The 125,820-nt window shown below is 32.5% G+C and overlaps 5 protein-coding genes across 5 annotated transcripts; 2 read left to right on the forward strand and 3 right to left on the reverse strand.

Moving 5' to 3' along the window:
- Positions 1 to 247: 247 nt before the first annotated feature.
- ND-51 (NADH dehydrogenase (ubiquinone) 51 kDa subunit) lies at positions 248 to 13,014 on the reverse strand. Its single transcript, XM_088228273.1, has 8 exons — positions 12,911 to 13,014; positions 12,484 to 12,681; positions 10,988 to 11,280; positions 10,103 to 10,333; positions 8,571 to 8,803; positions 3,037 to 3,240; positions 670 to 737; positions 248 to 492 (listed from the first exon to the last, which is right to left on the reverse strand). Exons 1-8 carry the CDS (start codon positions 12,954 to 12,956, stop codon positions 359 to 361), a joined length of 1,407 nt encoding a protein of 468 aa, XP_088084399.1. The 5' UTR covers positions 12,957 to 13,014; the 3' UTR covers positions 248 to 358.
- Positions 13,015 to 13,087: 73 nt separating this feature from the next.
- Positions 13,088 to 16,928, forward strand: LOC148285240 (beta-lactamase-like protein 2 homolog). The gene is made up of 4 exons (XM_088228294.1): positions 13,088 to 13,423; positions 13,501 to 13,661; positions 14,920 to 15,245; positions 16,614 to 16,928. Exons 1-4 carry the CDS (start codon positions 13,302 to 13,304, stop codon positions 16,881 to 16,883), a joined length of 879 nt encoding a protein of 292 aa, XP_088084420.1. The 5' UTR covers positions 13,088 to 13,301; the 3' UTR covers positions 16,884 to 16,928.
- On the reverse strand, positions 16,915 to 28,754 carry mRNA-cap (RNA guanylyltransferase and 5'-phosphatase mRNA capping enzyme). The gene is made up of 12 exons (XM_088228262.1): positions 28,238 to 28,754; positions 26,838 to 26,974; positions 25,447 to 25,614; positions 24,842 to 24,945; positions 23,904 to 23,958; positions 23,528 to 23,782; positions 22,875 to 23,010; positions 22,458 to 22,603; positions 21,599 to 21,764; positions 20,600 to 20,700; positions 17,782 to 17,972; positions 16,915 to 17,592 (listed from the first exon to the last, which is right to left on the reverse strand). The coding sequence occupies exons 1-12, from the start codon at positions 28,415 to 28,417 to the stop codon at positions 17,474 to 17,476; spliced, it is 1,758 nt and encodes a 585-aa protein (XP_088084388.1). The 5' UTR covers positions 28,418 to 28,754; the 3' UTR covers positions 16,915 to 17,473.
- A 2,983-nt stretch (positions 28,755 to 31,737) lies between these two features.
- On the reverse strand, positions 31,738 to 46,118 carry LOC148285242 (transmembrane protein 18-like). Its single transcript, XM_088228305.1, has 4 exons — positions 45,862 to 46,118; positions 45,282 to 45,399; positions 43,580 to 43,728; positions 31,738 to 40,070 (listed from the first exon to the last, which is right to left on the reverse strand). Exons 1-4 carry the CDS (start codon positions 45,931 to 45,933, stop codon positions 39,951 to 39,953), a joined length of 459 nt encoding a protein of 152 aa, XP_088084431.1. The 5' UTR covers positions 45,934 to 46,118; the 3' UTR covers positions 31,738 to 39,950.
- A 4,777-nt stretch (positions 46,119 to 50,895) lies between these two features.
- On the forward strand, positions 50,896 to 64,122 carry LOC148285243 (endoplasmic reticulum transmembrane helix translocase). Its single transcript, XM_088228319.1, has 10 exons — positions 50,896 to 51,194; positions 51,271 to 51,360; positions 52,837 to 53,037; positions 53,757 to 55,712; positions 55,875 to 56,220; positions 56,303 to 56,499; positions 59,072 to 59,214; positions 59,383 to 59,515; positions 61,001 to 61,144; positions 62,577 to 64,122. The coding sequence occupies exons 1-10, from the start codon at positions 50,925 to 50,927 to the stop codon at positions 62,682 to 62,684; spliced, it is 3,588 nt and encodes a 1,195-aa protein (XP_088084445.1). The 5' UTR covers positions 50,896 to 50,924; the 3' UTR covers positions 62,685 to 64,122.
- Positions 64,123 to 125,820: the final 61,698 nt, after the last annotated feature.

Below are 125,820 nucleotides of genomic sequence, written 5' to 3' on the forward strand. Positions count from 1 at the left end.
CAACTAAAATCTTATTTATTTACAAATTATTTACATAAGTAAAGATACCAGTAATTTTAAATTACTGATATTTCTGAGGAAAAAAGTTAAAATGTCCAGAGCTAATTAAATGTGTTTTTAAAAAAAATAATATGACCTAGGTTGCCAAAAGATAAATAGTATAAATAAATTATTGATAGCGAGTTCTAAAAATCAGAAACGTGTGCAAATCAAAATACAAATTAATGAATTGAAAGTCAAAAAATTATATTATATAATTTTACTAAATCTTTCTTACAATATTTGTAAGGGACACATTGTTTAATTCATCTACAAATGAGAAATTTGTCAGATATAATTGACATTTGACAAGCCGAAGTTAATTACAAGCTTTGTTAGCAATCTGTTGGCTATTGAAGACTTCCATGCGACGTTCAAGTTCAGGTTTGAAGTGACGGATTAGTCCTTGAACGGGCCATGCAGCACCATCTCCCAAAGCGCAAATTGTGTGTCCTGTAAATGGAAGATTTCACAATAATTATAAAACTGGTTTATACTAAAGCCATGGATATTTCAATGAGCTTAAAAGCATTCCTCCCCAATAACAAATCTTTGTACAATGCAAGGATATCAACTACGTAAAACTTCAAATAAACATGCATATACAGTGAGTTATGAAAGTTTTCTCACCTTCAATTTGTTTAGATAATTCCCAAAGCATATCAATTTCACTCGGCTGAGCATTTCCATCGACCATCCTGTAATGACAGTATTTATTTATTTATTTATACTTTTACAATGTTGTTTTTTTTTTTTAAAACAAAATAATGTTCCCTCACTGGGTGTCCCGTGCTGAGGGAAACATTTTACAATAAGTGAAACATGCCTTAAATTAGTTATTTAACAAAGTTAACATAATAATAAAATAAAAACGTAAATAATCTAATCAACCTAATTATCATTAACATAATAAGCAATATAAACTAAAATAGTCATAAAAAACAAAACCATTTCACATAGGCCTGTAGACTAAATTTCATAAACAGTAAACGAATGTTTACCTATTTGGTTTGATCCACTCATCGATACGTGCGCAACCCACCTCCACTATCCATTTCTTAATAGCAATTTTATATTGTGAGTACTTACTAATAATGGAAGTAGGATATAAGCAGTAGCGTGCCTAGGGTTTACGAGTAAGGCAAGCCCATATATATATTTTTTAAATTCACATGTGGTGTAATTCTCTGACAGCCTCATAGTATAGTGGCCAGCGCATTGAACTACCATGTAAAAGGTCTCGGGCTCGATTCCCGACATGGTTGATATGAAATATTTATTTAAAAAGGTGTTTTTACACTAGAATGTGTCATAGTCCCTGGACTGGTACTTGAAGCGTAAGACTGATCATCTTACCTTTATGTAGCAAAAATGATCAAGATACACTGCGATTGCAGTACTCTATGCACCATTTGGTGCGGAAAAAGAAATGATGATGAATTCATTTGTGTGAAAACATGATGTGAGCTTTCTTCACTACAGTTGTACAGTCTACAAAGCATCCAAAAGGCATATTATGAAGAATAACAATATTTTTTTTTAATATGCATAGGATAATCTTTCTGAGGTCGTTTAAATAAACGAAATCAATAAAACACAACATTATTTTATATAAAGGAATTCCTCAGATATCAACCATTACCAATAAGTAACATCAATATAATATGGCGTGCGTAGAGTTGAATAATAGTCATCGGAACCCATAGATACATAAATATAAATTATAATTGATAGAAGATATAGAAAAAAGGAAAGTAGATAGGCAAATAAAAAAGAAACGTCGGCCATCTCCGAATTCATTTTATATATGACGTTTGCACAAAATGAAGTAAATTATCGTAAATTTTAACCAGTACGGGTCTTTATACAATTAAAATAAAAAAAACCGTTTAAAATTATCAAATTCCGTAAAAAAGAGCATAATAAACAATCGTAAAGTTTGTTCGATACGAAATACGAGAGGCGCTCTCTGCCAACTTTACCCTAAAGAAGCTGGCTTCAGATTCCCATATAAAACTCAACATATACAGACAAACATTTGATGAGTTTACTGTTTGCATCACATGCGAGTTGCACCGTGAAATAAGCCCCATAAGAAGCCCACGTGCGTGAGCAAGATAAGAAGACATAGTGTCGTTCGCGCACACAGATTTCATGCGGTTCGGATCTCGGGATGCAAACAATACCAACGTCGAACAGATCTCTAATTCTCATGCGGCGCGAAATTTAAACAACGAAATGAATTATTTTTAAGCGTTTGGTTCAGATTTGATTATTTTGAAATAAAATTAATAGGCAAGCCCGGCTTATGGGCTTCTATGGAAATACCGCCACTGGATATAAGGATAATGGAAGTAGATTGTACACTTTACACCGAGTAGTAGGCCAATCCTCTTTAGACTTTTTTCTCTAAAAAAACTATTAGACTTTTTTAGACATAAAAAATTCATATTGATTTTTTTATTCAACACATTAACAATACAACTTTTAGGTTACAAAAAACCCCTTAAATAATTTAATGAAAGTTACATTTTACTTGTGTATTTTTATTTATTAAAATTGGCACTGACACTGTAAAATAGGGGTAAAACATTCTGACAATAGCAATGTCACCCATTTTAACACTAGCGCCGCAATCAAGCTTCTTCCAAAATGTGTTCTACTCTAGAATTTTATTAAATACTGTTCCAAATTAAAAATAACAAAACCTAATGTTCCCGTAATACTTAGGTAGTCATATTAATGGGTATAACTATAACTTTAGTTAAAAATAAAAACAAATATTTATTCAGATTAATAAACGAAAAATAAAATAATATGTTCAACATAAATGGCAGTATCAGAACAAGATCTAATTAAGTATCAACAATGTTCAAATTCTAAGGAAATTTACAAAACTTAAATAGGTCGATTTAACAAAATGTGTTTTTCTTTATTTAATAATAATTTGTTAGTAGATATTTGTTTTAGAAATATTAGTTTTCTTCTGTAACTGACCTGTAGATGATTTTATTCATCCAGGAAATTCCCTCGCGGCATGGAGTGCACTGTCCGCAAGACTCGTGTTTGTAGAACATGATGAGGCGGGCAATGGCCTTTACAATGTCGGTTTGTGCGTTCATCACTATTATAGCTGCAGTTCCCAGAGATGTCTGTGCTGCCACCAAACCGTCGAAATCCATGAGAACATCTTCACATACGCTGTAAAAATTCATGTTGATTATTTAAACATCCACGTAAAAACAGACCAATTATGTTAATCTCTTTAATAAAGCGAAGATTCTGTGGTAATCAGGTACTGTTAGCATTATAGTTCAATATCCAGCATCACAGCCACGTCTATATGCGGTATATATAATATATATAAGGCATGCTTTTATTTTTCAAATGATCAGACATTTTTTTTTAGTGATTATGAGAAATACTTCTTATTATTTATGTAGGATTAGAACAGTGAATAGGATAAAACGAAAACATTTCTTATTAAACTTCTTTATTAGACTTGATTCATACAATCACTTTTAAGATTTCAACTGGGTCTCCGCACAACGCCGCTCGTACATTGACTGGCGTCTCGCATCCGCTTCCGCCCGGTGTTGCCAGAATTCCCACAACTCGGTCATCCTGCAAGTCATCCGCCTCGGATGAATCATCATCGGTGTCGTCCACTCTCCAAGGCTTCATCAGGTCTGCTGACGCCGTCGTCTCCCGTGAGCCTTCAGTTCCACCAACTCTTAGCAGGTTATATCTGTCTTTCCCACATACTTTGGTGACCTTGTATGGTCCAAAGAACTTAGCACAGAGCTTTAGACCAGGTCCATATTGACTTCGCTTCACTGCAACTAAATCATCAACAGCATACTTGTTACTAGCTTTCCTTTTCTTATTAAATTCGCGCCGGTTCTCTCTTTGTACTTTTTCGATTTCCTGCCTTGCAGATTCACGCACTTCTTCCCGCTCACTCATAAATTGTTCCAGAAGCTCAGTGCTGATTATTTCTTCAATCTTGAAGTCCTCCTGACTCCTTTGCTTTTTACCTACCAATACTTCAAATGGTGTGCGACCAATACTTCTTTGGAATGTGTTGTTTAAAAACTGCTGTGTCCTACTGGTAAATTTGTACCACTTAGTGGGGTCATCTATGCTAAGCTTTGATATGACAGCAATGATAATCTGGTGCATGCGTTCTACTTGCCCATTCGCACGTGGTTGTCCAGTTGTTATGTTGATAAGCTCAATATTTTGTATCTCACAGTATTCTTTAAATTCCGTGGACGTGAATGCAGCACCTCTGTCTGTTATAATTCTTCTGGAATTCCCGAACGTCTGTTGCTGCAGGTTCAGGGCATTTAAAACTTCTGTAGTATTTGTAGTCTTTGTGCTATAGATCCACACAAACTTAGTAAAAGCATCTACTATTGTTAGAATATATTTATAGTTTTTATTTGTTGAAGGCAGCGGTCCTAAGTGGTCTATGTGATAAGTGTCTAATGGGCTATCACCTTTGTCTATAGGATGTAGGAAACCTTCCCGCTTTCCTCTCTTTCGGTCTACTAATATACAGGCCACGCAATTTTCAATGCATCGTTTTATTTTTGCTGCACAATCTTTTATCCAGAACTCTCTCTCTAGAAGTTCTCTTGTCTTGGTAATGCCAAAATGGCCACGATCATGGTACATTCTTATTAATTCAGTCTGCATAGTTTTTGGAACTACTATAAGCTTATAGCCTCCTTGTTCCCTGTAGACTACTCCTCCATCTAAGGTGTAGTCTTCGTGTCTCTTCCCAAGAGTGAGTAACTCTCGTATGGCATTTAAATACTCATCGTTGGATTGGGCCCTTCTCAATCGCGCTATTAGTTCGTTTTCAAGAATAAAGCAATCAACAGGGTGTCGGCTTAGTGAATCAGCGTGTCTTAGTCTCTCGCCAGCTCGATGTTCCACGACGTAATCATACTCTTCAAGCAGTAGTGCCCACCTGGCGACTCGTGGTGCGAGATCCTTCTTCTTCAGGGTAAGGACAAAGGCCTTACAGTCTGTCACAATCTTGAAGCTCAGTCCCAATAGGTAAACTCTGAATTTCTTTAAAGCATTTATAATCGCAAGTACCTCTAGTTCATAGCTGGGATATTTTCGTTCTGCATCTGTTGTCTTCTTACTCATATAATATACGGGATGCATCTTATTATCGTACGGATCCTTTTGAAGTAAAACTGCACCGTATCCCTCGCAGCTTGCATCTGTGTGTAGTTCAGTTGGTAAATGAGGATCATAGATCTTTAAAACGGGGTCATTTGACAAAATCTTCTTCAACATCTCAAAGGCCGTCTTTTCCTCGATTTCGAATATGAATTCATTTTCCTTCTTCAGTAGATTCGTCAGTGGTTTTGCTATTTTAGAATAGTTATGTATAAACTTCCGAAAGTATCCTGTCAGCCCTAAGTAAGACTGGACATCTTTTAAGGTTTTCGGTATTGGATACCTAGTCACAGCGTTGGTCTTTAATCTACTCGGTCTAATTTCATTCTCTTGGATCTCATGTCCGAGATACTCTACGGACCTCATCAGTATTCTGCACTTCTTCCAATTAATTATTAGTCCATACTCATTCATTCTATTCAGGACTAGTTCCAATCTTTGTAGGCCTTCTTCTTCATCGTTGGAAGGAACAATTAGGTCATCTAGGTAAGTAAGGACAATTCCACTCAGCATCATATCTCTAAACACAGCATTGATGAAAGTTTGAAAAACAGCTGGTCCGTTGGATAAACCAAAAGGGGTTTTCAAGAACTCAAATTGTCCATTTGGTATGATAAACGAAGTGTATTTGATGGAATTATCTTCTACTGGTACATGGAAAAATGCATTTTTCAAATCAAGCGTAGTGAAAACTTTGGCATTTCGTAGTTTGTCTATTTGATCATCTATCAGCGGGATTGGAAATCTTTCTTTGATCGTCTTCTTGTTAAGTCTCCTGTAGTCTATGCACAGACGCATCTCCCCACTTTTCTTTTTTGACAACACTACTGGACTCGCGAAGTCGGATCTGCTTGGGCGAATAATCCCATCGTTGAGCCATTCCGCTACTTGGTTATTTACAACTTCTAGTTCCCGAGGGGATAAACGTCGGGGTGGCTGGTAAATGGGTGCCTCATCTTCCAAAGCAATTCTCATCTTAATATTTGTTTCTTTAACTCTAGGCAACTCCCTAGAATAATTGAAGGCCATTGTGTTTATTCTCTCTCGGTAAATCTCGTCTCCTAACTCTACATGATCGTAGTTATCTTTTGTTTCGATTAAGTATAAACTCTTTACTTGTTCATCTACAGTATTCTCTGTGACTTCAACTCCTCCAACACGCACCATCATGTCGACGTTCTGTAAAATAGCCCTGCCAAGGAGGACTGTCATGGGAAGCACTGCGTCATGTACTATATGAAAGGTAGTTGGGAACTCACAATCATCTATCTTCATCATCGTCTCGAAATGTCCAACTGTGGTCACCTTTTTTTCTGCTATTCCTCGGAGCTCTAAGGGATCGTCGATTAGATTAACCTGGTCCATCTTCAATAACTGCGAAATTGTCATCAAATTTAAATCACTACCAGTGTCTATGAATGCTTTTGCTGATTTCCCTCCTAACATTACTGTTTTGTAGAGCGGAGATTCTGATTCTTGGACGGTTACTTTCAGTGTGGTCTTGGAGGTATTTACTCTTAAATTAGAACATTTGGACGCAATGTGCCCAAAGTCGTTACATTTAAAACACCTCGTTCCCTTATCTTTAAATTTACATTCTCCAGACCTGTGGCCAATCCCTCCGCAGTTAAAACACCTGTCTTTCGATACTTTAGGATAACTTTCTTTTAATTGATTTTTAAAGGTCTCACCCTTTGACCTTTGCTTTATCGATATTTTGGAATATATATCGAGTTTACATTTAAATTCTTTCAGACTTGTTACACCATATAGAATGGATTTGTTTATTTCCGAATCAGATATGCCGTCGATAACGTATTCCATTAAAGATTCATCATCTATGTTTCCGCGATTGCTTATCTCCCTCATTTGATAAAAATAATGGATGCAACTTTGGTCGCGTAGTTTCATTGTCGTTGCTAGTAGGCGATGAATGGCGGCTGGATTAACTTTTTTCCCAAACTCTTCTTGTAGGCCCTTTTTCAACTCGTACCATGATTTAAATGACTCCGATTTAACGAAAAGCTGAGCCGTTCCTCGTAATAATTTTTTCGTATAAATAAATTTCTCCACGCTGTTCCAATTCGCCAAATTCGCAGCATCTTCGAAATCTTCAAAAAACTTGTCGACGCAGAAGTTGTCTTCGCCGCTAAATACAGTCAGGGCATCTTCAATGTCCTTAAATGTGAATTTTGCCGTTTCTCCATCCGCCTTGTCGATTTTCGGAGGCATGTTGCGCGCTGTCACCGAGTCGAAAACGATTCAAAATTTACAAAATGTCGCTTCACGGTTATGTCAAAATCGGCACGAAATGTTTTTAGATATAATATAAATCTATGTTTGCAATTTACACAATTGTTCTCGGAATCACTCGATTCGTAATTTCACTTGAATATGAATTGCAAATCGCAACGGCTATTTTAAAAATGGCGTCTTTTTTTCTTCTCGTAACTCGCTATTTCCGATTTTAATTCACTTTATGAATCGCAAATCGCAACGGCTATTTTAAAAATGGCGTCTTTTTTCTTCTCGAAACTTCTTCGTAACTCGCTATTTCCGATTTAATTCACTTTTTTTCGTATCCCGGACGAGCCCCCAAGTTGTAGGATTAGAACAGTGAATAGGATAAAACGAAAACATTTCTTATTAAACTTCTTTATTAGACTTGATTCATACAATCACTTTTAAGATTTCAACTGGGTCTCCGCACAACGCCGCTCGTACATTGACTGGCGTCTCGCATCCGCTTCCGCCCGGTGTTGCCAGAATTCCCACATTTATTAAAATATTTAACTTTTCAGACCATTTTCTTAAAAGTCATATATAACTTGTGCTGGAAAAATGGAAATCAAGTTGTGTAGAGTGGGATTCGAATTTCAGACCTTTGGTCCGTGAGTCTACAATACTACCACGGGACCACAACCCGGTTTATTATATTAAAATTATCGACAAATCTTATAACATATAATCATATCTGTATAATCTATCTATATCTGCATAATCTATCATTTTACGTTGCATTACATTAAAGCAAGATGTTTCATCTTCAAAATGGCATGTGCAACATATTCAAATTTGTCAAAAGAAGTACATTTTTGGTAAAAGCTGAAGAGGAATCCTCTTTTCCATACAGTATTTTTTGCTAGTTAATGGGAATATACAACACATTGAATGTAGAATATTCGCATGTTCTATAGATAAAGTATACGAGAAAGAATGAATTAATATCAAACTGAGAAATTTGAAAAGGGAAAACATTAATTCATTACAGATTTTACAAATTAAAATAAATTAAAGATTTTAAGAAATGTTGACCATGAAATGGTAGTTACCTTTTAGGGATAAGTGGTGTAGACGAACCTCCAGGGATGATGGCCAGAAGGTTGTCCCATCCCCCGATAACTCCGCCAGCGTGACGTTCAATTAGTTCTTTCAGTGGGATGCTCATTTCTTCCTCTACGGTACAGGGCGTGTTGACATGCCCCGATATGTTAAACAGCTTAGTGCCCGAGTTACGTGTGCGCCCGAAAGACACAAACCAACTTCCTCCACGGCGGCAAATTGTCTGAAATTAGTTTCAGTATTATGGTAGAAACAGTGCTAAATATTTTATGGTTTCCAAAATTCTATTTCATAGACAAGACATTATTAGGAGTGTTTGAGGACGAGGTAGGAAATGTTTCTTCAGACATGATTTGAACAGAGATGATATTTCTACATTGTTGATAGTGGATGAGAGATGATTTCGCAATCAAGCTAAATGGACAGTAAATTTATAAAATAGAATTATTATTTATATTGATGATTTATTTATATTTTTGACAGATGGTATGGTGCAGTTGATTAGATGGTCAACAGTGAAACTAGCATTGCGGGTACGACCCCCGCCGGCTGCAAGAAAAAAAATCCAAGAAATATTTTTTTCTCAATTGGTCTGGGTATTGTGGTGTATTTTTCATAGCTTTTTTTCATATCCTCTCTTTCTTACATGTTACCTATGAGTTATTAAAAAAAAAAAACAGAATTTATAAAAAATAAAATCTATCATAATTGGGTTGTGGTGTATTTTTCATAGCTTCTTTTCATATCCTCTCTTTCTTACATGTTACCTATGAGTTATTAAAAAAAACCCAAAATCTACCGATTTTGGGTGAAATCTACCGATCATAAATGCATAAACCAAATTGTCATTACATGGCAATATCTGTTAAGTGATTTTTTTTTAAAAAGTATTTTTAACTTCTCATTAAGATTTCACAATTTTGTTTTAACAAAATATTTGTCAAAATAAAATTACCTATTTTTCCTTTTTGTCATGAATAAATATAATATCCATCATCAAAAGATACTTTGTTTAAATTATCTCCCTAAAAAAATCAGAATGTCACTAAACAGATATTGCCAGTGCAACGACGAAATACTCACTTTTTTCTGTTTTCTCAGCAAGCTATTGTTTCTGCCTGTCTGTTTTTTTTTTTTTTTAATTACACCACAACAGGCTAGAAGTCCCAATTACGGTGGAGAATTGTAGCATAGTCAGGCTTGAGAAAAATCACATTTAGAATTTTTGTATTCACACCGGGAATCGAACCTGAAACCCTCCGTTCGCGAGTCAAGTGTCTTAACAACTAAACCACGGAGGCCGCCTACTATGTTACATTTATTACGCCTATATATGTGTGTACCTTAAAGCTAAAACGCTTGAAGACATTTTTTGCGAAATTGAGTTATGAATGTCATTTTGTTCATATATTCAGATTCTATTAATACTTAAAACATTGGAGTCCGGTATACCACTACTGAAATAGCTAGAAATTGTAGAAATGAAATATTTACATTTACAAGAAGTTTTAAAAATACTCACAGGTGCAACAGCAACGGTCTCTACGTTGGTGACAGTTGTTGGGCAACCAAATACTCCGACATCAGCGGGGAATGGAGGCTTCAAGCGTGGCTTGCCTTGCTTTCCTTCGATAGACTCGATAAGAGCTGTTTCCTCACCACAGATATAGGCTCCTGCTCCACGATGCATAAACACATCGAAATCATAGCCGGATCCACAGGCATTCTTACCTAACAATCCAGCTTGATATGCCTGGAATATGAATAGTTTTCAATATGGAAGAAGGAGCCACATAATGATTTACTGGGTACTTAGAGTTAAGTCATTGTCTTTACTTTTACTTCTCAAAATGTTGCATTTGATGTATATGTTCTAAAAGCAGGCTCCCAGAAACAGCATCGTTTCATAGCTGGTTTAAAGACGACTGTAATCAAGCGGAAGCGATACGGTTGGCTTGGCCATGTACTACGGATGCCTCCTGAGAGCCTTAACCACGCTTGCTTACTTTACAAGGCATCAGGTTCTTGACATTCTGGACGTCTACTGCTGACTGTTCGTCGGCAGTGCATGTCAGAACTACGGGACGCGAACCTAATGCCTTCCAGATGGCATCCACAGTATACGACCCAGCCAACCGTATCACCCAGTATACATACTTTATGGCTAACTTACATGTATTTATGTTTATTGTATTGTAAGCGGCACTAATTTAACTATATTAATAAACGCTGTTTCATTACGGCACTGAAACTCAAAGATAAAAAAATCAACAGATAGAAGAATTGAAGAAATATGGTTGATCAAATGTAGGCGATTAATGCTACACAGTAAGTACCTAATTATTTCAACTAGCCAATAAAAAGACATGAGCCATGTAAGTTTCTTTGACTCTAAATGAGTTTTTACCTCTGCGATCGCCACTTGCATGTTGCTGGCTTCATTGTAGAACTCTCCGCGGATATAGATGTAGGCAGCCTTGGCCCCCATAGCGCGGCCGGCTATGAGGCAGCCTTCCACTAGCTTGTGGGGGTCATGGCGCATGATCTCCCGATCCTTGCAGGTCCCCGGCTCACCCTCATCGGCGTTCACCACCAGGTACTTGGGGCGGCCGTCCCCTGGCTTGTTCATAAAGGACCACTTCATCCCAGACGGAAAGCCCGCTCCCCCGCGGCCGCGGAGACCGGATGTTTTGATCTCATCTACAAAAAAAGAAGGGGTACTTGTTTTTTTATTTTTTGTCTGTATTAATATCATCAAACTCCTATCCATTCTCTGTGGTGCGTAGGGCACTGCATTGTTAATTTCAGTCTAAGGAAAATGAAATAATTAATTATAAAACCACCTAAAAAAAACAAATATTTTATGGCAACCTTGACTGGAATCGAACTTCAAGCATGGTAGGAGAATAGGCAAACCGTTACACTACGAGGCGGACGTTTCTCTACTCAGTTTTGTTTTTCAGAATTTTAACCTGAAAGTAGTCATCGAGTCAAAAAAATTTGTCCAGGATTATGATTCAATTCACACACAGAACTAAATTCTTCATCCGCCTGGACACAGGCAAATATTATAAAAATGGAATTATTATAGCATGAAATAAAATAGAACCAGAACCTTAGACGAGTTATGGAAAAGGACATCGAGTGAAGATTAGTTGGCCTCCTGATAAGTGAGTTTGCCTACCTGGCCTGAGGTCCCGGGTTCGATTCCGACCAGGATTAACATGAAATATTTCTTTCACTGTCATACAGGGAAACTATATTAAGGTTGAAGTGCTGACCATGCGTATTTGATTGATCATGAATAGATTATACTAGAGCAAAGAGCACAATGAAAGCTTTTTAAGCTATATGATTTTTCATGGATTGATTGAAAAGCAAAAAATATTACATTTTCTCTAAATCGTAATATAAAATATTTATAGTAAATGTGCAAACCTAAAAAGGCACTAATATTAGGAAAGGGTGGACGCTTTAATTAATCCAATTTACACAAAGAAGTCTGCAAGTCAAACATATGTACCAACAAAACAAAATGACGAAAGCCAAAACTGCTAAAATACAGGACAACACTTTTATTATCCTTCCTATTTCAGTGAAACCTCTATCGTTTTTTAAAATGTAAAAGATGGGTGATACTTCAATCCACATATTTTGGATCAGAAATAAAACACAATGAACTACCAAGAATTAAACAACTTAATGTGAATGTGATATATAAAATAAATAAGATTATATTTAAGTTATTCCTTGAACTGGTAGTGGTACGAATTTCGAGGATATACTTCTATGTCTTATATAAAAACTGTATTAGGTTGTTAAAAAACAATATTAACAATGAGCAAATATGACAATTCACTAATAAATTGAGATGAAAAGTATAAATCAGTAATTAAGTCTTACTTATGATCCAATCTGCCCCCTTGGTCAGGATTTCCTTGGTTTTGTACCAGTCTCCACGCTTTACTGCTCCCTTTAAACGCCAATCATGACGTCCATACAGATTGGTGAATATTCTATCTTCATCGGCCAGAGGTCCAAACTTTGTTTTTGTCTGATTGCGCCTCACAGATACATTGTTGAGTAATGGACTTACTGCACCTACAATCACTCGACATAAATATTACGTTTTAAAATAGTCTAATTGACAAATACAAAATGACGTTTTCAGTGACGATTATTTGCTTGTGATTTATCACAACAGTAATTATGTAAGAGTAATGAAGAACTTATACTGCATGATGCTGTAAAATATTAGAAAACAACATAACAAATGTATTTTATAAAACACATACGAATTTATTTAGTTAAAATTATCTAAATTATTTACCTAAATTACGAGGAACATGGGTAAATCTGGTTATGGCACCTGCCATTTTTATTTTTCTGACTAAAAGGTAATGTGTTGCTATGCGAAGAGATCAAAAATTAAGTAAATTGGTTTCTATTTTTTTTACTCTGGCAAATAAAACCTATCTGTCAAAAGTTAATGGCCACAATTATCTTTAATCTATGGTGAAAAGTGTCAAAGTCTAAACTCTAAATAAACGTCAGTTTCAAAGTCAAAGTTACTAGTAGTTAGTGGTAGGGTGCACTCCAGCTTCTCACATTGAGTACGAATTCTTGCTACGAAATAAGTTTATCAGCAAATAATTAACATTCTCCACATATGGATTCAACCTTTGGCACTTAATAAGTATAAGAGTAGTAAATTTTCAATAATGGCCGCAATTATACCCGTTATTTCTAAACTTTCTTCCAGAGTCATAAGGATTTTGGGATGCAATCCCGGTCCCATGACTCTCCAAGGAACGAATACTTATCTCATTGGAACCGGAAAACGGTATGCATTAAACTTTCAATATGTAAATTTAGTCATTAATTTATTATTTCTAAACTAGCCCATTATTATTTTTACAGACGAATTCTGTTAGACACTGGGGATGAAAGTGTTCCACAATATGTGTCTTCTTTGCTTAACGTTATGAAAGATGAAAATGTTGATTTAGAGCATGTTGTCATAACACATTGGCATCATGACCACATTGGTGGAGTTAAGGACATATTCAAACATCTTTCATGTAAGTTGCTATCAATTTTTTAACATTCATATAATATCAATAAAACTTTCACAATTTACCAGTTTAAATAAAATTGCCAGATCGTAATGTGTTGGGATGTTTACATTGTCTCTCGGGAAATGTTCACCATTATGGCCTATGTAAATTTAATTTTTTACACACTTGTAATTTTAAAATTATACTATTTAGGTCCAGTTGCATCACAAAAAATGTTATTTCTGTTGTTTTTTGCAATTTCAATTTATTAATTTAAAAAATAACATGTACATTACAAACTTGAATTTAAGGCATACATAAATATTATGGAAATAAAAAAATACATAAAACGTACTCTTGTCAAAGTAGTAGCAGAATCCTGCCTCGGAAAACCCCTTTGGGTACATGGAATAGATAACATCCATAGCGATGTTGTTCAGCATAGCGGTAGCCCTTCCAACAGGCATAACCATCGGTAGGATGGTCCGGCATATTGGAATATGAAACAATCTATGCTGACGCTGTCTTAGGTAATTGTCAGGAACATACAAACCAATGCTCATTGTAATCTCAGGATTATCGACCATACCGCGCGACAATCAATAGAGTAGTCTTACTTAACTTAACTGTTGTAGCCAAGCACACCCAGGAGAAACTCAGTCGAGTAGAGCCAAGGATAATACTCCCACTCTCATATAGAGATATCTTAGAAACTTCTTCTGGATTTTTTCTATCATAAGAGAGTGCTTCAGTTTTGTTAAAATTTTAGTTAAACTATGTTTAATATTTGTTGAGTTTTTGTCAAAATGTGTTGTAAATTTTTTATCTTCCATTTTTATACAACCCTTTCTGTCTATTTTTAAACAATTTTTAACAGTTAACTTTTTTTTAATATAACCTTTTGTAGTGCAACTAGACCTTCATCATCATTCCCTTTCCGCATCTAATGGTGTATAGGGCACTGCATTGGTAAACCAATCGCAGCGTATCTTGATCATTTTTGTTACATGAGGGTAAGAGGATCAGTCTTACGCTTCATGTGTCAGTCCAGGGAGTTTAGTGTAAAAACACATTTTTAAAACAAATATTTCATGTCAACCATGTCGGGAATCAAACTCGAGACCTCTTGCATGGTAGGCAAATTTGTGACCACTACGCCACGAGGCTGACAAAACTAGCCCTTAGTGAAACTTATTTTAAACTTTGTAGAATAATGATTACCAGTGTGGTTTATTTGCTCATTGGACAGAATTCCACCAATTAATCGCAATTTTTTTTAAAGCTGATTGTAAAATATGGAAACATCAGCGAAGTTCAGAAGACGACCGCAATGATCATTTTCCGAGCTCTATCAAATTGAACTGGCTTTGTGATGGACAAGTTGTTCAGGTGGAGGGGGCTACTTTAGAAATCCATCACACACCTGGACACACCACGGACCATATCGTGGTCGGTTTAAAAGAAGATGGTATTGTATTCAGTGGAGATTGCATTCTCGGGGAAGGCACTGCTGTATTTGAAGACCTTTACACTTATATGAATAGTCTAAATAGGATTCTTGAATTAAAGCCCACAACTATATATCCTGGACACGGAAACATTATTGAGGTACAAGAATATTAAGTATTTCACATCACTGTTTTTAATTACAATAGAAAAAATTCTTTTGTACGAGAAAAAGTCATAAATATTATTTATGTTCTCACAATACTATTGCATCTTCCATAGATGGGTAAAAGTCTTATGTCAATATCAACAGGAAAGCAAAATAAAGTTTTACATACCGTAAGGTTTCTTGCACAAGTTGTGTACTTAACTTCATTTTACTAGTTGCACTTTTAAAGTTGCTTGTCCCAAATCAACCATTCAAATAAAACTGCAAGCTGAATATTATAAAATATTCTTTTTGTGTTTATAAAATATTCTTATTTACTTTTAAATAAAGATTATTTGATTCCATTTAAGAAGATATCTCATTTTTAGAAAATTTGTAGTTACCAACTTGTTCCAGAAACCTGACAATATTGTGTCTGCAAAATAACAATAGAAAACCATCCTCAAAATATTAGGATTCAACAGATACAATGAGAAAGTTCAGTGGTTTTTTAAATCTTTTTTAATTTGATGTTTTTTTTTACTTATTTGTTTGTCCTTTAGAATGTTTTTTGACCTAAGACATTTTTCCTGTCCGTGAAAGATGTGACCTGACCTATATATAGGCACATATAACAATATATATGAAAAAAAAAACTTTTTTTTTTTAAATAGACACGCTACAAGCGGAAATAAGATTGCCTTCCGTGCCTTAATTTTCTAACAGACTTTCATCATGATGAGATGCGACGCTGAGTAGAAATATGCTAGTAGAATATTATACGTCAGTGATTTGGGTGGATATTTTGTTAATTTTAAAATGAACTGAGTGGTTTTAACCCCTCGAGTGCCAAACTAGCGGGAAACCAAATGTATTCCAACTGCCAAGCATTTGACTCGTGCACTGATTTTTGAGATCGTAATTTCATCTTTCACAACACATTCATCTTTATAAAAAAAAAACAGTTTTATTTCACAAAATCAAAAAACACTAAGCGTTAAAACCGCAATTTGTTGAATGCTGTTTTTGGCACGGTTATGACGCCATTGACGCTGTTTAATGACTGTTATTAATTTTTTATTCAAAAAGCTGTATGAAAAATTTTAGGCCCTTAAGTCCACAATAACGAGGAAAATAAGGTGAATTCTGCTTGAAGATCAAATTTCAGCTCAGGCACTTAATGGGTACCAGAATTGACAGCTGAGATCTATGCTCTAACATTTGAGCAGTTAATAGATCAGATTTACGAAAATTAAGATAGTGTTTATTATATTTAATAAGGAATTATGTATTTGTCGTACATTAAATGTTTTAATTTGATTTAAAATAGTCATTACCGATATGACTTAGATATTATTATTTTTTGCTAATATATTTTTTAGGATCCAATTGAAAGAATACAATATTACATAGCTCACAGAAATAGAAGGGAACAGCAAATATTAGAAGTACTCAAGGAAAATTCTAAATTTATGACTGAAATGGAGTTGGTCGCTATTATCTATAAAGATACTCCTAAGGAACTGTGGCCAGCAGCTGCTTATAATGTAAACCATCACCTCCGAAAACTTACCAAAGAAGGAAAGGCTTTGGAAAGTAAAGAAAATAGTGAATCCAGGTGGCAGATCAAAAAAGGCCACTCATCATTGTAATTTCATTATTATTTGTTACATAAAATAAAACTTTTATTGCTGTTAGAAGTGTATTTATTTCAAATAATTATAAAGATAAACGATAAATCATTTCTTGTTTTAAAAACCCCTTAATGAAATTCAAAGTAAAATTTAGGCAATTAATATTTATATGTACTATTATCAAGAAATGACATATTTCAAATACATAGATGTACACGTGTCACAAAGGATCTTCACAGGTCGCAGTGTCGTCAGGAGCTTATGTAGCACTGACCCCCACTTCAAAGAATAATACATAGATGTGTAAACACAATATGCAAACATACAAAGTTATATAATTTAACAAATAGAAAGTTATTTTATTAAATACAATTTATATTTAAAATAACAGGCTTTAATCGTATTACAATCAATAGGTTTAATAGAAAAATATCATTTTTAAATCAATACAGGAAATTTAATAGTCTCTAAATAATATTAAGAAGTAAGGTTGTTTGATGAAATGTGGCTCAAAACAAATAATCTAAGGCATATGTACGTCCATATATTATATTCACACATTTCAATTGATGTTGAATACTTGGAAGTATTATTTTTCAACTTTGATCTTATTTCCGTCTTTTCGGTGGAGGCGGCATGACATCAGAGTCGTCTATAAATCGATTGAGATCTATATACTCTAAAAGTTTTTCTTGAGTTACCGGATCAAATATACTATTACACACAGCTGAAAAAATCATCATTGGATTAAAAGGAGAAATACATTGCCCACTTTGCATAAATAATGGTATTATAAAACAACACATTTTATAAAGATCTAAAGGCTCTTTAAGCAGTACAGGTAAATTAACTTTATTAATTTGCTATATAAATGTTTACATACTGGAAAGTGTAGGAATTATATTAATATTTAAACCTTTGGCAGTTGTGTAACTATTGGGGTATGATTTATCAGTCCTTTCCCTCATATATACCCATTGATTATTTTCAATTTTGCATTCAATGATTTTGTTATCTAAATCTTTAAGGTTCTTTGTATATTTCATTTGAGCAAATGGTATCTCTAGTTGCCCAACAAATAGCTGTCCTATTTTGCGATTTAGGATTCTGAAAGGAAAATAATATCAAATAAAATTTACAGTATTATTAATATTTAAAGCATTAACTTTGCGGTCAAACATTGTACTAAATGTTATTAAATATTTGTTAATAACCATTTACCGACTTTTATATGTCTGCCGGTTTCGAGACGTACCCGCCTCTTCGTCAGGACACCAATTAAACCAACATGCAAAACCCCTATACACCTTCACCATAGTTTTTGCACAAAAATATGAGAAAAAATATTTACGTAAATACTATATCCAGAAATGTATCAATTTTTTTACCAAATAATATACAACCTGCTTTTTATACAAATAACAATATTGGCTAATTATTGCTTAATAATAAAGATAAGAACAGTTTATTAAATAATTCAGGTGTTTACCGATTAAAATGCAATTCTTGTCCTTCAATTTACATTGGAAGAACATCAAGAAATTTTCATATTTGTGTTGGAGAACATATGAGGTGTTTTAACAATAACAATTTCTCCGAATTTGCAAATCACCTAATCAATTTTAATAATGACTTTAATAAAGATACAGTTAAAAGTTAAAATCTTTATACATACAAATAATAAAGGATTAAAAGTACATAATATGGAAATATTTCACAGGAGGAAAGCCTTAAAAAATAATGTTCCTTTGATCAATAAATAATCAAACAACCTTGCAATATAGCCCATTATACGAAGTTCCATTGTAATGGTCGCCCTATACTTATTAAGCTCACGCCTCTCCCTCTTTTTTCAACTATTTCTCTCACAACATAAAATATTTTCATAACTTATCAGTGCATGTAAAGGTTGCTTATTAAAACGCATGTCGTGTTGGTTTTATATTTTTGTGCAATAACTATGGTGAAGTTGTACAGTGTGTCGGGAAGTAATCCTGAACAAACAAGCCGATTAAAGTACATACTTTTTGCCCCAAATTTCAATAGTAAACAAGTACTTATTAGATTTTAACCTGAATAATCTATGACTGGCCGAAAACAAGCCAGCCGATTAGAACATAACTCATCGAACAATCACAACTCAATACGCCGCCCATCAGCTGTTCCATCAGAGAACAAAACAATTGCGTAATACCTACTCTACCTCTGGGGCAGGGGAAGAGTAGCGGTTTGCGCGGGGGAGAAACCGATGCTAGCTGGAAAAATCAGGAAAAAAGATGGACAAGCTAACATCTCGCCACAGCTTTGCCCCACATAACCACTTGCCGTCAGTTTTTGGATTCAGGTATGTCACTCCTACGATCAAGTAGAAAGAAATTCCAGATGTACTCATATTCTAATATTTTCTGAATTTAAATTTAGGAGGCTTAGGAAGGGCGCCATACCCCACTTGAAATGGCCTGCGCATGTTAGGAAGACCCCGTACTCGTTTAGATAGGCCGCAACCCGACTAGGACCGCATACACGTTTGGGAGAGTCCAATGTCTTGCAGGGCACCCGCTGGCACGGCACGGGTTTAAGCTGTGCAACCTGGTTATACTAGGGTTTGTAAAGGCTGTTAGCGTGCAGTTGACCTTGCACGCTCCCTGATGACCTCAAGCAGCTCGCTTGACCTGGCTCCACATCTCTTCGACCCCAAGCGCATCCAAACATCGGCCGCCCACACCGGCACCTTCTTCAGCTCCGATGACGTGACTTGCGACCTCCGTCGAGGCTGCGTGAAGCAGGTGACCCCCCTCAACGTTCCACCACGCCGCAGCACCCGTCGTAACAGATAAGAACCATGTCTATTTCCATATCCATTGCACCTCGTGTAGATATTTTACCTGGTAATCACAGCCCCGGCTGGTGCAATTCATTTTCTGTTGATCATAATTTGTACTGTTCGAGTAAATGTACCCACTCGATAATCAGTGATGTATAGAAACGGCTTAGCACACAAAGGAGGTGCGCCGTCAATGTCAACTCCATTAACCAAATGCTCGTTTCTGTATATTTGTTCTACCCTGTATCTTGTCCGTGTCAATTTACCGAATGCCCATTTTGTAATAAATTATCTCTTGTAAAGTAAACACGGGTTTTTTCTAAGTAGATAACCCCCTACGCCAAGAAACACAGTAGAGGTTATGCCGTCTACCAAATCAAAGTAAAAGAACTCACCCTTTGAGAAAGTATCATGCTCTGCCATTTCTCTCTGAGCCAGTCGTTAAGTATGTGCTAATCTAAATATTATAGGTTATGTTATTTACCTGTACCTTTTTAAAACCCTTTCAAGTGGGTTTTGCATATTGATTTAATTGGTGTCCCGATGAAGAGACGGATACGTCTTGAAACCGGTAGACATAGAAAAGTCAGTAAGTAGTTATATACAAATATTTAATAACATTGTAAAACTTACAGCACTTATGTATAAAATGTTTTTGATAATACACATGCAGAATAAGAGGAGGGGAGCCAAGTTGAAATCACATGGGCTATTTTTTTCATCCCTTACTTTTTACTTCTCAATAGCCCGCAACCTGCAGGTTGAAAAAGACTGCTCTAGAGTTTAGATGTATATCACGTCAATATACAGGTTAACTCAACTGATCTTACTGGATTAGTAATTAAAAATATACATTTTTACTCATACTATAAATAAATGAAATACAGACATGCTGAACAGGTTAACTTACCCCACACCACCTTCAACCACTATTTTTAGTTTAAAGTCAACACTGTTCATGTTGAGCGGCTTCCATTTCAGGACATCATCACATCTTCCTGCCATATAAGGCTGAAAACAATGAAACAGTATGTATTAAAACGGCGGGGTCACCACTGTAGGTGTTTGAGGGTAGTGTATTGAGCAGTCCCTACACCAGTTGAAGCGTAGACAGAAGAAACAGGTTGGAATGTTGATCTGATTATTTATGTACATTTAAATACACGTTAAAGATCAATATAATATACGACGGACATAATGGCGTGCGTGAGAGCGTACTGGAGAGATGTGTTGTGGTCCATGAAGCGGATCCTCCTTTTATATGATGGATTTCTTTGTTCCCTGAATCCCCACTTCGGCAAAGGGAAGGTAATGTCCTCAGGAGCGTTGCGCTGCCAAATAATTGATTTTGCATTATCAGCACTCAGGTCAGTGGTAGTCGTCTGGATCGAAGCTTATACTGCGTGTCTTCTTCTTCTTTTTACTAGCCAGTTTCTCTCCACTGCTGGATATAGGCCTCTTCCAAATTTCTGTCCTGGGCACTCTGTTTCCATCCATGGCCCACGAGTTCGACGACGTCATCAGTCCATTTCCTCTGTGGTCTCCCTACTTTCCTTTTACTTTCGTAGGGTCCCCAGTTTAGTATTATTCTGGGGATCCACCTATCGACTTCTTGTCTCGCCATACTGTATCACACGGTACTGCGTGTATCGATGTCAATTCCCCGTGGTGTGATGTGGCGCTGACCTGAGGTTGACGCTCCCCATATATTCAAATTCAAAACACTAACATATTAGCTGGATTCTTTAACTTTTAGAGATAAATTAGTTTAATTTAAAGTTAATATGTGCGTACTCTATTTATTCCAAAGTGCAGATATACATATTTATTTTGCCTACTTCATTACAATGGTAATTTTTCTAAAATATATTAGATAGTAATAAATACTGTTCATATAAAAGCAACTTACATCTTTGGATGGTTGGAATATTAAACCGTCTGGTTCATGGAGCAAACTTTTAGCAAACTTTTCTCCTAATAATGAAGCTGATTGTGTTAAATCCCAAAACTGCTTCAATCTTATACTAAATGGCTCCTTTAACTTATCAATTCGTCCTTCAATAATTCCTAGATTTCTGTAATACATAATGCACTGGTTATATTAAATTATATTAAAAAATCATGGTGTATGTATTGAAAATAAACTAATTTCAAGTACATACAAAATATTTTTATGTTGAATGATGTGAATTTTCTTATACGTAGTCATTTAAAAAAAACATTTATTTATTTACAGAGGTATTAAGTACATTTAACAATGGTAAATACATTTCTTTATAATATATAAGGTACAATTGAAATAAAATACAACTAAGGAAAATTAAAGCTAGGACAGAAATGAAATAATAATTACTACCTCAAGACAAGATCTGGTCAATCTTAGTGATTGTTTAAATCTAGAAGACTTACACCAAAAAAGTCCAGATCTTGTCACGAGTTTACAATGCGACACAATGAGAAACATTGGTGCGTGCAAGCCATAGTTTGTGCTGTGCTGATCAAGGAACAGCACATTATTATTTCACAACCGGCGGATCGGAACATTGAATGCCACTTGTTCCAGTAACGATGGTACATCAATTAAGCCATTTAGTAAATTGATCATAAATATGCAGTCAATACTATTTCTATGTTTTTCTAGACTTAAGATTTTTAACATTGACTCCATTTCTCGTAATTTCTATAAATTAAGCCTAAAAGTTTTATTTGCAAGCCTTTTACTAGATATATAAAATTAGGAAAAAACATGCATGTCAATATGTATTTACCTCGGCGCAATTACTTCATCTTCAATACATCTTATTCTGTCTGGATAAAAGGCAGATTTACCTACGTCCATCCCATCAATTCTGATAATATCATAACATAAATATCTGGGAATAACTTGTCCATTTAATTTATCAATAACCATTTCCTAAAAGGGAAATAAACATTAAATTACACAAAACAATAGTCCAATTTTTATTTTACTCTATTTTCCTAATGCATTTAATATTCTAAAAGCACCATATGTCGAAAATCAAACCAGGGGCCTTATGCGTGATAACTAAATGCACTTAGTATTGCACCACAGGTTAATAAATAAAAAAATAAAAACACTTATAAGGCTCAATTTTTGAAGTAAAAGTAACTACATATTTTAATACATAATATTCATTTCAACACAGAAAGTTTTGGATACATACTCCGTCAATAAGGGTGTTGGTAAGATGTGAAGTTGGATTTTTTTTCCTAGGAAATCGGAAACCTTTTACAAGAAAAGCACAATTGTCTCTGTCGAACAAATAAACTTCATTTTCTTTATCTATCAGCATCATGTATCTAAAAAAGAAGCAGTGTCTAAAAAGAAGGTAAACAATTTATCCACACTATTTTCATAATTTACAAAAAACCTGGCAGACAATGTAGTAGCGTTGTTTTTTTTAAGAATGCGTGTCCTTATAAAATACGTACATAAACATCTCCTTTAATATTATGTAACATAATATGAAATTATGCCAAAACATAAACATTGAAAGTTTTTTATCAAATTATTAGATGCATTACTTAAATAAGTAAATGAGAAGTTTTTTTTATATTTTCTCTGGTTTATTTACCACTACTTTATTTGTATTTAATTATATCTAAAAGAGTAATATGTGAGATTTATTAAATAATAATATGGATATGTGAAGAATATTTTTTATTCCAGTTTGTAGATAAAAAAGGAATTGAATTTAAATAAAAATTTAAGAACTCACAAGGGTTTTGTAGATTTCGACTGTAGGTACAACTCGAGTTGAACTGATAATGCAAGAAAGTATGAAATATTTTTCTGTTTGTGTATTATTAAATTTACCTAGTTCCGTCAGCTTTCCATGAAACTCGGTATGGTTTTTCGTGTATTTTACTAATGTTGTGAGTATCCATGGATACCGGTTGAGAGCCCGGAAATCCTGTTTTATCCCACCCACACATGTGCTGAATTTTCTTCTGAATTTCTTCTAGTCTCGGTTGATCTGTGAAGTGACTTACTCCCTTTACCCCTGGTACAAATACAGGGTTTTTATTTACAAATTCTTTGCGCCTCTTCCCTTTGGAATTGGAACTGCCACTGCAAAAAAAAAACACCAAAATGTACTAAACTAAATATTACAATATTGGAAAACTTGCAATTCACTATTTTCTAATTTATTTTCGATATACAAATTTATCAATGCTTATAAATACATTACCTTTCAGATTTGTTATTGGAGTCTTCATCATTAAGTCCATCTCCATCGTCAGATTCTAAAATACAACGAAAAATGTATTAAAATTATACATAAACAATTTTTAAAAAAGCGCACATCAATATTTTGTTTCAACAGAGACAAATCTGTTGAGAATATGGAAGTATGTTAAGAAAATTCGCCGAGGTTATGATCTGTCATCGGCTGGGTTAAGTGATCACTTTACATGCTGTGTAACATTCACCATTCTGCCTATAGGTCGTTGACTTCGAAGTTCTTAAATATATAATGTCACAATTTTTTTCTGCTTCAGTAGTCTGATTACAAAGAAAAGTTAGTATAATACAAGAAAAAAATCTATTAATTTGACTATTATTGGCTTCCGGTTGGCTTGTTTGTTTTGGAGTGAACTCCTGTCGTCATTCAAAATGATATTTAAGACAAGGTTGAAATATTTTATGCAAAAATTTAAGTCATTTGATTGAATAAACATATATTTATTTACCATATTTTGAGTTTGTCCAAATTTTTGTAAAATTATTAAATACTTCTATTCATTTCTGTTTTAATATATTAATATATTTATTCAATCAATAAAATAAAATACATTTTAATTAAGTTGTGTGGATTTCAGCTCTTTGAGGAAAACCCCGTGTTGAGTGGAAATGTATGACAAAAAAAGGAATAATTGAATTACTATATTTGTTCATTACATAATATAAGCTTCAAAATTGCAATAGTAAAAATAATAATAAAAATTACACATATATTATAGGTCGATTAATTATCAGTTTAGGATCCAGGGTTAAATAATTTCCAAAAAACAAAAGGTAACAAATAAAAAATTAACAAATTAATAATTCCTTCAGGACACACAGAATACAAAATATTTTTTGTATCCACAGGAATAAATTCAGGTCGGAAAGAATGAATTAAAATACCTGTATACCACGATGGTAGTGAAGGAGGTGGAGGAGTACTTTCTTCATCATCATATCTTTTGAACAGTTCAGCTAAGTAGTCCGCTTTATATATACCAGGAGCTCTGAAAAAAGAATGTACATAATAACGTACCTATATTTAATTTGGATACTATCATTATGGCCCATTTCTCACGTATCCTTCAAATCCACAAAGCATAGTAAAATTAGGCTAGGGGGATGCTTATTTTTATTTTCTTTTTATTTATTTAGTTTCTGCTTGTAGGCAAAAATTTTGCAAAAGGAAATCGACTGGAGATTAGTCGGCCTCATGGTGTACTGATTAGTGCATTTTCTGTCATTTAATTAATTTTTAAATTTCAAAATTAATTATGATACGATAAAAATCAATCCACAATATGTAATTTTATCTGTACATTGTAGACAATGTAGATTGTAGAGATCGGTAGAATTTTACTGTGGTGTGAAATGCTTATATTACATGGGTCAGAATACAGAACAAGATCTTGTGCAGTTTCCTGTACGATAATTGATCAATATATTGACATGTCATTTGAATGATTTAAGTATTGAAGAAATATACATTATATATTTTTTTTTTTTACCTTGCTCTTGCAAATTCTCTAATAGCAGCATCAACACCACAATCCATTTGCTCCACCATATATGACACTATCAAGAAACCGGTACGGTTAAACCCATGGGTACAATGAATACCAATAGCTTCCAAAGGATTATTTCTGATAAATGTGGAAACTATATTGATAAACATACTGAAACGAGAAACAAAAATATAAACAAACTTTTTGTCATATTTTTTAATAATTTTTGCAATATTATAAACAGGATACAGATTAGCATATAAAAAGTTCATACCCAAAACCCTATTAAAAAGATGTATTGATGACAGCTACGATAACTATCATATACTGAAAACATCAACTTTACCGAAGTTAGTCAAAGTAGTTTGTAATTGTGTTGATTATAAAAAACTTTCGAATTGCCTCTGTGGTGTAGTGGTAAAGACACTTTACTCACACACGGCAGGTTCCGTGGTGAGAACACAAAAAAGAATAATGTGATTTTTCTTAAGCCGGGCGTTTCGTTGCCATAATTCGCCAACGTAACTGAGCCTCTTGGCCTGTTGTGATGAGAAAAAAACCTATTTACATTTAGTGTACCAGTGGCCTTATTTTGTAACTAATTAGTTTTGTAAAGTCATTTGTATCCTATGAGAGGGAGCGAGAGGGAAATACGACTTTGATTGTGTTAGAGTAAGATGGATATATGACGAACGAACAAACTTACGACACAAAATTGTGACAGAATAAGGTTCCTGGTGTTATCCTTAATTTAAATAATTATAAAGATACATTTTATCACTATCCCCACCCAGCGGCGCATAGGCCACCGCATTTGGTACTCCAATTCCAGCGTATCTGGATCTTTTTTGTTACATGGAAGGTAAGGTGATCAATCCTTTGCTTCAGGCGCCAGTCGAGGAATAATAAAACATTGACATTTGAAATGAAATTGAAATGACATTTAAAATTAATATTTTACATCCTCCTGCCGGGCATTGAACCTAGGACCTCAAGCACGGTAGATGAACGCGCCGAATACTGCACTACAAGGCGGACCTTTTCCCAGTTGATTTCTTATTTCAGGATTTTAAACTGAGCAGCCATCGAGTCGAAGATACTTCATATCCATGGTTCTGGTTTTATATCAAACACAGAACTGTATTCTATATTCTGCCCGGCTACAGAAAAGTAAATTTACACATCTTCAATCAGCTCTTCTAAAGAGTTAATGTTTTCAATTTATAAACCATCAATATACCTATTACATTATTTCAAACATTTACAATTTTCTAAGATTCAAATTATGTTATAAAGAATTCAGAATTATTATAGTCAGCAAATGTTAAAAGATCTAGTTGATTGTAATCTATTAAAAAATATTTTGTTTACATATTATATTTCAAAGTATTCACCTTGTTTGATCTTCTGAAGGTGTTTCCCCGTGACCACGGCATTGTAATTTAATATACTTGCAGCCAGCTTCCTCAACTTCCGACTTGTTGTAGAATCTTGACGTGTTTGTGAGGTCTATCCAAAGTCCCAATTTAACCTAAAAATCATTATGTTAATCAACGATGAGAAGATTCCAAATTATCACTAATACACAATCAATATTAATAAAAGCGTAAAATCAATCAATTAATTAAATTAATCATCAACAATGTCTTAAACACCGCTTAAAAATGACATTCATTTAAAAAATTTAATGTGTGAAGCTTTGCCCTGAATCCGAAGCCCATACAATGGCGGCACTGTGTGCATATGCATTAGTAATAAGTAGGTACAAATGTAATAGTCGGCTATCAACGACTGTTACATACTAGAGATTTCAGCCCTTCGGATCTCATGTAATCGACCCTCCAGGCCTCGTATTATCGGTTAATTAGAATTTTGGTCTCCTAGATGTATCGTCCTTTTGGGCCTCGCTTTTTTTTATTGTTCGGAGTAATTTAAACGTAATAAAGAATAATCTCTCATGCAAAATAATGCTGCAAAAATCACACAAAATTTACAGAAATATTTCATATGTGTAAAAATGGTTAGTAAGCGTTTAAAATTAAAAATGTTGGCTTTGTGGTGTAATGGTCAGTGCGTTTGCCTACCATGCAAGAGGTCTCGGGTTCGATTGCCGACATGGTTGATATGAAATATTTAATTAAAAGGGTGTTTTCATACTAGAGTATTTCATAGTCTCTAGACTACTACAGGGCTAAAATTTGATGTGCCGGTTTTTCGGGCTGAGGACAGACTGGAGCGGAACAGACTAATCAAAAGTGTTCATGGTGGTCACGATTCTCAGCATTGAGGGACCGACTTGGAAGAAGACTAGTACCTGAAGCGTAACACTGATCATTTTCTTACCTACATGTAACAAAAAATGTTCAAGATACGCTGCGATTGGTGTACCAATGCAGTGCCCTATGCACCATTAGGTGCGGAAAGGGAATGATGATGATGATAAAATTTTTAAATAAAAGAATAATTAATTTAAAAAGATGACAGTCAGCTGTGGCTGACTGTTACATACAATTTTAACAAACGAAAATGACCCTGATTTAGCATTGATACTACGATAATAAGTCTCATATTCCTGTGCGGTATAAGGGACAGACGCAATCAATCAATTCTAGAGTATCAATATTATAGACTAATGCCACTGAATGACTCGAGACAACTACGATTTGTAGGTTTTTAATTTCAAACAATTTAAAACTTGCTCATCTAATATTTTCCAATTTATTCTATAAAATTATAATTCATGTTCAGCATGCACTCTATAGACAGAAAATAGTAATTTAAAAAATTGTGTTACCTTGTAACCTTTCATGCTCATCATCAACATTTTCGGTGGGAAACGGCACTCTTCCGGAACCTTGGCATCGAATTTCGTCGACAGTGGAGTCTTAAATGCCAGAAATTTTCCAACAATGAGATCTGTAGCTTTTCTGGGACATCCCAGCCATCTATTAGGTATTGGACCCGGATCAGCCATTGTTTAGAGTTTTTAGGTTAAACTTTTTATTTAAAAATAATATTTTTCCACATTCATTAGTTAAAACTACGTTTTACAAATCACAGCTCAATATAACAAAACACGTAAGCATTATTGAAGGGGATAGACTGCAAAAAACCTTTTTGAATGTCCTCAAAATGTAAACAATAGATAAGGTGTTTCAAACATTACGATACGCACAAGTGGTGAAAAAATAATCCAGTCTTGCTTAAGAATTAAGAAGCCAAGATATAACTGCTCATGAAGTATAATATTTTACGTGCCCACTGTTTTCCACATATCGCATGTCATAGATGTCATAGACCAAAAAACTGTTATTTTATTTTCTACTGTCAAAATGTCTTCCTGCCTTATAAGAAAATTCGATTTGATATGTAAGTACTTTTAAATAAAAACATTTTGAAACTAAAATCATGCAAGCGATTCAGTAAAACGTTTTTGTTCGGTTTCAAATAGATGAAAAATAATCGTCAATCTCAGTGGTTCAATGATAAAAACCGTTTTACGGTAGTCAGGGGTAATTTGTAAGGCAAGAATTTAATTTTCTAATATAAGTTACCAAAAAACATAATGCCTAAAAAATTACAAAGATTTTTTTAAAAGTTTTGATTCACATATTAAAAAAATACATGTAATTTCATTAATTTTTGATACATTCAGAAATCAATTAAATTTTTGATACATTCAGATCGTAATAAATCAAATAAAATTGTCATAAATCTAGTGTGGATTTATTCACATATAACGTATTACACATAATTATTTACTTCAATGTTTCATGTGTGATATCTTGGACTGGTTATGAAGCGTAAGACTGATTATCTCTTCCCTTATGTAATAAAATTATCAAGATACACTGCATTTGGTGTACCAATGCAGTGCCCTATGTTTTAATGGATGCGGATAAGGGAAAGTAATAGTAAAAAGTAGTTTATAATCTAAACCTGTGTAATTTTTATATTTTTATTTGTCTAGCAAATTTCAGTGTTTTGACATTAATAAACACGTTATTATTATTATATGTATTTTTAAAAGACAAAACAAGTATATTATATTTTATTTATATTTTGTTGTAAATGAATAAAGTGTAGTTTAAACAAAAAATATGTTAAGTATTAGAAAAAATATGTGTGCTTTTATTTATAATTAAATGGTACTTACTTTTTTACTTTCTTTTTGCTTTTTTATTAACTATAATATATTTGTTAATGTAATTGGATATGTTACCTGGATAAATAATAAAATATTTATTGATGATAAAATATTTGTTTTTTAAAATTTAATTAATCATATCCACCACATTGAAATATTAAGACTAAGAAATAAATAATATTCCATAAACGATGTAAAAAAAAATAGGTAGGTAAGATAGGCAAGTACATATTTATATTCCAAACATAATAAATGAATTGAGCCGTGAGTCCGAACTGCAACATAATACATATTAATATTACAAAAGTAATTACAGTTTTCAAAAGTATCTATTGGAGCACAAATTCAAATTCATGACCATGCAGGTAAAACAATCTCCTTTTTGCGGGTACTTAGCGGGCATATTGTATTTTACTTTATCCCAGCTTGACTCAGCCGCGCGCACTAACCAATATATTGCTGTCTCTTTTTAAAACTCACCACCGTCTTTTAACGAAAACGAAATTGTGTTTGTCTGGATGGATTATATCGTCCGATTGGACTGTTATTCTGAAATTGATATGCTTTAATCACTATTTATTTTAAGTTACTTTATATTTTTTTAATGTAAATTTTTATGGTTTAACACGGGCACAGACTAAAAAGTCATTATTAGGTTAGTGAATATGAATGTTTTTATAATGAATTAATAAATTAATTAAATTGTTTCTGTAATTATTTATACTGAACAGAAAAATATATAATCTAATAAACTCGAGTGAACAAACTAACCTCTTGTTCACATTAGAGGGCATTAATGAAATATGAATACCTAATATTTTCATCTCAATGTAAATAATAATTCATAAAATAGGATTTTTATAGCGACATTTCATAATTAGTGTCAATTAAATTTCAAGTGCGGGAGATAAAGGAGAACAAAGCAGCCAGTCTAGGCATTTAGATACCTACTATAGATACAGAGTGTATGTGTGGGTATCTAATCTACCTACTAACTACAGAGATAAGGACACAATCTCATTCAATGAATGAAAGAAATGAGCTAGAGATCCATAAGACACGAAGATATGAAAATGACACAAAGAGCCATTTAGTTCAGCGCTCTTTTCGTTCGTGAACTAACTGACCGAGATGAAAGAAACATCTCCAGTTCAATGTTTCTGACCTTGTCAGTATGACAGGGTCGTTCGCGAACTACACACCTCTACAATACAGAACACCCAGGCTTAAGAAAAATCATATTTTAATTCTTGTGTTCGCACCGGGAATCGAACCCGGAACCTTTCGTGTATGACTTAAGTGTCCACAGAGGCCGCCACGTTATATATATATAATAAAAGGAATGTTTTATATATTATTTATTTGATAATTTTTTTTTTTCCAAATTAGTAGGTAGTTTGAAGTTACAAAAAGAAATAATCTTTAACTCTTCCGGGCCTAAGGGGTATTGAGGGTCACCTGGGTAGCATATTTTTTAAATAACTTTTTTGTTAATCATCATATTGATTTCATTTCAGTATTTTGATAACTTAGTTGTGTACATTTACTGGCCATAGGCGGAGGTTGAATCATCATCAGTGCTAACCATAAGATTACAATGTTTGAAAATGTCAAGACAAACAAATAAAATACCATTTTTGTGTGTTTTAGTTTATTTTTCCACTGAATTAGTTTGTATGTATATATATACACATATATATATATATATATATATATATATACATATATATATATACTTTCTGGTAACCAATAACATTCAGTCTATGACTATATCACATTTTTAAATTATGGCCAATAATTTTCATTACTATTTTATCAAGTCAGGCTTCCACATATTCAATGAAAGGTGATAAAACTGACAATAATAGGGAAATATCACATTTTTATTCATTTTTAAAGTAAAGAGGTCTATGAAATACTGTTGAGTAAAAAATAAATTTTTTGCTAATTATTAGTAGCATAAAAAATATTTTCAAATTTGTAATTTTGGATTGGCTTGATCCATTGGCCACGCCCCTAATACGTAACGATTCATGTTTATTTGTTTCTGGCCATTTAAATTTGTTTAGAACATTATCACGAATCTTGACATCACAACAACCAAGGCCAAACACGTCATGTTTTTCTAGCAATGCATTTTCATTAAATTTCTTTTTTACATTTATGTATGAAAACATTTTTCCACAATACCATTGATTTTGAAAATACAATTAATTATTCTGAATCCATTTCGTATATTTTTATCGGTATTCGTAGTATGTGATATTTCCCTATTGCTAGTAATTAGTTTTACTTTGAAGTGAAAAGCGCGGCTTTTGTAATTCTCGACATTATTCCAGCAAATACAAGAGGTATGTGGAAACCCGGCTATAATTATTGTTAGTAAAAATTGAAGTAAGTTGATGATATAGATTGAACTTATTGAATAACTCCTAACAAGATTCAGTTATGGCGAATTGCATTTTTTACAAATTTAAACCATTCTTTTTCTTAATTATTTCACGAAGTAAATAAGTAAATATATTTTCTGCATTTTATTGTTTTGTGAAAATAACCATTGTTGATACGTAATTATTTTTTAATCAACATGAAGTTAGATATTTTAAATAATTTATACCTACAAAAGTTTTAGTAGGTAAATGAATGAGGAAGTTAGGTGCAATGGGAAATTGGATACAAAAAATGTTTTTTTTGCTATATTAAATTTCAAAGAGAGGTAGAAATGTTATTATTAATCACGTATGTACCAATTATTTTGTAATGTTATACTTATTTTTTCAATTATAAAAAAAAAGTTTCTTAAAAATGTATGAAAAATGAACTATGAACGAACTACTATGACTAGTTCTCCAAAATCAACCAATGACCGATTATTGTGATACATTGCCGGTTACTGGGAAGCCAACCCACCAGTCAGGACAACTCAAAGTAGAGAACTTAAGACGTCATAGGCGGAGTAATTTCAAAATCATAGCCTTGATAACACGATACATAAAAATACTTTTTTTTTTGGGTCAGTTTGGTGGTTCACTGAACTTCCTCATTCAAAGAATTAAATAATTGGAATGTTACTTCATTTCAGATATATGTAAATGTACAATTTTCTTAAAAACTACTCCCATTATAAAGAATGTTGTAATGGTTGTATGTACCGCACCTTATGTTTCAATATGACACGAAATTTGTAAAAAAACAAACTTTAGCTCAATATTATTCACAAATGTTTATTTTATCCTCTTCAAAGTAATCACCATTAGAGGTGATACACATATGCCAACGTTTTTTCCAATCTTCATAGCACTTATCGCAGGCTGATTTTGGAATGGCTTTCAGCTCCCTCTGCGAATTTTCTTTTATCTTCTTAATCTAGTAAAAATGCTTTGGGAGCCAAATCAAGTGAATACTGTGATTGAAGAATGACTTTTAAATTGTATTTGGCCAAATAATCACTTAGAAGTAGAGATGTCCGAGGCGGCACATTATTGTGATGCAAAAACCAATTGTTATCTTTCCATAAACCTAGCCATTTTTGACAAATATTCTGACTCAAATGCTTCAATACGCCTAAATAGTATTCCTTATTGACCATCTGGCCTGTTGGAAGGAACTCCGAGGGTACAACACAATGATAATTGAAGAAGACAATTAACATCACCTTGATTTTGAGAGACTTTGGTGTAGGTATTTGGGTTTTGGCTCAGTTGGCAAGTGCAGCTCTGAAGATTGTCTACTTGTTTCCACGTCATATTCAAACACCCACGTCTCATCACCCGCAATGATGCCCTGAACGCCGGTCATCGAATCATCCATAGAAAGAATCTCTTCAGTGTCAGATTTGGGTTTTATTTAAAGAAAATTAAGCAATCTTGGCACAAGTAGCGCCGCAACACATCTCTTATCTAAAACATAATGTATAATGCTGTGCACTGATCCAGTTGATATCTTTAGGTCGGCAACTAACTCTTTTATAGACACTCGACTTCTTCAGGCACGATTGTATTACCGTTTTTATGTTTTATTCCAAAATTGATATGGCCAGACGAGGATGAGGCCACTTTTCCGCCCTGTTTGATGCTTTGTACCACTCGTATGCCTGTGTTTTTGACAAAGCAGACTCCCCATATGCTTTTTGTAACATTTTCAATGTGATTGCACATTAAATTTTGTTGGAGAAACGAAATTTAAGGCAAATTCTTTGCTCAACTAATTTCACCATAGTAAAATTGGCAGAACACACTAGAGATTGACTTGTTTACACAGCTGGCACAAACAAACTATATGTCAGGTCGCGCTAAAAAATTACATGTATTTTTATGACAATCCTACCAACATTTAAAAAATATATATATTACCGAAATCTTGAGTGCAGTTCTTTTAAATTACTAATTTCAGGTCATATTTGAACATAATAGTATATTATTGATTGATTTGGTGTTTATTTTGTAGAACACCATATTTGAACTTATATTAGAAATCAAACACTGATTTGTTAATATTAGAAAACAAACACTGAAGGCAAAACAATTGTCACGAAATTTTTGTTTTTATATTTTTTACATTTGTAAAAATAAAATAAAGTGTTCAGTAGACTCAAATCAGTGTTTGATTTCTAATATTATAAACATAAGTGTGTTTAGAAATCAATTAACATGCATAATACCTATATTAAAGTTAAAATGCTTACATTGTATTGTATGAGTACCTTTATAATCAGTGAATTTAAATAAAAATATATTACAATAATAAATATAAATAAATACATAGAACAAAAATTACGCTATTTATTTGAGTTTGTCCAACTTTTTTTAGACAAGAACTGGATTTAACCCCCTAGGGAGCTGCTAACATTAACATGTTACAACAGAGATAAGGAATATTTTAGAGAAGTAAAGGTTTCAGCTCTTTAACTTCACAAAGGTCAATAGATGAAATAATTGAAGGAATGCAGATGTTCAAACATAGGTAGAATGGTGAAGTTACACAGTTCTACATCTCTGTTGTAACATGTTAACAAAAATTATATTTAATTTATCAAGAAATCAACTGTTTACTTGAATATCTTTTATGCGTCCAGAAACTAGAAATAAATAAAATAATCATTACAATATTATTATTGAACCTGTTATGTAATATTTTTGATACACCATGCAAAGTTGATTTCAAACTCAACAAATATAAAAATTGATAAAATTTCATTTGTCTGGTTTAATTTTCTTTATCAATGCTAAAATATGGATTTAGAATGTTAATGCTGCAATTCATAAATAATTCAACCTTGAGAAATACTACAAAGTAAAATTATGAAAAAAGGCACACAAAACAAAAGAGTATCATCAATAAAATTTAAAAACTTAAATTAAAAACAATCAATCAACACAAAAGATAAAATAAAACTTAGAATACAAAATGGAGTTACAAACATCAAACACATCCCAATCACTATAAATATAGAACAGTTTATCATCATAATTAATGAACATTATGGTTACAAGTAAACAGAAAATATATGTATGCAAAAGGGAAATAGAGGCACCTAAGTTACAAAAAAAGGTTTTGAGTTGCATGCAAAGAACACAAACTCAAATTATCTAGTAAGACGAGATAATTTATTTTTAAATAAATATAATTTTTTAACCTGTGTCACACAATTAAACATATTGTGATTTATATAAACTGTAGTAATATATTTTTTTTCATGAAATCTCTGAATTAGACACATTTCTAATTTCCTTTCACACACAGATAAAATTTATTTATACGTAAATATTTTAAGTCAATTAATTCATGTATCTGTAATTTATCGAACTATTAAACGTAACTTGACGTAACGTTGACTTTTTAGGACACTATGTTAACTTATAAAATACAAAAACTTTACCTACACTCCTGTCTTATGGCAAAACTTTGCATCTCAAAAAAGGTCAAACTGAGATAATCGCTTTTAAATGTTTTATGGCAATTAAATCAGAACTTTTCCATGGTTACACCAAGTTGTCAATTGGCTAGGAAGCTTTATAAAAAATAATCTTAATTACCATACGACAGATCTTAGAGAGTAGAATATTTTAAGCCGTATGCAACTATAGATGCATCGTTTTGCCATCAGACAGGAGTACAGATGTTCAACTAAGTACGAAATAAGTACAAAAATCCGCTTCCTTGATAAAAAAATCTAAATGACAAAAAATACACCCAAAATTTTTTTTAAATTTAAAAAAAAATATTTTTCAACCTTTTTTGGATACTCGGAATAAAGAAGTCAAAAGCGCAAATCTTGCTCAATATTCAAGTTGACAAACTTTTTTTAAGGAGTTTATTATGTAACCATTATAGGGGTGCATTTATAAGGAATACATAATATTTGATATGACATATTTATATCCCAAAGAAATTTTTTTGGTGCATGCACACAAACTTTTAAACATAAAAACATTTTTTTTTTGTTGGATTGATGTTTATTGAACTAGTCTAAGTTCATTTCAAATATTGTGAGTTGATTAAAAAAATAAATTGTATGAGGGCTGGTTTTATAAACATCCGTATGGAAGTGTGATATCATTTTTGACAAATATTTGGTATACTGACCGATTTTAGCATTTTGTATACGTTTTCAGAGTTACAGGTCGTTAAAGTAAAATGGTGACTACACAATTTCAGCCGGTAATAGTAACTACACAATGTATGACGAACGTCGATGCCAATGCAGTATTTGACACTGACAGTTGTTTTGAAACACTGCTATCAAATTATTTATTTAATTCTTCGCTTAATTCATTTGCGGTATGTAATTATTTCATATATTTTTTACACCGCATTGTATTAGGCAAAGATTGTACAAAATGTAGTAAGCATATTAACAACAAAACTAATAATATACTAAACGTCATTGGCCTAAGAAATCTTAAATATTTTCATTCTTAACATATTGAAATATATGAAAATGCTTATTGGCGTTGGATCAGTTAGCAAAATTGGTTTTTAAAACAAACATCATTTATCGTTACGAACAGTCAATGGTTTGTAGCACTTACGGAAATTTAATAGATTGTTTATAAAACTGGCCCTAAGAATCCCAAGAGTTTTCTTAAAAGAGCTATTTGATAATGATATTGTTGATATTAAGAAAATTGACAATCTTAAATTAAATTATTTGCATGATAAACATCATCACACAAAAACCTAGTTTTTTATTATTGTGATTAAATCTATGTTACAATCAATTATAAAACATCTAAATATGTTTTAAAGCATAAAAGCACTTATTATAACGTGAAAAAAACTCCAAAGGCACAATCTAAGATATTTAAATTCTTATTTAACTGGAATAGTCAAGAATAGTGAATATTGATATACATACCAACACGGAACTAAACAAAATTATTCAGCAGGTGTCATAATAAACATCACTTTTCCACATACATAATACATGATACATTTACTTTGAATACAGTTTTAATTACATATCTAAACAATAATTCAATACAGAATATAATATCCATAAAATACACTAATTAAATTTCTCGGTGGAAGTTTATTATAATTTAATAATTAATTGAATATGGATTGACATTAAAACCACTAATTTTGTGGACTACAAAGTAAATTAAGGAATTTACAAAACTAAGCTAATTGAAGTGTCAACCCGTTATTTATTATTTAAATCTTCATAAAACAGAAAACACAAACCTATTTTAATTGATCATGTCCAAAGGGTGTCTGACGTGATCAATTTTGAAAAAAATTACGCCATTGACGAACGAACGTGTCTGAAACAAAGTTAATATAGGGGATGGGCAGAGGGCGCTCATCACACTCTCTTTAGCCCTTTATAGGACATTTACACAGAATAAAGTGGTACATACATATACCACAGAAATGAGGTTTTTGTTTTCTATAATGTTGTATTAATAATTATGTCACAAGAGTATCATAATAATGTACACAAGTAGATCAGTCTACCACTCAGATTTTCAAATTCAATATGTTTATTATCTTAAAAAATAAATTAGGTTTGGAAGACGTAAATCCAAACAAAATATGGCGTATCCTGGGTTAAATGCCGCCCAAAACTTATGAAATATGGATGTCCTAAAATTTTGTATCCAGAAAAATGTGATCTTTTGTCTTTTAGATAGGACAATTTACACCAACTCGCTATCACGGAATTTATAATTCTAGATGTTTTAAATTCAGTTGAAAAAATTTAAATATTAAAATCATCAAAATCCACACCACTATCAAGATATATTGTATTAACTTAAAATTATACGACTTGTTATATTAAAAGTCCGAGAGCGCAGATGGCATTTCTTATAATGGGCTTTTAGAAGCAGAAAACAAAAAGTTCAATTGGATGTAAATATGTTTGTAATGTTATTTTTTTTACTTTTGGCTTTCTTCTTCATCTTATCCACATCAAATAAGTAATACTTATTTATATAACAATGCATCTTGATCAAAATATATATTACATACATGCAGGCCAGATGATCAATCTTACGCTTCAGATACATGCCCAGGGAATATGAAATATTGTGAGAAAAATCAGTTTCAAAAAATAAATTAAACTTCTTTCCAGCCTTGTCGAGAATTGATCCATGAGACTTCAAATACAGCTTAACATAATTATTTTTTTAAATACGCTTGATTACTTGATATCTACGTAGATGATGGGATCACATCCAGCACAATTATTGAACTTTATCATTTTACAAAAATGAGAATTTTATTTTCAATTTTGAGTTAGAATTGTAAAACTTACGTATTATTTACACTACTTTTGCATGCCAATTGGGCTGACTAGGGACTTATATTATAAAACATATTTTACATCATTGACAGAATTATAAATATATATATATATATATTAACTGCATTTATACTTCGATGGTCAACCTGATATATGTTATTTATATTAACGTTTCCCAATGTTTTTAAGCCTGCGGACCGGTGAAAATAGGAGAAAAAAATTGCAGACCGGTAACGCAGGTACAAAAACTTTTGTTTATGTAATATTTTTTTTTTTTTTAATGCTGATTAGCATTTATTCAAAAATTCAAAAGAACTAATTTTTTGCAGGAAAGAAACAGTTAAGTGAATCCGACCAAAACCTGGGTCAGATGTTAGCAACATTGCCAAAAAAAGTTTCATCTTCATAAAATATTATTGACAAAGCCAACTTTTAAAATATTTGTTTTATATTGAATATAATATAACATAATATTGAAAATTCTGTGTACAATTTGTGATAAATCAAAAGCATACTTCTGTTTAAATGAAGTATATTTTTAACATTAACAGATAAAACAATTTAGCACAAATCTATTTATTTTTATTGTCCAGGATTATATCAATAATATACATAAAGTTCACTGGCATTTATGCACCTCGTGGAGTAGTACTCACAAGTAGTACTATTCCGTTATGCATAGAGATGTAAGCGAGAATCCCAATGGAAATCTCTTTAAGACGAATTATGATTTAACTCGGGTAATCCTGTCGTGATGTGAAAAAAAAACAGTATTCAGAAAACCAAGTATTTTTTATAACAAACGGAAATAATTAATTTAGTATAATACCTTGGTAAAAAAATATTTATGAGTCATAACCTGTTTGAAGCAAATCTACATGTCCGGTTTCTGGAACAAGTTGGTAACTAGCAGTGAGATATTGCACTTTTAAAGTTAAAAGTTCTTCCCAAAACAACAATTCAAAAAAAACCTTAAGTTAAATACTATAAAATATTGTTTTTTGAATTCATAAAATATGACATACTTTTATTTACTTTTTAAACAAAAATTATTAAATAAATTGATGGCAGTTATGAAGAAATCTAATTTCTTGAAAATTTGTAGCTGCCAACTTGTGTCAGAAACCTGACAATATTGAGTTTGAAATATTTGGTAAATAGTCTATTGCGAATTAAAAGCATATTTGTTGTTTACGTAAAATATTTCAATTGTTTAAACTTAATAGTAATTTTTAAAACCCATTATCAACTACTGTACTCACTCGTTAAGTTATAGTGTTTACATTTTCCAACTTTATTTTAAAAACATAAAACACGTAAGTAGGATATTTTATACGTAAATAGTATTTGTACAAATATATTATATACATACATATTATATGGCAAGACCTTTTCTGAATTATGCACTTATTCAAATATGTATGAATAATATTCGTAATAATCTGTATGAATAATATTCGTAATAATCTGTATGAATAATCTTACATTAGTAAGAATAATGCACTTAGTGACTCTCTAGGAGTGAAAATAATTATTGTAACATTTTCGTTGCAAAAATACTTCCGTGTAAGGAAGTATTTTAAATTATAAAGTAGATTATTGAAAATATTTTTACTCTGATTTTTCATGGGAATTGTTAGTACTTCTGCTATTTTGTCGTTTTAACTGCTCTTTCAATTGAGCTTTCCGTAAATTCATCATTAGCTGGGTGGACTGGTAAAGCCAACTTCCCTAAAATAAAATAAAAACATATTATGTACCCACAAAAGACATTTAGTTAAGTTTAAAATTAATTTTAAGGTACTAAAAATAAACAAAATCTTAAATTTGATCAAACTACTATCTTTCTTAAATCTAAACCATCATTCGCAAAAGAGTGGAGGCGTATAAAAAAATAAAATTTATGATTTAGTGCTCACAGTATATATAATTTTTTATTTTTGGGAATTAAGCCTAATTTGTTTTTAAATAATAAAATGTATCCTGATTTAAACCAAAACCAGTATACCTTCAGCATAAATTAAGAAATATTTTTATACTTAAAAAAATATTTATTAAATAAAGAAATAACAGGCATACATACATAAAGCAATCAGTCACAAAAACAATAATGTCACTTTTATACACTGCATATTATGTTTAAGTGATATTTGGCTTACTTTATGGAGAAATTTTATTGATAACCATTATGTTAAACAAATCATTCTCAGTTATATCAACAGAAGTGGCGGAATTTAAAAATTCAGGGATGTTGGCAATACAGTTAAGGATTAAAAAAAGGTATTTTCGGTATCGTTTATCGTTCACCCAATTGAAGTTATAAAACCTTCCAATAATTTTTTGACGGTTAGTGCGAGAAAATTCAAACCAAATACAAAGTGTTATACTCTTAGAGTAATAATATGCCACTGGTTAATAGTCACCCATATGGACAAAAACCATTCTATGATTATAAACCACAAAGTTAGCAACAGTTTACAGCAACACAACGGGTTATAGGTAGTTAAGTCGAGAATTGGAAATGCAAACTGAAACCATCCATTACACATCAGTTGTTAAAATAAAAATTAAACCAAAAATTTGGAACACTTTTGTTCTATGCAATTATTACAAATTAACAATTTTAGCAAATTATTACTCTGAGGTTATACTAGTATGTCAACTAATATTCATTTATAAGCTAAACAAATGAATAAAGAATTATTGAATATGTTGGATTTAAATATAATGTCAGCCTCGTGGTGTAATGGTTGGCACATTTGCCTACCATGCAAGAGGTCTCGGGTTCGATTCCCAACGTGGTTAATATGAAATATTATTTAATAGGGTGTTTTTACACTAGAATATTTCATAGTCCCTAGACTGGTACCTAAAGCGTAAGACTGATCACCTTACCTTAATGTAACAAAAATGACCAAGATACGCTGCGATTAGTGTACCAATGCAGCGCCCTATGCACCATTGGGTGCGGAAAGGGAATGATTATGATAAAATATAAACGTGGATTTCGATAATAGTACTATATGCAGTGCAAAACTACGAAGTATAATCAATAAATATGGATTAAAACAATTAGTAAGAAAATTCACTGGTGACTCAAGATCCCTCATGGATTTAGTTATCTTTATCTATAATGATTTTTATCTGGTCACAAACGTAGCAGCTTTACCAAAAATATCAGATCATGAAATAATTGTGCTGTGCTTATGATGCCAAATTTCATTAAAATAGAAGAAAAGAGAGAAATTTTACAGAGATAAAAAAAAAAAGATACAATAAACATAAATTCTGCTTAGAACTACAAATACTGAAGCGGTAGTCCGCTGAAGCGATGACTATTTACGAAAGGCTAGTACTTTTGTTTCAAATTTAAACTGTGATTGAAAAAAACTATGCCAGTAAAAATGAGTATTTTTTGCAAAACAAACAAATGGTTTACTAAATCTCTGAGAAATATTCGAAAACAACTTAACTATTAGTATAAAGCAAACAAACTATAACCTAATAACATGGAATAATTGTACATTTCGTAACATGTACGCTAAGGAAATAAAAATTCAAAAATGCAACTACTACGAGGTGTGTTCAGAAAATAATGGGAATTATTAAATTTTGCGGGTTTGGAGTCCGATTGTATTTTAAAAAAATTATTATGTTGGTATACATGCCCCTGAAGTATGCTAAAATTTTCGGGTGTATTCACTGTTTACTTTGTCTGTGGAGCCGCTAAGGTTAGACTTGTTTTTATGGGCTCGGCGATTTTCGGTTATTAAAAAAAATGGACCAAAGAATTTGTATCAAATTTTGTGTAAAAAATGAAATGAAGTGTAACAAAGTGTGTGAAATGTCAACAAAGGCCTATATTGAGTCTGCTATGAGTAAAACAAGAGTTTCCAAGATGGCCGTGAAGACGTTGAAGATGACAAACGGCCCGGACACCCCGGTACATCAACAACCAAATTTTTTTTTTTATATATCATATTATCAGCGCTATGATTTTTTTTAAGTTTTCAATTTCTGAAATAACTCCGCGTGTGACGTCAGAGGTTCTTATCTGTCAGTTCTTCCGATTGGTCCGTTTACGGCAAGCAAACTGGATATCCTTCAGAGATCTCTTATCATTGGTTGGTTCATTTGAACCAGTGATGTTGTTCAAAGTAAGGCGTTTTTTTAAAAATATTTTTTATTATTTCGCTACACCCCATTAATGTGAAATAACGTTATTTGCGTCTCAAAAATAGAACCACGATTAGAAAAATTTATAAAATATAAATAAGCAAAGAAATTGAAATTATTATATTTTTATTAAAACAACGGACCTAAAGCCCTTGCTTGCAACCGCAGCCCCCCAAGCAAGACTTTGCGATCTCCCTGGCGGTTGCGAGTTGTGACCCACAGGTTGAAAAACGTTTATGTATGGTATTGGAATGTGAGAATGTAAGATTAGTAACGGATACTCGGTCGGTAAATCCATTCATTGTAGATATTCAGAGTAAAATTAAGCATCTTAAAATAACAGGGATGAACATTCAAATATGCTGGATAAAAGGACATGCTGGTATCGTAGGAAATGAGAGAGCGGATGAATGAGCAAGAGCCGCAACTTGTAAAAGAACGGCACCTTTCTTTTCAGAATTTCCCCTTAGCTTTGCTAAACGCTATATAAAACAAAATACGCAGCAGCGTTGGGAGGATCATTACCGCGCTTCTTCTACAGGTAAAATCACTAAAATGTTTTTCCCAACGCTGGCTGATGCAGCAAACTTCCGTCATCATCACCAAAGTACTTTCGAAACGACCCAAATTTTTACAGGACACGGAGCCATGAGAAGTTATCTATATAGGTTTAAATTAAGGAATGATGACTATTGTCCATGCGATGATATTTCTTCACAGAGTATCAAACATCTGTTATTTCAGTGCCCATTTTTCAGTTTGCAACGCCATAATCTTGAAGCCGAATGCAGGAAAGATGGAATATCCTTAACAGATATCCACACTGTAGTTAAAAGTAGTTATCACGCGCCATTGTTCTTGAACTTTGTAACAATGGTGATTGGACTCATAAAGGTAATAAACCAAAATCAGTGATCGAACATCCCATTTCCAAGACAAACAAAAACGATTTTTTCCGAGTACCTTAGCCTTGTACATGACACGTAAGGCTACTAAATACAGGGGTCCAAATATATTTTTTTTTTAAATGTAAGATTATTAAGAAAAATATTCATTACACTTACCACCATTATCATACAGTTTAAAAGTATTGGTACTGAAAACACTATGGATATAAAAAGACCCTTGCTGTCAAAATATTGCTGGCGTGAAAATAATGTCCAATTTTTGGAGGCAAATTCATTGATGCTCTCAGAAAAAAATACCATTAGCACTGTAAAAAAATTAATTAAAAATTAATATTCATATGCATGATTATCATGTTACCATGTAATTATCAATGATTAATTATTCATTTAAATAATATATTTTATTCAAGATCTTTTTGGAGACTTATTCAGCATTGTTGTGTACAGAATAACAAAAAACATGAACACTCATGTACAAAAAGCAGAATAAAATTGAAAATGTGTTTTTTAATAAGTAAGTTGGTTTTTATGTGAATTCGTGTGTATAAAGTATCAAAAAAATTTATTTATTTACATTATTTTGAAAAATCAGAATGGTGAATGTTACACGTGGCCACTCAAACCAGACAATGACGGAACATAAGCCATGTAAATGCCTAGAATTCCATATTCCCTTCTCAAAATTCTTTTCCTTCTGTGTTGCAATAGGTTTTAATTTTATTCATATATTTGAAAACTGGTACTTTGAATATTGCCACTAATACTGCAATTGCAGGGTCGCATGCACCATTGGGTGTGAATAAGGGATAGGAAGAGGCTTCATAGATGACTGTGTAAATATTTTGCAAATAGCACCACATAATGAGATTTGTTCAGCTACAAGTTGATAAACCTAGATTAAATTTAGGTTAAAACTGCCACATGTTGCCACAACTGCCATTGTTTTAATTGTATTTTTTTAGCAACAACAGGCCAGGAGGCCTGATGAGGAAATTCAGTGATTTTTTTATATTAAAAAAAATAAAAAATTATGTATCATATTTTATAAGTATTACGATTTTTTTAAATATTGTAATTGTGAAATTACTCCGCCAGTGATGTCACAAGTCGGCGAGTTCTGCTAATTGGTGAATTGGCTTCCTGGACACCAAAAATCTATCACAACACTAGATATCATTGATTGATTTGGAAGAACTCGTGATGCAATTCAAAACAGTTCATTTGTATAATTTTTTTTATACAGTACAATTAAATGCTTTAATTTTTATCACGTGTAAGAAAATGTTTTTTATATCCAATTTCCCGTAGCACTGAACTTCTTCATTACAGTGGTGAATTAGAACAGAGAACACCCAGGCTCGAAAAATATCACTTTTTTTTGTGTTCTCACCAGAAATTGAACCCGGAACCTTCCATGTGTAAGTAGTCTTAACCATTACACTACAAGGGCCACCGTGACTTCATCACTTCTCTATTCACACCCAGTGCTGCATAGGGCACCTTATTAGCACTCCAATTGGAGTGTATCTGGACCATGTTTGTTACATGGAAGCAGTCCTACGCTTCAGGTGGCAGTTCAGGACCAATGAAATATTGCACTACCAACCACCCTAAAACCAATATTTCCACATCCATCTAGCCAGGAATCGAATCCGGGACCTCAAGCATGGTAGGCTGAACAAGCCAACCGCTACACTACGAGGTAAACTTATCTCCACTAGAATTCCTTTTTCAGGATTTTTACCTAAGAGAAGACATCGAGTCTTAAATACTCATCCAGGGTTGTGGTTTTATTTCATACACAGAACTGTATTCTTCGTTTGCCCAAAAACAGAAAATTACAGACTTTTAGACTTACACAGTGAAAAAAATAGAACTATTTGAAAATTTCCATAATTTCTAGTAGTAAGGCATGTCAATGTTATTAAAATATGAAATGAAATTAATGCCATTAGCCAAGGATCTCTCCATTCAATCTGAAAATCAAATTATTTGAATTAACATATTTTATATTGATCTGTACAAAGTACGCTGACTTAAAGTTCAAGTTTCTATATCTACCAGTAGTAGAAGTAACATGATACATAAACACAATCAAATGGCAGTAAAGGATGTAAAGGTATAGGTACGTCGCAATATTAGTTAATTTACAAACAATAGGTGGAAAAAAGTTATGCAGATTATTAAAACTGAGCATACAATATTTATTACGTTGGATACTTTAGATAGTAAAGTAGTTAAACATGTTTGGAATGTAATGATAAGCGTATTTTTGTACACAAACGCAGCCTATTATTAAAAATTCAGCCTCATAAATAAAACGCTTATTTATGTGACTAACATGACAGAGACATTTTCTTTTAAATTTTAATAATTAAGTTGTGTATACAAACAATAAAAACCAAAAGCTAAGCAGAAAAATAAGAAATACTACTTACACTTTGTAAATATTTAATAAATCCATTGATTTCGTTTATTTCAATAAAATCTGTATCCATGTTGAATAACATTTGTAATGTAATAGTTTAATAATAAACCTATTTTTATTTAGTTCGTTAGTATTTTTATGCCGTCCCCAGAGTTCTTAAAATCGTAAAGTCGTAAATCGTAAACTCAAAAAATTAATCCCCACAAACACCTCGCAAACACAAATAAATTAATTATTTTCAGACCACAGATTACTACACAAATGATACCAGAGACAATGTAGAACTCACAAATACCACAGACTTTAACGACTAACGCAAGAATCAACCAGAGATTGAAGATTGAAGATTGAATCAACAATATGTATATAGCCCTCAATACAAAAAATACATTAACCGAATTGAATCTATACAATCAAAATTTTTATCGTATTGCAATTTTAGACGGTTGACTCAGAATACAGGTCCAGATGAGTCTATGAACTTACCTAAACTCCAAACTCTCCAAACTCGAAGGAACATGGCTGATGCCATTTTTATGTATAAAACTTTGAATAACACGATAGATTGCCCTAAGATACTGTCACTTATTAATTTTAGAGTCCCAGTAACGCAGACCAGAAACCAATCTCTTTTTAAAATTTCTAAATGTAAAACTAAATCTTTTCAAAATTCATTTGTAAATAGAACCTGCCATATGTGTAATCAAAAATTAAATTGTATTGATATTAATAATATATCTTTAACTTCCTTTAAAAGTGAAATTACCAAAAATAATTCAAGTTATTATGTTGCGCCTTGAATCCGCAGCCTATATTATGCAGGTGATGTGCAGTTCTGTATGTAGGCACATAATAAATGAACACTGTATGGTCAACTATAGTTGTATTATTTATTGTAATGTGCAACTGTGTGACCAATATTCATTTACATTTCTAGTAATATTATAAGTTTTGTATGATTAGTTATTTTATGTTATGTATAATTTTTATGTGACAACATTTACAATAACAATATTATGTGGAAGCCTCTAATTGGACTTTATGATATGTATTTATGGTATAACTGATTCTTATAAATGTACAAATGTCTGTTGGCTTTCCAATGAAATAAAATAAGATATCAAAATAAACTTCATAAACAGACATCTCGCAACAACTTTTTATACCTCAGTGACTTTTTATGGTTTCTGATCCAAAATGACAATGAAGTTTGCTTTTTAATGATGATTTCGATGCGTTTACTGTAAACTAGTATTTCAATAATTTTTATTTTTTTAATATTTCAAAATCATTATTATCTAGATGCGTAGGTTTTCACGGTTGTTGTTATCGCACTCAGTTTACCCTGAAGATGGCTCCTGCAATGTCGCCGAAACGTCAGAACAAATCCAACTTACACGGGATCACCCAAAAAAGATACATATATTGACCGTTATTATCATTCTCTTTCCGCACCTAATAATGCATAAAGCTAGAGTTTCCTAGGACAGCGGTGCCCGTATTTTAACGGCCGTAGTGAACGATGATGCAGTGGACAGCCGTCGTAGAGGTGACTAGAGTGTGGTTTTCTAGGAAAACGGTGTTATCAACACCATTTAACACCGTTTTCCTAGGAAACCACTCTCTAATCACTTTTACGATGGCTGTCCACTGCATCACCGTTCACTACGGCCGTTAAAATATGGGCACCGCTGTCCTAGGAAACCCTAGCTTTAGGCACTGCATTGGTACATCAACCACAGCGTATCTTGATCATTTTCGTTTCATGAAGATAACATAATTATAGTCCTGTGCTTCAGGCGCAAGTCCAGGTATATACAAGGTCTACGTTCAAGGCGCACGGAAGGAATGCGGTAATGGGTTTTGACTTTTGAGACTGCCCGTTTGAGTTTCGATAAAAATTGGCTCATAACAAATATGTTATATTTGTATTATTTTAGTTTCAATAAAGACATAACATGCATATTCGTGAATACCGGTGAGTCATTTTTTATCGAAACTCAAACGGGTAGCGTTAAAACACATTACCGCACTCCTTCTGTGCGCCTTGAACGTAGACTCCGTCAATACCAACCACGAAATATTTTAGTGTTATAGGTAAGCATACTTTTTTTAAAAATAAATATTTCTTGTCAAACATGTTTTTAATTTATCCGCCTCGTGATTAAATGTTTAGCGCGTTTGCCTACCATATGTAACCAAAAAACGTTTATGGCAATTACTATACAGATGCAGAAAGTCACTATTAAACGGTATAATCAAATGTAATCATTTTATATGAAATAGATAAAAATATTTTTTCAAATAAATATGGACATATAATTATTATTTACAGTCCGAAATTGAACCAACACTACCACAATCTGGATATTACAAAAAACATTTGCTTATTGGGTGACATTCGTTGAAATCAGTGCCTTAAGGCAATAATTATTATTTAGGTACAATATAAAATCTATACAACAATTATATCAATACATTCTGGCCCGGCGACAGGGGGGGACAGAGGGTACAGCTGTACCGGGCCCCGGACATCAGGGGGCCCCGTGTAGCTAGTAATGAGATTAACGAAACGATGCATAATAACGATTACGTAATCAATTAAGGGAATCATTTGTTTTGTTCCTTCGAAAATCGAAGTAGGTAGGAAAAATAGTTATATATAATACGTAAACCAACCCCAACATTTTGCTTTGCCCACTCGCGTTATTTGCTTATCATCGCTCGTCTATGTGCCGTGCCGCCCGCAAGTGCAATGCGCGGTCAGCGCGGAGACTATTAAAAAAGTCAAGAAGAGCCAAGGTAGTGGGGTTAAACGACTTCAAGCTCACTACCTTTCACACGAAACTCAGAATGAGTTTATTTGTTTGTGCGGGAAAAACGTTTTGAAAGTAATTTTGAATGAAAGAGCAAACGCAATTTATTTTTCCCTCATATGTGATGCAACGCCAGATAAAGCTCACATTCAGCAAAATGTATTGATTTTGCGTTATATTTTCAAAGATCCAGAAACCAGACAATGGATTATTAAAAAAAGGTTCCTAGAGTTTTTTTACTTTTGCCAAAAAGCTGGATTGGAAATCGCAGACGAAGTGTTAAGCAGACTCTAATATCATGGCATCAATATTGACGGTTGCACAGGGCAAGCCTACGATAATGGAAGCAATATGTCGGGAAAATATAAAGGAGTGCAAGCTCGAATTCAAGAAAAACATCCAACAGCAATTTATTCACCATGTACTGCACACTATTTGAATCTAGTTGGTGTGCATGCTGCATCATGCTGCCCTGACGCCATAACATTCTTTGGATTTATTAATCGCTTGTTTGCTCTTTTCAGTGACAGTCCTGACAGGTGAAGTATACTGACACAAAAGACAGGTTGCTCTTTTCACAGACAGAGTGATACCCGTTGGAGTTCCAGAAAAGAAGCCATACGTCCTGTTGCTAGACACCTACCCAGTGTCATTCAAGGTTTGGAAGAATTAATTGACACCGGACAACAGAAACTCAGCGCTGAAGCCTACTCTGAAGCTGTTGGTTTGCGTAAATATTGTTCATCTTTTAAAGCTGTACTAATGGCAGTCACGTGGGTAAAAGTACTAGAAAGCTTTGATAAGAGGAATTTGATCTTACAGTAAAGAGCCATTACTATGGAAATTGCTACAGCGAATATAAAAGAACTAACATCAGAAATGCATTCACTAAGGGAACAATGGCCAACTTTACTTTCTCAAGCCAAACTTGTTGCAAACAATAAAGGTACTACAGCAGAGTTCCCACCTGAGCGTCGACAAGACCAGGACCCAGATATTAAATTTAAGATAAATGTTTTCCTGGTAATCATGGATTTTATAATAACGGAACTCAAACATAGATTTGAGCACATGAATCGTATCTGTAGTGTGTTTCATCGCTGTTCAACTTTCAAAACATGAGAGAAGATGAGATAAGAGAAAGCTGTACTAATCTGATAAAAATGTACTCGAAGGACATCAAACTTAGAAAGTGAAATTATTCACCTGAAAACTATTTATAAAGCGACTTTTACAGAAAGTGCAGTCTCTGCTTCAGGAAGTTCCTTTGTATTACTGAATGCAATTTACAAGTTGCAGTTGGAAATCATCTTTTGAGAAGTGTGTATGGCATTGCGCATTTTCTGTACTCTGCCAATAACAGTCGCGGAAGGTGAGCGAGCATAAGAGTTAAAATCGAACAGTGTTACGTTTGAGGTGCTAACGACTTCGCCAGAGGGCCCACAAACGATCATAGTAACGGGCCCCAAAATTTTGGTCGCCGGCCCTGAATACATTAAATATTGGTGTTGTACCAACACCACCTAAGTCTACTCATAGTTTATAAGGAGTGTTGATTGTTACCTATTTGATTGAAAACAAAAAAAATGCATTTGGAATAAAAAATCTTACTCTAGGGGTTTTAGCGAGGTTGTCAAATCTCCTTACAAAAAAAAAACATTTTGGAAATCACTTGCCGAGGAGATTTGAGTTTAAACCTAACTAATTTGAAGCCAAATATTGAAATTTTGCTATCAAAGCATTAGGCTCCATCCCTCCCTTTAATATTTTTTTTCCATGTATTTATTATATTTAAAAATGTTACTTTTGGTTTTAATTTTGTATCGTTTTAATTAATATATGTACATCCATAAAACTTAAAATGTTTTAAAATTTATATCTGAAGCACTAACTTTGTGGTTATTCACTATAATAAAATAAATATTTTCTAATCCTATATTTGTGGTGATATACTCATGTGTCAGTGTCATATAATTGCTCGTCCCATCTCAACACAGGACTTTTAGTCCCATGGAGTTGGGACTCATTGTAAAAAAATATATACTTAAAATATATAATTAAAACATATTTGATATATGTTTACTATTACTAGATCTAGTTGGTGTTGATTATATTCACAATATTTCTATATGAAAAGCTTGGAAAAAACCTAATGTGACCATAAACAAAAATCATAGACAAAATATCAACAGGATTTTCTAATTTTCTTCTTTGCTTGTGATCTTGTCAATTCTTGTGAAATTGTGAATTGTGAAGGATGGCGGTGGCGGCGAGGAGATTGTCGCTAGACGATTTGGTTCAATATGTAAAATTATATCGGCCGATTTCTCCTGTTTTCCAAGGATTGGTTTTTCCGTTTCTTGTAATATATCCAATAATTTTTTACACTTGGATATTTGTCTACGGATTTGAAGATTACTATGAAGCAGGATTCTTGACCAGCTTTGGTGCAGCAGTATTGCACATATTAACGTATCTCTGTTGTTACTGGAGTGTACACGTGAAATGTTTTTTATCATATCTTTCCGTGAGTTGCTAAATTTTCAGTTAAAATGTTTATGTATGCTTCATTAAAAAAACACTGAAAGGATGTTTTGTTTTAGGAGACAGACCCAATAAAAGCAAAAGTTGCGAAAGTTGTACCCACATCCAACAATGGATTTGCAGAAATTGTCAGACTCCATCACTTAAAGGTAAAAAATTAAATAAACATTTTAATACTTAATATGAGTTATTTTGGAAATCCAATCGAAAATGTCATCCTATCCATAAATATTATCAATATCGACATCCACCTCATGACGTGTCTTGATAGCTTTTAGATAAATCTGGATGCAGTACGAATGGTGTGATTGAAAATTTAAAATGTTACTCAATTTTCAACATAACGTAATTATTTTGGAAACCTATATTGTATGCTCGCTCCCATTTGTTGAAATGTTTTACCAGAAAGTGACACTTAAGTGCTTTAAATTAATAGAAATGACAAAACATAAAATATTAGGCATCTTAGAAAACTTACACTTTTTTTATTTATTTTATTTAATAGTATATTTAAAATACTTGTTATATTTTTACTAAAACTAAAATCCCACCAAGCCACTTTTTGTAGCTTGTTGGTGAATTATTTAGTTTATTTATTTTTAGTTATTTATCCATTTTAATACCGTTTTTCAGTTATTTATTGTTAAGTTGTTAGTACGTTATAATTGAATATAGTTATGTAGAAAGCAGCCAGCTATGAAAAAGTGAAACTGAGATAATAGCACCAATCTACGCAACTGATAATGCTACATTTTTTTTTCAAACATGAAATAATTTAATGATGTATTTGACTAGATTGAATGGTTTTTAAAGTCTGGCTGACCACACAACCTAAGATGTGCAATGTGAAAACAGCCAGCCCTAGTAATCTCCGATATATATTGTGTCATTTTGTACGGAACATGTTATTTTATATTTATATTACAGTACTTAATTGTAAAGAATCACTTAATGAATTTATTGTAATAACTTAGAAAATAATTTAATTGTGTTTTAAAGGAATTTGGGTGATTTTTTAAAGTCTGGCTGATCACACAACCGAAAACGTGCAGTTTGCAAAAAAACAGCCAGATCTAATATTGAATTATATAAAACTTTTTTTTATTATGGGTATTTTTTAATTAATGAATTTATAAAATAAAAACTGTTTTGTATTTATTACTCTTTCTATCCGCATCTAAACTGTAAAAAAATCTAGTCCTGTGGATGTTTTCTGCAAATTGAGAAATGTCATTTTTGTGATAAGTACTACTTTCGAAAGGTGATTATTACAGTTTTTTTGTGTGAAAGCGGCCTGGTTGTTTTTAGCTGAACATAGAATTGACCTTACTGCACACGATAGCACCAATATCGCATTTTCCAAAATTGTGGTCTGGCTTCTTTCTGCATAACTATGTTCAATTGATGTTATATTTTCTCGCTTGTTTATGAATCTAAAATATTTTTATGTCACTAATCGTACATTTATTTTAAAGAAGGAAGTGCTAGAGCAGTACTGTCTGCATTGAATAGTCTTTAGATACACAATCTGGCAGTTTTCGAGAGAAATCTGCCATCAATAGCATATCTTAAAATAATTCGGCTTTCTTGTATAGTTTATTTCATTCATCTGTTTTTAATTACAGAAATCTGATGAGAAGTTGCCACAAATATGGTTTATATTCCAAAAGATGAAGTATGTATACGACTGGGATAAAAAAATATTTAAGATTATAGAATTTCCTGTAGATAAGTGGAATAGCCAATATTTGCAATCCAAAGGATTACAAGATGACCAAGAAATTTCACAGGCAGAGCTTGACTATGGAAAAAATCAGTTGGATATGGTAATTTTTAATTGTGTTATTTAAAAGAAGCTGAAAAATAATAAAACAACTTTATATTTTTTTACATAAAATAACAAATATGGTTGCTACCAGGGGTGCCAGATCTCATGATTTTTCATAAGATCTAATGATTTCGTATGAAATCTTAAGATTAGCACACAAATTTCTCAATTTTTGTAAATGGAATCAGTTAGGTATAAAATGATGTTATCAGTAATAAAAATGAGGTCAAATCATTATTTGGTCTATTGTCACACCTTCAGATGGACGATAGGACGATTTGATAGACATACACGTTACCTTGATTTGCTCTAGTTCATCACCCGCATCTGCTGTAGTCAGACTTCCCGGCGTAAACTAGAAGCTACCCTTTTAAGCAGAGTCAAAATTCAAAGTCGGCCGGTAGGGGCACGACTGCGCTGACTACAAGTCTACCTCTATAGCCCTGAAAATAATTTTCCACCCGGTTCAAGTGGTTTAGAAAGGTGAAGGTATTCAGCTGGCAGAGTGGAGAGCTTGAGCACATAGGGGGGGGGGGGGGAAGACGAATTAAAACACTTGTTTACTGCTTAAAGACTGGAACTCAACTGATTTACTTAACACCGATGAGCACTTTTCTTTTATCCAATGTAAATGCAAAGTTCACTGCAAATTTATCAAATTCAGAAATGTTTTAATTTCACCAAAATTTTCCATAAAATGTATTTTTTTGTTTCTAGGATGTTCCAGAATTTCAGGAGTTGTTTAAGGAACGTGCCACAGCACCATTTTTTGTTTTCCAAGTTTTTTGTGTGGGTCTCTGGTGTCTAGATAAGTTTTGGTATTACAGTCTCTTTACTCTAGTCATGTTGATTGTTTTTGAATGTACACTCGTACAGCAGCAACTAAGAAATATGTCTGAAATCAGAAAAATGGGAAATAAACCATACAATATATCAGTATATAGAAATAGAAGATGGAGACCAATTAACTCAGATCAACTTGTACCTGGAGATGTGGTCTCTTTAATAAGATCCCCTAATGATACCCTAGTTCCTTGTGATATTATTTTACTAAGAGGCTCGTGTATTGTTGATGAATCAATGTTGACTGGAGAAAGTGTCCCACAGATGAAAGAACCACTAGAATTAGAATGCGATAAAAGTCCAGATAAGCCATTTGATGCGGAGGGTGATGGCAAACTTCATCTTTTATTTGGTGGCACCAAAATTGTTCAACATTCTCCCCCGAGTAAACAGTCTCTCTCTGGATTAAGGGCTCCTGATAACGGATGTATAGGATATGTTGCCCGTACCGGATTCAACACATCCCAAGGCAAATTGCTGAGAACCATATTGTTTGGAGTTAAACGTGTTACAGCTAACAATCTGGAAACATTTGGTTTTATTTTATTCCTCTTGATATTCGCCATTGCTGCAGCAGCCTATGTATGGATTAAGGGATGCGAAGATCCCGAAAGAAACAGATACAAATTATTCTTGGAATGCACATTAATCTTAACCTCGGTCGTTCCTCCCGAATTACCTATAGAGCTCTCTTTGGCTGTAAATACATCATTGTTATCCCTTAGTAAATTGGGAGTTTTCTGTACTGAACCATTTAGAATACCATTTGCTGGAAAAATTGAAATCTGTTGTTTTGATAAAACTGGTACACTCACAAGTGATAATTTGGTGGTAGAAGGCGTAGCCGGTGTTCAAGAGGGAAATCCATCCAATGTTTTGCCTCTATCTGATGCTCCAATGGAGACTGTACAAGTGTTAGCAACTTGCCATTCCTTGGTCCAATTAGAAGATGGCTTAGTTGGGGACCCACTAGAAAAGGCTACCCTTACAGCGGTAGAATGGAATCTCACCAAGTCAGAAGCAGTTATTCCGAAGAGAGGTAAATCTCCCGGGCTTAAAATATTTCAGCGGAATCATTTTTCGAGTGCACTCAAAAGAATGTCAGTCCTGGCTGGATACCAAGCGAATGATATGGGTTCGATTGAAACTTACTATATAGGCGCTGTCAAAGGGGCTCCTGAAGTCCTTAAGAATATGTTTAGTAAAATTCCATCTCATTATGATGATACATACCTTTCATTATCCAGACGTGGAGCTAGAGTCTTAGCACTGGGACACAGAGAGTTTGGTAAATTGAGCTCGCAAGAGGTGCGTGATTTAAACAGGGAAGATATAGAATCTGAACTGAAATTTGTAGGATTTGTAATTATATCTTGTCCACTGAAATCGGATTCTAAGAAAGCCATTGCTGAGATTATAAATGCTTCACATTCAGTGGCCATGATAACAGGAGATAATCCACTGACAGCTTGTCATGTAGCCAAAGAACTCAAGTTCACGGGAAAATCACACACTCTTATTCTCTCAAAGCTAGAAGAAAGTTGGCTTTGGTGTTCTATTGATGACACTCTAAAATTACCTGTCGAACCCAAGAATGGCATTAAGGATTACACTACAAAATATGATCTCTGTATAACTGGTGAAGGATTATCTTATCTAGTTGATCACTATGCAGATTTCTTATCGAAGATCTTGCCACATATTCGAGTATTTGCAAGATTTGATCCCAAACAAAAGGAATTTGTAGTTTTGAAATTAAAAGCATTAGGATTTAGCACATTGATGTGTGGAGATGGAACAAATGATGTGGGTGCATTAAAACATGCCGATGTAAGTTTTTAATCCTCCCTTGGAATCTTATCTTATTTTTGTATATTTTTTATGACGTATTTTTGTATATTTCTTATCTTATTTTTGTATATTTTTTACGACGTTAATTTAAATGATTATGATTGTTATATTTTGCTAGAAATCTAATTGAATAATTTCTAGGTTGGAGTGGCTATCTTGTCCAATGCTCCTGAAAAAATGACAGACAAAAAAGACAAGTCTGGGAAAGACATTAAGGAAAAAGAGATGCGTAAATTATTAGAGAATGCTGATGGTAGAGATGGTCACAACAGGGTAAATAATTCTACTAACCAGAATAATAGAAATCCAGCATCTCGGGGAAGAGACGGATCTAACTCCAACAATGGACCATCCCCAGATGTAGTTCAAGCTAGAATACAAAAACTTCTTAAGGAAATGGAGGATATAGAAAAGAATCAAGTGGTTAAACTCGGAGATGCAAGTATTGCCGCTCCTTTTACCAGTCGTCTGTCCAGTATAATGTGTAGTAAGTATTATTCCAACTGTGACAAATGTATCTACGTATGCTTTGTTATCTTTAAACTTATTTTAATTTTTTTAATTCCCAGTTTGTCACATTATAAAGCAGGGAAGATGTACTCTTGTGACGACTCTCCAAATGTTTAAAATACTTGCACTGAATGCCCTTATTCTGGCTTACGGCCAGTCTGTATTATATTTAGAGGGTATTAAGTTCAGTGACTTCCAAGCCACTCTTCAGGGACTCTTACTCGCCTCCTGCTTCTTATTCATCTCCAGATCTAGGGTTTGTAAGCTTTTCTATCTAAAATTCTTATATTTTCATGGTCATCTAGATGTCGATTTTTAAGTTATGTTTGTAATTCTCATTATCACTTTGGCAGCATTGCAGTATTCTTTTTTTACTACATATGTAAAATAGAGAATTATTTATATTTAAAAGACCTCCTTATTAAAATGACCTATACTGAAAGAGCTGGAAAGTTGAACAACGCACAAACGACATAAAATTAGATTTATTAGATTATTTGTATGGTGTAGAAACTTGAATTATATTTTCGGTTTTAGTTTGGATATAAATGACTATTTTTTATATTTTTTTGTAAAATGTTTTGTAAAAATTCCGTATTTATGGATTCAATTTAACTCATCGGTTTACTTTTCTTTATTGACCATCAATTGCTTTCGCCTAAGCTTATTGTAAAGAGCAATAAAGGGATTTGAGGAATACAGTTGGGGTAGCACCAATGTTAAATAAAAACTGAAAGTATTAAGTTCTAAGTAATGTGGCGTAGTAATTTTTTTACGTAAATGATATAAAGTTAAAAGTATTCCTAAACTTAGAAATTGATTCAATATTCTGCCCTTAATGAATTCATTTTTATTGAATAGAACATTAACTATATTATTACCATTTGCCAGTTTTCACACGATGTAGCTATAACAATAAAAAATATGACAATAATATTTATATAGGTAGATATGTAGCTTTAATTAGTATTATGTATTGTTTTTCAATAATCCTAGGTATCTTGAAAGATTTTAAAACATTTTTCAAATACTAAAATTAAATACTAATATTTAAAGCATTAACTTTGGTCAAACATTTGAGTAAATGTTATTAAATATTTACCACTTACAGACTTTTCTATGTCTACCGGTTTCGAGACGTACCCGTTTCTTTGTCAGGACACTAATTATACCAACATGCTAAACCCACTATACACCTTCACCATAGTTGTTGCACAAAAATATAAAACCAACACGACATGCATTTTAATAAGCACATGCACTGATTAGATTATGAAAATATTTTGTTGTTTGCGAAATAGTTGAATTAAAGTTAAACTTTGTTTTTTTTCCACATCTTTATCTCTTTTATGTACATAATATATGTAATCATATTGTATGAATTGAAAAAATCTTTTTAATCACTTAATTTTAACTATCCCTTTGTATGTAATAATAAATAATGTGCAATAATTTTTATTTTTGGTATTCTTTAATAATATGCATGCTTCCACTTCCATAATGTTGTATCCCAACTCAACACAGGGCTCCTGATCTCATAGAGTTAGGAATATGATATTATTTTTTTGTATCATGTATTTTTGTATGAATAAATAAATAAATAAATAAATAAATGTGTAGGTATGTTACTGCATACCATGCACGGTCTGTTCATAGAACGCATGGAACCATTGCTCCCCTTAAATTTAGCCAAATAATATTTATAAAATATCATGTTCAATAAATTGATTATTAGTCATAATACCTAATATTTAGATTACTATAAACAAATAATGTACCAATAATTTTATTAATAATCGCAATAAATTGCGGAGGAGGTTTACTATCGCCTTATAAAAAAATGTTAAAAAGCAACATAACCCTCAGGCACATCCATTTGTCAGCGCTGTCACGCCCGTACTAATCGGCGCGTACTTGCTGCATGCTGGTTGCGCATCGATCTCAAGCAAAGAACGATGGCACCAGATAGAAATTCCATTCTATCGCCGTACTGAACGCGCAATCCGCGCGTAGGCGCAAACTAAAATTCTCACTAGGCTGTGGAAGTAATCGAAACAGACCGACACAGTATTTTATGTACATTTTTCATGTAGATGTGACGCGATGCGACCGAAATGCTGCGCCTCGCTATTTTGGCATTTTATCTCTCAACATAATATTATAATAATAAATTATATTGTGATAGAGTAGGAACACAAAATAAAATGTAGAATTCAATTCAAACATTAATAATGATGTTTATTTGTTATAAGAAAAAGTTAATAATCTATTATATTGATTTTTTGCATTCAAATAATAAGCAATTTTCGTTGAAAAGTTATATTTTTTAACAAGATAATATCTATTTTGGTTTCACTGCATATTAGTAAAATAAATTATAACGCCACAAAATACTTGGCAGTTATTCATTATAAGTATATATAGTGAAGTTGGTCGATTTGTTATTACAATTTTTTACTAGATATGTAAAATAATTGTTATTATTTTCATAATAATTTATAATGAAGTGTTACAAAGTGAATGCCGATTCAATTAACAATGTTATTATTTTTGATCATATTTGTAATGTATTTAGTTTGTCTTTAATTTCTTAAGGGCAGTGTATTATATTATTATGTACCAATTACCTATATATTAATTGCTTCCCTGATCAAAAACCCCACCGCACGCCCCTGCTGCACACTTTAAGATTATCAGTTTGTAAAACTATGTAAAAAACGTTTCATACAGTAATTTTTTGTATAGGTTCAAGTAAGAGAAATTAATTGTGTTTAATATTATCAAGCACTTGTGATTGATGATTTTGATTTTTTGCATTTTTTTTTCAGCCACTAAACAAATTATCGAAGGAGAGACCATTGCCAAATATATTTAATATGTATACCATAGTAACTGTCATGTTACAATTTGCTGTACATTTTTGCTGTTTAATATATTTAGTAAAGGAGGCAACGGATAGATCGCCTCCAAGGTAAGAACATTGAAACTCATTTGTTGAATCTCAGTTTAAAATGTTATTTCTGCCACAAATGTTTTAACTTTTCATTAAATAAGACCTCAAAATATTTCGAAAGAGTAAAATAATCTATTATTTTTATTAGTTGTGTAATGTTTAAATTCCTTGTTTATCATATTTTAGGGATGGAAAGCCAAAACTTGCATTAGACTTAGCGGATGATGAAGAAATGGAGTTTGTACCGGATTTGCTCAATAGTACAGTTTACATAATCTCAATGACTTTACAAGTTTCCACATTTGCTATTAATTACAGGGTAATGTATATATATTTTTTATGTCTTCTTTAGTTCATTTTCTATTTATTTAATTCACATAAACGCCCGGAAGGCTTTAACAAGTATAGTACATAGATAAAATATATAAAGTTAGAAATAAAATACAATAAAACCTCGTTTTTACATTCCTGAATTTTAAGTTTTTCTGCTTTTTACACCGAAATGTTCAGGACCTATTTTTCTTCATACATTCTCATACAAATATTCCTTCCAATAAACGTTTTTTTACATTTTTCACCACGTGTGCCACGCGAATGAAGAATAAAAACAGGTAAACAACTAATATAGAATAAATTATTGTCTTAACCTAAATTTAAAGCAGGTGCAGTGTAATTGATGTTTTTGTTTAAGTGTCTTCCTTTAAGGTTAGTTTTAGTTTTCATTTGAACAAAAACGTCATATTGACTTGCACAAATCATGATTCGCAGTTGACAAACATTGAGGAACAATAAAGTTTTAATATCAATAAATTGCGATGTTTAAAACATAAGAATAGAAATATTTAAAGTTATAAAAAAAGATAGTTTAAAAAGTGTAAAACAATTTGGCAGCGATCTATACTATAGTTGTTTTTAGTGATGCCATAGAAAGTGATTCCGTATAAATAAAATTTCCCAACATTTTGGGAAAAAAATATTGTATGTTATTTTATGCAAATTCAACATTTTATTTTTGTTATTTTTTATTTACACATAAAATAATTTTAACATGCTATTTTTAAATCAAATAAAAAATAGATTACATAATATTATTTGAAAAAATACAAAACATAAAAATATTTTTAGTAAAATTATTGAAAATAGTCAAAAAAATATGAACAATTCCCAATTATCACCGTTTTTACAACTTTTCTAGAAAAATATGTACACTAAAGTGTAGCAAATTAATTTTATTTAATTGTAATTCCTATTTTTTCCATACATAAATTCATTTTTCATTTCCTCACTTTACCGTTTTCCTCAGTTGTACACTTTTTTTCTTGCTCCCTTGAAAAACGTAAAAAGGGGGTTTTACTGTATAGAATTTGGTACATTCAAATGCATATTCCTACATATAACTAGTAGGAATATAGAGATGACATAATATACATAAATATTGTAAAACATTTTAATAAATCAATATACCCAGTATGAAAAACTTTTTCCTTCTTTAAAATGTTCTCCATCTCTGTGTGATGTATATCAACAATTTGAAACATAAAACAAAAATGTACTGGTTATTAACAGTCTTCTCAACCATCTATTTCAACCGGACACATTCACAGGGAAATATATTGCCTCTTTTTTGTGTGGTATTTCATTTAGTTTTTTATCATTTGTACTTTTTGCCTTATATGTATCATTTAAATTGAAAAAAATATTATCAACTCAAAATTAAATTGTCTTGCATTATAGTGACTAATGTACTTCTCAGTTTTACTAAAAGAGGTTCTTATGTTTATTAATTTACCTTGTCATTTTTCAGGGTGAACCATTTATGGAGAGTTTAACAGCAAATCGTCCGCTACTGTACAGTGTTATGTTCTCAGGAGGAGCAGTATTAGTTTTAGCTTTCGGATTAATGCCGGACTTGTCAAATATGTTTGAAATAGTGCCTTTCCCCACAGAGGTAAGATTCTCTCAGGTCATTTGTAATTTTAAAGATGGAACCGATCTATTATTATATGTATATTCCTCACTTAACACAAATGTTATTTCTAGCAGGTCATGACAAAAACAATAAGATACAGATAATTAATATTACTTTTATTTTTATTTTATTTTGATAAATATTTCTTAATCTCGATTATACTTTATAATCGAGGGCCCTGGACCGAGATTATAGCAATAAGTTTACCTTATCTATGTAATTTACTTGATTCATTAAAATATTACATTTTTAAAAATCATTCTGATGATCTAATATGTTTAAATAAATACTTATAAATAAAACATAAATAAAATGCATTTATTAAAAGTACAATACAATCAGTTAGAAGGGTATATTATCTGAAACATTAGTAAACAAAATCTGTACATGATTTCCCCCACTTTTCTAGGGATCTGGTTCTATTTCTGTGTATGAAATAAAATCAGCCGATAGCTACTTTTAGATTAAAATACTAAATGGAGGAAATCGAGTGGAAATTAGTCTGCCTTGTTGTGTAGTGGTTTGCCTACTATGCTTGAGGTCCCGGGTTGCATTCTTGGCAAGATCGACGTGAAATATTCATTTTAATAGCGGTTTTACACTGCAATATTTTGTAGTTTCTGGATTTGCACTTGAAGCCTAAAACAGATAATCTTCACGTAACAAATGATCGAGATTTGCCATATTTGGTATGTCAATCCAGTACCCTATGCACCATTATGTGCGGACAAGGGATGATGATGATATATGGGATGAAAACCTTTAAAAAGTCACAATTTACTGTCATATCACTAGCTAAGGATGTAGAACGCGATCCGAAAAATTGAGCTATTGAAAAAAAAATTGCTGAATATGTATGTTTAAAAATTAATTATAATTTTGTTATAAAATTGTCTATTTGATGATTATGTGTAACACTTTTGACTGTATCCAAAGGATTGCAAATTTGGTATTTAATTATGTTCATCTTCTTCAAATGGTGCCACTCCACTGTGGAAGTTGTGTATCATCATGCTAATTGTTATTTTCGCTCACACAGTCACTCTGAATAAGAATTTGGAGCTACAATAGAACCACTCTGATGTTTTTAAGCCAGGAAATACAAAAGACTTGTTCCTTTATTCCTTTTTTTTTTCAACTTTTCCCTGTAAAGTGATTTGGTCTATTTTGTAATTCTCTCCCTATGTAAAATTTTCTTAAGCAATCTTCTTGCTGATGTTGATTTATTTAATACAAATATGTATGTCTCGTCAAGACTTTTTGTTCTAAATTGTTATTCTTTTTCTATAGTTTTCAAAAATATTGCTTAAAAATAGCCTTTAATGCGCATATGTGAAAAAAAAAATAGACTTCTGTTACACTCCAATCAGTCGAGGAAGCCTAAATCAATAAAATATGTTTTTATTTTCAGTTCAAACTAATCCTCATACAAGTATTGGTCGCCGACGTGGTATTAGCTTATCTGGTGGATCGAGCATCTTTGTGGTTATTTGGTGAAGGAAAATTACGAGCCCTTTAAATATTTTTCTTTAATCCTAGTTTGTGGACTGACATTTTTACTTTTTTTTTGTTGTTATGGTTATATTTAATAGTGAAATTGTTTTAAGATACTCTGTGGTGAATTTTTAAATCAGTTGTCCTTTGACAGCTGGTCGGCATCCTTAAATTTTATTTGGTTATAATATTCAATCATAAATGCAGTGTACTCAGGGAATAGCAAACGTGATACAAAATCTTAAACTTTGGTATTTTTTGTTTCGTCTTCTGTTCTGTTCATCATATTTTCTTTTTTAAAACGGGTGCCAACCCACTAACATAAAACTGTTAATTATTATTTTTTTCTTTGTAATATGTTTTGATCACATTTAGTCATTTTAGAAGCTTATTTGAATTATAATGATATCAGATTTCACATTCCTTAAGCTTATTCAGTTTTATAAATTACGCTGATAAGTTTAATATAATATTTTTTTAATTAAGTAGTTAATCCAACCTCGCTAATACAGTGTTTTAGCTATGGCAGAACCTTAGCTCAAATACACTTAGCTCATTTTCTTTCCGATAATAATGTTGTGGAATAATCTATATAGATATCATCCACCTCAGAATTACCACCTTAGAATTTTTTTTATTTTTATTTATGTCCAATAGCACAATACAATAATCTCCTTGTCGATAGCAAATTTGAGAATTCAGTATGATTGAAACCTTAGTTAGTAATTTTAAAAATCATGATTCAAAATCACAAAATTTTGTGCTTTAAATATAAATATAAACATTTTGCATTTATTTTATTTTGTTTAAATCAAAGAAAATTATGACCACATTCTAACTGTGTTATATTTCAAAACATACCTGAGTTTAAATAATTTTAAATTACTGTTATATTTACGTACTGAATTAGTCTACGTACTTTAAATGCCAAACTTTCATATTGAAGGTCTCAATTGACTAAAATTTGTAGTTTGTAAGAAACAAAATATGCAACAAAGAGCTACAATAAATTGAATGTCATTTTTAAAATGTATTAAAGTGACACATGTAAGCTAAACAATGAAGCGTCAAGTGTTAATGTGACCACCTTTCAATGTAAGTTAAGAAATAATATAATTTTTTGACTGGCTCTTAATGTAAATAGAATTATGAAGAAAAAAACATAATTTATGTATAAATTATTCTGTGTTATGCAATAAACTTTTTTATCTGTAGATGCAAATGTATCGAAATTTATATTTTATTTGCAATAAATAGTATTTTGAACACGACAGTCTTTGCAAAAGCTTAGTTTTTATTGTCTGATTATAAGTTGAATGAGTTTAACTAAAAATGTAAAATAAAATAAATGTGAACTTTCATTACGTAATTTCTTTAATGACTTTTCCAGAATTAAATTAATTTAAATAAAATTAGACACTCTTTTGCATCCTCTGTATAAGCACTTGTGTTTTTTATAAAAATATCATGAATATTTTTTTTCTAATTCCTATCCAATGATGTCATGACTGCATTGGTCAATGGATTGCGGAGTATCTTGGTGATTTGTTACATGGAGGTAAGGTGATCAATCTTAATCTTAAGATACCTGTCCAGGGTAACAGTGAGTATTACAATAATTTAAAATGACTTATATAAATACTGTTTTGACCCAATTCAATTTCAATTCTTTCATCCGTTTAAAAAAATCAATAAAATCAAATAAAAAAGATGGAAGAATTGAAGCAATATGTTTGAACATAGGCAGCATAGTTAATGTTACAGGCTGTATATTTTTATCATTGCCATCAAACTAGCCAACGACAGGCAATGAATCCTAAAAATACCTAGATTTAAATATTTCCTTGTCGAAATTATTCTCCCTTTTTGTAAATCCAAAGGTCTGAATTTTAAAATTATGGATTTTTTTTTGATCTGGAAAATTAAAGCCAAAATTACTTAATTTTGTCATTGATGATTGTAAAATGATGATACTATAATATATGTATTACATGTAATATTATGTACATTCCAAATTATTATATATTTTTTTTATCAAAAAAAATATGGGTGCACAATAAATATGAAAAAAGTTGATGCAAATTTTTAAATTTTATTTATTTATTGTGTTTACAGCCATTAAATGAATTGGTTTGGAATGATTGAACGATTTAAAATTACTAAATTAAAAAGTGTTTTAAAAATTATTGAATTGATAACCTATTTATATTATTACTTATGTATGTGTTGTTATTTTGAAATATTTATTTTAAAAATGAAAAAAGTTTGAAAACAATGGTTTTGCATATTATGTACGTATATAAAATAGAATAATGTTGTAAGTCCAATTACAGATTTAATTTGAAAAAAATTATGTTATTAATTTATTTCTTTTATTGTACACTATTTATGTCAGCTATGATATCCCGTTGAAACTAAAACTTTTTATGTGAGCTGATTAAAAATGTTTAATGGAGCTTTAGTTATTTATTTATTAGCATATATACCTATGCCCAAATTTATTTCATATTTTTAAAATTAAAATCCACTTCGTTATAGACTAACTTTTTTTGTAAAATAAGGGTTTTTGGTTCTGTTTCTGTAATGCATCCACCTCATTTTGGGCCAGCTTACCTTTTGATTATCCGAATAGACTTTTCAAATTAAAGTTTATTTTCCTGTTGGTTCTGCAGAGATGAAATCAGACTAACATTTCTTTAATGTGGAATTGTGCTCCGGTGTTTTCTACCAATTTCATCCAGTCTTGTAGAATGTAAATGAATAAGTTGTTCTTCTTCTTTTCCTCAATGTGAGAGAAATCAATATAATTTTCTAAATAACTGTGGCTAGGAACCATAAATTTGTGATCTACAGTCAATGGATGTGTGTGCAACTACATAAACCCATATTTGGGAAATAATACAGTTCCTATTTTTAATTTCATTTTCATTTCCTAATATTTTATTTTCCTAATACGCAACTATCACCTTAAGCAATAAGGTGTTAAGTTTTTATTTTAGAGGTTTCTCATATTTAAGAATGCAACAGGCAACTTCTGATGCCCATGAGATGCTGTATATTTTGGCCACATATAAATATCAACGCTGGAAAGTAGGAAAATACGTATTATTTTGGGTGATACATAATTTAAATTAAAATACAAGATTCTTTTTTAATTATAAAAAAAACTTTAATTGGCTCCTCTGTAAAGTTGCTACATGTCGCTTGGGAACTTTTTCCTTTCCAGCGTCGATATGCATGTTTTGTGTGACAATTATGGATTCCAAAATTGTGTCCATAATTGTCGCTTGTAGTATATCGAATTAGTGTTTAGATTTGATGTAGGCAAAGTTTTTTTCAAGTCCAATGTTATTAAATTAAAGCCATGTTCTGCGGGTTTCATTATATCTTTTTTTTGCTTCAAGACAAGAGTCAACTCTGTTTAGATAGAAATTTGCAGTCGATCACAAGTATTACATGTGCAGCCTTTTTATTTGTAAAAAGAGAAATTAAACTCTGTATTGAAAGTCTTGTGATAAGTACACAGTTTAGTTCTATTTTCCTCAAACTTATTTTCATAAAACGTTAACATTTTTGAGATATTTAGATCTGTAGACAAACAGCGCTTATTTAGATTATGATGCCTTAAATGACTTTTAAAACGAGAAAAACTTTTATACTCTAGTTCTATTGCCAAATGTTCCTTCTCTAGACATGACAGTTTCCAGATTGTTATAGAAGAATTCCACATTGTGGCAATTGAATGATATGGCTCTACTTTACTGCATCCTACAAGCATTCGCAAAGTAATGTGGGGGTCTCTCTTTCTTCTCTACAACCAATGTACAATCAATGCATGTGGCTTGGTTTTGTGCCATTTTTAGGTATTGCGTATGGGATGTGCATCAATCTTAAAATGGCTCTTATTTTCTATACGTCATAATTTTTCAGGCATCACGGATTTTTTCTTCACTATGGAGTCCAATCATAGAATTAAGAATAGTCCAGAAATCGCATACGCACATCAAACAGAAGACGACTAAACTACTCATAAATGAGTAGGTTTACGTTTTGACCCTTTAGTTTCTTTGTAAACGTCGTTCAGTACACAACTCCTGATTTGAATTCAACTATGCCGTGTTGTGTCCTTTTAAAGTGTGTTTTAAAGAAACAGGATGGTATCACATTTAATGTGTAATTAGCAAATGAATGTGTAAGTAGCAAATGTATTACTTAAAAATTGAATTATTTTTCCATCTGTGGTGATTCTGTAGCTAAAATTTTACATTATCTTCAAAAAACCAAATATTAACATGATATAAAAATATCTGTTTTATGTAAAATAAAATTTGTTTTAAATTTTAAGTTTAAAGTTCATTAATTTAATTACTCTTATTAAATGACCCCTTACTACTCTGTTGTGTCAATCAATATTTCCGCGTGCACAATAAAATTTTAGAGAAATTAACAGATTGCTTTTCAGAACATTTAGGTTTGTAAGTCAAAATTCTTGATGGAAGTTCATTGTAATTTATTATATAAATAAAAGACGAGTGATACTTTAATCCACAAATTCGGAAAATCCAGTGACCGGTTTCATCGCTTTCGCGATATCTCCACCAGTCTCGAAGATGTCGCGAAAATGATGAAACCGGTCACTGGATTTTCCAAATTTGTGGATTAAAGTATCACTCGTCTTTTATTTATATAATAGATTGCTTTTTTTTTACCTTACATTTGTGTTATGTTTATATTTTTTCCCATCGTGCAACATCACGCGGCGACATCACGTATGCGCGCGGCGAAGTGGGGCATAGTGGGGGGATTATTGGACACAGTCCGATGTATTCAAATGTGATTTTACGCTCCTTCTGGACTATTCTTAATTCTATGAGTCCAATATTGATCTTCCTCTTCCTGTTTTCTTTCGTGGAATTTTTATCTACAAAAAATCATTTCTATTAATAAAACTTCACGGGTTGCAGTGGATCGTGATCCACAATATCAGTACTACCAAAAAAATAATACCATAAAAAATATTGCGTCTACTGTTTAGCAACAATATGTTACATGTACTTTAAACAAAATAAATTTATTTGGACAGAATAAACCTTTTGGTAGGCAGAATAACACCGTTTGAGGGTAGCAATAACAAAAATAATGTAATATAATCAATTTTAATATTAGTGAAAACAGCTAACAATATATCTATACGAAAGTAAATCAATAATCTTTTATTATAATTTTCTCATTTTTAGTGAAAAAAAAATTGTGTTATAATATTAGCACTCACTTTTTAACTTTTTGATATCTATCGTATTCTTCCAGTAGTAGACTTTATTTAAAATTAAAATAAATTGTATACACACACACACACATGCCATGCCTTTGTGGGGCTTTCTTTTTTTTGTGCTATTGTAATAGTTTTTTTGTATTTGTAACTTATGTATACCTATTGTAAAATGCAAAGAAAATTAAAAAAAAAATCAAGTCAGAGCAGTCCATTTGGGAATTTAAGATTGAATTATTTAAAAATATTATGGTACATTATTCTTACTATAATGAATAATCTTATATATTATTATTCTAAAAATGATTGATTGTGTGTCTCATGTACGAGTCCGTTTCACACGTATCGTGCCAATCCAGTCGGTCCGGTAAAATTCGGGTGGGTGGATACTTATTTATTATTTTATCTTGGTTTTATTTATTTAGTTTCTACTCGCGGGTGAAAATTTTGCTAAAAGAAATTGAGTGAAGATTAGTTGGCCTCGTGGTGTATTGTTTCATGTGTTTACCTACCTATTGATAAATGAAATAATAATAAAAAAATATATTAGTAAATCCACCATAAGATAATTTACGGTACCGTGATACGGCGGATATGAATTTGACCTCTATCCTTTAAGTAAATCAGATTTATTTTCGTCTGATAAAATTTGTCGTTTAAAGCTCATTCGGTATTGCATCGTCTAAACGCTGTGTATGAGGGAGAAAGGAGTTTAAATTTCTCGCTTATAACTCCAATGAAATGTCAAAAGTCATAATATTGAAATGACGAAACAAGTTGAAAATAATCACGAAATTTTAGTAATATACATTATTTTTCTCTAATTTGTAACTATACACCGTTTAAATGTCACATTGTAAAATTTCAACGTTTCAATTCAATAACATTCAAAAAACGCTTCTCGATTTTATGAATTACGAAATTAAATGCTCTAATTTTTCCTATGTGTAAGAAAACTTTTTTATATCGAATTTTCTGTAGCTCTGAACTCCCTCATTATTAAAAATTCTAAATATTAATTTTACATTGTAACATTTTAAAAATTATTACCCATATACTATTTTCATATATTTTTTATTTATTAAAAATTTTAATCATGTCCCTTTCCAAGCACAAGAGTTTTTCTCTTTTTTGAAAAGGCATTGCGAATTTTACCTACTTACTCAGCCTTCGTCTTGAGTCCAGTGTTGAATAAAGGCCTCTCGTTTGGACCTCCACAATTCCTTGTCAGCTGCCATCCTTCGCCACTTTGGACCTGCAACTCTTCTGATGTCGTCGAACCATCTGGTCTGGGGCCTCCCTGGGCTTCTGCGTCCTGTTCTTGGTCCATCACCTTTTTGACCATCTATCGTCTGATATCCGAGAAACATGACCCGCCCAATTACATTTTAGTTCCGCAATTATTTTTCCCACATCCGTAATTTTGGTTCTTTCCCTGATCCATTGATTCGTCTTGCGATCCCTGAGCGAGATGTTTAAATCGTATGTAAATTTAAGAATTCATTGTAGCAGTGTATTTAAGCTGTGTAAAAAAATATATTAAGACCCAAGACACTTTACAAAGACCCACAGTACTTTTTTTTTTTACTTTGAAGTGGTTTTAACCATTCAGAGTATTAGTAAACTACTTAACTTATTTTTTTATTTTATTTTTTTATATTTTTCTTTCTGTTGACGCCCATGGGGCTTTTACATTATACATACTATATAATAAGAAAAAGTTACACATTAAACATAATTAACATTTTATCAAATATAAAAATTTAAAAAATATATTTTTTAAATTTAAAAATAAAGGTACATAGTTAACATAATACACTATTAAGACATAATAATACATTAATAATAATACATACATTATATTATGTTTATAATATAAGGCATAGTAGGATTAAAATAAAACATAATTATTATTTTTTTTTAATTTTTTTTTTTACACCGGGAAACTAAACTTTAAAGTGAAGTTATCCAACATGTTGAAAACTGAAAAGGGTTTTATAAACTAAAAATATAAAACATAACACGGGCTAACTGGGATTATGAATAGATTATGAATAGATTTTATCTGGGATTATGAATAGATTTTTAAAATGTAACAGCAGGCGCGTTCCGCCCATACATACTGTGGATGCACACGGCGCATCCCTTAAATAATAATAAAAAATAACATTTATTTTAATATGAAAAATTATAAATATTAAAAAAAATAACAATCTCCAAATATTCCTAAAATTATCCTCGAAAACGTTTATTTACAAATTCAAATAATATTTTCAGTATACATGCCTACCTACATGTAATTATGTACGCCTATTTCCCATATCTATGTTCTGAATATCAAGGTACCTTGGCCTTGATAGTATTCGTCATATACGCTGAAATCTGGATACTACCTACTCTTCATTTTGAGTTCAGTCGTATTACAAATGTTAGAATTTCCGCATACGTTATTGTATTATTGGTATTTTACGGTAATTTTACCAGATTTTGGTAAAATGCGGTACTTTTCGGTAAAAAACGAATCTGGCGTAATAATTTTTATTTATCTAAAATATAATAAATACGAGTAGCTTTGTTTTAAGACGCGTTACATGACAGTGAAAACTAGGTTTCAATTCATCGGGTGGTTGTCGTGATTTATGGGACGTTCAAGGTCATTCGGTATGTACTTTTTACACTTTTTTTATAATTAAAAAGGTTATAATGTTTTGAAACTTAACAGGATCGGTGGACATAGGGCCCTTAAGTAAAATCTTAAGTTTGTGACCTTGCCGCCATTTTGAAAATAAAATTGAAACAGTTTTTTGCGTATAATTACTTCCCTATAGATTTTATAGAAAAAAAATATGCGAAAGTATGAGGAAATAAAATTTACCCGAAAATCTTTCTAATTTTTTTTTCATCGGACCAATATTTTTCAAGATACACGTTTAAACATCAAATACATTTGATTAAAATAGCGGAAAAGCGGTATTTGCAAAAAAAAATCACTAATTATTTGATAGTTGACTAATCTAAAGTCATTATCATCGTCATTATTCCATGTCTGTCACCTAGTTGGAGCAGATGGTGTTCACACAGATTCTCCGGGCATCTTGGTCGGCTTCCAGCTCCAGTGCATCCTCACAAGTTAGGTTCGCATCTCGTAGTTCTGACATGAAGTGCCAACTAAATTAGTAGACGTCGAGACGTCCAGGACGTCGAGAACCTGATGCCTTGTAAAGCAGGCTGAAGTAGCTTATGTAATATAAAATTATTTTTATATTATAATGTACACTGTTTGATGTATTTGTAATATCTACGACCTGTATATTTGTAAATTTCAATACTTTCATCAGAACACGCGACTGCTAGTAAAAAAACTCTTTTAAAAACCATTCGATTTTAAAAACTTCAATCGCTTATACCTTAGATATTTACCTAACTATCTTCCGGTTTTTTTTCCGGTTTACAGGAAGCCAATTCGCCAATCAGCCGAACTCGCCAAAGACAGCTTGTGACGTCACACGCGGAGTAATTTAAAAATTACAAAACTTTAAAAAATCTTAGCGCTGATAATACGATACACAAAAACTTTTTTTTGAAATATCTTAGTTTGATAGTCTTTTAACCAATTAAAAATATTAAAAAACCACTGAACTTCCTTATTACTTCACGATATTTTACTCGATTGATTTAAAAGAATACTGAAGTTTGTAATATATCTCGCTCAAAAAAAAACGTAGAGATACTAGTGTTCTGGGAGAAAAAAAAAGTAGTTAGATTACATTCTTAACTCAAAACAGCCAAATTTAGACTTGCGACGGTGTACTTCTGGGGGTGCGAAATATACGAGTTAATATTTTCTCTTTTGATGACAAGTTTTCGTAATAAATGTAATTAAATATTTGTATATAATCACTTACCGACTTTTCTATGTCTACCGGTTTAGAAATTTTGATATTTGTGCTCAGAACACATGAGACATGAGGTGTCTTCATAATTTCTCCGAATTCGCAAATCACCTAATCATTTTTAATAAAGATACAGGAGTTAAAACCTTACATACAAATAATAAGAGATTGAAGTAAATAATATGGAATTATTTTACATTAGGAAGTCTTCAAAAAATAATGTCTCTTTTATCAATAAGCAATAAAATAATTAAGCTTTAAATATTGTAAAATTATCATTTCAATTCGAAGCGAAGCAAATTTTCAATATCTACATTTAATAGAAACCCGTATAACCGAAAATAAACTTCTTCACAGAGGTATCTTATTTTCAGGAAATAACTGAAGCTATCGATATTTTCCTGTCGCGTTTTTATTAGTGTTATTACGGTGGAATAATTGGATCGGTTCGCACGTATCATGCAGTCTAAACCGCGCTGTTCAAATTAGTTCAATAAGAAATAGTCCACGCATACCCCATTCATCCCTGTGCGGCGCGGGGAGGGAGTAACGAGGCGCGGGGGAGAGATAGGGGTATCATTATCTTCGTGTCGCCTTCCCTCTTCAGTGGCTGTTCGTGAAAAAACAGCAGGAATTTCTCAACCTCAAAATGGATTTTTAAGTAGGTGTACAGTGTGTCACCTTCATCGCCTAAGCTACAAATCGGGTTGCCAACTTTTTCTGAGACTTCCTGGACAATATTGCCGATAACTGAAATATATAATATAAATAAATATATGCAAACGGTGCACCTCTAGTTAAGTTTAGACTTATGGAGTTCTCTACGTACAATTATTTGTGTAAAAGCACACAGTATCAAATGGGAAACCACTTAACATAACATACCTACCTAGTATTTCAAGGATTTTTAAAATGTATTATGTATTTTTTATTATAAACAATAAAAATAATGTTCTTTCATTATATTATTTATTATATTTAGCCTGGTAGTCCACTTTTATACAAAGTAATAGTAAGAAATCTAAAAATAATAAATCGAAAACTATGTTACGAGTTTATTAATAGAAATAACTATTTTAGAGTGTAGGTGATATTAGTCCATAGCTATTTCTGAAATTCCGAGAAATTTTGACACTCAACCAGAATTCTGAACAGCAACTTCAATTCTTGCACAACCCAGGACCAGTTAACAACCCTAGCTACAACCCATTGCTTACTTATCGGGTCCGGACTTCAGACCTCGCCACTGCAACGTGCAGCGACATATATCGCCTTGTCAGTGGCTATCCTCAAATCATCCTCTTCACAAGTTAGCTGCATTTGTGGACACCGCAGTAGACGAGGACCATCCTGCACCTTTTCACAATCGCAGTTTCTGTCAACTCTCTCCGGAAAACTGCACCTATGTTGATTACATTTGCGCCTACCCTTAGTCTATTGAGAGCTTTCCACGTAGGGAAAAACTGTGGCCGGTTTTTGTGCTTTCGGATGGCGTTATCCTGAGCCTATTGCTGAGTTCCTCTCTCCACAGATCCTCTCTGCGTTATCTAGCAGATGTCTCTAAGTCAGTTGTGACTTTGAGGAAACTTCTTTTCGATCTCAGTCTCGAAGGAGCCTTTCGATGGTCGTAAAGGGGATGTCTAGGGTCATGAATTTGTTTGTGTCTCTCGGTATTTCACGATTCCTAATATAGGGTTAAGTTTGTGCACCGGTGCGGGCTTAAGGCAGCCGGACATCAGTCGCGCTATGTCATTTACAGCAATATCCACTTGTTTAGCGTGTAGGAGAAATATTCTTCCCTACCACAAGTCTTCGGCTGTCTCTCTTCAGTTTCTGATACCCAAGGGTGAGATGTTTTTCCACTGATGATCCAACTACTCCAGTTAACGTCTTCTTTGCATTAGTTTGTTAGCCTTTTAGGTGATAGGTTGTTATCCATCTTTGCTAACTACTATTAATAGTAGCTCATATACATTATAAACAATTTTATTCACATTATACATATTTTTTATTATCAATTCCAACTCTTTCTGATCTACCTATATAAATATTTGTTTTCGACGAAAACAATTGCCATCCTACGAAATGATTCGATAATCCCGCATTCCTAATCTCTTTCGACAAAATTATTATTATTTTTCTGACCTAAATTTCGGTCTCGACCAGTTTTGGCCAATAAAACGAGTTTCGTATGCAGTTTCAGATGCAAGTCAACCTCGATAGCTCTGAAAAGAACTATCCACCCGGTCCAAGTGGTATGAAGAGGCGAAAGTAGTCGTCGTTCTATTATTTTATATACAATGCCTATGCTATATTCTCTCCGGTATCGCTAAGGCCAGACAGTCCCGAAAGCGAACAGATACTGGGGTTCCTAACCAATTTCTTCCAAGTTCGCGCGTCTGGAGCAAATGTACATACCTTAAATAATTAAAAACATATTTAATAAATTAACAATTAAAAACATATTTAATTGAAGCAGATTGTGACAACAAAGTTATCAATGTACTCTTTAAATCTTCAACAAATAAATCGTACCCACTTATCGCATTTCATAAGATTTAGCAATATACATTGAAAGTTCGGCAAATGTGGCTGTCGTTTTTTTACGTCGCGTTGTTTAATACAGTGATATTAAATAGTGTCATCTTATTGGATTCATTTACCATTGAGATATAATATCAAAAGATAACACTTCATACAAATCCGAGATAAAAAGTCGTCCCTAAAGGAAAGGAATGACCAGCGGAGGGAACAAGAATCGTCCCGTCATATTACGTCGACTTTGACAAGCAAAACAAGTAGTACAGTAAAAAACACGGACTGTTTACATCGGTCTACTGTAAGTTCTATTTAGTATGTCGCTCCCTTGCACAAACGCACCGTTCATCACCTTTGTTTATCGTTTCACTATACGCCCGATTAACTGAGCAGAACAGAGACAGGAGATAGCTGGTAACATATTAATAAAACGTTTTTAACATTAAAACAGCATTTTTTTAAACAAGTATTGATTAAGATGTCTTTAACGTTTATATTGTATTTAATAACATTATGTACCTAGCTGCTTTAAACCTTTAACTGCATTTCTTTAGATTTATTTATTTAAAAAAAAAATTAAACCAACTTAACTTCTAAACACAGTTTTATATTTTATTTCTTTACATTATATTTTTTAAAATTTATGTTGTTCATACACTCATCTTTTTATTTTTATTTTTATACCAACTATACTTCTTAACACTGATCCTATCTTTAATTTCTTTTTATTGTATTTTTTTAAATTTATTTTGTTTATATACTCATCTTCTTTTTTAATACCAACTTAATTTCTAAACACTGTTCTATATTTTATTGCTTTACATTGTATTTTTTTAATTTTATTTTGTTTATATACTCATGTTTTATATAACTCCCATGTATGTAAAAGCCTTATGGGCGAGAAAAAATAATTAAAAAAAAAAGATAAAAAACATTACCAGATTCACATAAAATCGGATAAAAAGTGTTTGGAATCGTCGCGCGTCGTGGAAAACATTGTTATATTTTATAGTTCATTATGTAATCCTGTGCCAGAAATTAAAGAACATGCAGATCATATTGTATCCATTCCATGTTCCTATACTTTCTCAAATATTTCCCAATCACAAAACTGAATGAAATTCGATTTCCATTTACAGTCCGCCTTTTCGTTAACATTTTGGGTTATACCGTTGCTTTTTTAGATCGATTTGTACAGTTTTTTAGTGTACATATAGGCATTTTAGTAATTGCGAGGCGCAAAGTAGCCGGTGAACGCTCGCTACAGACTAAAGCTTTTTCTACCAAACATATGCCAATTGGACGCAGGTTGAGGAACATATTTCAAACGCTCATGTTTGCTCTAGTTATGTACCTTAATTGATACCGTATTTCTTGAATAAATATCCTAGGTGTAATTCTACGTCACTGGGTTTCTGCAGCGGGATTGGGAAAGCAGTGAATATTGTTTGTTAACGAGAGACATTATGTACCTATAGGTAGGAGAAGGAGTATGTTCCCTTCTCGTCATACGTAGATAGTAGATATGTGTGCCTGTGTTTGTTTCTAGTTTGTACAGAGATTGGAACTTAGTTTTTCCGACAACTTTCAAGTGGTGATAACATTTTGCAAACGAATCTAATTATAAAATCAATAAAAAAATTACCAATAAAATATCGGAATTTACGTTAAAAAATACGTACGTTAAAATACGTCTTCGAGGATGATACATGGCCGAGTTTAAATGAAAGCGCAAATCACACGAACATAGAATTAAGAATAGTCCAGAAACCGCATACGCACATCAAACAGAAGGACTAAACTATTCATAAATGAATAGGTTTACGTTTTGACCCATTAGTTTCTTTGTAGACGTCGCTCAGTACGCAACTGATGATTTGAATTCAACTATGCCGTGTTGTGTCCTTTTAAAGTGTAGAAATACTGCTAGGATCTTAAAGAAACAGGATGCAATCACATTTCATGTGTAATTAACAAACGAATGTTTAAGTAGCAAATGTATTACTTAAAAATTGAATTATTTGTCCATCTTTCAGATTGTCGAAGAAACAAAATGGAAATTTCGTTAGTGTTGCCAGGGTAGAATTTTTTACCCTACTTGCTCATTTAATTAAAGAATGAATGAAAATTAGACCTCGGATTAAACAACGCCGTGGGGGACATTTGAACGACATTATCTTCAAAACACTAAATATTATTTAACACAGTGATTCCCAAAGTGGTCTATATCGACTCCCAGGGGTCTACGTCAACGAAAAAAAAATTTGAGGGGTCTAAGAAATGAAAATGGGGGTCCACGATAGTGGATCTCAACATACACTGATAGTACATATCAGTGGCGGTATTTCCATAGAAGCCCATAAGCCCGGCTTGCCTAACAACTCCAAAGAAAAATTACGAAATCTGAATCAAATAATTAAAAATACGTTATTAATGCATCGTCGTTTTCAAATTATCGCGCGTTCGTCAGCGTTCGAATCATACATTAGAAGCATTTGGCCGACACGAACCGAGCATAGCCGAGGAAATCCGAACCTTTCTCCGTATCTGTTAGGTGCAGGCGATACAAGTGTAGCCATCTCGTTGAGTCTCGCTCACTCTTATTGGGTTCAGTACAGGCTTCTGGTTCTAGTAAAATGTATCAGACTTTTGGCATAAAAACACAACTTTAAATCATAAAATGTGGTACACACATGGCATTTTGTATGGAATTTTGAAGCCCGCTTCATTAACGTGAACTTAGCTACAAGAAAGCGCTTCACAATTCACTTGTATCGAACGAATTTCATTATTGTTATCTGTTTCTGTTCATATGCTCTTCCGTCAAACTGTTATCAACTAGTTTTACGCCTTTGAAGAGTTCGAAATACATAATTAAACACGCTTATTTTAGGAATTATTAAGATTTGAATAAGTTTTCTTATTATTTTTGCACGTTTTCGTTCAAGCGTCATAATGAGTTCGGATACTGCCATCGTCCCTTGTGCTGATTTAAAGTGTTTGAAGGAATTAATTTATAATGGAAAGGTGAGCGCATTGAATTTCATTTTAAAAAAAGAAATGATTACATCTCAAAGACCTACTCCTGATTTGAAAATATCCCAAACTGTTAAATTACATAAAAGGAATTTTAATCGATCAGTATACAAAACTCGTTGGATTGCCGGTTGCTCTCATTTAAATAAATTATTTTGTTGGTATTGCGTTTTTTTTCCAACGACAAAAATGTATGGAATTCTGCCGGTTATGATGATTTAAACAATTTAACAAACGCCATAAAAAGACATCAAAATACACATAAGCATTTGAACGCTGTAATATGTTTCCATAATTTCGGTAAACAAAGAATAGAAACTTCCATATCTCGGCAATTATCTGAGGAGATAATTAGACATAATTTGAAAGTAGACCATAATCGAAGTGTTTTTCAGCGTTTAGTCGATGTTGTGTGCCATCTAGGTCAACAAGAGCTTCCTTTTAGGGGGCACGATGAGTCCGAAACATCACTGAATAGAGGCAATTTCCTAGAGCTCGTTTCATTGCTGTCTAAATATGATCTTGTTTTAGAGAAACATATGCTGCAAAGCAACAAACAGGGTCCCAGTTACCTGTCTAATAAAATACAAAACGATATTATTTGCAGCGTATCGGAAGTAATGAAAAATCGAATAGAATCGGAAATAAAAATGTCTACTTTTGTTTCAGTAATTATAGATGAAACGCCAGATATTAGTAATAAAGAACAATTATGTATGATATTTAGATATTTCTCTGGAAATGATATACATGATCGATTTTTAGGATTTATTGACGTGTCCGAAAATCGAACCGCAGATGTACTTGCTGAGATTATTATGCATTACATAAATATTTATGACTGCAAAAATAAATTAGTTGCGCAAAGCTACGATGGCGCAAACGTCATGTCTGGAGTAAGAAACGGAGTGCAACAAAAAATTAAAGAGTTTTGTCCTCAGGCTATTTATATTTGGTGTAATGCCCATATATTAAATTTAGTTTTATCCAAGTCTTGTAGCAGAATTGGCGAAGTCAGTTCATTTTTTTCTGCCCTTCAGGCTTTGGTTCATTTTTTTAGCAACAGTACAAAAAGATCTGCTTATTACGATAAATTTTGCAGTAAAAAAATACCACACATTTCTGCAACTCGTTGGGCGTACTCATCGCGTACTGTAAATATTATATTTGAACAAAAAAATAATCTTATTGACTTATTTACTGAAATGGCTGACAATCCTCAGCAATGGGAAGGTGATACAAATTTGTCCGTGGAATCTTTTTATAATTCTTTAAAATCTTTTAATTTTAATTTTTTCTTGGAAGTATTTCACGTAATATTTGAAAAAACCGATAGTTTGTATAATATCATACAAAAATCGCAAGTCGACGTGGGTTACTGCAGCAATAAGATAAAGGAATTTCATAAATGGTTGAGTAATGATTTTCAATCTCAATTTGATAAAATATATGTCGTTGCATCGCAAAATAATTCTGCCCCTCGCTTAAGACGAAATGTATCGTGTGCTCGTACGGAATACAAAAGAATTTTCATCCAAATTATTGATAACATATCTTCCGAAATTAATGATAGATATTCTGAATTATTCAAACTCCATTTTTTTCAATTGCTAAACAACAAACTTTACGACGGGTATAAACTGAATTTTCCAAATAGTGAATTTGAATCTTTAGAATTACACTACGGTAATTATTTTGATAAACAATCATTAAAAAATCAATTAATATGTCTGTACTCTTCTTCGGAATTAAAAGATTTTAATGTTTTTCAGCTTGTAGATTTTATTAACGAAAATAGTCTCGAAGATGCATTTTCAGAGTTGCTAAGGTTAGCTCATTTGGTGGTTACTATACCAGCTACAAGTGCTTCAGCAGAACGCGCATTCTCAGCTTTAAAACGAATACACACGTACTTAAGAAATACACAAGGACAAAATCGCCTTTCCGAACTCTCTATGATAGCCATAGAAAAAAAACTATTAGCAGATCTCAAACGTTCAGTGACTTTTTATGAGGATGTTATAAAATCGTTTTTGAAAAAAGATAGGCGGTTCGCTTTAGAATACAAATAAAAATATTTTAGCACGTTGCGCAGCTATTTTCGTCTAATTTTAAATATAATATATTAGGTACGGATACATTTTCTATAATATTAAAGCTTTATTCATAGTTCATAATAATGTTTGGGCAAATATGTTTTTTTTGGGTTATTATTAATTGTTTGTTTTCCTATCTACAATATACCAAACTGATGTTTATACTTTATCAATCATTCTTGTTGTATTATATGTATATATAATATTACGTATATTATTTTGCAAATATGCACTTTATCAATCTTTCTTATTATATTTATACGTATGTATTTATGAGTTCCGATGATGATTATTAAACACTATGCAATCTATGCATGTCATAATATGGTGATGGTACTCATTGGTGATGGTTGATATCTGAGGAACAATTTTCATATAAACATATTTTATTATAGTGAACATTTCCTATATTTAAAGGTGATGGCTATCCCTTACAAAAGTTACGTTTATGCATATTTTCACACTTATTACAACACAATGTTTATCTTCATTATGCCTTCTGGGTGCTTACTGCTTACTGAACTGGGAATGGTAAGAAGTGAAAAAATTATAGGTACATGATGTATTCACAAAAGTGAAAAATAATGGGCTTGCCTTACTGGTTAACCCTAGGCACGCTACTGGTACATATTAACTTTCATTATACTATCTTATAATATAAAGACATGTACATTATTTATAAAAGTACCTATGAAGTAAAAAAATTATTATATGCGTTTATAAAACTGTGTAAGTTGAGGATGTAGGCAATATAGCGAGGAAATTTTTAATTTCCTTTCCATCATCGTACCTAGTGGAAAGGGGGTTCAGCGCTGTTACCAATCTCCTAACGAAAAAAAGATACAGACTTGACATCATTGGCCGAGGAGATTTAAGATTAAGCCTGACAAAATTGACGCCAAATGTTGATAATTTATTATTAAACATCAGGTTCATCCTTCCCACTAAAAACATTTACTTATTGCTTAGTTTATTTTATGTTCATTTTATGTTACGTTTATTTTATATAACAGATACAAAATTTTATTTTGAGTAGTTTTAATTTAAATTCAATAAATACATGTATAAAACTTAACATTTGTTTAAACTTTAAGTTTTTAACACTAAACTTCACTACAGTCAGACATTTATGAAAAATAAATATCAGGTAAGTAGGGGGTCTACCAAAAACCGAAAAACATGGCAAGGGGTAGACCTCTCGTAGACGACACAAAAAAGTTTGGGAACCTCTGATTTAACATGATATAAAAATATCCGTATTATGTAAAATAAAATTTGTTTTATATTTTAAGTTTAAAGTTCATTAATTCAATTATCTTATTAAATGACCCTTTACTTATCTACTCTGTTGTGTCAATCAATATTTCCGCGTGCACAATAAAATTTTAGAGAAATTAACAGATTTCTTTTTTTTAACCTTACATTTGTGTTAGTTTATATTTTTTCCCATCGTGCAACATTACGCGGCGGTATCACGAATGCGCGTGGCGAAAGTGAGGCATAGTGGGGGAATTATTGGACACAGTCCGATGTATTCAAATATGATTCTACGCTTCTTCTGGACTATTCTTAATTTTATGCACACGAACTTAAGACTAACAAATTACAACCGGGATGGAGAATACCTTAAAGAAGGGAATATGGAAGTCTAGGCATTTACAGGGCTTATGACCTATCATTGGGTGGTTTAAGTGGCCACTTTACGCATTGTGTAACATTCACCATTTTGCCTATGTTTGAACATCCATATTTCTTTGATTCTTCCATTTGCTGATTTTGTAATTTGTTAATTCTAATGACTCCCGAGGGGGTGAAATCCAGTCTTTTATATACAAACATTTAGACAAACTCAAATATTGATTAAGACTATAAAGATATAAAAAATTCAAATCTTTAGAATTTGTTTATACATATATGACCGTGTTGTATTATCTTATCGTTTTCTTCAAATAGAATTTAAACATAAAACAAGATTATTTCTTCAAACATTTAAAACGATTAAAATGTTATCACCTCTTCACGATCAAGCCTCTAGTAAAGATTCATGTAACGTATTATTTTGTATTTCCTATAATTTATAGTCGAAATTAACTTTTTCCAATGAATTTCGCACACGTCATCTCTCCATAGTAAATGTATCATAACGTTTAAAACTGGAAATATTACTGCGAACTAATGAAATGTGTTTTAAAAACACGTTTGTCCACGAAACGTGAGAATTTTACAATCTCAGTAGGTATTTTAAGTAAGGTTAGCCAATTAAGGTAAGCATCTTTCACTTAATTGATTCCACGTTAGTAGAATTGATTAGAACTATAATGTACATACAAGTAGGTATATTTCATATATTTTTTATGTTCAAAGCATTAGCTTTGTGGTCAAAGATTTTAATTAATGTTAGTAAATATTAGTATATACCCACTTACCGACTTTTTATATCTACCGGTTTCGAGACGTACCCGTCTCTTCATCAGGATACTCACTACATCATCATGCAAATACTAAAATACACTTTAACATTTACCATTACAGTAGTATACATAGTATTTACGAAAAATACGTAAATAACATGCAGAGTTAAAGGAGACGCAAACACCACCATGTCTGAACATGCACTAAAATTAGGTTTACAATATTTAGCGATATGTTGTAGAATATGTTGGGGTGAAGGGTGGTTAGAAAGGGGGGGGGGACTAGGAGATTGAAAGTTACACGAATGGTAAATACAAAGTGGGCTATTTTAGTATTTGCATATTGGTGTAGTGAGTGCCCTGACGAGGAGACGGGTACGTCTTGGAAACCGGTAGACATAAAACATTGGTAAGTGGATATACTAATGTTTACTAACATTAATAATTCATATCGTTCATGCAACAATAATAATATGTCGTATTGGTGTTTACCCATTGGCCCATTTCAGATGTGACGTGCCCATCCACCATGCCCGATAAAATTCGAATGAGTGGATAGTTATATATTATTTTCTTTTTCCGTTGTGTTTCTTTAATTTTTACTCGCGGGTGAAAATATTGCTAAAGGAAACCGAGAGGAGATTAGTCGGCCTCGTGGTGTACTGGTTCGTGCGTTTACCTGCCAATGCTGATTTATTATAAGTGAAATAATTTTATAAAATACTTATTATACGATAAAAGCCAATCCATCCTATGTTATTTTATCGGGATAGGTGGATTTTTGCTGTGGTGTGAAAACGGTCATTGTCTTGCAAAATTTCATTACCCAGAAAAATTGATAAATTGTTATTTTTCCGATTATTTTATGCTCAGATTTTAATGAAGCGGAATGTCATTACATGACTCATGAGTCACAAAATTATTTAATTTGTGTCTAAAATGATAATATTCTGTTTCATTCTTATTATTAATTCGCTGAGATTATGGGGAATTTTTATTTAAAAAAGAAACGTATAAAAATATTATTATTCAGCAAGTAATGTCATTTTTTCGCTCTCCTGTATTTTTTGAAATTTGCGGCTTATGTCATAATACGAGTATTACAGTTGCATATACGATACAATATTATGTAAAGTGTGAAGGTTTCAGCAAAACAAAACTATTAAAAAAACGTATATTTATTACAGACTTCAGAGTTATTTGACTTATTTACAACGATGTAAAATAATGTCCTTTTATAGAATTAAAAAACTTATCTCCTTTGATTACAAAATATAAAATATTAATTTAGATGTAGTCAAGTCTATTAAGGACCTCGGAGTTATCATGGACTGTAAACTTACCTTTAATGAACATATTGATACTATGATTAACAAGTCACTAAAACTCTTGGGTTTTGTTAGCAGGACATCTAGTGACTTTACGGTTAAAACATTATATTGCTCACTTGTTCGTCCTCTTTTAGAATATGCATCCGTGATCTGGTCTCCCTTCTATGTAGGCCGGATAAATCATATCGAATCGGTGCAACATCGTTTGCTAAGAAAAGTAGCATGGATGATTGGCCCCGAGAGGGGAGACTACACTTACGGAGAAATGGAGTCAATGTTAAAAATCTCAAGTCTACAAAAACGTAGAAATAAACTTTGACTTCATATTTATGTTTAATTTGTTGAATGGCTGAATTGATGTACCATCGTTACTGGAACAGGTGGCATTCAATATTCCGATCCGCCGGTTGCGAAATAATAATTTGCTGTTCCTCGATCAACACAGCACAAACTATGGCTTGCATGCACCAATGTCCCGATTGAACAAAACAAAAAATAAACTCGAGACAAGATCTTGACTTTTTTGGTGTAAGTCTTTATAGTTTTAAAAATTCACTAAGATAGACCAGATCTTGTCTTGAGGTAGTAATTTTTTTTTTGTCCTAGCTTTAATTTTATTTAGTTGTATTTTATTTTATTAGTGCCTGTATCTATTATCTGAAATTGTATTTACCATCGTTAGAATGGACTGCATAAGTCCGTCAAATAACAAATAATAATAAAAATAACAATATAATTGATTGACTTTATACCGTAGCTATATACGAGTACATATCTCTTGGAGAGAGTATAATATATCACTTGGTTGATAGATACGCCGATGATTTTACGGATGGTTGTAACTAAACATAATATTGTTGCCAATATCAAACGTAGGATTTTATATAATCAGTGTCGATGTGTCCCATGTTTAACGAACTCAATTCCAAATATTAATTTTATTTCAATAATGCAAAATTATGATAATATATTATCATCGATCATTGGTTTTAATAAGTCTAATGCATATAACATAACCCTACAATAAATTGTCCGCCACGAAGTTCCGTGGTCACCTTCCGCGCTCGCCATCGCGCCAAGACGAAGATGTTACCAAGTTAGCCAATTAAATTGGTAGTGCGGCAACATAAAAAAGTCGGAAGAAAAATCAAACCCCAATTCACAATTCAGGTAGGTCCTTGTTTCTGCATCGTCTTTTATCCCATACTTCTGCGTGAGTATTATTGTCCTCGTTCAGGATGAGATTGAATTCAACATTTAACGAAACACTTGTCAACAGACGAAATTTACATTGTACATTTCTTGTTGCGTCGTATTTTGTGTGAAGAATTCTCATTTATAATGTTGGATCTTTGCAGACTTTGTATACCCTAACGGAGGGACTAATTGGAATTCACCGAGCCTTTCGGCTTTTCATTTTATTTGCTCGCAAGTAACAAATGCAAAACTGACCTTAAGTGGGGTTGAGTAGTAAGAGTTTAAAAAAAACAAACTACTACAGTTGATGAAATAAAAAATTCTAATGCACTGCGCGTGATCAGGTTTGTATTTTTGTAGTGTCCGTGGTTGTGAAAAATACAGGAGTTTTAGAAATTATACTATCTCACTGGCCGTGAAAATATATCATTGGAATGTTAAGAACTAAGACAGGTACAAATTAAGGGCGAGTAAGATTTTATAGCATAGATGATAAAAAATATTATGTTGCTGTACAATAAAAAAATGTATTTTTGGTATTCCTTCATTTTAAGTTATGTTTTTTAAAATTAAGAATAAGAAGTTATTATATAGAATATTCAACTAAATATAATGACGCTTTAATTTTTGTTTTTTATGTCCTGTTTTTATCCTTTCCGCAACGCAACCGCATGAAAAAAAACTTGTTTTCCGCTGAAAATGAGCTTTCTATCCCCCTATGACACCATCTCCAGATAATGATGGCCGTGATTCATTAACTTCGTTTGTAGCTCATTAATACTGGGCTCGCGGCAACACCCCTCGCTCCTTCGATTCCTCTCAAAGACCACCCTTTCTCAAAGAGACATCTAAATCTAAATATCGAGGCACCTTGTAATAGTGACCTTTCCGCAAGCACACAAATTGAGTTGGCCCTTTTTAACGAAGTCTTATTTTGCAAAGATATTCCTCGATCATTGTATTTTGCGGTTTGGTCATTATTTTGAATTGTGACGCACAAGGCCCGCGATTGATCCACGAATCGTGACAAAAGGACCTTTATTGTTTAAAGTTTGGAGTGCTACACATTTATTTATGAAATGTATACATACTTTTCTTTTAAATGTTAGGGGTATGAGAGTAAAGACATCAATCTCCCACTTCCACGCATATAAGTATTTCTTATGGGCAATTTTTACTAAATTTCTTTAGATTCCATAAATCGCTTATTGCAAAATATCGTATCTCTCTTTCAGTGAAGTATTCAGAATATACATTTATAATTTATCAATTTGTTCATTTAAGAATTAAACGAAAAAATTAAGGGAAATGTTATTTTCTAAAAAATCAGTTGATATTTTTAATATTCTGGGCACTGACGTGTACTAGAGTTAGAAATATACCTAATAGAGTTTAGACTAGTTTAAAGCAGTATGGGTTTTTGAACTCTTTTTAATTTTCATGAATTCATGACAACTTTTAAATCGCAATTCAATTAACAACCAAATATTTATGTTAATCATGTCTTTATTTTTATTAAAAAAGGCCATAAATTAATATGTGATATGATTATAAAATGTTTACACTAAACTGAAGAAACTTCATAAATGTAACGTTTTTCGAGCGGTATTACAATTAATAATTACGTTACTTGTTAACACTTCTATGTTTTGACTTTTCTGAGATTAAATCAAAATTCGAAGATCCGAAAGTCTCGAATTTTCATGACTTAAAATAATTAATAAAAGATAGGAAGAATATTTTAAGTAAACCTACCGCCATTTGTGTTCTAAATGACATGTAATGGGTTGTAGGGCGTTGCACATTGTAATCATTGACAGGAATAAAAAATGCACATGTTAACGGTACATATGTACGTATCTTTGGCAGATATGAACGGATCCTGCTGTTATTGATTGATAATACCAAAGTTTTGATTGACGTAATAGAACTGCATTATAATTGGGTCCCGTAGATGCATTTATATTCCGATTCTGAACCGGAATTTGGCTGTCATTGTTCGTCATCGGTGTCATTTTGCGAGCATTTGCAATAACACTGTGTTATACAGACTCGCTCAGACTCCAAGAACAATAGCGCGATTGTGTTGTCTGTAATTAGAGCGGGTTACATACGTTCACTCACGGGACATAACAATTTAACCACTGTTTTTTTACAAAACCTGTATTGCAGAAAAACTCATCCACTTTTCACGGTCTTACGACGATATTGATGATGATTTACTCGGTTATTATGTCATTTACAATTCACATTTCTTGATGACGCCGATGTTTCAAACATCATCATTATACACTATTTACTGTTATACTGGTTAGAGTGTGTTGGCTTCAAATAATCCTTCAAGGAAAAACTGATTTAATTTCCGAAATTAAACTTTATATACATATGGTTATGTACTATATGTTGTTGGTGCCTGGACGTTTAATCATGGGCCAGTGGTATTATATTACAAAAATGACACCGTAGGGAATCTTATCATGAATGAAATAAATTTATGAAAATTTACCATGGATGTTTGGTTACAAAGTAAGTGCACGAGAAAGCGAGGTTACGTGATTTTACAGTTAGAGGTTTCAAATACATATTAATTGACTATATTTATTGATAAATTAGGTTACAAAATTCGATAAAATAAATAAGATTAGAACTTATAATCGAAATTGTGACGAACGAATTTAGCCGTGAAAGGGAAATAATTATTGAATTTGACAATACGTGCGGAGATAGTGTTAGCTTGTTTATATGCACATACTATGCACAACACTCTTTTCTCTATCGTTCTTGCTCTAAATATAATGCCTTTTTTTCCATATATTGATATATTTTACATGCACTTTAATTTATTTAAAAATAAATTAAGACTCATTATTTCTGGCTGCGATACGATCCCACTTACTTTTTAATGATGCTCACACTTACACACACCTGAACACATACTACTACACTAATACACATAAACACACATCTACACTTACTCTCATACAAATACACATAAACACACCCCTTTGTTGTAACACAATTTAATAAGATGTATGATTCTTATTTAAAAACTTTGCTGGTCTGTCTTTAAACTGCATTATTTTTAAGGTTGGTATATCATTGTCGACTGTTTGTTTCTGTAAAATAAATAAATAAATATTTTGGGTAGTGTGCATTATACAGAACCAATGTGTTAAAACTAGATATCAATAAATACTTCAAGTACACATATGAATATAAATAATCAAATCACCGTGCATAGATAGAATAATGAATAAAAATGATACCAACATACCTTTTTGGAAATTATTGTCAAACTACCATGTACCGGCCATCAGCAAAATGAATGCATTTGCGTTCCTTGTATTTGAAGGTACCGCTTTTGTTGAATTGAAGGTAACCGCAAGTGTCCTTCTATTTTCCCAATTAGCGACATTAGGCTTCGTCTAGCGTCGCCGTCCTCGGACAAAAAGTAGCCCGGCCCGCGGCGGCTTTTGTGGCCATTTCACTTTTAATCGGGCCCGCTGACGGAATACAAAGCAGATTTGGAGCGTCATCGGACGGCGGTTTGCGTTAATCAAAACCGCTCTTCTTCGCTAACGAGCCCCCGGAGCGCCCGCCGCCGCCATCTCCCCGACCCGCTTACCGCCTCTCCTCGGGCAGGGTCTGAAGACGGAGGTGTAGAATGTGCTGGAAACTTCCAACTAAATATGCTTTAATTGCGCACAACAATATGGACGGCGAGGAAACACCGATGCAGTTCAATTACTAGGGATGATAAAATCTTGGATTATGGTGTAAAGATTCTAGAAACCCGAATAATTTTAATATATTGTTTAGAGGCTTCTCTCTTAACTTATCAAAACATTTCGAAGCACATGTCGAGATAAGCACAACCATGATAATAATAAATAACATCCAAAAATATGTTGTAAATTTTTTCGTACAATCGCATAAAAATGCATCCAGTGTGTTTTTACAACTTACAAGTTACCAGTCTGAGTTGAATTATAACTATGAATTTCTTATTTAAACTACAAATATTTAGTAAACGAACGAAGTAAATAAACGTTTTATACATATTAATGTAAATCGGGTTGTGGTCCTCTGGCTAGTGTCTCGGACTCACGGACCAAAGGTCTGTGGTTCGAATCCTACTCTACCCCAACTTGATTCCATTTTCTTATAGTGAGTTATTTACAACTCGTTGAAAATGGCCCTCAAAATTAAATATCTGGGTAAATCATAAGAACGCAAATATTTCTTTAAAAAAGCTCAAAGTGATATTTACTGCCTTGGTTAGAAGTAATTTAGAATTCAATTCAACAATTTGGTCACCTTATTACAATGTTCATATTTTAAAGTTAGAAATAGTACAACGTAAATTCTTTAGATTCATCAATTACAAACTTAAGATACCCACTGAAAATATTGATTGCGATAATTTATTATGTACACTAAATATGTCAACTCTTTGTAAAACAAGAGTTATAAATGATTTATTAAATTTATATAAACTAGCAAATGGCGTATTAGACGTCCCGGAATTAACTAGTGTTATCAGCTCAAAAGTACCTGTTCGAAATACTCGGCAGCTAACGTTATTTTTTGAATCTCCTGGCAGTCACTACAATTCACCAATACTTAGACTACACCGGCTAGGTAACGAGTATGGTGAAGTTGATATATTTCTTCTGTCTTTATATAAATATAGGTTAAGTACTGAAAAGATTATACATTAATTTGTATAAAAATTCTTAATATTGTTCTTTATTTACTATTTTTTTCTTATGTATCTCTATAATAATGTATGTGTGTATGTTTTCATAGGTAAATTTATTAAATATTTTTCTATGTACCCTATACCTATGTTGGTACATTTCCCGATTTTTACTTATTATTGTATCTTTTAGCTTTTCTTATGTTATCTTTAATTTTAACTAAATTTACATACTTATGTTTCACTGCTGCACTTGAATGTAATTTCTAATATATGTAAAAGCCCGTAGGGCGTGTAAATGAATAAATAAATAAATAAAAAAATAAAAAAATATGTCAGACTGCACCAGATCACAAATTTCGACAATAAACTGAAAATTCAGTTTATATTGGCGGATTTAGAATGAATCGATTTTACATTTTTCACGCTTGATGTGTATTTTCATACTTTTTGTTATTTCTTACTCAATTCATAAGTGACAAAAATTTTCAGGACAATATTAATCAGGCAAAAGTATTTCTGGGCCAAAAACCTTAAGTTTTGCATACTAAGATGAGCATATAATATTATCTTCTACCGGATTAAAAAAAAAAGTGAGTTTTAACTCTGTTTCAGTTTTCTAAAAAATATTTTTAAAAATTTTCTACAAGCCTTCTTTCGATGCATTTAACTTAATCACTATTTCAAAGATTTTAGCGCGACATTCTTCCAGAGACGAATATTATATTACAGCTAAAGAAATGACACTTACGAGTATGAATACGAATTTGAAGGAATCGTAGGTACTTGGGAAAAAAATGAAGATTTTAACGAATCAAAAAAAATATCATGGTTTCAAAAAATCTCTTTAGCTCATAAAAAGTGGTTTTATTTAGTAGGTATCATTGTTACTATGATATTTGTCCGGTTTTCTTTGGTTATTACTTTCAGTGCTGCAGAACAGCGTTTATTAATCACACATCCACACATAATAATACATTTTTTTCTAACTAACGTTTACTTTAAGGTACTAAGTTTGTATTTTTTAGTTTTTTTTTCATCTGAATTCTTCCGTGTGAATAATGGTTTTTGGTAGATCTTGGAATGACGCAATTGAATGTTTGTTTTATATTCAGAAGTGTGAGGATGCCGTTTTAAAATACAATACAGTACTTTTTGTTTCGGGATTCGGTTAGCTGATTAAAAAATAATAAGCAGGTCATTTTAAATGAACGGAATTTAAATAATTATCATGGAAATCAAATACTAAAGAAGAAAATATGGCTGTCTTAATTAACCCGGTCATGGAACGTTACTCGGTTAGCTAAGTCAATACAACCGCAGCTTTTAATTAAGCTCATTATTCTGCAAACAATGAGATGGTTTGCTCAATCAGCTTATATAAGTACCGAGTACCTCTCTCTTGCCTAATAACCACCTGAATTTTTGTTCAGGTATTTTGGGGTTATTGTGACCGATACTGAAAGAGGGATCAAACGACGTGTATTTTTGTTTAATAAAGCTGTTTGTCTCGAAACGTCACCGCTGGGCGTCGGCGTCGACGTCGAGTCGATCGTCACAAATGTAAAGGTAACCTTCTATAACGCGGTCTCCAACTTTGCGAAAACCCTTCTACAACACGGTTTTGTGTATTTTTTAATCATCAGGTGAAGCTAATCGAATCTTCAGAAAATAAAATTGTTGACATATTAAAAATTGATATATTTGTCGGAGGCGACAGATTTGACGATATGAGCACACATGGCGTTGAAGATTTATTGATAAAAGATGAAACTTGCAGATTTGCTGGATATAGCTTCAGACATTCAAATCTATTTTGAGGAGAAGAACATATAAAGATTGCGAAACAAAATAATTGACTTTACTTTACAAGAAAGCTTAAGCCAAGAAAAAAAAATCAAGAATATTTTTTAATGCACACTCCTCCGCTGAAAAAAGCCGAAGATTCAAAAGAGAGCTGGAAAATTGCCCGTTTCCGTACGAGAAAATCTACAATGATCTTATAAGGCACAGAAAGCAAACCAAAATCACAGATTTTTAAAGAGGGCGGAAAGGGGAAATGGTAAAAAAAACGGTGATGATGTTATTTTCATTCAACCGAAAGAACCTATCTTATTTTAGTAAATGGGGGTCTGTGCTAAATAAGCTCCCGACGTCACTGCGATCTGTTGTTATTGTTTTTGTATCGTGTAGCGATGAGGAAGAAAATCGTTAAATCAAGATTTAACAAATTGAAAAAGTTACTTTTTATTGTTTGACACATAAATATGATAAATGTTTATTTAATTTTTATTAACAAAAAAACTGTTTAAGATTTTTTGGACCAAACACCTCTTTTGTACTGGCTCCGAGTCTTCTTTATAGGAGTTTTCACGGTTTCACATAACACGGATTTTTGTAGGAAACTATCTACCGCTTTATAGGAGGGTTACGTTAGTTGCAGGATACCCGCTCGCACAGCGTCGCGCCGCGGCCGATATACCCTATCTGTGTGATCTGTGAAAAAAATGGAAGTGTGAAATCATTATAACATATTAATGATGTGAAATATGAACGTTTCGAGTATTAGGGCAGAAATTCCCGTGTCCGGATAGAATAAAAAACACAATACTGTGAGTGGAATAGAACCAGAACCATGAACTGTATAATAATTATGTCAAACGGTTTCAAGTCAAATTAATAAACGAAAAGTTTTTTTTATTTTTTTATTTTTTATTTTTTTTAATTTCTTTAAATTTTATTGATAAACCCTTACGGATTACATACATTTAACAAAATATTTTCACTTTTAAAATTCACATTCTACTGTTAACAATAATATTTTTAACATCTTTTGTAAAGGTTGTCTGAGTCTTTTGTTTAGTTTTGTCTGGTAGTTTATTGTATAATTTCAGTCCATAGTTTATTAGTCTCGATTGTCCTTTCCTCGTTTTAAAAGATTGTATATGATATTTTTCTGATATTCTCGTATTGTGTTCATGTTTACTACAGTTAATGAGTATTGAATATTTTTTCTCGAGTTAAATTTAAGAATTTAAAAAAATAAATTATTGTAGGCTTTGTGGTAAGTATGCCGCAGCCGGATTGTCATTTTCGCCGGAGTGCATGCAAGTACAAAGAATAAGTATTTTGGCGGACTTATTGCTAAAAGCAATATTTTCCAGCCAACCGAAAAACAGTCTGGTCAAAAGAAGAGTTCGTTAAAAAAAATGTACTAAAGAACAAAATATACATCAGACGATACGTACATGAAAAAACCTAATTAATTAAAAATAACACTTGTTCTTTAATGGGTAGATAAGGCTTGCACAAATAAACTTAATAAAAGTACATTATGCTGTACATATTAAAGCAAAAGGAATTTGGAATCAGGTAATGAGTTTGGAAGGAGAGAGAAAGAGGAACCAGGGAGGTTAGGGTTCTAAGGAGTAATGTTTCAGGCGTTTCTTGAAGGTGGCCAAAGAAGGTGCATTATATGAAGAAGTAGCTCATTCTAAAGTCTAGCACCTTGAACAGAAAAAGGATAGGTAAAAAATCATGTGCAATATCGAGGAATGGACAGTGTTCTCCTGAGAAAAGCGAAGCGAACGACCAAAAGAAATCTGAAAAATAAATTAAATTCTCATTAATCGTCGATTGACCCATTTACAATACGGAGCCGTTTTGTTATTTAGCTACTTATTACGTATTCCGACTAAAATAATGATGCGGCTGCGACAGGTATGGAAAGCACATTTCGGTTTCAATGCGTTCCTAAATCAAAAATAGAAAAAAAATTATGCAAATGTTCGGTAAATTTGTTTTATTCAAATATATTTAGTAACTTTAATGCTGTCAAATTATTTTTCGCGGTTCCCATGGAAAAGATAACCACGATACTAAAACAAAGCGGTTTGTACTTGAAACCCAAGGCAAATAAAAGTGCGAAGTGCTGAGTTGAACCCAGAGCCAATCAGTCTACGTTTATAGTTATTTGTGTCAGCTTTAATTGGAAAAGAAATATACATGATGTGTACGCAAGTCGGCGTTGTACTGTGTAATTTTGCTTCAATTAATTGCATAATCCGTCGAGTATAAATTGTATTTCATCGAGAATTTTTCAGTACCTGCTTATTAATTAACAGGACGGCGGAATAATTAATAAAACAATAATAATGAGCAATGAAAAGGTTTACCGGCGTGGGAACAAGCTTAACTTAGTAATTAACTCCATCTGAATTCAGAATACATAGAAATTAATATTATGTAAAAATTACGTACTTCATAATATATTGCAACAAAGATGGAGAACATTTTAGGGGAAGGGAATAAAAAAGTCTAGGCATTTACAGGGCTGGTTTGAGTGGTCACTTTACACATACAGCCATGTTCAAACATTCGTATTCCTCCAATTCTTCATCATCTTCTGTTGATTTTTGCGAAGTTATAGAATTTAAACCTTTATTGATGCGGGTGAGTTTCATCTGAATGAATTATTTTACCTACATACGAGGGTAGGCTGAAAAGTAATGCACACATGCTTCTAGAACACGAACAAAAATCAAAAATAAGATCGGGCAGAGAGTACATTAGTAGGGGTTCAAACTGTCAGTAGGGTCGCAGTGAGTCACACCTTGCTGGACGATGCGATTCTATAAAATGCTGCAAACGCCCGTTTGCATTCCATCGGCAGCACCACTGACTAGTCCAACTCGTTGGCGTCCACGTCGCGAACCCTGAGCAATGGGATCACACTCATAGCGATGTGATCACAGCAGATAACGAGAGAATGAAAGGCAGGTTGTTGGCGCCTCAAAACCAAAACCAACCAGCTAAAGAAAGGTAACCCCGACAGAAAAATCCACCAGAGAAGGCAACGAGAAACCACTCTGGTCATCTTTTAGTACAGCAGTCGTCCTGGCTGCGAAATATAAAAGTAGCGCAAGCAGATACATATGCTTTTGCTGAAGTGATCGCCAACGTCTGGGGGACCAGGCAAGGCACTAGAAGAAGAAAGTACATTAAAGTACAATCGTTAAGCTTCAAAATCATGTTATTTTTTCAACATAGTCACCGTTTCTCCCAACGTGTGACAAGTTTTTTCATTTCGTCACTGAAAAATTCTTTCGACTTTTCTTGAATCCAGAACTTGATAGCTGCCTTCATCTCGTCGTTTGAGGTGTAATGATTACCCTCAAGGTCTCTCTTGAGTAGAGGAATAAATAAAAAATCGCAAGGTGCAAGAACGGGGGAGTAAGGAGGGTGTTCAACTTTTCAGTTGCGCGTGAGGTGTGTAGACGAGCGTTGTCATGTTGCAAGATTATTGGCGCCAGGCTAGTACTAACACGACAAACTCGACGTCAAAGGTATTTTAGAGTCTATACTGAGAAGTATTTACCGTTGCCCCTCGTTCCAGATAATCAGTCATTTAAACTAGGTGAGCATCCCAAAACATTCAATAGAAGTTGTTTTGCGGATAGTTGTGTTTTGAACTTTTTCGCCTGAGGAGACGACAGATGTCGATATTCAGCTTTGTCTTTTTCTTTCGGGTGGTAATGATTACCCACGTCTCGTCCCCCGTCACAGTTATAAAAAAAAGTCGTCTTCTTCGTCACGGTGGCTCTACAAAAGTTGCTCGCAACATTCCAATCGAAGCTGTTTTACGGTATCATTTCCGATATTACACTAATTTTACGGTATCCCAATTGTTCAATAATAAAGCCAACACTTTCCTTGGATATTCCAATATGGTTTGCGATACGCTTCGAATGATTTGCCGGTCATTTCGAATACAAATATTGTGACATTTTAATAAAATCATTGAGTGTGCGATATTTATCGTCTGTGGTTGTGATCGGACGTCCATTGCGTGTTTCGTCAACGATTCCAGGCTCGCAACCACGAAATTTAACTACCTATCGATTTACAGTAGACTTATCAACTGCATCGACACCATAAACAACCCTTAAATGAATCTGAGTTGGAGTCACCTTTTCAGCAGTTAAAAATTCGCTAGCAGCACGCTGTTTAACTCGCGTTAACATAGCACTAGAACACGTCTCCACACTTCCGCTGCTCAAAATGCACAGGATGAACGCAACGCCCATAAACCTGCGCATGCGTATAGAGGGGGAATGTTACTTCTACATGCCATCTGTCACTCCTGGGCTGGTACTCCAAACGCTCTCGTGGCCGTATTTTCTCGTGTATTTACATACAAAATACACAAGAAAAACTGTTTTCTCGTGTCGCGAGAGTGGTTCAGAATAGCACCCCTGAAAGTCATTTCGTTCGCTTTCTACAGGCATGTGTGCATTAGTTTTCAGCCTACCCTCGTATTGATATTGGTATATGTAAGATATATTTTTATTGAATTTTTCGCACATTTATATTTTTGTGTTGGCGGGCTTATTGCCAAATATTTATTTTTAATTTTAATTTTGATATTTACATGTGCAATATATGTTTATAACAACAACAACAACAAACCATCACGCCGCTTCCCCATAAGGGTAGACAGAGAGGATAGAAGGCCATATCACTTTGTCTTTGCATACATATCGCGCTTCCTCTACATTCATACATCTTCTCATGTAGGCGCGCTGATTATACCGACTTTTGACATGTCCATCTTCAAATATTTGTTTGATTTGGTCTTGCCATGTCTTTCTCGGTCTTTCTCTATTTTTGCATCCATCAGCATTCATGTTGTATTTTTTTCTAGCCACCCTTTCGCTGTCTATTCGCTCTACATGTCCAAATCAACGGAGCTATCAATACTTGTCTTCGAAATATTTTTATTTTATTTATTAATTATTTATAAACATAGAATTAAACATTTATACAACGGCGCTTTGACTATCTAACTAGGGTAATTTGCCCCGGTCTAAGCCCGTCAAAAAAATGTGTTAAAAAACAGTAAGCAATACATAGAAAAATAAATAAAGTTATTAGACATGGTAAAAGTAAAAATATAGTAAAAAATCTAGTTAAAAACCAGTAAAATACAAAGCAAGAAACATAGTAAAAGACAAAGCAAAAGAAAATAAATTATGTTTATTTATAGCAAAACACACATTAAAAAAAAAAATAGTAAAATACATATTGAAAAGAAAAACCATTAAAAAAACGAATTTTAAAAGAAAACGAAAGTGTAAAAAGAAATTAATAAATATTAAAATTATTATTTGTGTTATTTATTCTTTATGAATATTCGCCATTATCATCATTCCCTTTCCGCACCTAATGGTGCATAGGGCACTGTATTGGTACACTAATCGCAGCGTATGTGGATCATTTTTGTTAAATTAAGGTAAGATGATCAGTCTTACGCTTCAGGTACCAGTCCAGGGACTACGAAATATTCTGGTGGGAAAAAACCTTTTTAAAATAAATATTTCATATCGACCATGTCGGGAATCGAATCCGAGACCTCTTGCATGGTAGGCAAACGCGCTGACCATCACACCACGAGGCCGACTTATGAATATTACTAACGAGAAACAGACGTTAAAATACAGATTAAGGGCGATTTTATTACAGGGGGAATCGTCTTATGCAGCTTACCATTATATTTGACTATCCATAATAATGTTTTACGGTAACTTTACTTACAGAAAAACAAACTAATAATTATTATTTCTTATCAAGCATTGCCACCATTTGTGTTTTTCTTCAATTATAAATGAAAATATTGATAAAACGCGCCTATTTCTTCAAACAGATAAGTACACTATATTTTGAACATCTTAAACTCATTCGTGGTTTTTAGTCACGGCGTAGCTTGCAGATTACACAAATTATTTTGAAGATTCTCGATTTGGAAAATATTATTTCTTAAGAGCTATTTTTCTTTGAGATGTATTTATTTATTATAAAAATCATACAGTCTTTTTAACAAACTCAAGGTACAATAAAACAATTTGAAAAAGTAATACTAATTACAAATTTCACATTAATTTATTATGAATACAGAAGGAGAAGGGAAAAAAATAAATACTGAAAAAGTAAATATTATAAAAATTAAATAAAAAGTTCATAAAAGGAAGAAGACATGGTATAGTTCCAACCCCATCTTCATCTCCTCTCTCTCTGCTTCCATGAACTAAATATTTGTTACTAAAAAAATCACAACGAACGAGATTTTTTTATAAAAAAAAAAAAAAAAACAACAAAAACTTTAATTGGCTCTTCTGTAAAGTTGCTACATGTCGCTTGGTAACTTTTACCTTTCCAGCGTCCATATCTTTCGAACCCTGCTTAAAATGTACCACGTGGTATGAAGTATTATAATATAATGTTATGGAACACATAAATATCCTGATTTATTCGTTGGTCTCCTCGTTTCATGTTTAGGTAAAATGATCGCAAAATGCTGAAAGAAATGTTTTAAAATGGCGAACCTTTTTGGATTCCATTAGGTACTGCCTGGTCCAATCGAATTGTGTGGGAATTTGGAGTCGATTCTAATTGACTCAGACAACAATGACTTGAAACGTTATCCATGCAGCTGACATACACCATAAAGATACCATACACACACCATACACCGAATACCATACATAAACCATATTTCTTGTACCTATCTCGTTATTTTACTGTGACCAAACATGACTGTTTCATCTAGTGATCATTTTTCTGCTATTGTGTCTCAAATTTTAAAAAAGAAATCGGCTAAAATTGGTCTACAATTGAGGACCGTTTTCACAAAGTGACAATTTTATTAAAAAAGCAATATGCGTTTTTTTATTAAAATGGGTTCTTCCATGTCAGATTTATCGATTAGTGAAATAAAACTTTAACAAAACGATATATATGCGAAGTTACAGCGGTTCAAATATCGTGAATTTTTACAAAACAAAATAACTACACTACATAGAGTTTTCCCTTTGCGAAATATCTACATATTTTTTTGGGGTGTTAAGTTTTTTAAAATCGAAAAAAAATCACAAACAAAACATGATTTCAGCCAAGAACTAAGAAATATAATAATAATTAAAAAAAATAATTTGAAATATATATTGTGATCACTTTATTTGTGCTATGTGATGTATGTAAAAAATATATAGGCGGTAAATACCTAAATTTATATATTTACATAGGTACTCAGATATGTCAGTAGACTTATAATTTTACAAAAAAAACAGTTTAAAATGATTTCATGCAAAAGTAAACTTATTTAATTCCCAGCATAAATCAATTTTCTTACATTCCTAACATCTGAGCACCCGATGACAGACTATTATTGAATAGTTTATCGGGACAAAATATATTTTAATACTCTGTTTTCTTTGTAATGTATTAATATTGTAATAATGTGTATATTTTATTGAATTAAGACTCTATGAAAAAAAAACAAATATTTAGTATTTAGACATTTTATATTAAAAAAAAAAATGTGTGGCTTGATGTAAATAAAAAAAATGATCGAGATACTCTGCGATTATAGTATCAATGAATTGCTCTTTATTTAAAAAAAATCTTATACAATATACAAAATAAGTTGTACATGTATACCTGTTATACTTGTTAATTAAGATTTACTCCGAAGAGACTATTTGCAAAAACTGGGAGAGTATCATAAAATATGTCGATTTTTTTATTATTTCTACAGTGTGTGTTATATTCCCGACATATGCGGGTTAAAGGCGAGTGTTTTTATTAGTGAATTTTATATGTTTTTATTATGTTTAATACGTGTTTGAGATTATCATTTAATTATTTTTTTTACTAGGCATAATTAAAAATTATGTAAATTAAATATAAATATCTCCCTTGCCACGGAACACCATTATCTTGAATGTAAAAAAACAAATAAATAATACGTTGCATTGATTGAAATCAAAGGCAGTTTGAATATGTCGCTTTGTCTGAGTGTTCTCAATCCCGTATTATTTGTATTTTCTTGCGGAGGTTGTTATCTACTTTATGGTTTGATATTTTATAGATAAATTTTATATCGGAATAAACGTAGAGTTTTGTCAGGGAATTAAAATGTAAAAGAGTTAGAAGTTTCTCGTAATTTGAATGTGAGTTAGCAATACGGATCTTTGCACCATTAGGTGCGGATATGATTTCAGGTCACGGAGAATTCAGGAGTCGACTCCATTATTTTGCTCTCGTGAAAGTGAAACTCACAAGCACTGAAAGTAGTAGAGTTTAATTCAATGAAAGTTTTGACGTACGAAATTAAAATATTTTAAATCGTAACTCATTTATTGACAAAAAACATCTCTTTTTTTCTATGAGTGAAATCGATCGGAAGATCTTTAAACTGGTTTCTGGTAGGTATGTGGAGGAATGTACTTTCACAGGTGCGAATAAGGGAATGATTATGACAATCTGTTCCTCACTGATTTGATTACCTGGAATGAAGTACTGAAGTACGTTTGATTACCTGGAATGAAGTACTCGATTTGTTTTGGGAGCATTTGTTCTATTCCTTTGTTCATTTCCTATTCTATTTGTTCATTTCCTATAAAAATTGCGTTTTATAATTTCTATGCAAATGACATTATTATATATTTTTTACTGTGCGAAATGAAATAAGTTTTCCACAAACGTTCTTTATTCGACTGTTAATTTTTGAATTCGGTATAATCAATTAAATTTCTATAATCTGTTTGATAGCAAACTCAATTAAGACTGCACTATTGACACGAAATTAATAACTGCCAATTCTCGTGAAAATTATTCTACAGCGCATAGATGAATGTCAAATACCAATAATTACGCCTAAATCGAGACATCGAAATGTGGACATATTTGGCATGTCAAATATAGATAATTAACGTTAATATTGTCCAGTCGAACGAATGTATTCGACTTGATGACTGCTTCAGGCCTCAGGTAAAAATCCTGAATAAGAAAATCGAGTAGAGATCAGCCCGCCATGTTTTGTAGTGGACGGCGTATTGCCTACCATTCTTGAGGTCCTGTGTTCGATTCGGGTGGACGTGAAATATTGAATTTAAAGGTTTTTTAAACTGCTATTTTTCGTTCCTGGACTAGCACATGAAACGTAGGATTGATTATCTTACCTTAATTTAACAGATGATCGAATACGCTGCACGGGTTAACCTACGCAGTGTCCGATTGGGTGCGGGTTGTGATGATGTTGCAATGGATTTCTACCACTATTTTGCTTACATCCATATTATTTAACTATCTCTAAGTGAGCGTTCTGTTTGTGTTTGGAGAGGGAGTTTGCTTCACTTTTCGTTTTTATTTCCCATTTTACATTTTAGTTTCATTCTTTAATAGATAAACGCTACTGTATTGTAGTAATCTGAACTGAAAAAATGTTTTAACAGTTTAAATCTATTTGAGTGATATCTCTGTGAAATTTATAAAATATTCCATTTGGATTTCTCTGATATCGAGTGGCGGTACCGTGTGCCGTCGACAAAAACTTTTATTTGAGGTGGCGATGGCGGTTTTCGCGGTGCCGAGTCTTTTTGCTTTATTTTTAGACTCGCGTGCTTTCATTACCCACTGTGAAATGCATTACGCATAGGCCACGACCCACGACCCTTGGCTCTCGATTTCAAAAAGACGATAAATAAATACCGACATTTGTCGACATGGTAACGAAAAGTTTCCGGTTTGGTTCCCAGAAAGGTCTACATAAAATGTTTATTTGATCGGTGTTATTTGTTAAATTTGCACCTGAACCGTAAGATTGTTTTTTTATACTAATTTTTAAAAATTCATTTTATTCGAATAGATGCGTACAAATGAAAAAAAAACACCCGAACCCGTTAAACAAGTACCGCACCGTAGAAAAAATAATATAAATATATATATAAATCACAGAGTTTGATGTAAAAGACAGTTAAATAAATTTAGATACCAAATAATAAATATAAGGCATTATTGCACATCAGCCATTTTTTTTTATCGTCTTCGACCGTATGTATGTTTAAACGAATACTTGCTTTGCGATTTTATTTTTCCTATAGTAAATTAAATATCTAATAATGTCGGGTTTGTTTTCTAATTGCTGGCAATCTTTTGTATGGCAAATCTTTTGGTCCGTGGCATTCATACTTTGACAGTTCGGCTCTCGTTAGAGCACCTGATTTCTTCCGTTATCATTTGCATTATTCTAACTGATCTTTGAGCTGACATGTTTAAATTATCTGTATGTAAAAGAAAAAGTTTTCGCTATAATTTTTATTTTTTATTTTACAAAATGAATTTTAACACGTACCTATTTGCAACTGATATTTATTTCCCATTTTCAAAAAAAAAAACACCATTTGAATCCTAATGTATTTTCAAACATACATGGCATAACTTCTAAACTATAAGGAAAAAAATGTATAAACAAATAACGAATATTTAAAAATAATTATCTTATTTCAAATATTTTTTACAACTGTCAGATATAATGCAGCTTTCAGAGGGTTAAATGTGAGGTCAATACTTTCTTGTGGGATGGATTTAGGTATTTTATTAAAAAATTTCGGAACAATATAATTTAGAGTTATTTGGCCATATTTGTTACGAATCCTCGGTACTTAAAAGCCTTCATTTTGTGCAAGGCTTGTGTGGTGTATACATTTGGTTACTTTTTCTTATATGTAGGTACTGTCAGACCAATGCCTCATCATCATTATTCCAAATGGTGCATAGGGCACTGCATTGGTACACCAATTGCAACGTATCTTGATCATTTTTGTAAAGTGAAGGAAATATGATCTATGAATTATTCTTGTGTAAAAACACCCCTTTAAATAAATATTTCATGCCAGCCATGTCGAGAATCGAAGCCGAAACTTCTTCTCTTGGATGGTAGGCAAACGCGCTGATTACTACACCACAAGGCCGACACCTAGTAACAAATTTATGATATTACAAATATAGTGATACGAAGCTTGCTTTCACGTAAAAAATGATCGAATTACGCTATGATTGAAATATCAACGCGGTCCCCAATGGATCATGAGGCGCGAATAAAAAATGCACGGTGAAAATGTTGTTTTAATTTTTATTTTCTATTGTCTTCTAGTAAATTGTTTATTTTACTATTATAAATAAAGGTCTTGTACCCAGGATATAGATAAAGCCTGTGTACGTAAACTCACAGTGATTCAGCGACATTATTATGTTCAATATTAATGTTGGCTGTACTATCGGGTCGTAGTACACACTTTTTTTATTTTTTTTATTTGGATAACCAACTGCTATATTTATCTTAAATATAAAACAAAACAAATTATAAAAGGGCCAATGAAGAATTCCACTGTTTTCAAATTTATTTTTGTTCTATTAGCGTACTATTTACCCAAGCAAAAATATTAATGTATTTTTTTTGTGCGTTATTTACAAAGATATGATTTTTTAAAGTTACATTTATCAAATACCGCGCCAAATGACTGTTATCAGTGTGTCACTTTTCAGTAGTGACGTCATGAAACGATTGGCGTTCTTACTTTCACTGACCGCGGTAAGTTGTATTTCTCCAGCCTATAACAAAACTGACAAGAATCTATGGAATATTGCTTTGCTTAATTCATTTAGTTGATCGTAGTTTGCTAATTTCTATGTTATGTTTTTTTTTTACGAACGTTTCGATATAGAAAAAACATAAGTTGACATAATCTCTGGTTGAAATGTCAACAAAGTATTATTTGCCGGATTTCAGGTCGTAGATCGTAATCAAATTATTCAGTCAAAACGTTCCTTACAAGGTGCGGGGGCTTTAAAGCTGAAACCGGAAATACTACACGTAGATATAAGGAGTGACGTCATTATTTAAGATTTTAAAATTAATACTATTTTTAACATTTTTTATTTATTTTTGCGTGCTTTTTTGAGATATTTCATCCTACTCCAAAATTTTTAAATATTCACGTGTACACGGAAACATTTAAAAAATTTAATTCCGGGTTGGGCTGGAATTCCTAATACAGGTTTTCACAAGTAACATCACAGTAAGTTAAAAAAGATTCTCGAACATAAAATGAACAGTAATCTAATGTAAATCAATAAGAAAAGAAAAAAACTACAAATTATTTCGAAAGGAAACGCCGCACGTCATTATGATTATTCGCAAAAAAATCTATGTTTACTGATTTTATTAGTACATTAAAATTATTAAAAGTTCGCCATAAATATGAATTTTGCCTTTAATTATATAAAACAAGAGGAATGTGAAGAAGAAGGTTATTCCTTAGTACTTTGGAAGGAACATTAATAGAAAGTTTGCATAGTAGTTCAGGACAGTCAATTGAACCATTGGCAATTTTTAATAGATAAATTATATCAGCTATTTCACTTTGCGGACTTGTTCGAAGTGAGTGCGTATCGGCGCGAAATACTTGTTTTTCAGTTCTTTTTCGCTGTAATATTTCACAGTCCTTTGACTGGAGAATGAGGCGTAAGACTGATCATCTTGTTTAAATAGTATGATGTCTTACCACTAGACATAGACTTAAGAATAGTCCAGAAGGAGCGTAGAATCATATTTGAATACATCGGACTGCGTCCAATAATTCTCTCACTATGCTTTACTTTCGCCGCGCGCATTCGTGATGCCGACGCGTAATGTTGCACGATGGGAAAAAAATATAATTATAACACAAATGTAAGGTAAAAAAAGCAATATGTTAATTTCTCTAAAATTTTATTGTGCACGCGGAAATATTTATTGACACAACAGAGTAGATAAGTAAAGGGTCATTTAATAAGAGTAATTGAATTAATGAACCTTAAACTTAAAATATAAAACAAATTTTATTTTACATAAAACGGATATTTTTATATCATGTTAAATAATATTTGATGTCTTAAAGATAATGTCGGTCAAATTACCATGATAGAGTTGTTTAATCCGAGGTCCAATTTTCATTAATTCTCTCATTAGATGAGCAAAGTAGGGTAAAAAATTACTACCCTGGCAACACTAACGAAATGTTAATTTTGTTTCTTCGACAATCTAACAGATGGAAAACTAATTAAATTTTTAAGTAATGCATTTGTTACATACACATCCATTTGCTTATTACACATAAAATGTGATACCATCCTGTTTCTTTAAGATCCTAGCAGTATTTCTACACTTTAAAAGGAAACAACACGGCATAGTTGAATTCAAATCAGGAATTGCGTACTGATGGACGTCTACAAAGAAACTAATGGGCCTAAACGTAAACCTATTCGTTTATGAGTAGTTTAATCGCCTTCTGTTGGATGTGCGTATGCGGTTTCTGGACAATTCTTAATTCTATGCCACTAGATTTGGATTTGGATATGATGATGATGATGACATAATTTCATTTTATTTTACACAGCTAACGTATTTACGTCAGGTCAAATTTTAAAAGCGTGGAATTATACGTAAGTATTGTTTTAATTGATTTATCGAGACATCAATTTAAAGTAAGTGACTGCATTAGGAAGCATGTTTGACAGTCTTTAACCAGATGGCAGCGCTCGAATTATTTATGATAAAATAGGGTAGTCTGCAAGAGTGCGCACTGCACACGATACGAATTTGCAAGAGTGCGCACGCGCTCTTGTAAACCATAGAAAAAAAATTCGCATGATTATTTTTGTTTCCATTTTTCTAATGTCCATATAATATTTCAAAATGTCTTAAAGTAAAAAGAAAACTGATATGATAAATTGTAGCATGGTCACCATGGAGAAAACCCGTAAACAACTAGAAGAAAAAAACGGCAAAATAAGTCTAGCGACTAAATTAGGTTCGTAAGAATGAACTCTTTGGAAATAACTTTAAAGAGTTTACGTTGCGACTTCTTTGGGGAGTTATATTTGCATCTATTATTGTTTTTAATATTATCACTAAAAACACTGACTGCCTCAGCCTGAAACTTCTTTTTTTTAAACCATAAAACCAAAAGTGCGCACTCTTAGAGCACCCTTTCCCACTAGCGGGTCGTAGTACAAACCAGCAGGATTGATTTTATTAAATCACAGGAGATGACTATATCGGCAAACGTTGATATTTTTTTTGTCGTTTCATTTGAATCGAGCGCCCGGTGTCTAGTATCTGTTGCTATGTAGATATAATGATTTTATATATTCCTCGGTAGGGGTCCTGTCTCCATGGAACGCGTCCGCCATGCATTGTCCGCTAGGCCTGGCTATGACAAGTGCATGTGAGACTAATTGCACATTCAATCGAAATGGCCGAAAAAATGACATAAAAAGGTTCTTTTTGCGAGCTGTGGAAAAGAGCGAATTGCTCTCAGCTTCAAATGCTGATACAGTACCTGTTGTGAGTGTGTGTATACCTATACACAGATAAAAATATACATACAAGCATGTCATAGGATATTATTATGCATAAAGTATGTACTATCTTAAAGTAGAGCTATACGTATTTTTTATACTTACGATTAAATTGTAACAAAATTGACGTTCTAAATTTAACAAGTTTTTATTTTTAAGTGAAAAGTAGGTACCTAAATATTAAATATACCCTGTTTTCAAGATATTCTAGTTTATTCTCCAACAGCCTTAAATCATTTTCAGAATATTTGTCTTTACATGTAGGTAAATTATCGAATATTTCTATTAGTTTTTAATAAAATTTGAGTGCACTGAATGCTCTCAAAATAATTATGTATCTAAATTTCTAACTCACATTTAAAAAAAATCTTAAATAAATAAAGTAAAATAAAAAAAAATCATTAAAGAAGGTCGGACTAAGAAAAATTACCATGAATTTAATCATTTTAAGGTTATTTTCAAAAATAAAACCAGTTGATTCCAACGAAAAATGCTTTTTGCTAAAACAGCTTCACGGTACAAATAGGTGCGAAGGTTTTCACGGTCACTGTTATCAATATTATGTATATTTTTGGGTGATACCTTGATGTTGGATTTGATCCGACGTTTCGGCTACCATTGCAGGAGCCATCTTCAGGGAAAACTGTGTGTTTTATAGAGAAATGTATGTGTTTATGTACTAGTAATTTGTTCCGTGTCACAGTCAGCAGTAGGCACATTTCTAGTTTTGTAGGAAAGAATAATTATGTTTATGTACTAGTAATTTGTACCGTGTCGCAGTCGGCAGTAGGCACATTTCTATTCGTTTTTGTCATATGTAGTGCTGGGAACCATGTTGAATTTAATTTAAGCCCGTCGTCTTTGTTTATATTATTTGGATGTCTGTGTATTTCAATTGCCTCTTTTATTATTCGTGCACTATTATTACTAGGTTTATGTAGTTTTTTGGTTCAAAGGCGAAAAAATGTCCTGTGTCTATAAAGTGTTCCGCTATTGCGGATTTGTCTGGATGCCCAAGTTTACACGCTCTTTTGTGTTCGTCAATTCTCTTCTTTGCTGGTACGTTGGTATTTATTTATAAACCAAACATCAATTTTTAAACCGAAGCCGAAATAGGGAATGAAATCAATATTTATTCTATTCATTAAATACGCACATTAAATTAAAAATAAAAATCATATTTTTTATGTAATTACTAATAATTGATACATACCATATACATACGTATATTGTAATTAAACACTTGTTTCCACATTCGACTGTTTTTATCCACAAAAAATAGCGAAAATATATTTCTTTAGATTTGGTGTTTTTCGCGGGTAGGTTCCAGTGCATTCTATGCATATTTTGGTTCATAAGTGGAGCTACCCACAGAGAAAATTTGTGCCACAGAGGCTATAAAAGGCAATGAAATAGGAATTTTGCCCTGTTACTGCTCATACTATTTGTGGCTCCTGCCTTGCTTTCCTCGCTTCCAAAACAACAACCGTGTTCATTGTGTCCTCATTTTTGCGGTATTCTTAACGCAATGGCGCGTGTAGAATTTTTCAAAACACGTATTTACGTACTAAATACGCGCTGACAGAGCGATCTCTTCGTGCGCAACTCCGTTCAGAATACCAGCCCTGGTAAAATTTTAACCTTGCAGGAATAAATCTCTACTAAAAACAACGCATTTCATTACAGTCTACCGGTACCTACATAATACGAGTATAAGAAGGAACCTTTAAAATATGCATGACTAGTTTACACGCATGTTGGAATATAATATTTGATTTTTAAAAATATTTGTTCTAATCAGCGTTTGAAGGATATATGTGGGTCTTAGAAAACAACTTAGGAATCTCCATTGAATTGTGAGATTTTAAATTATGCTTCACCAACTCAATAGAGATTGCTAAATTTGCGGTGTCAAGTAGTATAATTGTAATCTATTTTTGCAAGATTTAGAGACAGTTTTGAATTACGATATTATTTAGGTAGATAGGTTTTTACGTATGGTTTATTTTGGCATCAATAACTAATTTTCCGTTTTTGGTGGAGATTTCTAAGTTTGCTTCATTCCCGCGTTTGATTTTACTGAGATTGCACTGAGTGTGAAGAGAAGAAATGGTGATGAATAAATATTACATTTATATTAGCTATATAAATTAACTGTATTTGTAAGTCGGCCTAGTAGTGTAGTGGTGTTGATGGGAGATTTTTATTTAAAAGGGTGATTCCACATCAGAATATTTCATAGTCCCTGGACTGGTACTTAAAGAGCGAGACCGATCATCTTACCTTTAAATAACAAAAATTATGAAGATACGCAGCGATTGGTGTGCCAATGCAGTGCCCTATCCACCATTTCGGGCGGAAAGGGAGTTATGATAATGATAATTGTATTACATTTTTGGTTACTAGCTTTTACCTTCGGCTTCGCTCGGGTGGTATTATTGGTGAATATGATATATTTTTCGCGATAAAAAGTAGCGTAAAACTGATCATCTTACCTTCATGTAATGAAAAAAAATCTAGATACGCTGCGATTGGTGTACCAATGCAGGGCTCTATGCACCATTAGGTGCGGAAAGGGAATGATGATTATAATGATGAATTTTTAAAATCTATCCGTTCAATTATATTCATATAAAATATATACTACTTTTTTATATATATCAGATATATTTAGCAATATCTATGGGGTATTTTAATATTAATATATAAATATCATTATATTTTCGAGCCCTGATTTTAATGCTTATATAACCGCGATGAAAACGTAACAATGACGCATGTACTCGCATGAATAACGCTTCGGCGATTAGTTTTGAAAAGTTTTTTTCCGAACAATGAAAAAGGACGCTTACCAAAGAACTGTTCTGGCAAAGTGAAAAAATGGGAAAGTGGTAAAGTGGAATTTCCACGAAGCACTCACTTCCTACTGTGCGAAGTTGGCGTATTTAGCCGAAGGTGTATTTTTACTGACCGGCACACAGAGCCTTTGTGCAGATATTACCTATCGATAACAGAAAACCGATTCTGCTAAGCATCCCCATCGCGGCTTTTTCTCAAATGTGTTAAACGAATTTCCATCCGTTTGTCCGCCATTACTATGGCCTGTTGGCCCCGCATTAGGGCGCTAATTAGGGTTGCACATCGCCTACAAAATCATCGATATATCGAGACATCGATTTAATTGTTTAAATGCTGATGTCGAAAACCAACACCAAAACATCCATATTTGCCCTGTAGTAGTATTACTCGTATTTACACTCTGCAGAAAACAAGACCGGGGCAATAAATAAAAAGAGGGACCGCGATGGTTTAGATACGCAGAGCAAGTTAGAACTGCTTTAAAGGTTTAGGATACTTTAACCCTTTTGTTTATTTTTACTCATGTTAAAAAAAAAAATATTGTTTTAATCTACTTTTGTTTTGTTTGAAATATTTTTATTTTATTTATATATTACGTTATTATTTTTACATTGTTATATGTAGTAACAATTATTATTATTATTCGTAATATTATTATGATGAATGCTGTTAAATATTGAAAACCAGGAAAACCCGAGAAAGACATTGTATTCACAAATTTTAAATACACAAAAAATGTAAATATGAAAAACGTAATGATCGACGTGGGTGCATGAATAGTTGTGTGAATGTAAAGAAAGCGAGTTTTGTCTGTCAATATGGATAGTGTGTTGTTCTATCATTTCTGTCTACCCTACAGAAAAATTACTTGATGATTTGTTTATTTGAGCATTGAATCGAAATGAAGATAAACAATACATGTTTTTTTAAATATTATTATTATACCATATGAAATATTTCAATTATTTACAAAACTAATTTACGAATTCTCCTCACTAGGCAAACATGTTCTTAGAAAAACTGATGTGTTCAAAACTTTTTTTTAATACCATTTAATTAAGTACGTTATTAAAAGTAGAAAATTGTTATAAATTCTATGTGTGTTTATCGAAAATTTTATAATATCGATGTATCGTGTTCATCCCTAGTGCTAACAAAGTGCATCGCCTAATAGAGGATTACGTGAGATGAATCCAAACAAAATTCTCCGCTAGATCCTAAAAGAGTCTGATCTACTCTATTGCGTTTATATCCATTCAATTCGATTCCTTTTTCTTTTTGTCTCCGTGGTGAAACAAACCGGGCTCCATTGTTTTGTGAAGACTGAGCAAATCGGCAAAGAGATGAAGCTGCACATTTGTCCATTATGCGTTTAATATATTATTGACGAACGCGTCACTGGAATCGAGTGCATTCTGATAAATCAGTCAGTGTGTTCGATGGAACAATGCACCGCGTCATATTAATAAAACATATAATATCGTGTTACAGTTAAAATGTAATTTCCCATCTATTTTCCCACGCAATAAAAAAAACCTAATATTTTTTATGTTTAAACTGCAATATTTTATGTTTCCAACTGAAGCGTAGGATTGATAGCCTTACCTTCATGCAAAAGATAATTGAAATACGCCGAATCTGGTTTACCAATGCACTGCTCTGTACACCACTGAGTCCGGATAGGGGAATGATGATGATTGATGATTCTTGGACCGAAAATGTAAAATCTGTCACAGGATAAAATTAAGGATAATAAAACAATTTTTTTTTAACCATGCGATGGTTACATATTTGGTTAGAAAAAATACGGAAAAGGGAAACACCAATTATAAACTGATTAGTTACAAAAATCCAACATATACGGCATTACCCCAAAAAGAAAAAACAAATTGATAACAGCGACCGTGAAAACCTACGTACCTATTTAGTTACAAATAGTTTAGTTTTTATATTCAATTTTACGTATCAAAATGTCAACTAATTTAATGTCTTACTATCTTCGAAACAGACCCCGTAGCATGTCAGACCTTAATTTCTTAAGTTCGTTCGTATTCGAGATTATTCCACCTGGAATATTGATTATTAACCATTGAGTCTTTCCACGTTTCATTTTTATTATTTTTTAAAATAAACAGTATTTACGTTGGTTAATATACTTTATATATTTTATTTCGCAATGTTTATGCTGGTATGACGAGCGACGTCAAAGTGACTTGACGCCAAATGTGAGTTTTGTATATACTTGTTTTTAGCCCGAAAGTTATGAATGAAAACTTGTTTTTCACATTTATAGCTTTATTTGACAGACGCCGTGGCGCAGTTGATGGCCAACTGTGAAACTGGCGTCGAGGGTTCGATTTCACCAGCAAGAGAAAAATTCAAGAATTTTTTTTTTTCTACTGGTCAGGGTGTTGGGGTGTATATTCATAACCTCCTTCAATATTCACTCTTTCCTACTGCTGATAAGCCTCTAAAATAAAGGCTTAACGGGTTATCCCCTAAAAAAATGTCGTTAGAATAAATTGTTAAAATGAACTCTAAATATTCAGTATATTTTTAACGTTGTTCCCAATTTGTGAAAATATGTACCCTATCGCGCTTCGGGGAATGGAGCTAGTCAATTGAATATATCACTTATGAACACTATTACCCGCGGTCACTACATTACCTATTTAAATCTTCCAAAATTCTGCAATATGCATTAACGGAAAAGCGATTCTATCACCAGTTCAATAAATGATTACCGATGTAAGCCTTTATACATGTAATATTATATTCGTAATGCAACATTCAAAGTGATGTTACTCTAATATTCTACGAATATGAAATGAAATATTATCAATCTGTTGCATTCATAATAATTGAGTGTATTTTGATTTCTGTGATCAAATTAGTCAAAAGTGCCTCTGAATTATTAATAATTTTCCTATGGTGAATACACCAAGTGGTACATAAGGCACTGGATTAATGCTTCGAATCTTGATCATTTGATGGCTACACGAAGGCAAGATGTTGAGTTTCACGCTTCAGATCCAGTCTAGGGACCACGAAAAGTTACAGTAAAAACTACCTTTATCAAAAATATTTCATTTTGAGCTTTCGAGAAATCGGTCTAAAGATTTCAACAGCTAGACCACGAGGCGGGACTAATATCTATTCGATTTTTTTTTCAGGATTTCTTCCTGATCCTTTCATGCAATCGAGTTGAAAATACTAGTTCAAGGTTCAAAACAAAACTATACTTTTGATTCCACTTGGAAACGGAAAACTATTTATGTTTATTGTATTTAATAAAAATGATATTTTTTTTAGAAGAGCAAGCCGTTAAGGATCCCGATACTGAATAGTGAAAAACAGCAATTCTGGAAAATGTCCAGCGATCTGATTTTTTATTTTTTTTTAATTATCATCGCAACTGTATTACAAAACAAAAATATACATATTATCTATATGTTTGCTTGTTCGTAAGTAAAAAGATGTGATTTTTATATATTTAGATTGGTCTTAAAAGCTTGTATTATATTTTTCAAAGAAAATCTCGGCTGTCACGAGGAAGATAGTTAATATATGACACTGTTTGGGAATGACCACGTTCAAATTAGTGTGTGTCATAAAGCCTTAAGTGGTTAAATGGAAAAGCTAGAAATAATTCTGCCTATTTTTTAGCATAAGACAGTTTTTTTATAATTCTTTCCATACATTTATCTCAAAATCAGTTTTTTTTAGTTATGACTATTTTATCGGAGGTGCGATGTGTACTTTTTAGCTACAAGTAATTTTTTTGTATTTGCCCCATGTTTTTGTGTGATTTTTAAACATTCTAACATTTTCTATATTCCGAAAAAAAAATCGTATCTGGAATTTTATATCTAGGTAAAATTATAAATATAGTTAATAATGAAACTTCTTGGTTTAATTTTACTTTTTTATTATTTTGACCAACGAGCGCTTTTGCCTAAGTAGGCATCTTCAAAACTGGTCAACAAAAAACATCAATATTAACAAATCTAGGTTTTTTTTGGTAATTTATTTTATTTATTTACTTATAATCGGTTTATAACACATTTTTTTAGACTTAAGTTCCATCTCCATGGGACCAAAAGCTCTGTATTGAGTTGGGACGAGTAATTAGTTACACAGACATACGAGTATATCACCGCAAATATTTCATAGGATCAGAAATATAATAATAATTGAAAAATAAATATATGGCAGATTAATATGGCTAACAGCAAACTCAAATATTTCATTTTCATTTAATAAAAAAAAGAGAGAAAAAAAAACGTGGTCGTGTATTCCGAAAATAATTTAGGGGTTTTTTACTCTAATGTATCAATGAATATACGATACTTATGATTTCATTTTTTCTCATGAACTAAAACTCGAGTAAAACAGCATTCAGTTAAAGCTGCTACCATATTTTTATTTCTTAACTGCTTAATCACAATTCATAATAAACTAAGATCAAACAAAAAAATAAATTATTTGCGATTCTGAAGCCTTTTCAACCATCACATTTGTAAAATTTTTTTCGCTTTGCTAAGATAAGGGTTAATTAACCGCAATAATTGTTAGTACGAGTGTGTATTTTTTTATGTTTATTATTTTTTAATCCCGGTTTTGCAGTCGATGTGCAAAAAGGTGGGACTTAATAAAAAATGACTTTTTATTTATTTTTCCTGTGGTGAGCGTCACGTGAAGAATGGCCGTGAGTCGGGAATAGGAAATGGCAGCTTTTGACAACTTTCCAATAAATCACGTGGCTAAAGCAACTTATTTTTCCCTTAATTCTGAAACTGCCAACAGCCGCCTGTTAGGCAAGCGAATAATTCATATCTGCATTAAGCCAAGTTCACACGCTAGTTAGAAAGAATTTTTATTACTAATTCTCGCCTTTTGAAAATAACATGAAAGGGCAATAATCTTATTCCACTATTATGGCGTAAAAAAACTTTCAAATGTATTACGAAACAGCGCGAACAACATTTTTTTTACTTATTTATTTAATATTTTACATAAAGTGCATTTATGACAGTTAAATTAAATTTATTAACAATTAAATCTGCCCTTTGCTTACAAGTTCTTTAGAATATCTTTTACTCAACAGAACAAGACTCCACACTACATTTAATTTGCCAGTACCTAGGACTAACTCAAGGAAAAACGATTTTTACTTCAGAGCATGTCATTATTATAATACTGTTCTCTCCGGTCACGCAGACATTTTTCATCTCTCCTATTTGAAATATAGAAGATTCCTTATAGACAGTACGCCCGTTTATTTATACGATGTCAGTAATTTTGTATGTACTCGTATGTTCATTATTTTATTTTGTACCTTTTACATTATTTTTATACAACTTTTTTTATTTTCTTAATCTTTAAATTTAAATTAATCTTATTTCTATTTACTTTATTTTTATTACTGTATATAAATATATGTATTTTTATTTTATTTGCAACTTCTAAGTGCCTAATATTTCTTAATTGTTAAATTGCTTTTATTTTGATACCGATAATGTACTTAATCAATAGATAACACCACTGTGGAAAATTTGTATTGACTGTTTTCACAATTTTCGTTTTAACCCAACTCTACCTCAACTTGATTTCCATTTTCTAAAAGTGAGTAATTTCGGTAGTCAGATGGCAGAAGGGACCATCTGTATTTTTTTCTGTTTTGTAGTTTTCATAAGTTTTAGTAAATATTTCAGTAAATACACATAGAAAAAAAGAGCATCATTTAGAATGGTAATTTATTATTGAAAAATAACTCTGAAATATTTTAGTTTGTGGATTGAAGTTTTGAAATTGAGTAGTATTTCAGCTCTCCTACACAATTTTGAAAATTACAGATGCTCCCTACTGCCATCTGAATACCGATTTACACCTCGTTAAAAATTACCCCAAAATTTAAATATTAAGGTAAATCACTTATGATTCAATTTATTTGCGGTCTTAACCGAAAATATTTATTTATAAAAAATCATTATGATTTTAAAATACGTACGCGAGATGTTTATAAGGATTGCTCATATGCATTACAAAAATAATAGAGTTTTCACTCAATTTTAACCGCCATTTTCAAATCTCAAAATGAAAACAGTTGGTCACCAACCTATTTTTTTTTTATATTTTGAAAAGTATTTATTTATCACGTGAACTTTTTTTTTTCATCACAATATACCAGGAGTCCCAATTACAGTGGTGAATTACATCACAGAACACCCAGGCTTAAGAAAAATCACATTTATTTTTTGTGTTCTCACCAGTAATCGAACCCGGAACCTTCCGTGTGTGAGTTAAACGTCTTGACAACTACACTACGGAGGCCGCCGTGAGAATGATGACTGCGCATGATCTAAAATGCATCTAGACATATGTCTGAACGAATGAATATTCATTCGTTCATCTGCGTTTGCACCTAATGGCGTATGTAAGTACTTAACATTAAGTAAAAAAAAAGTTCAATAAGGTTTTATGCATGATTATGCTGGTGATTACCAAACGTTCTAACCACTATACCTCAAGGAAGACAATGATTTTTATTTTACATCAACAGCTTAGATTTGAAGCCAAATTCAGCCCGTGTAAACGTGGCGTCAGTCTAGCGCGAAAAGTCGCGATTTTTTTCTTTTATTTCCCTGGCATTGGTAGCGAGATTTTTGTTGTTGCATTTAGCTGGTCATTGAATTATTGAGAAGTTGACGGTGGACGCTGTTTTTCTTTTTTTTCTATTTTATTCACTATAGGAATATTCGATTGCGGGTATCTCATTCGGTTCCAACTGCGCACACTAAAAATGTACAGCTTTAGACTCCACATGAACCTATTCCAATGTTTTAAAATGGCTTTTTAAGGAAAGAAAAAAAGTTGATGTAAACTTATTGGCATAAACTTTGTTTATTTGCTGAAACTGTCAACACAGTTAGTTGTCTTATTTTTTTTTTTTATAATTGCGTCAGTAAATTTAATTTATGTTTAAATTTCCGTATTAGTTTTTAATACATTATTGTTTGAGTGTGTTAAGTACTATTTTTGTAATACTTGCAATAAGGCTGAAATCCTACCTACATTATTCCTCATTCAAATTTTTGCTGTCCTACCGTCCTGTGAGCAAGTCATATTGTGAAAATGGTTACTCTGACAAATCATTATCATGCGAATGTTTAAGTAGTAAATGCATTACTTAAAAATTTAATTATTTTTCCATCTGTCAGATTGTCGAAGAAACAAAATTGAAATTTCGTTAGTGCTGCCAGGGTAGTATTTTTTTTTACCCTACTTTGCTCATCTAATAAGAGAAATAATGAAAATTGGGCCTCAGATTAAACAACTCTGTGGTGGACATTTGCCGACATTACCTTCAAAACATCAAATGTAAAATATATACAACAACACGATATAAAAATATTGTTCTAAGAGATTTTCATCCATCTTTAGAATTTTCATGATTTTTAATTTTAAAAATATCTGCTCAGTAGTTAGGCGGCCTCCGTGGTGTAGTGGTCAAGACGCTTGATTTACACACGGAAGGTTCCGGGTTCGATTCCCGGAGAGAACACAAAAAATTATATGTGATTTTATCTCAAGCCTGGGTGTTCTTTGATGTAATTCACAACTGTAAGTGGGCCTCCTGGCCTGTTGTTGTGCAAAAAAAAAAAAATGAAATGAAAAACAACTTACTTTTCCTATATTATTTTTTGAAAATCACGGAAGAACTCAGCAAACGATTTGGTGTATTTAGTGTCTTGCTTAAAATAATATGTATTTTATTGCGTATTTTAGGAATAAAAATGAATTTTTATTGTAATTTTTATTTGTAAAACAGCACTTGATTTCTTAACGTAACAAAAACAAATTTTATCCTTAAAAGTCAAACAATGCTAACCATTCCATTTCGTATTTTACATTCTACTATTACGTTTTTATTAAGTTCGTCAAATGGATTAATAAATTTACTTCCGATAAAATTAAACACTGGAATCTCCGAAATAAATTTGAAAACGGTTAAGTTGATTGTACGACGTAGGTAGATCCAGAATAAAGCCATAAATATTTGACGATTTTATTCATTTCTTTAATGTAATAGTTGACAAACTTGCCGTAAACAAATAAATCAAAAGGAAGTTATTATTAGCCATAGAAAATCAATCAGACTGATGGCAAAGCTCTCAATTTGGGTGAATGGATTTAACAAAACCACCCGGAATAACTAAAATATTTTGTATAAAAGAATTACACGTTAAGTGATTAAATGTATAATTATATTTCTACGATTTAAAATGCGTTTGCCTTCACAGGGTCTATTTCAAAAAAATATAAATGAAAGTATTTTTAATTATTTTTTTTATTTGTTTATTTTTCCATATATATATTATTTACATAGAAATACAATTACAAAAATTAACTTTAGAAAAATACATCTTAAAATTAAGCTTTACCATAAATTGGAAAAAATGCCCACAAGGACTTCAGCGTCTGAGCGTGGGCCATTCCTTTGTTAACTATCAAAAACTTTATAGCATATCGATATGGTATGACATGACCATGAAAAGAAAAAAAAATAAAAGAAAAACCAAATTAACATATGCTGATATTACGAAACCATGTTATATTTGGAATAGGCATTTATTTTTAATTTTTTTAAACAATGTGTCTAAATATATGTATATGTAAAAACTCAATTTAATTAATTATTAAGAATGCATTTTTTAAACTTTTTTGCTATCGTACGCACCTATATAATTTTTTAATGATGCCGTGCTACAGGTTTCAAGTGGAAACACTGAACATAAATAATGCAGTATTTATTCTAAAACTATTTGGGAATATAAATTGCAAGAAAATGTTTTCGAACGTAACTAGAAACAGTAAAATATGTAGATCAATAAAAATAAGTTAGGCAATACGGGCAAAAATATTTAATTTAACAATAATTAATATTGTAATGTGGCGAAGTGAATTTGATACATTAAATAGTTTTCTTGTTACTCTATTTTTATTTACTGTTTGATTGTCACACGAATGAATAAATAATCAAAAATAATTGGCGGATTGAACAAATGAATTATTATTTAGATATTTGTAGATATTTTCTAGCTTTCAAACTGGTTTATGTCAACAAACATTTGGACATACCAATAATACTTCCGTTCGATGAAAATACAGTTTATTCAAAAAAAAAAAATGATTATTTGTGCATTCAGAAGTTTCGGATGAAATTTCAGTAAAGTCGCGTTGCATACCGAATAAGGATTTATTTATATAGAGCGATTATTAAACTTTCTAAGGATGTATGTATGCATAATTTTGAAATCTTAGAATAACCCTTACTTTTATCCGGTGTGATTTTAAATGGGTAGCGATTCCCGGAATCCTTAATTAATTATATCGCGAGTTTTAAGGTTGTCACTTTGTCTGATGAGTTTTCTGATGGCGGGTTGACTATCACGAAATGAGAGAAATGGCGCCGATCCGTTAATGTATTTTAAATCAGCCAAACAGGAAAGTGTCATTGCAGATACGAGCATTATGTAAGGCAAGTCTACCCTCAGAGCTATTAGCTAATAAAACTTTTCCGTACGAAGTTAACAGTCCCCGCGTAGAAAAATGTAAGCTTACCAATCAAAGATTTAAGAGGATGCGCAGTGTGACCGTTCCTTATACAGATGTGTTCCCGCATTTTCTTTCTGGATTATGGCACTAGAACAACCATTTTTACACACCATAGATATCCATAATATCCATATAGGAGCTAGGACCATGTAAAAACTGTTTAAAGCATCTAGTTTCATGTGCCGTCCATGGACATACGGTTTACAAATAATATGTTAACTATTTTTGAAATAAACAAAACTTGCTGACACAGAAAATTCTCTTTGAATACTTCTTTTTTTTTCTTATAAGCCTATTTCTCTCCACCGCTAGATATAGGCCTCTTCCAAATTTTTTCATGTTTTTTGTCCTGGGCACTCAGTTCCCATCCATGGCCCACGATTTCGACGATGTTGTCATTCTATCTCCTCTGTGGTCTCCATACTTCCCTTTTATTTTCGTAGGGTCTCCAGTTTACTATTCTGAGGGTCCTCCTATCTACTTCTCGTCTCGCCACATGACCCGCCCAGTGCCATTTTGTCTTTCCACTCTTTCTGCGATGTCAGTCACCTTTGTACGTCGGCTTATTTCCTCATTCCTTATTCGGTCTCTTAAGGAGACGCCCAACATTTGTCTTTCCATAGACCGCTGAGTGTACTGAATTTTGTGAACACTTCTAGCAGTAAGTGACATGGTTTCAAGACAGTATGTTGCCACCGGCAGAACATAAGAGTTGTAGACTTTGGCCTTCAGATTATTTGGAATCTCCTTATTTCTGAAAACGTTTTTCAGCTTTCCAAACGCAGCCCAACTTAACCTGATTCGTCTACGCAGTTTCGCAGTTTGATTTAATTTTCCCAATTTGATTTTGTGCCCAAGGTAAATGTACTCGTCAACAGCACCAATAGTTTTATTTTCAGTACATATGTTTCTAGGTATTGGATTCAAAATCTTGGATTTGCCTATATTCATTTCCGGACCGATCTTTCTAGAGGCTTTGTTTAGTTATTTTACCATAGTTTCCAGTTCATTTACCTCTTCACTTATTATTACTTTATCTTCTTATCGTCCTTCTTCCTTTCCGATGCGAGATCTGGAGCATGCGGCCGCGGTCTCAATTTCGAACAAACACTGTATTCTTTCACTATCATACTGGAAAATTAGAAAAAGGTGATTGTGCTGACCATGTGTGTTTGATTGATTACAAATTGACAATACTGCAGCGAGGGGTACAACGAAAGCTTTTAAAGTTTCTTTGTTTTGTAATTTTCGCGGTTTGATTGTAAAAAAATATTAAATTTTCGCTTAATTAGTTTTAAAAAAAATTGATAGTGATTTGCCAAACTGAACAGTTTCGGGAAAGGGGTGGATGCTTTCATTGCATTACTTTATCGTCTGCAAAGTGGAGGTGATTTAGATACTTACCATCTAGTTTTATGCCCTGATTATTCCAATTTAGCATCTTGAAAACGTCTTCTGAGGCTAAGGTAAAACAGGGGTGTCAATTTTAACTAGGCACAATCAATCGGACGTGCATTTGTCTTTTTTGTTCAGTATTCATCAAACCACTCTTAACCGCATATCCACTTAAAATGAGTTATAGTGGCCCCGTCTAGGCCGAAGCTCGCGGTACTTCTTAGATGACAACTAATTTTTCGTCTATTGTTTATTTAATATTTTTAAAGAAAATTGTTAACCATATTAATTGTTCATTCATTTTAAGTTGAATATATTGAAAAAATAAATGATAGAAGGGAAATTTTAAATTCGGCGTTGCTTTTTAAAGATATTAAATAGTGTTTTAGATAGTCCTGAGCTCTTGAATTCTATATATTTTTAAACAGTGTAAGACAGCTTGGAACGAGATATAATATATTTTTTTTTTCTGTCGATTTGCACAGTTCAAACTACATAAGCTCACCCTTTCCACGGCTCCACATGCTAGCAAACAAACACTGGAATACAGATTTATGAAAAATTTATCCTCATATAAATTAAAATCTATACGTAGCATTTTTTAAAAACTATTTTATAATCTTATAAGAGCTTTCATGGATTAAGAAAAAAAGTTTGTAGTCTGTAAATCTGCATAAATACACATGCATACTGCGAATTTGCATAAAATATGAATATAACCCACTTAAAATGTATGAAAAGTGTTGTATGGTTTGAAGGCGTATTTGAATATTCTGTTGAACTAAACACTTGCATATTCATACAACATTACACACGAAAATCCATTTACTTCCTTCGAAATCCCATCTAACTAAGCTTTGTTACATAAAGCTGTATTTTGGTTACGTATGCTCAGGTCCCGTATTACAGCAATAAGATAAGAAATTTACCGGCATTTTTGTTTTTATCGTAAATCAAAAATTTTCCCACCAACATTTAAACATATATTTATTTGTAAACGCGCTTAAAGCTTTTACGCTATATTTCACAAAAATATTATAAATCATCATCATAATACTTAAGTCCATACCCGATAATGTAAAGGCCCCTGTATTGGTACACTAAATGAAACGAATGTTGATCATCAGTTACTCTAAGATAGGGTGATCAGCCTTTATCAGTCTTGCCAGGAACATAAAATTATGCTTTCTTGAACCACATTTCATTTCTACTTTCCCAAGGATCGAACTTGAGGCCTCAAGTGTGGTAGAGAAACGCGACAACCAGTTCACTAAGAGGCGGACTGATTTCCACTCAATTTCCTTATTCGGTATTTTTATCTAAGAGTAGCAATCGAGTCGAAAGTACTCGACCAGGATTCTGTTCTATTTCACAGACAAAAGTGTATTCTTAATCCGCCTGGACACATATTGGTTTCGAATTATGTGGGTGTGCATTTGTCGATTATTGTCACAACTCAACATCCTGTTACCTACAGCAACTGTTCACTTCCCACGGCCAGTATCCTTTGATAACCTGCCACAGCAAGATCTCGTGTCGTATATATTATTTCGTTGAATGTGTGCCGCATCATAGACCTTGTTTCCACCAACCACCAGTGTTCAGCTCCAGATTGGGGGCCTGTCCTAGTGTTGGAGCCGCTCGCAATTGACCAGTCGGACTACCGCAATTCCATCAAGAACAAACCAGGTTAGTGGCTTCCATTCCTGATCCATTTCATTTGTTGGGGTTGTGACTGATTGACATTGCATACCGCGTATCGAGGATATTCATTCACTTGTTATATTAAATTTAAAATACAGTCCACTATATCGTAGAAGCCCTAGGGCTTCGCCCTCCGCTATTTCTCGCCCCGTATCCGCGTGTCAATTCGTTTTCCCACCACAGATATATACAAATACAAATCACTATACAAAAAAAAAATACAGGACTTAATATTAAATTATGCACTAAATTTGCTATGGATTGTTTTTCGGGACTTGATCATCTAAATCATCACTCTAATGATTTGCAAGCCACTGCATGCAGATAACTGCTGATTTTAATTCATTTTTAGTACTAAGATGATGACTGAAAGAAAAATTTCAGTCTGGATGCTCAATGTGGGACACGAAAATTTATGAAATGTGATATTTCAAAACAATTAGGTAGTTAACGTCTATATTCGCGCATTGCATTTCTCGATTCTCTATATATGCTTGTTTTGAATATAACATTCCCATAAGTGTTATCCCACTATGGAGAATGAAAGTATGATGAAAACAATGGACATCTATAGTTGGAAAGAGTTCTATTATACCTTAATCTTACCTATTTTAAGCCGATATTTTATTATTACAATATTTTGGGTACCTTTGTCTAAACTTTTACTGACAAATTCCGGATTAATAGTGTTTTTATCATACACATAATGTATTCGGAATATCAATAAAAATATAAAATTGAACTTTTTAACGGATAGTCGTAGTGACGTAAAATTTGAAATGCCTTTGCTTGATAAACCCTGTTTTTGTAACAATTTAACTAACTTCGGTATGAAAAAAACCCACTAATGGTAATTTATACTGACGTCTAATATCGAAAATAGATCACTATTTTAAAATGAAATTATATATGATATTATAATAATGTATGACTAAACTAAAATAAATGGTCAATTTTTTTATGTCACGAACAAAAATTGACTGTAATTCGATCCAAGCAAAGCCGGGTAAACATTTTTGCTGTCAACAACACAACAACAACAAACCATCACGCCGCAGGCAGAGGATAGAACGCACATCACTCTATCTTTGCATACAGATCTAGCTTCCTCTATATTCATACATCTTCGCATGCACGCGCGCCGATTATTCCAACTTTTGACATGTCTGTTTTCAAGTATTTGTTGGATTTGGTCATGCCATGTCTATCTCGGTCTTGTCAATAAAGTAAAATCGAAGATACATAAAAACTAAATTTTTTAAACATCTACCGACGGAGATACTTTTAAAATTTAAATATTCGTGAAAAGAAACATTTTTGAGAAAAGTAAGTTATAAACATAGATGTCATCTTATGTGAGGTTTTTATTTTGTGATAAAATCATTCATGTAAATATTATCATTATATTAGTTTACGTCTAGTAGATAAATTGATTTTCTAAAAGCCTGCGCAATGCACGTCGTGTTTCTGAGAAAATAACGTAAATAGAGAAAATAATATGATTATTAAATATAGTTCGCTTCCTTCCGATACAATTTTACCAGAAAATGATTGAATTATGTGCACATTTTAAGTAAAATATCAGATTCGCGTCCCGCAGGGCCGGGCGTCGAGAACCTGATGCCCTGTGAAGTAGGCAAGCGAGGTAGAGGCTTTCGGGAGGTATCCGCAGTATACGGCCAAGGGCCTCGATTATGATGAGAAGATAAAGACGTTATATCTTGACCTTGATAGAATGGTTGAAAATTCACTCTAGAGATTACGAAGATACACTATCGACCCCCCACCTTTAAGTTTTGGATAGGTACATGGATATGAAACATGGGGAAGCGTATGTCACGGTACACATATCTATGCACTGAAATAACATAGCTTCAGTATGACGTCATAGTTAAAGATAAAAGTTTCCCGACCGACTACTAAAATACACTACCGATACCCCACCATCAAGTTTTTATGTAAGTACATCTGTTTATACCGACGGGTCTAGAACCGTTCGATACGCTTATTTACGCATTAAAAGTGTCAAAAATTTTGTTCCACCGAGAAATTTCTCCTTTAATTATGATTTACTTAAATTTTTAATCGTTTTGAGGTTGGCACTTTTTTTCTTAAATGCCTATTCAAAATATAATAAGAGATAAATAAGTAAATTTTGAAGTCGAATTGACTGTCAGTTTCCGAAACGACTGGCTAGATGCAAAAAATAATGTCGCTACATTCTGGCCTATTAACATATACGAATATCTAGGCGTAAGAAAGTTGCCACTATAAAAAAATAATTATTTATTATATTTTTTCCGTCTGTTTTATTATCTTCCGTACTATACGTATCGAAACGTTAAAGGAGCCGCCTCTGTAGTCGCTCGGTAGATAAATATAGATCGTTAAGCATATCGTCTTGGCAAGTGTCAAAAGTCTTTTAAAATCATGTTCAAGCGAGTTATTGGAGTTTATGATTGCTTTGAAGTGAGCACTTTTTATCGCAGAAGGCTGTTTAAAATATAAATGAGAACTTTTTTAAATGTTAATAAAGTAAGGAACGCGTACATATTTTTGCGGTCATTCATCGGTTCGTTTTGATCATATGATGCCGATATGACAAGTAGGTAGAACATACCGAGGTAGATACAGATAGTACAGAAGTTAAATATACCGTCTCGATATATACAGATGAAGATAACGTTCATAATTGAGGCCGTATCGCACCCGCTTGATGACAATATATGGGAAATATAAAGCATATGTTAAGGATATTTAATTTTAAAAAATATAAAAATTTTATTAACATTTTTAATATTTAAAGCGGCAATGTTCTGGTCACATATTTTATTAGTGTTTGTTAATAACCGCTTACCGACTTTTTTGTGTTTATCGGTTTCGTGTCGTAGCTGTCTCTTCATCAGTACAATAATTACACCAACATGTATATATAGAAAAGAAAGAAATAAACGGTAGGCATAGAAAAGCCGGTAAGTGTTTATTAACATTTAAATCAGCCTCGTGGTGTAGTGATCAGCGCATTTGGTTACCATACAAGAGGTCTCGGATTCGATTCCTGACATGGTTGACATAAAATATTTACTTAAAAAATGTGTTTTCATTCTAGAATATTTCATAGTCCCTGAACTGGCACCTGAAGCGTAAGATTGATCGTCTTACCTTCATGTTACAAAAATGAATAAGATACGCTGCGATTGGTTTACCAATCTAGTGTCCTACGCATCATTAGGTGCGGAAAAGGAATGATGATGATGATGAGCATTTAATAATGCTTACATTGTTCAAGACGGCATGGAAAATGCTGAATACAGTAACTAATGGACACGTTATTCCTTTACAAGCTATTTCTAAAATATAACAAATAATGCATTGCTCTCAACGATTCGAAAAAATATAAAATAGCAAATCTCCCATATTTTAGCGAGAAAGAGATATAAGAGATAGATTCCTTAGTTCATTTTTATTTCTATGTTAATTGTTACCATAGATACGACACTAGCTGGCGGCTCTCGGTGTGAGTATTTAAGTATGTACTTTAATGTTGTGAAAAATGTACTAAAAAACATAACAAATTTTCTGTTTATTCAATAAATTGGATTGTATTTACGAATGAATCGATGTATAGATATTAGAGGTAGTAAAAAATAAACAGTTATTGTGTCGTTGAAAAACTTATTTGACCGACGAAGTGACGCACCGGACTCGGACTAGGGAAGAGGCTGGGTAGGGAAGGGGTAGAAGTTTTTTAAAGGGATGCGAGTCTGAGACATTAAGGATTAACTCCATTTTCATCAAATTTTAATAATTTATTTTATTTCTGGTAAAAACATGTGTTAGATTGTTTTAAAAGTTAACCGTAAGGAGTGCCTCTGAAATTTCGCGGTCCAGCCCAGAAACACGCGTATATTTTGATCAAATCCTGCTTTACAAATTGGAAATAATCAATTCGATTCCCTACTTGCTTGCCGTGTCCCCTCCAGGTTAACTAGACTCACTGATTTTTTCTATATTCGTAAAATTAAAACTAATCATCGGAAACATTCTACGATTCCTTGTATTTGTGAAGCATTTAACAAAAATTTTAATAGTCTTGATATATTTAACACTCTATACAATATGTACAGAAAAGAACTAATAGCATTGATTCAGAATAATAGAGAATAGACGTTTTGTCTCTTTTCTTGCTCTTCATTCATAATTCATTTAATCATTAAATCTGATGCAATTTTCCACTCTTACTTTCTTTCAATCATACTTTACCACTCCTTATCAATTTCCTTCTTTTCCTTCCCACTGTCTCCTTGTTTTGTCCAAATTTATCTCATTTTAATATAAAGTATATTTATTATTTATATAGTTTAAACTTTAAGCCGTCGTCGCTTTATTACAGTATTATTTAGTAAATATGTACATATAAATGGATGGCAGGCCCTACTATGTATACATTTTATAATGGTTTTTAATATATTAATTTAACCTGTACATCTGTTTGTATTCGAAATAAATAAAATAAAATAAAATATGAACAAACCGAAGGAATATGATTTATTTCAAATTTCTGGTTTTTCTCTCTTGAAATAATTAAATGTCCCTTATTTCATTTCAACTTTTGGCTGGTGCGACAATATTGTTAAATTTATAATCTAAAACACTTTTATAAAATATGTATCCTTTTTCGTTTTCTATAACATTATTAACCGTTAACCTCTATTTGGGGGCGGGGTGTATTAGGGTCGCAGATGAGGGGGAGGGGGCAAGGCGTGGGAGAGGAACGCGTCCGTCGAGGGAGAGATAATTAGCTGTCCCCTGGAAATAAAGACTTTATAATTTAGTTTTTAATTAAAGAACAACTTACTATGATTATATAGCTCCA

Source organism: Micrasema longulum, unplaced genomic scaffold (assembly GCF_059751315.1).
Source record: "Micrasema longulum isolate JH-2025_06_02 unplaced genomic scaffold, ASM5975131v1 h1tg000045l, whole genome shotgun sequence".
NCBI lineage: Eukaryota > Metazoa > Arthropoda > Insecta > Trichoptera > Brachycentridae > Micrasema > Micrasema longulum.

Coding starts and splice junctions, on each gene's coding strand:
- ND-51 (XM_088228273.1), bottom strand. CDS start 12,956: ATGGCAGGTGCCATAACCAGATTTACCCATGTTCCTCGTAATTTAG. Junction 11,281..12,483: donor GGGGGCAGATTGGATCATAA/GTAAGACTTAAT, acceptor CTTTTTTTGTAG/ATGAGATCAAAACATCCGGT. Junction 3,241..8,570: donor ACACCACTTATCCCTAAAAG/GTAACTACCATT, acceptor GAATTTTTACAG/CGTATGTGAAGATGTTCTCA.
- LOC148285243 (XM_088228319.1), top strand. CDS start 50,925: ATGGCGGTGGCGGCGAGGAGATTGTCGCTAGACGATTTGGTTCAATAT. Junction 51,195..51,270: donor GTTTTTTATCATATCTTTCC/GTGAGTTGCTAA, acceptor GTTTTGTTTTAG/GAGACAGACCCAATAAAAGC. Junction 59,215..59,382: donor ACGGATAGATCGCCTCCAAG/GTAAGAACATTG, acceptor ATCATATTTTAG/GGATGGAAAGCCAAAACTTG.
- LOC148285242 (XM_088228305.1), bottom strand. CDS start 45,933: ATGTTATTCAACATGGATACAGATTTTATTGAAATAAACGAAATCAAT. Junction 43,729..45,281: donor AGTTCTATTTTTTTCACTGT/GTAAGTCTAAAA, acceptor ATTTTTTTACAG/TGCTAATGGTATTTTTTTCT. Junction 40,071..43,579: donor TAAACTGTATGATAATGGTG/GTAAGTGTAATG, acceptor ATTTTATTTTAG/GGAAGTTGGCTTTACCAGTC.
- mRNA-cap (XM_088228262.1), bottom strand. CDS start 28,417: ATGGCTGATCCGGGTCCAATACCTAATAGATGGCTGGGATGTCCCAGA. Junction 21,765..22,457: donor GATGAAGTAATTGCGCCGAG/GTAAATACATAT, acceptor TATGTATTACAG/AAATCTAGGAATTATTGAAG. Junction 17,973..20,599: donor GTGGTTGAAGGTGGTGTGGG/GTAAGTTAACCT, acceptor TTTTCCTTTCAG/AATCCTAAATCGCAAAATAG.
- LOC148285240 (XM_088228294.1), top strand. CDS start 13,302: ATGGCCGCAATTATACCCGTTATTTCTAAACTTTCTTCCAGAGTCATA. Junction 13,424..13,500: donor CTCATTGGAACCGGAAAACG/GTATGCATTAAA, acceptor TTATTTTTACAG/ACGAATTCTGTTAGACACTG. Junction 15,246..16,613: donor GACACGGAAACATTATTGAG/GTACAAGAATAT, acceptor TATATTTTTTAG/GATCCAATTGAAAGAATACA.